The sequence below is a fragment of the Lissotriton helveticus genome, chromosome 4_1 (assembly GCF_964261635.1).
Source record: "Lissotriton helveticus chromosome 4_1, aLisHel1.1, whole genome shotgun sequence".
NCBI classification, from domain to species: Eukaryota; Metazoa; Chordata; class Amphibia; order Caudata; family Salamandridae; genus Lissotriton; species Lissotriton helveticus.
Window position 1 is genome coordinate 1,942,206,067 of NC_136063.1, and position 144,179 is coordinate 1,942,350,245.

Consider the following 144,179-nt stretch of genomic DNA (forward strand, 5'->3'; position numbering starts at 1 on the left):
TGGTCAGTCCTGGAGCACCGTGTTGACAAGACTTCTTCTTTCCTTTCACAGTGTAGGCCAGGGACATCAAACACACCAGAGGGGTTGGAGCCAGCATTGTGGAGCGAAGGCACAGCCCTATTCAGGTCCCAGGTTCAACTCCTCGAACCCATCTACACGCAGATCTCTCTATTCAGCCCTGTTCTGACTCACCCTGTCTCCTGGAATCCCCCAGACCCTGTCACTCAAACTCCAGACAAGGAATACACAACCTAGCAGAGGCAGGCTTGGATAGTTAGACAAGAAAATACCTACTTTCTAAAAGTGGCATTTTCAAACACAAACTGTTAAAACCAACTTCACTAAAAGCTGTATTTTATCACTCTGAGTTCATGCATACTAAACTCGATTTTCTACCTAGTCCCCTGAGTCAGTTAGGATTATAAGATGTAATAATCAAACTGCCCATTCTGGCCTATGGGGAACAGGTAGCCTTGCAATAGTGAAAAACGAAAATGGCTGTAATTCACTATTAGGACATGCCACACACCAGGTCATGTCCTACCTTATCCTTACAATGCACCCTGCCCTGCCCTTGGGCCTACCATCGGGGTGTCGGATATGAAGAAAAGGGAAGGTTTAGGAACTGGTAAGTGGTTGCACTTGCTAAGTCGACATGGCAGTTTCAGACTGCACACAGGCCCTGCAATGGCAGGCTTGAGACACACTTTACAATGCATCAATTTAACATAGGGAGCACATGCACTGTGGCACTGAATAGCAGTGGCACAGTGCCCAAGGCAACAAACCTATGTCTAATTTGAAAGTACGTTGTTCCAATGCAATAGCAGAGTTTAGTACTCCGTGCTCTCAATACAACCACGTTGGATTCAACTCTAGAGAGTAAGCCCCGGTTTACCCAATCATTCATAGTAAACGTGACGAGGCTCGTCTGTCACGTTTCACACGCGCACACAGGCAACCGGCTCATGTCAAATAGGACGATCGGAGATGCTCTGGTTGGCATTCACGGCGAAGAATCCTAAGAGACGGTCGCTCCTTTTTCACACGCTCGAGTAAGTTGGACTTCCCTGACATCTTACAGGTTTAGGTTCGGCGCATCCACTGTTTTTAATTTTAATTCTAATTTGGGATCGGCTTAAATCCTTTTTTAAAATCACTCGGCGCACTCACAGTATTTAATTACAATGTAGGGTCGACAAGTTCACTTTTACTTCCCGGGCTTTTTTAAAAATAAAATAACCACGCCGCCCGCGAAAAGATACTCTGGTTCTTAAGTACCACAGCACTGTCACTGTTTTGTATAATCACTCGAGTCAACCCGAAATCGACGCTTTCACATCAAGCTTAATTTAAATGGGCGATCTTCACCATGCCATCTGCCATTTATCCCAATAGTAACCTTAATTCGTATACAACGAGATGGCACAGTCACCAATGTAGATACACACTCTGATCAGCCAACCATGATCACTCCAGTTAATCAACCATGATCGACATCACCATCCCTTTTTAATACCACGTAAAAATCCCCGAAATTTTTTAAATGACGATTTTCCTCATGCTACTTTAATTGTCACACGGGGTTATTTTCCCATATCTTGATTAGAGCGCCGTTTTACACCATGCACTATCGAGTCATCATTCTATATGTCTTTAAATAAGATGAGCCTGAAAAACAACCCGTTATTATTGTAGGCAGCAGCCAAGGCGTCCATGACCAGTAATTCTCCCACCGGCTGGTGTTGAAGAATCTAATACATACAATCAAGGTATGTTTACAATGTTAACCATGATACTACTACCACATCATCGCCTACCACTTAGGTACTGAGGTTCGTTGTATATAAATTTTAGGAGCATTGATGCAACCACATCCAGTGTGCCTAGTCGGCTGACAGGCACCGGAAGAAACATAACTGAAGAAATATATCAAGGTGAGCATACTATATGGTGCCCCATACACCAATTAAAATCCTTACTGACCCTTGGAAAGCCCTGACACACTATTATTCTTATCCATAGGCTGTCCAACTCTTTTCCCAGTCCTGATGAAGACCCTCCCCAGATGCACGTAGTCAGCGCATCACCACTAGGGTCGAAACGTCGACGTACCATGCTATAGATCAAACTGTACAAAGTCGGATAGGAACAAAATAAGTCATTTTGCCTACAGTCTATTGTGTTTACAGTTGATAATCTTGAATAATTGCAACCTTTATGTATCTATGTTTTGTAACCCGTAATTGTCCATCACAAATCACATTGTATTGCACTGTATATGTTCTCCTGTATTTTGAACAGCATAACTAATGCTTGATTTAGTCAAAAGCACTGAGAAAGTTGAATACTAAAGATTTACTTTCTCTGCCATTTGGGTCACTGTTTATTCATTTGTGCTATTACGTCTGTACCCCACCCGGGACAGACTATTGAGTTTGCAGGTTTAAATACCATGTTGAATTGAATTTTTTCCTCCCAACAGAACCACTATTGTTTGTTTAATTACCCGCCCAGGTTCTGAGGGTTACAGGGTCACCCCATTATACTTAACAAGGCATCTAACCAGCAAAACAGATCAAAAACAGAGAAGGCAATCAGTAAGAAATGGAAGGGAGACTCACGCCAATTATACCAGGTCTAATAGAACCCCTGTGCACCGTGTTTACTTGCAGTTAAAAAGGCTTCCACCAAGATGTGCAGGCTCCAGGTAGCCCCAACCTCAAGCATTTCCTGTGATCAAGATCTTCATCCTCACCACATCACTGGCACCGTAGACCGGTATCTTTGGTCAGCTGCTCGAGGTCCTCTTGAGACTCCAGTGCCTCCAGCCTGTGGGTCCTCTTGAGAGTCTTCTTTGAATTCTATTGGCTCCCCTGATTGCTCAGAGCCTGCCCTGACTCTCCTGCTTGTGGTGAGTTACCTGGACCTTGCTGGTCCCGACACTGCACCTTCTTCGCTTTCCAAGTTGTTTGCAGTTGCCAAGGCTTGTTGGTCCTTTCGACAGACATGTGAATGGCTCTGGGCTTACCACAGCACTGCCTGGTCCTCGCAGCTGCAGCTCCAAGGTCACCGTCATCTCTCCTGCAACACTCAACATCGGTGGGCATTCGTCTTCTGTGCCTCCTCATCACCCCTGAGGGGCATAGACTCTGTCCCCTCTGCTTGCAGGTACTCCTCCTCCTGAATCCACCTTTGGGTTCCACCGAACACTTTCACCTTTTCCAGCTGCGGCATCTTCCTAAAGTGCTCCATTAAGTTTGAGGGCGGTTTCCATCACCACTCAAACCTATGCACCAGGCCTCCCTGGTATCCTGGTTCCTAGGGTATCCCCATGTGTGGTGGCTCTCCCACCTTCTATTTTCCACGGGGTTTCTTAGGGTCCAATGGGAAGGGTCCTTTTCCTTTAAAATTGCAACTATGACTTACTCATTGACTAGTATTAAGCCCACGGTCATGTTCCCACACTGTACACAGCCTCTATGGAGTTCCTAGTTACTTACCTTGGGTGGTTCCTTGGGTACCTGGCACATCTACGTCTTCAGGGTATAGTCTTGACTCGAGTCGTAGTTTGCATACCACTATCTTAGTGTATGGTTTGGTCTCCCTCTGGTGGCCACTGTGTATTTCGTGCTACTAACCTGTTTTTATTGAAAAGTACTGTGTGTATTGAGTATATCTCCGTCTAGGAAATATCTGTGTTAGTGAGCGTCTTAGTATAAATACGTTTTTGTAACTGCACTGTATTTTTCTTTTTCACTTAATCTATACATATAAGGTTATATTCTGGTAAAACAGGCTGCTTTACACTCCTTCTGGACTAAGCCTGTAGCTGCTCTCCACAGTTACCACTTAGGGAGCTGTCAAAGGTTGTCTAAGACCACTAAAATCACCATAAGGGTTGTCTGGATGGTGCAAGGTGTCCACTTACTGAAGTGCACACCATATACCAAGACAGCTACTCACAGTAACTGTATGAGGCACAGTGGTTGGTTGGCTGCTTGTTTGTTTGCTTACAATTTGATCTTTGGGCTATATCCTCTGTAGCTGAGATGGTGCACTGGGTCCCTGGGGGTCCTTTTTCCTTGAAAGCAAACACCACTCCACAACAGTTCACTGTGTGAATCACACACAGTTTCTTAGTTTTGGTTTATGCTGTTTGGATGATGGGAATGTTGCTTGTCTGTCCTGGAGGAGGGGGGAATTGATGCTTGTGTCTGAGGAATCTTCTGCATGCACAGTGGGCAGAGAGAGGGATAGTCATGGGGTGTCCCATTATTGGGGAGTGTGGCCTGTGCTTGCACTTCGCAACGGCCTGTACGTTAACGGATTGTAAAGTGATCTCTTGGAATGTTCAGCAACTTAATAGTGTGACCAAGCACTGTAAGGTTGAGGTGTACCTAAAGAGGTGAGCAACTCATATTGTTCTTTCTCAGGAGACACACCTCACAGCTTTGGAGGGAAATGTGCTAAATAATTGCTAAAGAGGCCATGTGACTTACACAACCTATTCTGCTTTTGGTAGGGGGTCCTCTTTTGGGTCCGACCTAGGGCAAAGTTTCAGGTATTGGAGAAGAGAATTGACAAGGAAGGGTGCTATCCAGTGATAAGTAGGCCTGGGCGGAGTTCGCAAAGCTCAGCAGAAGTGACCAAAAATCTCATCTGCACTATGCTAAGTCCCACAAGTTGCGGAGTGAGTTTTATCGCGGTGTTTGATCCGCGCTGGAAATCAGTATGAACGTCACCATGCGCAGTGCAAGAGAGTGCTGCTTCTCTCTGCCGCTTGAGTAGATTTCCTACTCAAGTGGCAGCTTTCTCAACACGAACGGATAGTTTCCCAACATGAGCAGTCACGACCATCTGCGACCGCCCACATTGAGAAATCTCACTGGGAAGTGGTGTAATGTTGAATTTTCTTCACTCGCCAACTTAACGTTGGTGAGCAAGAGCAAAGAAAAATCTCTGCTCTGTGAACTCCAAGTGCGCCGCGGAGCACAGAGTGCAGAAAACTCTGCAAACTCCGCGAACTGAGTGGATTTCAGCATCTAGGCCTAGTGATATGTGGCGGTGTGGTGGGGCAGTCACTTGACACTGGTCAACATTTAAGACCCCAATATGGACCAGCCTAGGTTCTTAGATCAGCTATCTTTAGTTCTTGTGCCCTTTATCACTGTCCCATTTTTAGTGAGGGAAATTTCAACTGTACGGCTGATCCCTCTTTAGATATGTCCAATCTGCCTTTGCGCAACTCCCCTGTCTTGCAGTCCACCAAGAAATTGGTTGACTGGATCCAGCAGTGGGGCTTAGTGGACGTCCGGTGCATGCAGTATCCTGCTGAGCTTGACTATTCTTTTCATTCACATTTACATGACCTGCGTGTGTGACTGGGCACGTTTATTTGCACCCAGGTCGTACGCACACACCGATAGGGCACTCAGAATACCTTGTTAGAATGCTGTCTTATCATAACCCCACTCCTTGTTGTCCTGGCTTGGACATCTGCTCACACATGTATCCCTAGCTGGCGCCTTCAGTGTGCAAATGTTGATGCCGAGATGTTCTGTAAAGCTTTGGGGGATTAAATTCAGTACTATTTTCCTAAAAGTGTGGGGTTTATTGCATTGGCCTTTGGTTGAGTGGGAAGCTTTCAAGATAGTCATCCAGGTGCACAGCATTGCTTGGGCAGGGGTGTGTGTCAGACATCGCGGGAGGAGATTTGGGCACAGGAGCTTGCACTTTGAGCACTGGAAAGCCATCGCCAATCTGATCCTTAGGTGCACCATGACTTGTTGATGGAAAAGGAGAAGCTGGCAGCTCTGATGGAGAAGCTCTGCTTTTTTAATTACAGAGTAAACATGGTTAGGGCCCATAAGGAGAAGGACAAGGCCGGAGTGTTGCTTGCTTGGCTGATGAATCCCACTAAGCGGGGATCGGAGATCCTGGAGATGATAGCTGGGGATGGTACCTGGGATTATGCTCCAGTTAGTATTAATGAGCTATTCCACATTTACTCTACTGCTTTTTATGCTAACTGTCCCCTTCTGGTCCCTCTGTCTCTGAACCTCTTCTTGGACCTGTTACCTCTACCGACCTTGACACCAGAGATTGCAGAAGGCTGGGAGCATCGATTTCTTCCGAGGAGATTGTGGATGTGAGTAAAGCCATGGTACGCGGTAAAGCGCCATGCCTGGATGGGCTTCCACTTGACTTTTATGATGCTTATGTTGCTCAACTGACCTATTGCGTGGCGAAAGTCTACTGGATGGTGCATGAGCCCTGGCTACTGCCCCCTACCATGAAGAAGGCATTAATAGTCCCCCTCCTCAAACCTGGCCACACACATTGTATCAGTCTCTGTTGGTGCTTAATCTCAACTATAAGGTCCTGATCCAGGAGTTGGCTATGTAGTTACTACCCCAAATGCAGCAGATTATACATGCTGATTAGATGTGCTTCATCCTGAGAGGAGCACAGTGCTGAATATCAGGAGAGTGACGCTTTGCTACTTGCTGCTTCCCCGATTATCGCACAGGCAGCGGTAATGCTGTGGACATCAAGAATGTCTTTGATAGCTTGGACTGGGGATACCTGTAAGCTGTGCCACAAAGAAGTCGGGGTTTCATTGCATGGGTCTGGTTACTGTACACCGGCCATACTGCGAGAGTTAGAACGGGGGGTAGTGTTGAAATCCTATGAGGTGGAGCAGGGTACACTGCAGGATTGTTCCTTATCCCCACTGTTGTTTGCCTTTACAGTGGAGCCTCTGGCAAGCAGGGGATGCAATGGCACATATTACAGTGGAATCACGCTTGGAGGAGCTGTGCACCATATTGCTCTGTATGCTGGCCGTATGTTGTTCTTCTTGTGGGACTACTCAGTAGACGTCCCCCGGCCCACTCGTCTCCTGGAAGAGTTTGGTGCTTTATTGGGCATGAGCACGAATTGAAAGAAGACTAGCATGTTCCCTTTGAGGGAGGGCCCCAAGGTTCCATTTCCACATGACGGACTGTTATATTATTTTGCTACCCTCCTCATCATAATCCCCTGTGATAAGTTTTATGAGATGCATTCTATGCTCCCAGATCTTACCTGGGGGAGGGGGGGTCTCTTACATGTGGCCCTTGTCAAACAGCAGCGCCCGGCTTTGGATGGCTGATTGGCGCCCCCTGACCTCAAGATGTATAATCTGACTGCCCAATTGACTAAGCATTAGTGATCTAAGTAGAAGCTGTGTTCCGTTTCAAGGCTGGCTTATTTGTGTAGAAGACTGGGAATTCTGGGATCCTTTGTCTTGGGGCTCTGTATAGGTTGCTAGGCAACATGATGAAACACAGAAATATGTATTTGTGCAACATGGTAATTGTTATAAAAAAGTGTGTAAAAAAGATGAGGTTTTGAGAGGCAGAAGGAGTTGGGGACTCTTCACTCCATCTGAGAGAGTAGTAGGGCTGGAGGCAGATTGGACAGGAAAATCTGCACCCTATTTTTATAAAGTGGTAGAGCAGGAGGCTCAATATCATTCTCTATGACAGGGAGGTAGAGCGGGAGACCATACTAGTACCACACAAACACTACTATATAGTATAGCCCATTAGCTTCTGAAGAATACCAAATGGTGGTTGTGTTGTGTGACATAATGTATCAGAAACGTTTGAATCTTACAGAAACATCAGTTTCCAGTTTTGCTGTGTAAAAACTAGGCAAAGCAGTGCTCTTGCGCTTTTGTATGTAAAGAGCCTGGAATAAGCCAATGCTCATGTGCCTTTGTGTGATAAGATATTGCTCATGTGCCTTTTTCTGATAAGATAATGCTAATGTGCTTTTTTTATGAAAAAAAACGGAATAATATTAAAATGTAACCAATATTCCTCCTTTCTAGGACCAAGTTCATGCTTGTACTACAAGTTCCAGACTTCCTTGAGCTGCGGCCATCTTGGGTCTGGCTTGTGTATAAAAAGGCCTCGCCCAGACCCGCACTCACTATTCTGGAGAATTGGCAGGAGGAAGAACTCCTAATTTCTTGACTGCAGGAATTGGCCCCTGGGGGAAGTGAGGTTGGAAGACCTGTCTTCCCCCGGGGCACTACACGCGAGGCCAGAAGGACAAAGTGGGGAGGGGGGTCTAATGGTGCATGGTCTTATGAGAAAGAGACTTGCTTGAATGCAATGTAACCGCTAACCCCGTATTAAAACTTGTATTGTGGATATAACATGCATTTACTCGACATTTGAGTATAAGATTAAAGCTTGCCTATTTGTCCTACTAACCAGTAACTCAAGAGTGATTCTAAAATGGCCTCTAACCGGAATTCTTTAGTGCGCATGCATCTGCTGCATGTATGTAGTATGACGTATCTACGCTTGGAGGGAAACTATATGCACTTGCGCAGTAGCTAACAAAATGGCCGCTTTAAACTCACGTGCTTACCACCTGCTTGCTATAAAACTAAACCCAGTTATTATACTAATGCTAATGCGGGAATAAAAATAATAAGTAAATGGGATTAGAGTAGAGATAGGTGGTGTACTGTGAAACCACTTATTTTTTAGTTTATCATTTGTCTTTTTGAATCTTTCAATAGTGCTTATTACAGGCCTAGAGTCCTGAACCACAGTCTATTCCCTCTCGTTCTACCACACATGCGCAGTGAACCCAAACTGAAAGACGCTATGTCAAGTTGAACATCGGCCAAGGCTGCAAATGTTTACTTTCATGGGAACCGGAACAGCTGTCCACTGAAATGCAGAAGAACTACTGTTTTTTTATCTAATATGTGACAATTACATTGTGAATATGTTTAGAATAAAGATTGATGTATAAAATTTAAGGGGTGGGATTTTTAAACAAAGAGCTGAAAGAAAATAATGGGAAATAAGCATGGTGGGATGATCATCTCCCCTGGTTTGTCCAATCAGAGTTAGTATTTTTATACGTTTGAAACATTGATGTGTGGTACAAGCATACAGAAAGGTATAATTGAGGTAGCATTAGTTAGTTAGCTAATCTGGAGACTGAGATGCTGTCCGAAGAACATAGAGTCGAGAGACCGGGATGCTGTCCGAGAGCACAGAGAAGTCCCAGACTGAGAAGCTGAAGAAGACTTGCATTACTGAACCAATTATCTTAAGCAAATTAATTTAGAAGAAGATCGCAGAAGACTCTCGAGGAGGAAGAGAGTGTCAGAGATGGTTCCAACGCAAGCGTCGGTGATAGAGAGATCGGTTTTTCATGTCCTAATTCCTGTCCTATTTCTTATTCTGAAGTCTGTATTCGCCAGACCTTTCCTGGGGACCTATTTTAATTCCTAGGCCTGGGAATTGGTTTCCACACCATACTTGGTATTTTATCTATATCTGTATATGCGCTTATGTGCTTTTCTCTCTATCTTCTCCCTTTCATTGCAAAGTATAATTAAATATAAATTTGATTGATTATTTGAATCTTTCTTCCTGTGAGAGACAGAGTTTGTTCTGTACTGTGTAAGTGGCTCACATGAATTTTAATCTAAGATAAAAATGTAAAGGACATCCGGACTCTGTGATCATTTCCAATGTGTTAGTATATTGAAATCTTATGTCATTTCACCATCAACTCGTTCCAACTAATGGTCCATTCACCAGAGGAAAGAACGTTTGATTAGTGAAAGATTAGTTAGGGACTAAAGATAACTAATCTAGAGAAGTACAAAAACATGACCCCAGCAGTTATTGCCAGTGTGTTGGGAATGAATTTATGGGCCTAGGTGAGTATGTGGTGCTAGATTACCTATTGTTGGTAACCTGCTGGTTCAGTTTTCTCGTAGTAGAGGTATGGTGATTATTGACTAGTTTGGTGATAAATATTGATTTTTGAGTATTTGTTTGTGTTATGTTTTGTTTTATGTTGGCCAGAATTCCAGAGAAAATTGAATTGCAGGTGGTGATAGAAACCACACTGCAGTGAGGTTACTCGTCTATTGGAATAACACCGAGAAGCAGGGCAGGGCTGGCAGTGTTGAACTAGGGACATTTTGTGTAAAACTGAGAGTGATTGAGAGCAGAGAGTTCGCTGAGGAAACTGTGTGTTATATCACCTAATAAGGGTAACACTGAAGAAGTAGCATGATCTTTTGAGCTTGATTGGAGGGTAAACGGAAAGTTGTATTCGCAGTATATGAAAAGTAAACGGGCCTGCCCTGACTCTCCTGCTTGTGGTGAGTTACCTGGACCTTGCTGGTCCCGACACTGCACCTTCTTCGCTTTCCAAGTTGTTTGCAGTTGCCAAGGCTTGTTGGTCCTTTCGACAGACATGTGAATGGCTCTGGGCTTACCACAGCACTGCCTGGTCCTCGCAGCTGCAGCTCCAAGGTCACCGTCATCTCTCCTGCAACACTCAACATCGGTGGGCATTCGTCTTCTGTGCCTCCTCATCACCCCTAAGGGGCATAGACTCTGTCCCCTCTGCTTGCAGGTACTCCTCCTCCTGAATCCACCTTTGGGTTCCACCGAACACTTTCACCTTCTCCAGCTGCGGCATCTTCCTAAAGGGCTCCATTAAGTTGGAGGGCGGTTTCCATCACCACTCAAACCTATGCACCAGGCTTCCCTGGTATCCTGGTTCCTAGGGTATCCCCATGTGTGGTGGCTCTCCAACCTTCTATTTTCCACGGGGTTTCTTAGGGTCCAATGGGAAGGGTCCTTTTCCTTTAAAATTGCAACTGTGACTTACTCATTGACTAGTATTAAGCCCACGGTCATGTTCCCACACTGTACACAGCCTCTATGGAGTTCCTAGTTACTTACCTTGGGTGGTTCCTTGGGTACCTGGCACATCTACGTCTTCAGGGTATAGTCTTGACTCTGATGGAGCGAGATAGAAAACAAAATTTTGTTTAAACTCGCAAAGTCACATTTCCATAACATGAATAAAATTATTAATGATTTGTGATATGTCGTGCTAATACAACCTAGATTAAACTTTACACGTGGGGGGACTAACATGTGTGCTCATAAACGTGCATATTTGTTGCATCTTTTTATTCGTGCAAAATAATAAAATAATTTATTGTTTTCGTTTTTGTCATTACTAACTGCTGCATATTTAAAATAAGCATGTGCTTGTTTTGCTTATTCTTGTCTGTGTGATGTCATTTCTACTATTCTAGGTGCATATGGGTCTCATAGAAAAACGGAGACTGGTAAATATAAACGCTGCTTTATTTGTTTGCAATGGCTAGGTAACATTTTGATTAATCGGGTGGGTTAATTATTTAGTAAACCATGGGGTGGATACAGAATATACTTTATTTCTTACATTAATACTTTTCTTGTGTTTGTTTTATACTAGAAATCATAAGTTGCCTGCTTTTGAGGCCTAGCTATTTGAGCCGCAAAATAAAAGCTGATCTATAATTCTGCAGAAAGTCACGAGACGCCCATTCTGAATTAAAACGTTTATTGAAGCTGCATTCACAAAGCGAAAACTGATGAGCTGACATCATTCTGTCGGACATGGCCAAGGTCGAAAGTGAACTTTTTGTCAGTCCTTAACTTGGCATCCGCGGAAGTTGCACTGTAAGACTATGGAAGCTGCGAGGATGACTTAAAACAAAGTTGCAATCGCAGGAAGCCTCTGGCTTCACGTGGAAGAGACAATGGTCTTTGTAAGACATGAATTTGTGGAACTTTTTAAGAATCGGGTGACATGTCACTTGTCACTCTCAGCCAATGGGACGTCGAGTATTTCTGAAAACTTTCCTTTGCTAGTTTAGTTAGCGTAGAAAGGTATAAAAAGTCATGCCCTTAGGGTTGGGTTGGCTGCTGCTTTCTGACTTTCCGATGAGGGTGATGTGCTGCTGGACTTTGCGTGGAGCACGTAAGAATCCTCAAAGATCTTTACTTTAATTTCTGTCTATTTAGCTCAGTTAGGGAAATAGGTTTTAGAAATGCTAAACTTTATATAATTTCTTTAAACTGATTCAATTGCTTAAATTGTATTTTTCCTTATTTCTTAACATCATGCTTGCTTTATTGCAAATAAATTTCATTTATAAGACTTACAACATATATACCATAATTTAGAAAATAAAATCTTACTTTTTGACAAACAAGCTGGTCTTGGTTATTTAGAAGTATAGGTTACCTTTAGCTAGATCACGTCGCCTATAGTGGTCATCTAAATGATTGGGTTTTATTCTAATGACAATATTCTTTCTGCAAATGTATAAAATGTTTATAGTTTATAAATAATGTGTATATAGATTTATTTGACCACCTGATTCAGTAGGCCCAAAATATATCAGGTTCATAAATGGGTCCATGTATAGTTTAGAATTTTGTTTATAGGTTATGAAATTGGGTAGCGTAGTTTATGATATATTTTCTATAGCCCGCTGGATCAATTATCTGGTAGCAGAAATTGATGGTTGCTAAGCGGTAACCAAGGTAACATGTTGGTTGCTAAGAATTGCGACATGGTATGAAAATAGGATTAATGTTTTAACACTTGTTAAGTTCGTTTTTCGTGCCTATCTGTAAGCTATACCGGTATAGATTGTGTGGCGAGAAATTAGTCACGCAAGCCATCTGTTCGTTTGTAGTGATATCGCCGAGTATCACAAGAGGTATCGCCGTGTACCATAGTGTTGTCGCCGAGCAGCACAGTTTTAGGGCTAGGTCTGAATCTTGTATAGTGAGGAATTTCTAAGAAATCAAAGCAGCATGAGAATAGGGACAAAGCGCCTTCCATAAAACTCACTGTGATGAGAGTATTAGTTATATCCGAGCTTGAGTGAAGGGTAAAATTTAACGTCGGTGCATGATTATCTATAAACAGGTTAGAGTCCTGTACGGGTACATGTTTCATATCTATAAACAGGTGAGAGCCCTGTACGGATAACGTCGTTATTTTGCTAACGGTGCATGATTTCTATAAACAGGTGAGAGTCCTGTACGGATTTCGTGTGTGTTTGAATTTAGGGAATTTTCCGTGTAAAAGTGCGAGTTTGAGTTGTATTTTATGTTCAAGTGGAACTCTTAGAACTTTCACTTCGCGGTGGGTTCAGAGCAAAGCGAGTTCATAATTATACGTGTTAGAAGGGTGGGGTAAGGTTACTCTACTGACAATTGAATATTATCCTTAGTGTGAATAGCGCCGTCTATTCCGAAGTGTGGATACTTGAATGTATGTAAACTATCCTAATTAGTGAAACGAACAGATGTTGTCTTTATAAGTCATTGTTAAAAATTAATTTACACTGAAAAGTGTTCTTAAAATGGCGCTGTGAAAAGATTTTGTGAAGGAGGGGTAAGCGCCAGGAGTGAGAAGCGAGAAACCGCAGCTGCTGTATACGTCACAGAGCCGCGCTGGGATTGGGTGACCTACGTCACAAGCTGTATTCTGATTGGCTCCTGAGTCTCTGACGACCTGTGAGCTGATTGGTCTTTAGGAAAATCTCCAAAATTATTGGTCGAGCTGAAAAGTGACGCAGCTCAACTGCCATTGGCTTGTTGGTGTGTTTCGCGCACGGATTGGTTGTTTGCGGAACATCCCGGAAATATTTTACGAACGATTTTGTGAATTAGATTTAACTCTTAAAAATGAGTTATCATTTTAAACATGTTGAGAAAAAGACAACATTATTTCAGAAATTTAAGAATTTATTTTCAGCTGACAAGAAAATCGAAACGCGAGGTGGTAAACTACTTCATAAGTATAAAACACCTGCAGCGTACATGGAAGGTGAATACGGATATCATACTGTCTTATGGTTCGACAGTTGGAAACGTTATACTAAAAATGATGGTGTTTTGGCTTGGCCTGATGATGGTTCATTTAATGTAAGAGTTTTAAGAAACTTACGAGAGAAAATGAATGCTCTTGTTCCAAAACCGAGACCAACTCAATTTGAAGCTTTAGTTGAGTGGGAAGATGAGATGTATCAGTTACAAAGAGAAGCTAGTGGAATTAAAAGACCTTCTAAAAATCCATCATGGAAAAGAGAAACTCATGAAGATAGATTACGAATGTGGAGACAGGGAAACATGAGTGAAGGATTGTATTTAATTCATGAAATGGTAATGGGTTCTCCTACAGGAAAATCTATGGAAAGTGAATCTGAGGATGCAATTATGGAAGAAATATATACAACTGCTAGAAATAAACAGCCTAATCAGCCTTTGAGACCTCCTAGATCATGGTCTACTCCGGTGGTTTCTACTGAAACTTCACCGAGTGCACCTCCAATTAATGAAGCTCCTAAACTTTATCCAAATAATTGTGAAATCACTGAAACTCCTAGAAGACCAGAATTTGAGAATGCTCGAAATGAGGGTAGACATTTCTCAATGACTCCAAGAGCAAGGGAACCTCCAAAAGATTATACAAGAGAAACAAGAAATGTTGAGGATGATGATTATAATGAATACTTAAGGTCTAAAGAAGAATTAATTAAGAGAATGACAAAAGGCATGGAAGCTGTCACTGTTCCAGTAACAATAGGTCCTGTTCAGCCTATATTTGATCAAAGAAATACAAACAAAACTGGATTAACTATTCCTTTAAATACAGAAATTCAAAAGCCTGCTGAAAAATTTTATTCAGACTTGACTGAATTAAACACTTCTAGATCGAGAATGCCTAATTTAACTTTCAATGAGGATTTATCTCCAAAAACACCAATGGGTGCTATGTCAGATGTAGGAAGTCCTGAAGTCAGGGTAACCACACCAAAGCTTGATGTGGCCAAATTAAAAGCAAATATTGAAGAATTAATAATCGGAACAATTGGCCCAGATAGTTTAAATTACTATCGGGATGATGAACTATTATTCATTTGCAAAAGTATTCAATGGAAAACGAAAAATAAATATGATCAATTAGAGGATCTAGCAGCAGAACTTGAAATCGATGTGAGTAAACAAAAGAATTTTGCAAAACATTATAGATTAGATTTCTCAGAAAGCGACATTGAGAGTTTGAACTCAATGGGAAGAATAGTTCACATTAAAGATTTAATTGTCTATATCAAAAAGCTAGGAGAACTGAACAAATGGAGAGTGAAATGGACTAAAAGGAAGGAAGATGAAAGATTAGAAAAATTGTCAAAACAATTTCCAATGAGAGAAGTTGCAGGTGGAGGATATGTTCATGTCCCATGGTCGAGACAAGACATTCTGTTATTCACAAATGACTTTCCAAAATTAAGAGAGAAACCTGTTGAGTGGTACAGGCAAGTCGATAGATTTATCAAAGTGTCAAAAGTTCTGTGGATTGATTTGGATGGATTTTTTGACATTGTTGTTCCATCTGATCTTTGGACGGAATGTAAAATATCTATTAGTTGGCCAAAAACAGAACCTGAGCGAATTAAAGAAACAGGTGCCCCAAATCCACTCGTAATGGATTTTTATGAGAAAGTAATTGTTTGGATGAAAAACAAAATTCCACCCAAAGAAGTTGATTGGGTTAAAATAGAAAGAACAGAGCAGGAAACAAAAGAATCAGTTCATTCTTTTTATGAAAGACTACTGTTAATCTTTAAACAATACAGTGGTTATGAAAAATTAGATGAGAAAGACATGAGTCATTTTATCTATAGATTTGTTTATGGACTAAAACCTGAAATTGGAGAAATGATCAGAACTAGTATTGTCGGATGGCAAGCACTATCTATTGATGATATTCTGAGAAAAGCAAAATATTGTAGCGATGAATTAGAAGTAAAACAGAAGAAGCTAAAGGAGAAAGCCATGTGGGCACAGGTAAAGGTAGCTGAGCAACAGATTGCCAGCATGGGAAATAAGAACACTAATTTTGTTCAAACTGGAAATACGAACCAGATACAAGGAAAGTTTAAAAGTAATAATTTCCAAAAGAAATTTAGCCCAAAGATAGAAGAGCTGAAACAAAGATTACCTTGTTTTAATTGTGGCGAAATTGGACATTGGAGGGACGAGTGTCCTCATCCTCCTAGAAACTTAAAGAATCCCTTATTGAATCCACAGATGCAGAATGGTGTTAACGTGCAGCAACAGCTACAGATGCAACAGGGGTTAAATGAATTTAATATTCAGCGACAATTACAACAACAGCAACAACAACAGGTGAATAATCGTCAGGACCAGTTGCCACAACCACCTTTTCCGAATTGTGGGGGAGTTCAAAAATATAATCCAAACGTGGGATTTCAGGGATGTGAACAGGTAATAAAACCACAAAAACAGCAAAAACAGCAAAGGGTTCAAATGCAAAATGCTTCACAACAATTTTTATTAACAGAAAGCCAAGACAGTGATTCTGATGATTATTGCTGACGGTGCCCGAGAGAGGAGGAAGAGTGTGTTGTTGGAGCCACTCTTGAGGTTGACCAGTCTGGTCCTTATGTAAACGGGAAAGTTAATGATGTAGACATCACTTTTCTAGTGGACACTGGTGCTACCCGTTCTACTGTTAGATCAGTGGAAATTGAAAACCTACCTCTCTCTGGGGATACCATCCAAGTTGTTGGAGTAAGTAATCAGCAAATTAAAACAGATTTAACTGATCCAGTACCAGTTGAAATTGGAAATTACAGAGACAAACACAGATTTGTGGTTTGTAATAGTAGTCCAGTAAATCTATTAGGCAGAGACATCCTATGTAAAATGAATTGCAGAATATATTGTTCTCCTGAAGGAGTTGAATTACAAACAATGGAGGAAGATGGTTTGTACAGAATGACAATGATGATGATGGAAGCAGAAGAAACAAAATTGTTTCCTGCATTTGAAGAAAAAGATTTACCTGAAGAGCTAAAAGAAACAGTGAAATCTGAAATATGGGATTTTACTGGGAATGAGATGGGTCTGATGAAAAACGTAGATCCTGTTAAAATTGCATTGAAGCAGGGAATAGAATTTCCAAACACTCCACAATATAAAATGAAAACAGAGACAATTGAAGGTATTACACCTGTAATTGAAAAATTAATCAAGCAAGGTGTATTGAAAGAAATGAAGAGTAGCTCTTGTAATTCACCAATTATGGGAGTTAAAAAGGCTAACGGAACATTTAGGATCGTACAAGATTTGAGAAAGGTTAATCAAATTGTTATTCCATGTTGTCCTGTGGTTCCAAATCCAGCAGTGATTCTATTTCAGATTCCATATGATGCTGAATGGTACACAGTCATTGACCTTTGCAATGCATTCTTTACTGTTCCTCTACACCCAGACAGTTATGAAATCTTTGCTTTCAGATTCCAAGGTAAGACCCTTGGATGGACAAGAATCCCTCAGGGCTATACAGAAAGTCCTTCAATCTTTAACGAACTGTTAAAAAGATCATTAGAAGATTTAGACTTACCAGGTAGGTCTACGTTGGTGCAGTATATTGATGATTTGTTAATAGCTGCAAAGACAAGAGAAAATTGTGTAACAGACACAATAATTCTGTTAAATCGCCTTGCAGAAGAAGGACATAAAGTGTCCCCAGCAAAACTACAGTTTTGCAAACAGGAAGTGAAATATCTTGGTCACAGAATTGCAAAAGGAAAAAGACAAGTAACAATAGAGAGAATAAAAATGATTCAAGCAATGTTACCGCCAAGAACACAAAGACAAGTCAGAATGTTCCTGGGAATGGTAGGTTACTGTCGACAATGGATAAGTGGATTTTCAGTAATTGCGAAACCACTACAAAGACTGACCAAATCAGATGTAAAAGATCCAATTATTCTCAATGATGTTGAGATGGAATCTTTTGAGAACTTGAAAAAGAGCTTATGCCAAGCTCCTGCTTTGGGTATGCCAAATTATGAGAAAGATTTTGAACTGTATTGCAGTGAGAGAGAAGGATGTGCATTATCTGTGTTAATTCAGAGACATGGAAATCTAAAGAAACCTATTGCATATTTCTCTGCAGTTCTTGATCCAATTGCAAAAGCATTACCAGGTTGTTTGAAAGCAGTTGCAGCTACAAGTATCAGCCTCGAACAAAGTGAAGGAATCATTATGGGATTTCCTGTGAAAGTTTTTGTGCCTCATTCAGTTGAAATATTACTGACAAGAGGTAAGACTCAACATCTAACAAGTAGCAGATTAACAAAGTATGAGAAAATCATACTGGGAGCAGATAATGTTTCGATTTCAAGATGTTTGAATCTGAATCCTTCTACATTACTGCCTGATTCAGAAATCGTTAATGACATTGAGACAGAACATGAATGTTTAGATGTCATGGAATTCTGCACAAAACCAAGAAAAGACATCAAAGACAGACCTTTGCCTGAATCGGATTTTGTCTACTTTGTAGATGGCTCATGCTTAAGATCCGAAGGTGGTGTCTTGAAAGCTTCATACTCAGTTTGTACAGTTGAAAATATTAAAGAAGCATCATGTCTTGAAGGAGTTCGTTCAGCACAAGTGGCTGAATTGATTGCTTTAATTCGTGCATGTGAAATATCAAAGGATATAAGAGTTACCATCATTACTGATAGTCAGTATGGGTACGGAGTTGTACATGATTATGGACAACTCTGGTCACAGAGAGGATACATGACATCAACAGGGTCACCAATTAAAAATGCAGTTTTCATTAGAAGATTAATTGAAGCAATACAATTGCCAAAAGAAATTGCCATAGTCAAGTGTGCAGCACACACTAGAGGAACTGATTATATTTCCAAAGGAAATGCCTTCGCAGATGAAACAGCAAAGTACTGCGCAAGGAAAAATTATTCTTACAATCGGAATAGAAGTACAGAAACTGATTCAAATTCATTAATGCTAACAACTATTGTAGAAACATGGAATGAGATTAGAGATTTACAAAACGAAGCAGATGATGAAGAAAAAGACCAGTGGTTAAGATCAGATTGTAGACAACGTGATGAAGATGGAGTGTGGGTTTACAAAGATGGCAGAGTAGTTTTACCAAATTGCATGATTTCTGACATGGCCAGATTATATCATGGTCCTGCACATTTAGGAAGAGATTCTATGGTCAGACTGTTTAAAGAGACATGGTTCAATACCAAATTTAGAACAATTGCAGAATCTTTTTGTCAAAGGTGTTTATCATGCCAACAAATGAATCCAAACAGAAAATCAGTGGTGGGGACAGGAATAATTGGTCGAGAGGGTGGTCCCTTCACCAGGTTACAAATAGATTTCATTGAAATGCCCTTACACAACTGTTTGAAATATGTACTTGTAATTGTATGCTTGTTCTCAAGGTGGGTAGAAGCTTTTCCTACACGACATTGTGATTCAATTACAGTAGCAAAACTAATGCTCAGAGAAATCATCCCAAGGTACGGTTTTCCAGTCACTATTGAGAGTGATGGAGGAAGCCATTTTGATAACAAACTGTTGAAGTTAATTTGCGAAGCTATGAGTATTGAGCAGAAAATACACTGTGCATACAGACCAGAGGCATCAGGTGTAGTTGAACAAATAAACGGAACTATCAAAAACAGAATTGGAAAAATGTGTCTAGAGACAGGAGTTAAGTGGACTGATGCTCTTCCACTTGTTTTGATGTCAATAAGAAGTACACCAGATAAAAAGACAGGTTTGAGTCCTCATGAAATTTTGATGGGAAGAGTTATGAGGCAAGCTTTTGTACCTGTAGGTAAACTGTTGAGCATAAATGACAGTGCAATTTTGGATTACTGTAAAAGGTTATCTGATATGGTAACTTCTGTGTCTAATCAGGTGGGAACTGAAGCACAATCAAATGACAAAGTTTTGACACATGATCTGAGACCTGGAGACTGGGTCAGAACGAAAGTACATCGGAGGAGGAATTGTCTATCTCCTAGATGGCAGAAACCTAGGCAGGTAATCTTGATCACTACTAATGCTGTAAAGTGCAGAGGATTGAAGCGTTGGATTCATCCAAGTCATACTATTCCAATACCAACTCCTGAGAATTCTGATGTTGAAAGTGATACCACAGATGACTCTGATTCTGAAGCAGAAGACAGAACAGAAGGTGAAGTAATTCCAGATTCTGAAGATCGACAAGAAAGTCGACATCTGGAAACTGTGTCAGTGAATGGAAATCTGACAAGAAAAGACTTAGAAATAATTGAAATAGATTCTGAAGGTGAAGAGAATCTGTTAAAAGGAAAGATAACTGAGGATTCGGTTGTCTATGTTGAAGACAAAGAAGCTGAACCAAAAGAAGTTTCAGACCAGGAGAGTATCGAAAGGCAGAGAACAAGCTCTGAAGTAAGGAACAAAAATCCGAAATCTGGGAAGCTAGAGGTAATTGAGGAAGAGGAGGAGAACGAATTACCGAGTACCAGTGATGGAAGACAAAGTGAAGTTCCTGAAGGAGTGAAATTGCCGTATAGAGAAGTTCCTGAGTCAATTGAAATTTCAGACTACGAAACTGAGGAAAGTGACGTGGAAGGTGGAAGTGAAAACAGAAAGAAAAGGACTTGGAAATCAGAATCGAATAATTCTGAACCAAAGAAGAAGTACGTGAGAAAAGCAGACTACTGGCCTGGTGGAAGATTGAGAGTCAGATTGATTAAAAAGCCAATAGAACAAGTTGAAGAAATCAGTAGTCAAAAGAGTCCTGGAAAAGAGGTTGGAGTTGGAAGGAAAATAGAAGTGATATCAAGAAAAGGGAAGAGAATAATTAGACCAAACCAGAAATACAAGTCTCCTGAGTGGACTTACTTAGTAATTCCACCCGTTATTGACATATATGATAGTAGTGAAGAAGAAAACGAAATCCAAGAAATTAGTGACAATGATTGAAGTACAAATTTATTAAATTGGCATAAGGCTGAAGAAATCCTGTTAGTTGACACAAGGTCGAAGAAAAACTGTCAAGTAGAAGAAAACTTATGTATGACATAAGGTCGAAGAAATCTTGTTTAGGGTTATAAAAAGAAAAATATTTTAAAAGGGGGGTGTATATAAATTTTAAAATTTATTTTTATTTTTATTTTTGAGGCTAAAACTAACCTAAAAATGCCTTACATTAAGGAGAGCACTTCGAAATGCTCTGTTTTTAAAAGATGCTGTAAGATGACTCTGGTATGTCTGCTCATTTTAGTTCTGCTCTGGTTGGTACTAGCTGTGATTATACCTTTAGAAATGAATAGAGAATTACACAAAGTTAACATAACAAGCAAAGCTTTGGTTAGCCAAACTAAACATAGTGCATCTGCAAAAGTTATTGATCATCAGCCTAACATTCATCAAGATAAATCAATAGGTGATTTTTCAAGCAATACTTTCACAAAGCTTTTGAGTGAATATGTAAAGGTAATGGATGCAAAGGATTGTTATGTATGTGTTAAGTTACCCGCTTCTGTTTCTGAGGGAGTAACATATAATATGCTTCCTCTCACTTATGCTGTTACATGTAGTGTATTAACTAGTTTATTTTATCAAACTGGTCGTTTAGAATATTACTATTCAAATTATGATGAGATTTTTGCTAATGTTAAAATTGATAATGCTTTAAATAAGCATAAGAAAGCTAAACAATTGAGAGAATATTTCCTTGTTACTAACGAACTCACTTATGAGTATGCTTACAAGAATAATCTAACATGTAAATTAAGTGCTGAAGGGAAGAAATTTCTGAATATGGTTGAGGAGAGAAGAGCAATTTATAAGAGAAATGAATTAGTCAAGCAGACTAAGTCATCCTTCTGGCAAAAAGAGGATGAGAAACTAAATGGCAAAATGCTTGAAAATATTGCAATTCACATAGACAAACCTGTTAGTGGAAAGCTTTGCATTAGAAGAGATAACACACTTTTTGATAATTATTTTGTAGGTGCAAGCAACTGTGAAGATACTTATCAGATTTTGGGAGGTTGGGGATTTAAAGGTGGAAAAGATCCTATCTTTCCTGGAATTTATTTTGTTTGTGGTGACAAAGCCTACTACAACCTTCCAGACCATTGGTATGGAACTTGTTATGTGGGAATTGTTTTTCCTAAAGTGTTTCATGTTGACAGAGATTCAGAAGGATTATTTAAAATTCATAATTATGTAAATAGAGCTAAAAGAGAAACTTTTACTGAAGTTCTGGGAGATATTTTCCAAGCTGTAATACCTTTTGTTGGTATAACCCTAAATGCAGGGAGAATCAGAAAATTGTCCACTATAGTTGATAGATTATCAACTGACACTGCTGATGGGTTTCAATTAGTGAATGTTGAAGTTATTGCAATTAGATCCATGGTAATTCAAGACCGTCTTGCTTTAGACATACTCCTAGCAAAAGAGGGAGGAGTCTGTGGCATATTACATGTCCAACATTGCTGTACATATATACCGGATGAAAGTAAAAATATTGAAATGTATATTAAGAATATTACACAAATGCATTCTGAAATAATTCCTTTAGAAGAAGAAGATTTTACTGGGAAACTTTCAAATAGGTTTCAAGCAATTAAAAACTGGTTTCATAATATCGGAAGTTCAATTCTTGGCAAGATTCTGGCACCTTTGATTATAATTATATTTATTTTTATTTTGACTAAAGTAGGTTGTCTGTTGCATAAAAGAAAGAAGCATTTAAGAGAAAAGAAGAGAATTTATAAACTCAGAAAAGAAGAGGAAAGGGAGATTGAGTTGCAGGAGTTACATAGAGAGCGTCATGTTAATTGCAAGGATTATGCTGAAACAGACTTTTAGGTTTACTAATACAATGAATTTGAATCGATTTCTTATAAATTAAATTTACCAAAATTTTGAGTGCTGGTGTGGTGATTTGTTAATCACCAGATGAGGGAGTTGATGGAGCGAGATAGAAAACAAAATTTTGTTTAAACTCGCAAAGTCACATTTCCATAACATGAATAAAATTATTAATGATTTGTGATATGTCGTGCTAATACAACCTAGATTAAACTTTACACGTGGGGGGACTAACATGTGTGCTCATAAACGTGCATATTTGTTGCATCTTTTTATTCGTGCAAAATAATAAAATAATTTATTGTTTTCGTTTTTGTCATTACTAACTGCTGCATATTTAAAATAAGCATGTGCTTGTTTTGCTTATTCTTGTCTGTGTGATGTCATTTCTACTATTCTAGGTGCATATGGGTCTCATAGAAAAACGGAGACTGGTAAATATAAACGCTGCTTTATTTGTTTGCAATGGCTAGGTAACATTTTGATTAATCGGGTGGGTTAATTATTTAGTAAACCATGGGGTGGATACAGAATATACTTTATTTCTTACATTAATACTTTTCTTGTGTTTGTTTTATACTAGAAATCATAAGTTGCCTGCTTTTGAGGCCTAGCTATTTGAGCCGCAAAATAAAAGCTGATCTATAATTCTGCAGAAAGTCACGAGACGCCCATTCTGAATTAAAACGTTTATTGAAGCTGCATTCACAAAGCGAAAACTGATGAGCTGACATCATTCTGTCGGACATGGCCAAGGTCGAAAGTGAACTTTTTGTCAGTCCTTAACTTGGCATCCGCGGAAGTTGCACTGTAAGACTATGGAAGCTGCGAGGATGACTTAAAACAAAGTTGCAATCGCAGGAAGCCTCTGGCTTCACGTGGAAGAGACAATGGTCTTTGTAAGACATGAATTTGTGGAACTTTTTAAGAATCGGGTGACATGTCACTTGTCACTCTCAGCCAATGGGACGTCGAGTATTTCTGAAAACTTTCCTTTGCTAGTTTAGTTAGCGTAGAAAGGTATAAAAAGTCATGCCCTTAGGGTTGGGTTGGCTGCTGCTTTCTGACTTTCCGATGAGGGTGATGTGCTGCTGGACTTTGCGTGGAGCACGTAAGAATCCTCAAAGATCTTTACTTTAATTTCTGTCTATTTAGCTCAGTTAGGGAAATAGGTTTTAGAAATGCTAAACTTTATATAATTTCTTTAAACTGATTCAATTGCTTAAATTGTATTTTTCCTTATTTCTTAACATCATGCTTGCTTTATTGCAAATAAATTTCATTTATAAGACTTACAACATATATACCATAATTTAGAAAATAAAATCTTACTTTTTGACAAACAAGCTGGTCTTGGTTATTTAGAAGTATAGGTTACCTTTAGCTAGATCACGTCGCCTATAGTGGTCATCTAAATGATTGGGTTTTATTCTAATGACAATATTCTTTCTGCAAATGTATAAAATGTTTATAGTTTATAAATAATGTGTATATAGATTTATTTGACCACCTGATTCAGTAGGCCCAAAATATATCAGGTTCATAAATGGGTCCATGTATAGTTTAGAATTTTGTTTATAGGTTATGAAATTGGGTAGCGTAGTTTATGATATATTTTCTATAGCCCGCTGGATCAACTCGAGTCGTAGTTTGCATACCACTATCTTAGTGTATGGTTTGGTCTCCCTCTGGTGGCCACTGTGTATTTCGTGCTACTAACCTGTTTTTATTGAAAAGTACTGTGTGTATTGAGTATATCTCCGTCTAGGAAATATCTGTGTTAGTGAGCGTCTTAGTATAAATACGTTTTTGTAACTGCACTGTATTTTTCTTTTTCACTTAATCTATACATATAAGGTTATATTCTGGTAAAACAGGCTGCTTTACACTCCTTCTGGACTAAGCCTGTAGCTGCTCTCCACAGTTACCACTTAGAGAGCTGTCAAAGGTTGTCTAAGACCACTAAAATCACCATAAGGGTTGTCTGGATGGTGCAAGGTGTCCACTTACTGAAGTGCACACCATATACCAAGACAGCTACTCACAGTAACTGTATGAGGCACAGTGGTTGGTTGGCTGCTTGTTTGTTTGCTTACAATTTGATCTTTGGGCTATATCCTCTGTAGCTGAGATGGTGCACTGGGTCCCTGGGGGTCATTTTTCCTTGAAAGCAAACACCGCTCCACAACAGTTCACTGTGTGAATCACACACAGTTTCTTAGTTTTGGTTTATGCTGTTTGGATGATGGGAATGTTGCTTGTCTGTCCTGGAGGAGGGGGAATTGATGCTTGTGTCTGAGGAATCTTCTGCATGCACAGTGGGCAGAGAGAGGGATAGTCATGGGGTGTCCCATTATCGGGGAGTGTGGCCTGTGCTTGCACTTCGCAATGGCCTGTACGTTAACTAATTGTAAAGTGATCTCTTGGAATGTTCAGCAACTTAATAGTGTGACCAAGCACTGCAAGGTTGAGGTGTACCTAAAGAGGTGAGCAACTCATATTGTTCTTTCTCAGGAGACACACCTCACAGCTTTGGAGGGAAATGTGCTAAATAATTGCTAAAGAGGCCATGTGACTTACACAACCTATTCTGCTTTTGGTAGGGGGTCCTCTTTTGGGTCCGACCTAGGGCAAAGTTTCAGGTATTGGAGAAGAGAATTGACAAGGAAGGGTGCTATGCATTGATAAGTAGGCCTGGGCAGAGTTCGCAAAGCTCAGCAGAAGTGACCAAAAATCTCATCTGCACTATGCTAAGTCCCACAAGTTGCGGAGTGAGTTTTATCGCGGTGTTTGATCCGCGCTGGAAATCAGTATGAACGTCACCATGCGCAGTGCAAGAGAGTGCTGCTTCTCTCTGCCGCTTGAGTAGATTTCTTACTCAAGTGGCAGCTTTCTCAACACGAACGGATAGTTTCCCAACATGAGCAGTCACGACCATCTGCGACCGCCCATATTGAGAAATCTCACTGGGAAGTGGTGTAATGTTGAATTTTCTTCACTCGCCAACTTAACGATGGTGAGCAAGAGCAAAGAAAAATCTCTGCTCTGTGAACTCCAAGTGCGCCGCGGAGCACAGAGTGCAGAAAACTCTGCAAACTCCGCGAACTGAGTGGATTTCAGCATCTAGGCCTAGTGATATGTGGCGGTGTGGTGGGGTAGTCACTTGACACTGGTCAACATTTAAGACCCCAATATGGACCAGCCTAGGTTCTTAGATCAGCTATCTTTAGTTCTTGTGCCCTTTATCACTGTCCCATTTTTAGTGAGGGAAATTTCAACTGTACGGCTGATCCCTCTTTAGATATGTCCAATCTGCCTTTGCGCAACTCCCCTGTCTTGCAGTCCACCAAGAAATTGGTTGACTGGATCCAGCAGTGGGGCTTAGTGGACGTCTGGTGCATGCAGTATCCTGCTGAGCTTGACTGTTCTTTTCATTCACATTTACATGACCTGCGTGTGTGACTGGGTACGTTTATTTGCACCCATGTCGTACGCAAACACCGATAGGGCACTCAGAATACCTTGTTAGAATGCTGTCTTATCATAACCCCACTCCTTGTTGTCCTGGCTTGGACATCTGCTCACACATGTATCCCTAGCTGGCGCCTTCAGTGTGCAAACGTTGATGCCGAGATGTTCTGTAAAGCTTTGGGGGATTAAATTCAGTACTATTTTCCTAAAAGTGTGGGGTTTATTGCATTGGCCTTTGGTTGAGTGGGAAGCTTTCAAGATAGTCATCCAGGTGCACAGCATTGCTTGGGCAGGGGTGTGTGTCAGACATCGCGGGAGGAGATTAGGGCACAGGAGCTTGCACTTTGAGCACTGGAAAGCCATCGCCAATCTGATCCTTAGGTGCACCATGACTTGTTGATGGAAAAGGAGAAGCTGGCAGCTCTGATGGAGAAGCTCTGCTTTTTTAATTACAGGGTAAACATGGTTAGGGCCCATAAGGAGAAGGACAAGGCCGGAGTGTTGCTTGCTTGGCTGATGAATCCCACTAAGCGGGGATCGGAGATCCTGGAGATGATAGCTGGGGATGGTACCTGGGATTATGCTCCAGTTAGTATTAATGAGCTATTCCACATTTACTCTACTGCTTTTTATGCTAACTGTCCCCTTCTGGTCCCTCTGTCTCTGAACCTCTTCTTGGACCTGTTACCTCTACCGACCTTGACACCAGAGATTGCAGAAGGCTGGGAGCATCGATTTCTTCCGAGGAGATTGTGGATGTGAGTAAAGCCATGGTACGCGGTAAAGCGCCATGCCTGGATGGGCTTCCACTTGACTTTTATGATGCTTATGTTGCTCAACTGACCTATTGCGTGGCGAAAGTCTACTGGATGGTGCATGAGCCCTGGCTACTGCCCCCTACCATGAAGAAGGCATTAATAGTCCCCCTCCTCAAACCTGGCCACACACATTGTATCAGTCTCTGTTGGTGCTTAATCTCAACTATAAGGTCCTGATCCAGGAGTTGGCTATGCAGTTACTACCCCAAATGCAGCAGATTATACATGCTGATTAGATGTGCTTCATCCTGAGAGGAGCACAGTGCTGAATATCAGGAGAGTGACGCTTTGCTACTTGCTGCCTCCTCGATTATCGCACAGGCAGCGGTAATGCTGTGGACATCAAGAATGTCTTTGATAGCTTGGACTGGGGATACCTGTAAGCTGTGCCACAAAGAAGTCGGGGTTTCATTGCATGGGTCTGGTTACTGTACACCGGCCATACTGCGAGAGTTAGAACGGGGGATAGTGTTGAAATCCTATGAGGTGGAGCAGGGTACACTGCAGGATTGTTCCTTATCCCCACTGTTGTTTGCCCTTACAGTGGAGCCTCTGGCAAGCAGGGGATGCAATGGCACATATTACAGTGGAATCACGCTTCGAGGAGCTGTGCACCATATTGCTCTGTATGCTGGCCATATGTTGTTCTTCTTGTGGGACTACTCAGTAGACGTCCCCCGGCCCACTCGTCTCCTGGAAGAGTTTGGTGCTTTATTGGGCATGAGCACGAATTGAAAGAAGACTAGCATGTTCCCTTTGAGGGAGGGCCCCAAGGTTCCATTTCCACATGACGGACTGTTATATTATTTTGCTACCCTCCTCATCATAATCCCCTGTGATAAGTTTTATGAGATGCATTCTATGCTCCCAGATCTTACCTGGGGGAGGGGGGGTCTCTTTCATGTTGCCCTTGTCAAACAGCAGCGCCCGGCTTTGGATGGCTGATTGGCGCCCCCTGACCTCAAGATGTATAATCCGACTGCCCATTTGACTAAGCATTAGTGATCTAAGTAGAAGCTGTGTTCCGTTTCAAGGCTGGCTTATTTGTGTAGAAGACTGGGAATTCTGGAATCCTTTGTCTTGGGGCTCTGTATAGGTTGCTAGGCAACATGATGAAACACAAATATGTATTTGTGCAACATGGTAATTGTTATAAAAAAGTGTGTAAAAAAGATGAGGTTTTGAGAGGCAGAAGGAGTTGGGGACTCTTCACTCCATCTGAGAGAGTAGTAGGGCTGGAGGCAGATTGGACAGGAAAATCTGCACCCTATTTTTATAAAGTGGTAGAGCAGGAGGCTCAATATCATTCTCTATGACAGGGAGGTAGAGCGGGAGACCATACTAGTACCACACAAACACTACTATATAGTATAGCCCATTAGCTTCTGAAGAATACCAAATGGTGGTTGTGTTGTGTGACATAATGTATCAGAAACGTTTGAATCTTACAGAAACATCAGTTTCCAGTTTTGCTGTGTAAAAACTAGGCAAAGCAGTGCTCTTGCGCTTTTGTATGTAAAGAGCCTGGAATAAGCCAATGCTCATGTGCCTTTGTGTGATAAGATATTGCTCATGTGCCTTTTTCTGATAAGATAATGCTAATGTGCTTTTTTAATGAAAAAAAACGGAATAATATTAAAATGTAACCAATATTCCTCCTTTCTAGGACCAAGTTCATGCTTGTACTACAAGTTCCAGACTTCCTTGAGCTGCGGCCATCTTGGGTCTGGCTTGTGTATAAAAAGGCCTCGCCCAGACCCGCACTCACTATTCTGGAGAATTGGCAGGAGGAAGAACTCCTAATTTCTTGACTGCAGGAATTGGCCCCTGGGGGAAGTGAGGTTGGAAGACCTGTCTTCCCCCGGGGCACTACACGCGAGGCCAGAAGGACAAAGTGGGGAGGGGGTCTAATGGTGCATGGTCTTATGAGAAAGAGACTTGCTTGAATGCAATGTAACCGCTAACCCCGTATTAAAACTTGTATTGTGGATATAACATGCATTTACTCGACATTTGAGTATAAGATTAAAGCTTGCCTATTTGTCCTACTAACCAGTAACTCAAGAGTGATTCTAAAATGGCCTCTAACTGGAATTCTTTAGTGCGCATGCGTCTGCTGCATGTATGTAGTATGACGTATCTATGCTTGGAGGGAAACTATATGCACTTGCGCAGTAGCTAACAAAATGGCCGCTTGAAACTCACATGCTTACCACCTGCTTGCTATAAAACTAAACCCAGTTGTTATACTAATGCTAATGCGGGAATAATAATAATAAGTAAATGGGATTAGAGTAGAGATAGGTGGTGTACTGTGAAACCACTTATTTTTTAGTTTATCATTTGTCTTTTTGAATCTTTCAATAGTGCTTATTACAGGCCTAGAGTCCTGAGCCACAGTCTATTCCCTCTCGTTCTACCACACATGCACAGTCAACCCAAACTGAAAGACGCTATGTCAAGTTGAACATCGGCCAAGGCTGCAAATGTTTACTTTCATGGGAAGCGGAACAGCTGTCCACTGAAATGCAGAAGAACTACTGTTTTTTTATCTAATATGTGACAATTACATTGTGAATATGTTTAGAATAAAGATTGATGTATAAAATGTAAGGGGTGGGATTTTTAAACAAAGAGCTGAAAGAAAATAATGGTAAATAAGCATGGTGGGATGATCATCTCCCCTGGTTTGTCCAATCAGAGTTAGTATTTTTGTACGTTTGAAACATTGATGTGTGGTACAAGCATACAGAAAGGTATAATTGAGGTAGCATTAGTTAGTTAGCTAATCTGGAGACTGAGATGCTGTCCGAAGAACATAGAGTCGAGAGACCGGGATGCTGTCCGAGAGCACAGAGAAGTCCCAGACTGAGAAGCTGAAGAAGACTTGCATTACTGAACCAATTATCTTAAGCAAATTAATTTAGAAGAAGATCGCAGAAGACTCTCGAGGAGGAAGAGAGTGTCAGAGATGGTTCCAACGCAAGCGTCGGTGATAGAGAGATCGGTTTTTCATGTCCTAATTCCTGTCCTATTTCTTATTCTGAAGTCTGTATTCGCCAGACCTTTCCTGGGGACCTGTTTTAATTCCTAGGCCTGGGAATTGGTTTCCACACCATACTTGGTAATTTTATCTATATCTGTATATGCGCTTATGTGCTTTTCTCTCTATCTTCTCCCTTTCATTGCAAAGTATAATTAAATATAAATTTGATTGATTATTTAAATCTTCCTTCCTGTGAGAGACAGAGTTTGTTCTGTACTGTGTAAGCGGCTCACATGAATTTTAATCTAAGATAAAAATTTAAAGGACATCCGGACTCTGTGATCATTTCCAATGTGTTAGTATATTGAAATCTTATGTCATTTCACCATCAACTAGTTCCAACTAATGGTCCATTCACCAGAGGAAAGAACGTTTGATTAGTGAAAGATTAGTTAGGGACTAAAGATAACTAATCTAGAGAAGTACAAAAACATGACCCCAGCAGTTATTGCCAGTGTGTTGGGAATGAATTTATGGGCCTAGGTGAGTATGTGGTGCTAGATTACCTATTATTGGTAACCTGCTGGATCAGTTTTCTGGTAGTAGAGGTATGGTGATTATTGACTAGTTTGGTGATAAATATTGATTTTTGAGTATTTGTTTGTGTTATGTTTTGTTTTATGTTGGCCAGAATTCCTGAGAAAATTGAATTGCAGGTGGTGATAGAAACCACACTGCAGTGAGGTTACTCGTCTATTGGAATAACACCGAGAAGCAGGGCAGGGCTGGCAGTGTTGAACTAGGGACATTTTGTGTAAAACTGAGAGTGATTGAGAGCAGAGAGTTCGCTGATGAAACTGTGTGTTATATCACCTAATAAGGGTAACACTGAAGAAGTAGCATGATCTTTTGAGCTTGATTGGAGGGTAAACGGAAAGTTGTATTCGCAGTGTATGAAAAGTAAACGGAAGGTCTTACTCAAAGAAGAGTGAGCGGAAGGTTTTACTTGCAGTTGAAAGAATAATCTATCCTTTGAATTTAGAGGAACAGACAGAGCAGCGAATGTTTATATGTTGTTGTTAATAGATTTAATCAGAGAAAAAGAAATTTACGCATCACCTTGTGAAGGGAGAGTCAGTTGCCGGAGTTGCACTGACGCCACAGTGAGTTGAGCTGGGATTGCTAGAAATAGCGGGGGGTGACAAATGCAGATTGTAAAGGAGGGGTCAGTAGTAAGGATTAGAACTGACGTCATTCGAAAAGGCTGTGCTATCATCGGTCAGATTATGAGCGTGACCTGAAGCCTAAATGGAAGCCTGAATATGAACTACATTTTGATTGGCTAGTGATTCACATTTGTCTGTCGAGATTTTGCGGATTATTGTTTTATTCACAGAGTGTCTAGAAAAATGTATGGTGAAAATAGGAAAGTCATTTATTCAGAAAATTAAGAATTTCTTCAAGAAAGATAAACCCGTTTTGACTACGGAGGGAAGTCCTATTCCGCCACCTAAAACGCCTGCTTTCTTTATGATGATGGAGAGAGGTTATCACACATGTGTATGGATGGAGAATTGGATGGAATACACAAACGTTGATGGTGTTCTAGCTTTTCCAGAGCATGGTACTTTTGATCGAAGAATTTTACAGAATTTGAGGATGCAAATGTATGAACTAGAACCAAAACCTAGATTAACCCAGTATGAGGCACTAGAAGAATGGAAGACTGAGTCATTTGAGAGAGAAGATGGTCGAAGGGGAACATTTTCAGGATATTATACACCAGAGTTATGCATGGGACAGGCGAACTACAAATGAAACAATGGAGAAGAACCATGGTATCAGAAGGGTTGTATCCTGTATTAATGGCTGAAGAACAAACAAGGAGTAAGTGTAAAGAGAAATCAAAACATTTGGGCGCAACTGGGTATGGAGAATCACAGGATGAGTTATTAGTTGACATTTTGAATAAAAAACATCCACCGTATCAAGAGCGACCAAGTAAAGTTATCCCAAGCGCCCCAGTATTAGGGACTCCATTGATTCCACAGGTTGTACATGATCCAACCGTTAATAGAGTACTGTATGATAAGGAAAAAGCTTTGAATAAAAATAGAGAAGAAGTAATACAGAAAATTACCCAATTAAATGTAAATCCTGAAGCGTTGACAATACCTGTAACTAGAGGTCCTGTTGCTGCTTTGTATGGAAACAAGGTAAATTGTCCAAAGCCACAAGTTGCAGTGACTCCTTTAAATAATCCAAGAAAAGAAATCATAATAACTGATGACCAAGCCAGTGAGTATGATTCAGTAATTTCATTAATGGATCTACCAATAAGAGACAATATAAGCGAAACCCCAAAGAGGATTATACCTAGCAGTTCAAAAGCAAGAAGGACGGTGACATGCTCAGGGATCAGGAGTGCTACATCAGTAATACCAGAAGATTTAGAGAGATGGGCCCAAGGGATTGAAAAACCGAATTCACCTCCTAAAATATTAGATATTTACAAATTAAAAGTTGAATTGGAAGAATTGATTGCTGGAAATGTGGGAATAGATAGACTACACACATGATGAAGAAGAATTGTTGTTTGTATGCAGAAGCATAACCAGAAATGCTAGGCTGTTTCATGAGAAATTGACAGAATTATCCTCTGAAATGGGAATAGGTATAGGGAGATCAAAGGTATTACAGAAGCCTTACCAAGTGGATTTTACTGACAAGGATTTGGAAAATATGAATGTGTCTCGAAGAAAGTTGCCAGAGAAAGAGTTGCTGAATATCTTGCAGATATGGGGAGACATTGATAAGTGGAGAGGGAGATGCAAAAGAAAAATGAAGAAGCACAGGCAAAGCAAGTATCTACTGCATATCTAATGAAAGAAACAGGGAAAGTAGAAAGATTGTGTCCTATGAGGGAGGTACCTGGTGGAGGATACGTACATGTTCCATGGACTTGACCGAATATTTTGTCATTTACAAATGAGTTCCCAAAGTTGAGAGAGAAACTAGTTGAATGGTATCGGCAAGTTGAAAGATTCATTAAAGTTTCGAAGGTTTTGTTGAAAGATTTAGATGACACAATCGCAATGGACCACACACCGCTAGCCCTTCTTCCGGATCGCCCCTCGGGACTCTGGTACATGGAGTTCTTGAGTGGTTCACCCCAGTGGGTGCAAGTAAGTACTTGTTGGACTGATGATCTCTAGACCCGACACATGTCCCGGATTTTTGGATATCGCCCGAGACATGGCTCGGGTTTCGGGGATAACTTCCCTTGAAAGATTTAGATATTTTATTTGACATAGTGGTGCCTGCAGATTTATGGACAGAATGTAAAATTACAGTTGATTGGCCTAGTAAAGAATATCCAAGAGATTCAAAAACAGGAGCACCCTCAGATGACGTAATCAAGAAATATCAACAAGTAATTATATTTTTGAAAGAAAAGATACCTCCAAAAGAAACAGATTAGATGAAAATACATAGAACTACTTAAAAACGAAATGAATCTGTTCATGCCTATTACGAAAGGCTATTGCATGTATTTGGCAGTATAGTGGATTCGAGAGTATTGGATATAAGGATATGGGACATTTTGTGTATCGATTTGTTACAGGACTGAAACCTGAGATTAGTCAGATGATTCAACAGCATAAGATTTGTTGGCAGAGTAAGACTATAGATGAGATATTAAAGTATGCTAAGTATTGTAGTGATCACATTGAGGATCGGCATAAGAAATTGAAAGAAAAGATGATGTGGGCATAAGTGAAATTGGCAGAGCAGCATGTAATAAATTTAGATGATCAAACAAGCGGACAGACAAAGGAGCAGAGTCAGAATAATAATGTGGCAAGTAATGGTAAACAAAAGGAACAAATGAGCAGAGAGGATGCAAAGAAAAAGTTTCCTTGTCATGGATGCGGAAAGCTTGGACTTTGGAGAAACGGTTGTAAAAATATTTAGAATAATAATGGCCCAAATCAAAACTTAAAGCCACAGACGCAGAAAGAGGGATTTGTGAATCAACTGAAGCAGGTAGTTAATCAGAAGTATCAGTTGACACCAGCCCCTATGCAAAATGTTGTGATTCAGGCACAGTACCGTGTGGACACCGGATTTCCAGAAAGCAATAAGAAAAATTCAATGGTATCACAATAATTTTTGCAGAATAATTCTGAGGAAGATGTGTATATGCAATGACGGTGCCTCAGGGGGGAGGAAGAGGAATGCATACTTGGCGCATCCATACCGGTAGATCAGTCAGGTTCATTTGTAGATGGTAAAGTAGAAGGAAATTACATCACTTTTCTATTGGATACTGGTTCTACCCATTCTACTGTGAGAACAGCAGATATCCCAAACCTACCCCTCTCAGGAGACTCAGTTCAAGTGGTTGGAGATACCAACCAGCAGATCAAAACCCCAATTACAAAGGCCATGAAGGTACAAATTGGACCCTTCAAAGATATGTATAGGTTTGTAGTATGCAATTCAAGTCCAGTGAATTTGTTAGGCAGAGGCCTTTTGTGCAAGATGAATTGCACGATTTTTGCACAGCGGATGGTGTTGCTTTCCAAACCCCTGATTAAGACATGGTTTATAAAATAATGCTAGCCAAGCAAGGTACTGAAGTTGACGAGATGTATTCATTAATGACAGAAAATGACTTACCAGAAGAGTTGAAGACTACAGTAAATCCAGAAGTATGGGATTTCACTGGAAAAGAAATAGGTCTAATGGCAAATGTAGACCCAGTGAAAGTTACTGTGAAAGAAGATGCAGTTTATCCAAACACCCGACAATACAAAACGAGTCTAGAAGTTAAATCAGGAGTAGCTTCTGAAATTGATCGAATGATTAAGCAAGGCATTCAAAAAGAAATAATGAGCAGTCCTTGTAACTCACCTATTATAGGTCTTAAAAAGGCTAGTGGGAAGTACAGGATAGTGCAAGATTTAAGGAAAATCAATAACATTTTAGTACCATATTGTCCAGTGGTGCCAAATCCAGCAGTGATTTTGTATCAGATACCTTGGAATGTTGGCTGGTTCACTGTAATTGATTTGTTTCAAGCATTTTTCTCGATTCCTTTACACCCTGATAGTTTTTAAATTTGAGGATCGTGTTTTAGCATAGAATCATGTTCCTCATTTCAATGATCTACCTTATTATTCAATTATTTTTGCTTATAAAGACATTTGTTTAACCTACCAGAATATATAGCTTGCTGGTAAAATCACCTTTTTTCCTCTTATTAGATAGATGCAACATTCTCAGGGCTTGTAAAAACTTAGCAGAAGAATGGCATACCAGTCTCATACAATGCAACCATATATGGCAACCTTCTGAACTTTTCATTTCCTGATACTGCAAAAGTCAGCAAATAAAAACATGCCTTCCATACTTCATTGTTGTAATTGCATTTCTGAATGGTTACTGTCTGTTAACCCTTTCTAGCTTTTTAGAAGTAGCCAAAAATGGATGCCTTTGTGTCAATGATCTTGATGTAACCGCGATGATCGCGATGAATTCGCAAAAAAGCTTAGGAGTCAAAAAACCTACTTTCCTCTATAGTTTTATATTTTTAATACTATAGTACACTTTTATGCAAAATATTCGCTAGGTACTCTTACTTACCTTATAAAACAATTAACTTAAATCTCTCCAATTTGGAAAAAATAATACCTGTCTCTTTAACACCTTTCCCCCAATACACTACCTGCAGATTCTCCATTGAAACCCACTAGAACCAGTACGTCACAAGTTCACAATATATTCCAATATTCCAGAAGGGTCATACTAGTTACAAAATAAACTATAGCAGGTGTGGTTAACTGCACATACTGTAAAGCATATCCAACTCTCTATTATTTTTTTTCTATTTACCAGACCCAATTAAACATATAGGGCCAGATGTAGGTAAATACCATTTACCGATTCTAAAATACAGAATTTTACAGATTCAGTATTTTAGAATGGGTAAATGGTATGTAGGCATTAATTTGGAAATTTTTACCGATCTGTAAAATTCGGTAAATACGGATTCGGTATTTACCGAATCGGTATTCCCCATTCATTCCTATGGGCCTCCTCTCAGAAAGAGAAGTCTCAACAGAGAATTGGGTTTGGCTAATGTGGACATTATTTGGTTGGGCAGAGAGGATTCAAGTTTCATCAATTAGTGCCTTTGCTTAAAAGCATTGTGGTTTCACCAGCCCCTGACTTCATGATTGTGAACTGTGGAGGCAATGACCTAGGCACATTAACTAGAGTAGGACTGGAAATGCATATTAAGGATACCTTTGCTGAATTGATTATGCTTTTCCCTCACATTGTCTTGGTGTACTCTAACATATGCCAAAGACAGAAATGGAAGTCGTCTAATCAATTCTGTCCACTGATTGTCAAAGTCAGGGTACATGTGAACACCATCGATGCTAATGACGAGCTGAGCTCGTCATGAGGCACGGCGCTCCGGTGCTCATGACGAACTCAGCTCGTCATGAGCTGTGGAACGCTCGCATGCGGGGATAATTCCCTTGCTGTGCTGAGCGTTCCACGGGAACGGGTGGGCTCATGACGAGCTTAACTCGTCATGAGCACACGAGTGCCATGCCTCATGACAAGCTGAGCTTGTCATGAGCATGGGGGCGCTGTGCGCGCCCCCGCCCCCCAGCACAGCAGGGGAATTACCCCCGCACGGAAGGGGTTAATAAAACTTTTTCTGCTTTCCTCAGACACCATAACATGGGGTCTATCTACAACAGCAACCTGCGTTTTAACATGCATGGAATCTATAGAAGTGAAGGAGTTCACTTTACAGAAGAAGGGAACAGGGTGTTTGTAAACAACCTGAAACTCTGCATACACTCTTATCGTTATCTGTCTTATACACACTTTTAACACAAAGGCCTAGTCAGATTCACCCATGAGCCCAAAATCTAGTACGTTTTCATTTTACGTAAAAAAAATTTGTATTTTAAAAAATTGCAAAACAAAAGCAGCCATTTAACGATCACCACCTCATAAAAAATATTTCACTTAAAAATGTATTCTAAGTATTATAGTACACACATTACTAACCACACCATTGCTTAATAAACATGTGTGTACCAATATGTTTCTAGTAAGTTACAAAAAAACCGATTTGAACCCTACTTGCCGTCTTTGCAATGATGCTGAGTGTCGCGACAACTTCGGTAACTGCAACAATCTTCCCTTTTTTCAGAGGAGTAAAACACATGTATGCATACATTTTAAAGTATTTTAGACATTAGGGGTGTATTACTGCACTATTTGAAGTCATATTTTTATAGGGAGCTTATATAAAAACAATCTTTTAAATTGATTTTCTGTTTACGCGATTACTCTTAGAGTTGCACACATAATATATTTGGTGGCCATTTATTGTTAATCATGAGTAGGAGAAATTATAGCAAGGGTCAGAATGTTGTAGGGACTTTAGATGCTTATCTCCAGAGGGCGGAATCATGCCTCATAAATTAAATAAAACTTACGGAACGAAGGCTGTCCCTAGAACCAATACCTTCTCAGAGTAGACTTTCCATGATGCCCGCTCTTACAGAACTTGATGCAGTGATTAATAACGAGCTATCCCCTTCATTGGCCAGTACCTCAGCACATGTTGTAACAGAACATCCAATAGATAGTGTTTCCTCTTCTTCCTCTGATCTTGAGCTTAGTGCAGTGAGGTCTAAAGTTTTTACCAGAGGGTAAAAGGCTATAAGTAGGCCTGATCAGATCACGGAACCTCTTCCGAAAAAAAGGAAAGGTAAAACTATACAAAAATAGAATAAACCTGTCCAAAGAACAAATGGAAAGAAGGCGAAAATCGCCACCAGTACAGATAAACATTACGAGGGGTCATCAAATAGCGCAAAACAGAATGAGACTGATAAGCTTGCTGACAATATTCAAGATTGGAATTTTTGGGGTAGACTTGAGACTTTGATGTTAACTCTCCTGGAACCCATCATGAAAAAGGTAACAAACTTAGAAGCTAGGTTAGCTAAGGTAGACAAGTTGATCAGTAGTAAACATCTAGCTATATTGACAGATAGTACTGATCCAAATAACGAACATCGTCTAGTAGGGGGGCACCTATGGGAGCTGGACCATCTTCCAGCTCCAATGTTATTAACCAAACATAATACAGGAGTGATAACATTGACACTATTACACCTAACATAGCCAATGCACCTGTTTGTACTGGGCAGTACCCCCCTAAGGATGAGCCCATTATAGCAGCTCCTAAAAACGTGGTGTGCACAGAAAGTGGAGCTCAGACAACGAGGGCTAATGGTGGAAATAAAGAAGCAGGGAGAGGCATATATCCACAGGAACAACTAGACAAGCCCAACAGACCTTCACAAAACTTAAACTTTCACCTAGAAGCAACTCCGTATACGGTAGTTTGGGCTAATGTTCCCCCCTTACCTCACAATGTTTTTGAACACTGGTCAACGCTAAGGAACAGGTCCCTTCACTTTTCAACCACAAGGATTGGTTTATAAAAAAAAAACTCTTTTCAGATTTTAAAATGGCACGAAGGATCAGGTGGGTTGGTTCTTCTGCCAAACCATTATGCAGAGATTGTGTTGTATTAACCTTTAAGTCACCTCTTTTGGTACACACAATCCTTGAGAGGGGTAATAATGGGAACATTAACTCCAATGATATAAACATCCTATCATTGGGACACTTTTACCGACTGCCTATTCTTTCAAAATGGCAAGGTTTTATGTTCGAAGGAGACAACTACATGGGAACTAGGCAGCTTAGATACTCCATTCCAGTTAACAACCATTTTGACGCCTTGAATTCTTTGGAGGACATTGATTGACTGGATTTTGGGACGTTTACCTATCAAAATCCAGTCAATCTGTAGCCCTGATTATGGGAGTAATCCTGGGCCAATTCTGATGGGTAACAATGACGTTGTCCTTGAATATTATAATAGAAGTGATGGAGACGAGGTTAGAGGGTTTATAGACACGAAGATGGAGGTTCAGGCTGACCCCGAGGGGACGTCAAGTGTCTTTTCCCCACCCAGACATATTAATGTGGATTTACCGGTTATGGTAACTCACCCTAAAAATTACTTTGTTGGTGTTTAATCCCCTCTTTGTAATATTGTTTCATGGAACATTGCTGGGACCCGCTCTAAGCTAAATATCCAACTGTGGTGGGATTTTATTTCACAATTTGAGGTCCTGTGTTTTCAGGAGATTTGCTCTAAGGAAGCGATTAATCTGAATGGGTATAGGACCTATTACACCCCAGCAGTTGAGGGTCGGAGTCGCAGAGCTAAGGGCGGTTTGTGTATGTATATATCGAGTAGCATGAACACCAAGAAGATAAAGATGCTCGCCAGTGTTGACTATTATCAACTAGTTAGATTGGATCTAAATTTAACCTGGTGTATAGCTTTGGTTAATTTCTATAACAATATCTCCCTGGAAAAGTGAGATTTGTTCTAAAACGTATGTCGCAAATATTGAAACTAACATTTAAAAGCAAGATAAAAGATATACTGTTAATACTGGCAGGGGATTTTAATTGTATGTTATGTGAGAATGCTGGGGACAATTTATGCAGAGCCCTAAGAGAAGAAGGAGCACACTCTTCTCACTTTAGGCACACTGCCCTGGGGCAGCAGTTAAATGAACTTATCTTTAGTTTTGATCTGTGTTTTGTTAATGAACTATGCCTAACACCTGCCCCTTTTCCTTGGACTTTTAACGGCAGGGGACTTTGTTCCGCTATTGACTATGTCCTAATATCAAGTCATTATGCGCACAGTCTGAATTCTTTTTATGTCTCAGAGAACTCACTTAGTGATCATTTTCCTCTTTGTCTGGCTATTACATTACCCTCCAGTAAAACTCTTAGACCTAGTAGCAACACTGATCAGTTGCTAGATAATATAGCCATCTGGAGTACTAATGGGTACACCCTTCACTGGGCTATGGTAGATCAGGTCGCACTGATTAAAACAGTGGTGGGTAAATGTAAACAAGAAATAGAGAAATGCTTGAGCAAAAAAGTTCCCCCATTAACATTTTAGCTTCCTTTCTGGTAATAAACAAAGTAATAAGAGAGTCCCTTACTAGGCGTAAAAAGAGCAGCGGATACCGGGAAGGGTGGTTTGATCCGAGGTGTACTCAAGCATATTCCCAGATAAAGAAAGAGCTGCATAAAACCCAGAGAAATATGCTTGATATAAAATCGGCCAGAGGGGTATACAAACAAGCACTGTGGGCCCGATTCACAGAATGAAATTAAGACTAAATCCTAAACTTACTACTATTTGGTATTCACAGAATGCACTTAATACTTTCAGGATTCACAGAGTGAACTTACTACTTTCGGGATTCACAGAATGAACTTACTACTTTCGGTATTCACAGAATCGATTTAAGACTACTAACTTTACGTCCGTACTCGGGCCGGAAATTCCTGCCCGGAGGCGGAGATTGCGGCTTGGAGGCGGAGCTTTCGGCTCAGAGGTGGGGATTTAGCCATGGCTGAAATGTCCACCTCTGGGCCGGAAGCTCCGCCTCTGGGCTGCAAGCTCCGCCTCTGGGCCGGAAACACTGCCTCCGGGCCGCAAGCTCTGCCCCTAAGCCGGAAGCTCCGCCTCCGGGCCGGAATTTCCGGCCCGAGTGCGGACGTAAAGTTAGTAGTCTTAAATCTATTCTGTGAATCCCGAAAGTAGTAAGTTCATTCTGTGAATCCCGAAAGTAGTAAGTGCATTCTGTGAATAACAAATAGTAGTAAGCTTAGGATTTAGTCTTAAATTCATTCTGTAAATCGGGCCCTAAGGGACAGGAAATCTCTATTGAAAAATGAGGTATGGGAGGCATTACATTCGGCTTCAGTAGCCAAAGATAGTGTGGCTTTCTGGAAGGCAAACAGAGCACCATTTCTATCTAAAGCGGGTGGCCGTCAATCGAGATAGCTATATCTGAGGGACAGTAGATTAAGCCCTTTGCACAGGTATATAATGGCGAGGGACATTCTGACAGTGGATAACCAAGACCAGGGAGTTTATGGCTTAAACTACCTTTCCAATCTCAAGGAATTCATGTTTACTTTAGAGGAAGTGGAGCGGGCTCTTCACGCAAGCTAGGGTGAGGGCCCCTACTGGCACAGGTGCTTAATGCCAGTTGTACTACTGATTTTTCAACTACTTGGGTAGAATCCACCATCGTGCCCATTTTAAAAAAAGGGGATAGACATGACCCGGGATGCTATAGGCTAATTTCCCTGTTGGATGCCATAAGGAAGGTAGTGGGCAGAATTATACTGGAATGCCTTCAGGACTGGGATGTCGAAAATTCCGTCCTGTCCGACTTAGAATATGGCTTCCGGGCTGGACTGGGAACTGTAGAGCAGGTTCTAAATCTATCCCTCTTTGTGGGGAATACATGAGGGCTAAGAAAGGAAACTTATTTTTTGCATTTGTAGATCACAGCCGCTTTTGACTGTGTGAACCCCATTAAACTATGGTCAATACTAGAAGTTATGGGGTGGATGGAAATATTATTTATTTTCTTAAACGCTTTTATAGTGATGCCAAGGCGCGTGTGCGTTGTGGTCTGAAGGGTGAGTGTTCGGCAGCCTTCTCTATTAGGAGCGGAGTTAGGCAGGGTTGTGTCCTGGCCCCGTTCCATTTTAATTTATATATAAATGGACTAGGAGAGGCCCTTCTTAAAGATAATCAAGACTTCCCCCAGGTTGGAGGCCGCCCAATTCCAGCTCGCTTGTACGCAGATTACGCGGTGTTGATGTCTCGCACACAAGTAGGCCTTCATCATGTTATAGACAGTTTTTCCCATTTTAGGAAAGATCTAGGTTTAAAGGTAAACTCCTCCAAAACCTTTATCATGCGCTGTGGTAATGACATTAAGAAACACAAGGCTATGTTTGTTGCAGGACAAAAGATTGGGGCCACAAAAAACTTCTCATACTTGTGTATTCTCTTTTCCCATAATGATACCTGGGCACAAGCAGTGGCAGCACAAAAATTGGCACTTTTTACGCTCTACATATGCTCTAACTGCTTTTGCCGGAAAATTGGGCAAAAGACCAGCTGAGGAGCTTATTAAAATTAATTTATATGGCGAAGTGTGTTTCAGCGGCAGAATACGGGAGTGGGGTTTGGGAGTTTGCTGATTCACTTCCAATTCAGAGAGTAGAAAATTCCTTCCTAAGATACATTTTGTCTGTCCCAAGTAGTACCTCAGCATCCATTTGTCATGCAAAGTTAGGACTTCCTTTTATCTCTGACCTAATTAGGCTTGAGCCTGTGCTATTATGGTATAGGCTCTGGACTAAAGAAGAGGCCAAATTGAACAGAGATATCCTTACAGACATCTGAAACTGGAAGATGTAATGAGGATACCATGGCTAAGGTATGTCCATAATTGTTTTAAAGATCTTGGCCATTTATAGAGTTTTTTTTACTGATCCTACTACTATCAGGTCACTAGCAAGGAAGGAATTGAGAAAAGAGGGACTTCTGCTCATGGACACCAATAGAATGACATCTAAGATTTTAAAACCCACCGTCCTGCACAACTAGATGATTTTAACTACTTTTAACATCCAATCCTATTTAACTTGTGTACCTGGTGCTTATGATAGGTTTTTATTTAACCCGATTTAGGCTGGGGATCTTTTATAGATTAGTTACTTTCTTCACAATGAATGACTGGTCTCAAGAACCCAGCCATGCTCCTGTGGTAACATTTCCCCACAATCCGCGATTCATGTTACTCTCTTTTGTAGGTTTTACTCTCCTGTAAGAAGCCTGTTCCTAGTCCCTATCCTAAAACTGTTCCGGCTCCATCGATGCCGTCCTGCTTTTTTGGCATTACAATATCTAGATAATAAGCATAGTGTTAAAATTCGCCGAGCTGTTGGGTTGATATATCAGAATCCTTCCGCAAGCCTTCTGGTGAATGGCACTCTTTCGGACCCCTTTAAGATTACAAGGGGTACTCGTCAGGGCTGCCCTCTCTCACCGCTCCTATTCGTCTTGTATACAGAGCCCTTTTCCCAACGGTTGAGGAATCAAGCCCTTTAGGTATGGGGAATGGGAGAGGAAGGTAGCCCTGTATGCAGACGACATTCAGTTTTTTTTTTCTGATCTGCATACAGCGCTTCCCTCGGTTGTCAATTTAGCCCAGGAATTCGGAGCGCTTTCCGGGTATGAAATAAATGCCTCCAAAACAGATATTATGGCTTGGAATGTGGGTGAGATTCAGCAAGGGCTGAAGCTTAGCTCTAAAATGAGATATCTTGGAATCAGCATCCTTCAGGATGTTACCAAGATTGTTGAAACCAATTTCTCAGAAAGCGCGAGGGAGTGCCGAAAACGTATGCAAGTATGGGCTCTACTACCCCTGTCTATTTTGGAAAGGGTGAATTTACTCAAAATGTCAATTTTGCCTAAAATTAAGTTTCTTTTCAATACAATTCCCCTTTACTTTGAGAGCGCTTATTTAGTTAAGCTGCAGAGTGACATTAATTAATTTATTTGGGCCTATCACTCGCCTAGGATCGCCTGGAAAAAACTAAGGCGGCAGAGGGAAAAGGGAGGGCTAGCTGCTCCGGATCTTCAGATGTACACCTGGGCTTTCCAACTCTCTCATTCTCACATGCTATTGAAAATGCCTACTAACACTGGGGCCGGTGGCATGTTTTTGGCTATGCTTAGAGGGGCTAGGTTACCAGAGGAGGGTTTTCTGTTTAGATTTGGCGATCCTAAATTTTACAAAAAAATCAAGCTAAGGGTTTTACAGGGTTTAGCTAAAACATGGGCTAAGTTGAGATGCTCAGTAGCGCTAGGATGTTTTTCTAGCATGGCCCCTTTGTGGGATATGCCGGGAGGCCCGGGATGGCTTAAAGATAGGCTGGTCCTACCCCTGAAAGAAACTGGGATTGAGGTCTGGGGAGATTTGTTTGAGGAGGGGACTTTAGTTTCATGGGAGTCTCTTAGAGTCAGAGTGGGTATAGGCCTCTCCAGATTTGAATACTTACAGATGGACAGTTGAGCCCAGTCGCAGAAATCTACCCAGAGCAAATACCAAATTGGAGGAGGCAACTATCTGGAAAATCAGCTTGTTAACAAGGTTCCAGGAAGGGAGGAAGTTTCTTTCTGGCATCAAGCTATATTGGAAGAGGTAGATGGCGAATTTGAACTGGCCAACAATCTCTGGGGTAGTTCCCTTCTGGATCATGACAGTGAACATCTGTGGATAAACTCCTGTAAGACTCTGTGGGAGGTGGTTAAACCAGCATGGCTCCAAAGGAATCACCTGTTTACTATTCACAAGGCCTATTGTTCACACCAGAGACTATCAAGAATCTCAAAGGGCCCCCCGGTGTGCTGCATGAGTTGTGGGACGAAAGCTGCCTCTGACATTCACATGTTTTTTGATTGCCCTGCCCTCTCCATTTTTTGGTACTCTATTGGTAAAACACTGACAATATTTCTTGGGTGCCCTATCACTATCAATCTACCACTGATTATTTTCGGCCAGGTGGAGGGTGTGATGGGCCCCGCTAAACAACTTCTTTTTTATGCCATCCTGTTGGCCAGAAGAGAACCCTCACCTCCCTCCTTCTTGGATTGGCAGTCATTGGGGTTAAAAGTCTCTCACTTAGACCTTATGAGAACAGGCAGCCAAAACAAGCAAGCCTCTTGGAATCTTTTGAAATGGGGGACGACCCAGAGTTAGTGGCGGCATGTTTTCTTTTTCTGAAATTCTCCTATGATTATACTGCCCTGCTACTCTGTAGACACTCCCGGTGATATCAGGCTGCGCCCCTGTGGTAGTGTATTGTTGAGTGCGACTAGGCTTGGTAAGCCCGGTAAAGAGGCACCCTGGTATGCTCCATATACTCCCTCGAGTATCCTTTTACACTGGTAGGCAAGGGCCCCCAATTCCATATGCCTACATATCCAGTACGCTGAGTCAGTGTGCGGATGCCTTTAGGGTAGATTGGAGCAAGTTTGGTGGAGAATGAGGACAAAAAAAAAAAAAGCATAGTGTTTTTAGGATAATAATTTTTTTGAAAAAAGTTTTAAGTCAAAGGAAACATATGCTGATTTAATTGTTTTTTTTTTACGAGACAAGGGCTTTTGTAAGTTTAATACTGTTTTAATTTTGAATAGAAGTTTATGTAATATTTATATACCTATTTTACTGCATGAAATGTTGGAATGTATTTTGTAATCCTGTGCTTTTATGATTGTATGTTTAATCAATCTAATAACGTCTTATTTGAATTTGAATTGCACACAATGTACAGTATTTTAGACATTAGGGGTTCATTAATGTATTGTTTAAAATCATATTTTTCTTGGGAGTTTGTATAAAAACCATCTTTTAAACCAATTTGACATTTTTGCGATTGCTACGAGAGTTGCAATGACTTCAGTAACTACGATGATCGAGCCTTTTTTATAAAGTGTAAAACACATATATGGACACATTTTACAGTATTTTAGACACAAGGGGTTCATTAGTACATTGTTTAAAATCATATTTTTCTAAAGAGTATGTATAAAAAACATCTTTAAACCCGATATTTCATTTTTGCGATGATGCTGGGTGCCGCGATGATATCGGTAGCCATGATCACCATGAATACATTACGAAAATACAAAGCAAAAGCAGTAATTCAATAGCCACCACCACATACAAAACTTATAACTACGAAAAAGATTATAAATAACACACTATAGCATGTATAACTCCCTTAATATATCTATAATACAGTGCATAACATTTTCAATGAAACCTGTGACTGCATACATTTTTTATCAGTAAGTCTCTCATTCACTGTATACGTATTTCAGTGGATCTGTGATATGGTGCATCCATCTATCAATGGTTCTGTAACAAACTGAGTGACTGTCTCAGTGCATCTATGACTGGGTGAATCAGTGTCTAGCTGGTCTGTGAGTAGGTGCATGAGTGCCTTTGTGCATTTGTAAGTAAGTATATGACTGAATGGATCTGTGAGTGCATACATGAGTAGGTGCATGCCTGTCTGAGTGGGTTTCTGAGTGAGTGCATGAATCTTTCAGTGGGTCAATGTCTGGGAGTGTGTGAGTTGGTCTGTGAGTCGGTGTGCGGGTCTCTGAGTGGGACTGTGAGTTAGTGTGTACATCTCTGAGTGTATTAGGGACTGGGTGCATAAGTCTGTGAGTGGGTCTGTGAGTGGGTGACTTTATGGGTGTGTGAGTAATTGAGTAGATTTGTGAGTAGGTGTATGAGTATCTGAGTGGATGTGTGAGTGTCTCAATGGGTCTGTGATTGAGGGCATAAGTGTTTGGGTGAGTGAATGGGTGCATGCATGAGTGTCTGAGTGGGTCGCTGACTTGGAGGATGAGTGTCTTGGTGGGTTTATGACTTGAGGCGTGAGTCTTTGAGTGGGTGCATGTATATCTGAGTGAGTCTGAGTGGGTATGTGAGTTTCTGAGTGTATGAGTGAGTGACTAAGTGCATAAGTATCTAAGAGGGTCTGTGACTGAGTGTCTCTATGCATATGTGAGTGGCTGTATGAGTGTCTGAGTGGATCTATGAGTAAGTGTATGATTGTCTCAGTGGGTCCGTCAGTGGGTGTATGAGTGTCTCAGTGAGTACATACATGAGTATTTGAGTTGGTCTGTAAGTAGTTGCGTGAGTCTCTGAGTGGGTCTATACATTGGTGTGTGACACACCAAGTGAGTCTGTAAGTGGGTGCAGGAGTACTTGAATGGGTATGTGAGTGGGTGCATGAGTATCTGAGTGGGTATGTGCCTGGATGTTTACGTGTGTGAGCGACCTTTGGCCCTGCTCTCAGGCAGGTTGCTCACCTTGCCGCCGCAAAGGCTCCACCTGCTGTGAGCACCTGCTTGCTACTGGTGCCAGGACGCGAGTTCGAGGCTCGCTCGCTGCAGTAGGTTTAGTTTTGTCTTGTATTGCTTGCCATCATATTTTACCCTTCTCCTGTCTCCCCTTGTGATTTATGTACCCCATTTTTGTTCTGTGCCCTGCATTTGGTTTCTGCCTGTATTGCTCTATTTTCTTCTCCCCCCTGTGATTGTGTGCCCTGTTGCCCCCTGCTTACCCCCTGCCATTCCTCACCTGTTTCTCTTCTTTTCCCACCACTGTGTCCCTGCGGCCCCACCACCTGCACGCCCTTTCGCCACCCCGCTCCCGCCTCCCAGCTGCACCTCCCTCCCACCTCCTCATATATGGCGGCTGCACCTAAGGCAAGCCCGTCTGCGCCCGTCCATGCCTGGACCGTCCCCCGTGCCAGAACCCCTGGCCCACACAAATGTCACAACGACAGTCACCACTATGATGCCAGCACCCTCCATGCACTCAACACAGGACGCCACACACCTGCTTCCTTGCCAACCCAAAGTGCACCCAATATCCCTTCTCCTGCCAGAACTGCAGCTTCACCAGCTTCAGACCCGCCAACCCAACCTCCAGGAAAGAACCCAACCACCTCAGATGCATCCTGCTTAACACGCGCTCCACCCGCAAACACCCTGTTGAACTCTGGGACCTACTCGACTCAACCTCCACACGGCCTGAACCCCTCCTTGGCACCAGATATCGCCATAGCCATCCCAGACAGCTAGACGATCTCCTACAAGGACCGCACCAACGGATTAGGAGGAGGAATCGCCATCCCCTACAGGAACACTCCCAGAGCCTCGACCAACACCAACGACACCCTCAGCACCGCCGAACACCTGCACTTCTAGATCCACACCGACCCCAACACCACCCTCAGAGGAACCGTCATCTACAGACCCCGTGGACCCCGACCATAGTTCAGCGACTCCATCGCTGACTTCATCAGCACACACGCACTCGCCTCCATGGACTACATCCTCCTCGGGGACCTGAACTTCCACCTCAAGAAGAACAAAGACACCAACTACACCATTCTGATCGACAATCTTGACAACCTTGGACCCAGACAACTCGTCTCAACACCCCCCACTCTGCCGACCACACGCTTGACCCCATCTTCTCCGCAAGCTCCCACGTCTCCTTCAGCCACACCACCGAACTCCATTGCACCGATCACAGCTGCATCCACTTCACCTTCCGGAAACCCACCATGCACCACCGCACCCAACAGATCCCCGCCGCTACTGGAGCAAAGTCACTGAAGACCAGCTTCCCACCACCCTCACCCGTAGCCCACCCGCCGACCCTACCGACCCTGACACCGCCGCCCGCAACCTCAGACAGTGGATTGACGAATGCGCCAACACCGTTGCCCCGTTCAAGAGACACTCCAACAGTCGCACCAGCAAGAAAGCCAGCTGGTTTACCAAAGACCTCCAGGCCTCCAAGCAAACCTCCTGAAAGCTAGAGAAGAAATGGCACTGTGAACAAAAACGGGACAGGTACGCAGCGAACAAGAACACCACCCGCAGACATCATCACCTCATCAGTTCCGCCAAAAGGACCTCCTTCAAAGACCACCTAGAGAACAACGCACACAACAGCAAAGAGCTCTTCAACATCGTGAAGGAACTCTCCAACCCCAGATCCAACACCAATGACATCCCACCTTTGCAAGAACTGTGCGACTCCCTTGCCACCTTCTTCCATCGCAATGTCGCAGATATCCACGACAGCTTCAATGCCACGACTGCCCCGACAACCACTGAGACCCCCGCCCCCACGGCCACTATCCGCACCGACCGCCTGCTCTCCTGGACCAACATAACCGATGACGACACCAGCAAAATCATGAACACCATCCACTCCGTTTCTCCGTCTGACCCATGTCCACACCACATCTTCAACAAAGCCAGCACCACCATCGCACCCCATCTCCGGAAAGCCATCAACTTCTCCTTCGAGACACCAATCTTCCGGGACAGCTGGGAGCATGCTGAGATCAACGCCATACTAAAAAAAAACAAGACGGACCCCAAGGACCTCAAGAACTTCCGGCCCATCTCCCTGCTCGCATTCCCGGCGAAGGTCATCGAGAAAACCGTCAACAAACAACTAACCTGCTACCTCGAGGAGAACAGCATCTTGGACCCATCCCAGGCCAGCTTCTGCAGCAACCACAGTGCCGAAACTGCCCTCATCGCCGCCACCGATGACTTCAGGGCCCTGCTGGACAATGGAGAAACCGCAGCACTCATCCTCCTAGACCTGTCAGCCGCCTTTGACACGGTCTGCCACTGCACCCTACGCACACACCTGTACAATGCTGGGATCCAAGAGAAGGCCCTGGACTGGACCACCTCCTTCCTCTCCGGCAGAACACAGAGTGTCCGCCTCCCCACTTTCTGCTCCGAAGGCACCAAGATCATCTGCGGCGTACCCCAAGGCTCATCCCTCAGCCCAACCCTGTTTAACATCTACATGGCACCGCTCACCCACGCCGCCCGACTGCATGACCTTGTTAGACCTGGCACCATTGGCGTGAGTCTCCCTTCCATTTTTTGCTGTTGCCTCATGTGTTTTTCTGGTAATAGATGTTTTGGGCACTGTGCCACTGCTGTCCAGTGCCATAGTGCGAGTGCTTCCTACTATAAATTGATGTATTGATTAGTGGTTCCCTGATTGGATATTTGGTTTACTTGTCAGACCCTAGTACAGTGCACTGAGTGTGCCCAGGTCGTGTAAATCCCAATGCTGCTAGTGGGCTTGCAGCACTGATTGTGCCACCCACAGAGGCGGCCTTGTAAAATGTGTCTAAGGTCTGCCAATGCGGAGCCTGCGTGCAGTCTGGTACTGTCATGCTGACTGGGCACGTGCACCCACTTGCCAGTCCCTAAACCTTCCCTTTTCTTCATATTAGTCACCCCTATGGTAGGCCCAAGGGCAGGGTGCATTGTAAGTATAAGGTAGGACAGGCCCTAATGTATATGGCATGTCCTAATAGTGAATTACAGCCATTTTCGTTTTTCACTATTGCAAGGCTACCTGTTCTCCATAGGCTAGAATGGACTGCTGGATTGTTACATGTTTATAATCCTAGCAGACTCAGAGAACATGGTAGAAATTCAAGTTTAGTATACCTGGACCCAGAATAATAAAATATATCTTTTAGTAAAGTTTATTTTAATATTCTGTGTTTGCAAATACCACTTTTAGAAAGTAGGTATTTGCTTGCCTAACCATTTGAGCCTGCCTCTACTAGGTTGTGAATTCCTTGTCTGGGGTTGTGTGTGACAGGACTGGGGAATTCCAAAAGACAGGCTGGGGCAGCCCGGTGGTGAATAGGGAGATCTGCATCCAGATGGAAGGGAGGAGTTGCACCTGGGACCTGAATAGGGCTAGGCCTTCCCTCTACAATGCTGGCCCCCCTGTGATGTGTCTGATGTCTCTGCCCTACACCCTGAAAGAAGAGGAGGAAGACTGTCAACAAAGTGCTCCAGGACTGTACTTGTCTTCCACAATGCTGGCTCCACCTCCTGTGGGGCATCTGATGTGCCTGCCCTGTGCTGTGAAAGGGAAGGAGAAGTCTGGTAAACAGAGCGCTTCAGAACTGGCTTCAACTGGGCACAGGCCCCTCTTCCCTCAGAGAACAAAGGATTTGGGGGTATAAGTATTGGGACCCTGATCCCATGAAATTAGATCACTCCTGGAACTGACAAGACAAAACCTCTGCTGAGGAGGAGGAACCCGAAGAAACTGAGGAGAGACTATTCACAAGCTGAAGTGCTGCTTGGGGGATTGGCCTGCAGTGGTTGTCTGACTGCCAAAGAGAGGAGAAAGGACTTTGTGGACTTTACCTTTAATTTTTAACTTGTGCAAAGATCTCCAATGGCTTGGAAGAGAGCTTGCCCCCTGACCGAAGTCCCAGGACCAGTGGACTTCACCAGCCTTTGTGAATTGCTGCTTTTCCAGTGGCTACAGAGGCAGGGAGCTGTGACCGACTCTCACGACCGGCCTCGTGTACTGTAGGCACCGTATTGAGCAACGTCCGCCTCGAATAACGCAAGCTCTGCGCTCACCGACTCCATCTCAACGCCGTCAATGAGCCGTAGCCTGTACTGTGACTGGAAGGGCACCACAACGTGCAACGCCTCGCTACACTGAATCAAACTGGTCTGACCGATGTGGTCACTGCTGCTGATTTCGAGTTCTGTGACCGCACCGGAGTTGGGCACCGCCTCGCACGCTTTGCGACGCACCACTCCACTCGCACCGCTGTCCGGACTAATCGACGCCAGCTCCCAAACTCCGGCTCTGTCGCCGCACCGTAAAGCTGGAAGCACTGCAACGAGCAACGTCCGCCTCGAACAATGCAAGCTCTGAGCTCACCGACTCAGTCAATGAGCCGTAGCCTGCACCGCGACTGGAAGGACACTGTGACCTACAACGCTTTCTTTTTCTACACCGCGACGTACCCCAGAACCGGCCCGCACATCCGTCTCAAGGAAAAGGTACTGTGACTGAGTCTGTCGACATTTGAGTGGGCCCGGACTGCCGCAGTCACTCTGTGTTCTTTTCAGCAATGCTGTAGCCGGACAAGGCTACCGACTCGCCCAGAACCTTGAACTAATCTTATTAAACCTGAACTCTTGAAATTTGGATAGTACTGTGGATTCTTTTTGTTGTTTATTTATCTTGTGGTAACTCTATATAAAGTATAACTTATTTTTAATATAAAACCTGTGTGGTGTCCATTTGTAGTGTTGCCACTGGGTTACTGTATGTGGTCACAACTGCTTAACTTACATCGCCTCTGAAATAAGCCTTGGCTGCTCGTGCCACGCCGCCTAGAGGGTGAGCAGGGGTTATTTTGGGAGAGTAATTCCCTTGCCCTGACTAAAGGAGAGGGTCCCTGCTTGTCACAAGTACCTACCTGTGCCAACCAGAGACCCCCAATTCTAACATTGGAAGTCAAGCGGAAAGGATTCTGAATTTGCATTTGTGACTCATGTACAGGGATTGGTGAACACTACTTAGTGAGCGCAGACCGTAACGCAGCCACGTACTTCTGATACTTTTTTTTTGCCAGAAATCTTAATTTTTTTCTAAATCATGCCTGGTTCAGTGAGAATAGAAAAGACAGCATCTGTTGCATCTGTTGACTGTGATTGGGAGGTAGAGAAACTCGAAAGCTACACCAACACCCAGCTCAAGAACTTCTGCAAAAAGTTTAAAATTTCAGTAGCTGGAATCTCCAAAAAGGAGAAATAACACAAGGCGCTGAGGGCCTGGGTGGAAGCAAGGAATGCCCCTGGTGAGTTATTGAATGAGGAGGATGCAGAGGAGCAGCTTGGTGGGCCACTGGGTCCTGAGAGGAGGGGTGCGCCCTCCTCAGTGGGTAGCAGTGTCTCTCCCCGAGGTCTGTCCCCAGAAGAGTTGGCAGACAGGAAAGAAAACAGGATGCACGAGATGGAGATGGCCAAGCTTAATTTGAATGGGCAACTGGAGCTAGAAAGCAAGACAATGGCTCTAGAAGTGGAGCTAGATAGCAAGAAATTGGCTCTGGAAGAAACAAGATTGTAATTGGAGATTGACCAAATTTTGAGGGAGTTGGATCTGAAAGCAAGGAGCCTAGAGAGCACTCCCTCTGGAAGCAGCACTCGACCAGCGCATGGGGAAGGTAGAGTGTACATCCCCAAGGATGTGGTAAAGGAGGTTTTTAAGAATGATGATATTGGGCAGTGGTTCAGAGCCTATGAGGTAGCCATGTCTTCCCACTGGGTCCCTTAGAGAGATTGGGGAGCGGAGTTGTGGGGAAGGTTCCTTAGTGAGGGGCGGGGCACACTGTTGGACTTGCCGTTTAAGTCCAAGCCACATGAAAGAGGCACTCATGACTAGGTATGGTTTGACCCCTGAACTCTATAGGCAGAGGTTCAGGAAATGCAAGAAGATAGAGAATAGTACCTGGGTAGAGTATGTAATTTTCTTTTGCAGAGCATTGGATGGTTGGGTAAAGGGCAGCAAAGTGAATGATTTTCAAGGTCTCTTGGATTTGGTTGCATGGGAGCACTTGTCTGAAAATTGTTTTCCAGAGCTGCGCCAGGACCTGATTGATAGCAAGCTAACTAACCCTAGGAAGCTTGCTGAGGAGGCGGACCGCTGGGTCAGTACCAGGGTCCACAAGGGTCACATGGGAGACTACCAGAGGTAGGCAGGGTCCCCAACAGAAGAGTGGGGGGGGCAAGGGTAAACAGAGGGAGTTCCGCAGAGGGCCTCAAAGTAATCCCCAAGGGAACCATTTAAAAAGTTCCCAGCCTCCCCCTAAGAGAAAGCCAGTGGTCCCGACAGGTAGTCCTGTTCCACAGGGACCCCTGAGATTATACAAATGTGGGGACCTGGGTCATAGGGAGAATGATCCCAGGTGCCACCTGTTTGGTAAACCAGCACCCACTGGTGCTCCACCCCGGCAGAGAGCTAGTGTAGCCTTTGGGGAGGAGATTGAAGTCCAAGATTGGTGGGGTCCCGCATTGATATCCCTTGTCTCTTTAGGAGACTGTGAGGTGGTCCAAGAAAACCAACTGCCCAAGAACACTAAGAAATATGGGCAGTGGGTGACCATCAATGGCCAAAAGGTGGAGGCTCTTAGAGACACAGGAGCCAGTGTGACAGCTGTCATGACATGTTTGACATGACTTGACATGACAGGTGTCACCAGGTGTCTCAAGAGCAGGTTGTCCCACTTGCATTTTGCCGAGTTGTTAACGCCGACAACACAGAGAGTCATTGTCCAATGGCTCAGGTTCCCTTCGAGTGGGGGGGGGGTCTCTGGTACTCTTCAGGTAGCTGTTTGGCACGCCATGCCTGTTGACTGTTTGTTAGGGAATGATTTAGAGAGCTCACCTTGGGAGAAGGTAGAGAAGAGAACTCACCTGAGGATGGTGGCACTGCCTGACTGGGCGTGCGTGACTACCCGGTCAATGGCAGCCAGTAGGGGTGCTCAAGAGGACCTGGAGCCTGAGAGGGAGGCCCAGGAACCTGCCTTGGAGAGAAGTGGCAGGGGGCACGGGAAAACAGCCCCTGAAGTTCCCACGGCCCAGGAGGAGGTAGACCCTGAGGGGGATGCCCTGGAGCCTACAAGGGAGAAAGTAGCTGAACGGGGGACCTGCCTGAGCTGGCCCATTGGCAGCAAGAAGGAGGCCTCTCCACGGAAGAATTCTGCAGGAAGCAGAGAGAATGCCCTTCTCTTGAGGGCTGGCGGCAATAGGCTGCAAGCCAGGCCGCAGGTGATCAGTCTGGGTCACAATGGATCTACTGGGAGAAAGGTCTCCTGTATAGCGAGCCTAAGGTTGCTGAGCCTGGGTCAGCTCGTGTGCTGGTGGTACCCCAGCGCTTCAGAGCCTTCCTACTGGAGCTGGCTCATGATGTGCCATTGACAGGACATTTGGGGCAGGACAAGAGCTTTGAGAGGTTTGTCACCCACTTTCATTGGCCCCAAATGCGCAGGAGTTCAGACACTCACTGCAGGACCTGTCAGACTTGCCAGGCAAGTGGAAAGAGTCGGAGGAAGCAGAAGGCTCCGCTCCAGCCATTCCCTGTGGTTGGTACCCCCTTTGAGCGAGTGGGAATCGACATTGTGAGGCCACTGGACCCCAATATAGCCATGGGCAACAGGTTCATCCTGGTCTTGGTGGACCATGCCACCCAGTACCCAGAAGTCATACCTCTAAGGAAGGTGACGCCTCCCGTGGTGGGACGAGTACTGATGGGAATTTTCTCCAGAGTGGGATTTCCTCGTGAGGTGGTGTTTGACCGGGGGACCAACTCAATTTCCAGGTATATGAAGTCCCTGTGGCAGGAGTGTGGGGTAACTTACAAGTTCACCACTCCTTACCACCCCCAAGGAAATGGGTTGTGTTAGAACTGGGGGTCTCTAATTGGCAGAGGTAAGTACCTTTGACCAAGTAGGGACCCTTACTTCTAGTCAGGGTGAAGGGATACACACTGTAGATAACCCCTGCTCACCCCCTAGGTAGCTGGGCACGAGTAGACAGGCTTATCCCCAAGGCAATGTGTACAATATTTGCACTTAACACATACAGTAATTCTACAACACACCACAAACTGAGACCACACAGGTAGGTATATGTAAAAATATCGTAATCAGACAGTAGGGAGGAGGGATAGAGATCCATTCTGTTCCCCATTACAGTAGTTAATTAATCAGAAAGGAGAATGGACACTTGTAGCTACATAACCATTGGTTATAGTGGATCGCCCTCATAAACGCTGTGATGTTAATTGCGGTGTATATCTATTCTCCGCCCCACGTTCAGCGTTATGGCATAGTCATCGGGTGTCCAATTACGTGCTGTATGCCAGCCTTATCCAAGGCAACCTCTTGTCTGGGTAGCAGTGTCTAGAGAATAAAGGACACCCCCAGAGGGAAGGTGAGAAAGAAAAACAATAAAAAATAAAAAATTGTTTCAACTAAAAAAAAAAGCCTCTCCAAAGGGAAACTTTAATGTAAATGGAGAGGTAATGTTGTTAAAATCAATTGGATATGGTGGTCAATCAAGTTACTGGATCACCCTATATCTCTTAAAAAACGGTCGACATGTTTCTGCTCTCTCTGGCCCAGCCGGGTCTATAGAGCATTCGTCAGGACAAACAGGACAACAGGTAAGTACTTACACCATTTGTGTAGTTTTCAATAGAGTGTATGCATTTGTCAACACTTGATTGAATGTAACTTTTAATTCCTAGAATAGAGAAACAAAAAGAGAAACATCCACATTTTTTGAATGTTAGAGGATATATAATATAGCACTAACAATGTTCTCTGATTTCAGAGATTTAAAAAAGGTAAGCGTGCACCACATTATGAGCACTAGGGACAAGGAGAGGAAATGGAATCAATGGGGGCACAACGGGTCTCAACTGAGAACAACTGGGGCTGTATCGTGAAATAGTGTTTGAATCAAAGTTACTATACTAGTAAAACCACAATTTGAGGACACATGGAGTGGAGTGGTGTGGCTCACTGGTTAGAGGCGGCAGACCCGAGAGCAGAGAACGGCCTGGGACCAGGGTTCGATTCCCGACGCGGCAGGGTCTTGTACCAGGATCAGCGGACTCTATAATTCTCGCCTTGGTGCCTACTCTAACCAGGGATCACACTCGGCAACTCTGGGCATTAAGCTTGCCTCATCTCCACAACGGCCCCTCACAAACGCCGGGGATGCCTGGTTTCACCTTGGAGTCTCCCAGGAGGGACTATCTCACAGGGAAAGCCAGGACAGGTTCCCCAGCGGTCTATAGCGCTACGAGGCCTGCGGTGCGGGTAGCAGTGCGCTTTACAAGACACACAATTTTATTTTATAGGCTGGTTCCTATTCTATCGTGAGTCTCGACATTCATAGAACTTTAGAAAGTGTCATTAAAACAATCATTTATCACTATGCGAACAAACATACTTAGTAATAGTCATGAAAGTAGTCATGAATTCACTTGGCTGATGGACTATGCCGGTTTTTCATCTATTAGTTCTAAGAGATTTAGACATACACTGATTACTAAGTTGGTAATATCTCTGGGAGCACTTTAGTGTACTCTGATGTTTTAAACTTAGGGGAGGGTGTGCAAAACTAGTGTAAATCTCATCTCTCTGCGGACACATTGGTATTCCTCGGATTCATTATGTACACAAATCTTTGACGATTTGCGTTTGTCTATTAGTTAAAATGGAAATAGAGGATTCAATCATTTATACACAAGTACATTTTAGCGGTCAAATGCGTGTTACTGATAAGGTGTTGTCAAATAAATCTACAAATTGTGGGGCTAGGTCTTACGTATACTCGTTAGAGACGGAAGAATTACCTTGATATTGAAGATCGCATTCTTCTTCAGGGTGCGAGGGTATAAAATGAACCCGGGCTACGGTGAATAAAAGGAGGGGGAAAGTCCATAATTAATGGGTTCAGGTATCTTGCTATTAGATCTTCTTGAGAAGTCTTGCAATGCCGCCATTCTCACCCGCGTGCTGCAGTGGTCTCTACGTCCTGTGCTGGCTCTGCCCCTGGATGAACGGAGGCCGCTCCCACTTCCTATTTGTAGAAGCATGGCTATAGAAATAGGACTAGAGTCGTACTACTAATTCAAAAAACCTGAAACTATATGTGGTATGATGTAAGTTACACTAAGTCTGTCTTGTTTACGCCAGGAGAATGTGTTATCGTTGTATCTCAGTGGCGAATTAATATCTTGATCTGGAATAATGAATCCTAAGTGCCACATTCATATCACTATTTATAAGTGCCATGAATTCATGTGTTTAGTCTTTCAGATCCAAGTATTAGACGTGATAGGCACCGCAATGTTAATAGGTGGCGGATAAGTATACTTATCGAAATTGGAAAACTAAATTAATCGATAATATTGAGTGGTACTTAGGAGTTTTTGGTACGTCAAAAGAGGGTGGTCTCCCAATCCTCACTACATAGAGTCAATATGCCCTAGCATAGGATGGATATTTGAAGAAGCTTGGGTATGCTTCTATAAATATACCGACCTTCAAAGGTTTATACATGGCCGGGGAGAATAGTGAGGGTGAGGGGGTTGTGGGTTTGAAAAATTAAAAAATTGCTCTGTGTGTTAATAAGGAAGTATACCTTGTCCAATGATGTCATACTGGTCTACAACATCTTGACAAGAAGTTCAATGGGGGCACAGTGAACAACCTTATTTTATGCGAATTGATGCCACGGTATATTGTCATTAAGACCCGTGAGATTCGTTTGGAGGCGGTTCACCCATCTTTGTTCCTTCTCAAACAATATCTTTTCTGCATTCAAAGTTTTGTCTGTCAACATTTCCAAGGCTGTCCATCTCAGTTCTTCACAGGCATGGCCTGCTTCTATGAAATGATTACTCAATTTGGTGGTGTTTTTCTTCAATCTGATATTGCTCTTGTGCTCTCCTATTCTTACCTTGACTTTTCTACAAGTCATGCCTACATACTTTTTTTGGCAAGGACAGCTCACCAGGTGTATCACATGGGTGGAGTTGCAGTTGGTGTGCTGTCTTTGTGTCCAAAATAGAGTTTCTGTGAGTTGTAGTGTCTTAGTCGTGTTTGTAAGTTTACACACCACGCAGGTTCCGCAGGGATAGTGTCCTGTGATGGGCATCATATTCATATCTCTATTCAGTGTCACTGTCTTTCTCTTAACTGGACGTGTGTGTACCAACACATCTTTAAGGTTCTTCATACGTTTATTTGCGAACCTTGGTTTCGGCCAGTTGTGTTTGCCGGATGTAATGATTCCCCAGTTTTTTTGGACCAATTTTTGAACTTCATAGGTTGCTGGACAGTAAGTCGTTACACATGTAACTAGATCTTGAATTGGTTCTTTGACGTTGGTTTGTAGGAGATACTGTCTTGGTTGGTATCTGGCTCGTTTGCGACATTTGGAAATAGTAGAGGCTGTATATTCTCTAGCTATAGGTTTTTGGCTCAGTTCTTGTGCTTGTTGTTTATAGTCGCTGTCTTTGCTGCAATTGCGTTTTAACCTTAAAAATTGGCTGTAAGGGAGATTGTCCCGCAAAGGTTTAGGATGGTAGCTTTTGCCACCATTAGAACTGGACTCCACTTGTTTAGCTTTAAGGACCAGCTAACTCAGACTCAACTCATGAGCCAACTGGAGTTTCTTCTCCTCCAAAGCAAGAGCATTTCTTCTCTCCTCCGCCATCTTCTCACTGTCAATGCGTAACTTTCTCTCTTCTGCTTGAGCCTTGAGTTTAAAAAGCTCAATCTCATGGGCCCTAGCCCTCTGATTTTCCTCCAGCTCCTCTGGAGAAAGGCCCCTACTAGAATGGTTGCTGCCAGCCCTAGAAGCTGGCCTATTCACTGGTAAATCCTGGGATTCAAAACCAATTTCCTGTGCATCCCTCTCTCCAGTAACATCCTCTGACTCAACATGTTTGGCCTCCCACCAGGCCCTTAGAGCTTTCTGTAGCTCTTCCTTATTTGCGCTGCCCTTCACTGGGCATCTAAGCTGCTTGCAGAACTGCTTCAGTTGCTCCTTTTTGTATGTGAGCAACTCCTGAATTTCAAATTGCAATTCCACCTCTTCGCCTCCTCCATTCTGAGACATGATGCTTCCTAGGCTTTCCAAAAATAGGTTTCACCAAAAAAGAAAAAAAAATTATGTGCAATCTGTGGCTGCTAAACTAGACTAGTGGTGTATGCAAAATCACTGCAGGTCAAGTGCAAATACTAGTTCAAAATCCTCACCGCTGTCCAACAATGTTAGAACTGGGGGTCTCTAATTTGCAGAGGGAAGTACCTTTGACCAAGTAGGGACCCTTACTTCTAGTCAGGGTGAAGGGATACACACTGTAGATAACCCCTGCTCACCCCCTAGGTAGCTTGGCACGAGCAGACAGGCTTATCCCCAAGGCAATGTGTACAATATTTGCACTTAACACATACAGTAATTCTACAACACACTACAAACTGAGACCACACAGGTAAGTATATGTAAAAATATAACTTTATCTAGTTTCAGCAGTAAAAAACAGTTACAGGATGATTGCACAATATCTTCACTTCCTCTTGGTATTTATCTTGTTTCTAGGAAGGTTTCACTCTATGAAAATCAGTCTCAGTGTCAGTAATCAGCAAATATGGTTGGAGGCTGTTGTTGCTTATAAAACGATCATATGGCCGTACCTAGCTCTATTCTACTGAAGTGCTCCTCTCTGGCTGCACTATCCGATCACACGGACTCCCCCTGGCCACTGCCGAACCCGCTAGCTCCCCGCCCGCTCCTGATACTTCAGCGAGCGGCGGAAGGCTCAAATACCTTTCTGGCACGGAGGCGGCAGGCCGGGGATGATCGATGCGGCTCCCTCGTTGCTCTTCTACTTCGGCGAGGCTCCCGGCCTCTCCTGGCTATGGTGCCCTGCGTAGACCAATCCGGACGCGGCTCCTCCGGCAAGCCCCCTTGATGATGCGGCGATCTCCTGGGTGCGGAGCAACCAACGTGCAGCTTGCAAGCCGAGCTTTCCACAGCCCGCCAATGACAGCGCGGCGCTCGGGCGAGTCCTCGGTGACGCAGGAACTTCTGCGGGGAGTTTAGCCAATCCGAGCACGGCGCCTCATGACCAGCCTTCTACAGCAGCCAATCGGAGCGCGGCCCCTTCTATGTTCTCTCCGCGGTTTGGGAACGGAGAACGGCACCTCGAGACCGATTTCAGGGCCCCGGCCCGTGGTGGTGGTATGCGACCAGGCTAAATCAACGCTCCAAGTGTAAGCAGATCGTTCCTGCAGCCTCTAATCCTTTCAGGGGATTATTCCGCACTGGGGATGCTCACAATCTCTCGGCCACCACCAAACACGTGCCAATGAGCACGTCGATCTTTTAACACGGCAGGCAGTTATAAGCACGGCACTCTCAATCGGGTCAGAGAGCAGCCAGCGTGCTACATGGGGCAAACGGCAGCAACTCTGTCAAGCAGCCCACGATCTCTGCAGTACACAGCAGCCTCAGGAGACACAGCAGAGTCTTTCAGTCCTTGGCAACCTTTCTGTCCCTGGGTTGCAAAACAGGGGGCCAGCTCTTCTCAGGCCCTTAGAGATTCAGAGACACAGCGCACAGCAAAGTCTTTGTAGGTCAAGCAGGCAGGGTCAAAGCACACAGCAAAGTCCCTCTTCTCCTCAGCTTCAGTTGAACAGCAGAACAGGTCAGCCCTTAGAGCACACAGCAAGGAAGTCTTCCTTCAGTTCTTTCAGCGGTCCTTCTTCTGGCAGAGGTTCCTCTTGATTGTAGAATCTGAAAATCTGTTGTCAGGGGACCTTCTCTTATACCCCTAAAAGTCTTTGAAGTCTTTGTGCAAGTGGGCCTTGAGCCCGGTCTAAACCAGTTCTGGGTGTTGCTGGAGCACTTGGGCTTCCTGGCCTCTTCCTTCCTTTCAGTGTGAGGGGCAGAGGTGACAGCTGCCCAGCAGGAGGCGGAGCCAGCATTTTGGCAGGCAGGCACAGCCCTATACACTCCCAGGTGCTATCTCCTCCCACCACTCTAGTTGCAGATGCAGTCATTCAACCACGGGCTGACTCAGAAAACCTCCTGGGGGCTCCCCAGCCCCTGTCACCCTCAAACCAGACAGCCAATCCACAAGCAGGCCCAGGCACACAGAAAGGTTAGACAAGAGAACAGCTACTTTCTAAAAGTACTGTTCTCAAACACAGAATTTAAAAACAACCTTTCCTAAAAGATGTGTTATTAAATTCTGAGTTCAGGGATATCAATCACTTATGTCCCATCTTGTTCCTATGAGAAGATAGGCTGGTATCCATTGGGACCAGCCTCCCCATGTTAGTCTATGGAGCAAGATAACCTTGCAGCAATGAGCACACAAAATGGCTGCTGTTCACTACCAGAGCATGTTACCTGCACTAGTACATACTCTACCTTTCCTATACACTGCACCCTGCCCAGGGGGGTACCTTGAGCCTTCCATAGGGGTGACCAATGTGTACATAAAGGGAAGGGTTAGGCCCAGCCAGTGGGGACACTGGCCAGGAGGACATGGCCGTTCTGACTGCACACAGGCACTGCGGTGGCAGGCCTGAGTCACCATTTTAGGGCTACTCAGGTGGGTGGCACAATCAGTGCTGCAGGTCCACTAGTAGCATCTGTCATCACAAGCCCTGGTACATCCAGTACACTTTACTAGGGACTTCGAGGTGATACAAATATGCCAATCAGGTACATTCAATCAATATGACAATTTCCATAGGGAGCACTTACACTCTGGCACTGGACAGCAGTGGCAGAGTGTCCAAAGCATCTAAACCAGCAAAAACGAAATCCAGCACAGCATCAAAAATACAGGAGGCAGAGGCAAAAAAATTAGGGGAAAACCACGCCAAGGTTGTCAGGTCTAACACGTGTCTCCTCCAGCTGAAAGTGGGAAGAATTACCCAACCTCTTGGGAGTCCTCTTCACTAAGGCGGAAGAATCTGGACAGACCATCAGCATTGGCGTGTTCTGTGCCAGGGCGGTGTTCCACCGTAAAGTCCATTCCCTGTAGGGAGATGGACCACCTCAACAGTTTTGGGTTCTCACCCCTCATCTGCATTAACCATCTGAGGGGTCTGTGGTCGGTCTGAACACGGAAGTGAGTTCCAAACAGGTAGGCCCTCAGCTTCTTCAGAGCCCAGACCACAGCAAAAGCTTCCCTTTCAATTGCACTCCATCTCTGTTCCCTGGGGAGTAGCCTCCTACTAATGAAAGCTACAGGTTGGTCTCCACCCTCGTCGTTTATCTGTGAGAGTACTGCTCCCACGCCTTGCTCTGAAGCGTCTGTCTGCACTATGAACTCACTGAAAAAGTCAGGTGCCTTAAGCACCGGTGCTGTGCACATGGCAGTTTTTAGGGCATCAAAAGCAGTTTGACAGGCCTCTGTCCAATTCACCTTCCTGGGCTGATTTCTAGAGATTAGTTCTGTCAAAGGGGCAGCAATGGTGCCATATCCTTTGACGAACCGTCTGTAATACCCGGTGAGGACTAGAAAGGCTCTCACCTCTGTCTGGGTCTTGGGGGTTACCCAAGCCAGAATGGTATCAATCTTTGCCAGTAGGGGCGCCACCTGGCCCCTCCCCACCTGGTGTCCCAAGTACACTACTGATCCCTGCCCTATCTGGCACTTACTGGCCTTGATAGTGAGGCCTGCCTTCTGCTGGGCCTTCAACACTTCACAGAGGTGTTGCAGGTGTTCCTCCCAAGTGGAGTTGAACACAGCAATGTCATCCAGGTATGCAGCGCTGAATTGCTCCAGCCCGGCTAGTACCTGGTTGACCAGTCTCTGGAATGTGGCAGGGGCATTTTTCAACCCAAAGGGCATGACGCGGAACTGGAAGTGCCCCTCTGGCGTTGAAAATGCTGACCTCTCCTTGGCCCCCTCAGTTAAGGCAATCTGCCAGTACCCTGAAGTCAAATCAAAGGTGCTGAGGTACTGGGCAGCTCCCAACCGATCCACAAGCTCATCAGCTCTGGGGATGGGGTGTGCGTCAGTCTTGGTGACCGCATTGAGCCCACGGTAGTCCACGCAGAAACGGAGTTCTGGAGGGCCACCGGGCGTAGCAGCTTTCTTAGGCACTAAGACCACTGGGCTAGCCCAGGGGATGCTGGAGGGCTCAATTACCCCTAGCGCCAACATCTTGGAAACTTCTTCCTTGATGCTGGCTCTGACCTTGTCAGCTACCCTGTAAAACTGTTGCTTCACAGGCAGACTATCTTCAGTGTCCACATCGTGGACGCACCAGTTGGTGACACCTGGGGTCAGGGAGAACAAGGAGGGGAACAGACCCAAGACCTGGCGACAGTCCCTCTGCTGCTCTGGAGTCAGGGTAGACGAGAGGACCACACCATCCACTGACCCGTCTTGCTCCTTGGCTGCCAGGAGGTCAGGGAGAGGATCACTATCCTCTTCCCCTCCAGCATCTGTAGCCATGAGCAGTCACTTCAGACCTCTCAAAGTGGGGTTTGAGACGGTTCACGTGCAACACTCTCAGGGGCTGCCTGGGAGTCTTCATGTTAACCAGGTAGGTAACTTTGCTCTTGCGCTCTACACCTCATATGGCCCGGTCCACTTGTCACGGAGCGCACCAGGCTCCACCGGCGCCATCACCCACACTTTCTGACCAGGGTGGAACTCAACCAGAGTGGTATTCTGGTCGTACCATCTTTTCATTTCCTCCTGGCTAGCCTCCAGGTTCTCTTGAGCGAGCTTCCTGAAGCGCTTTGTCTGGTTGCGGATGGCCAGCACATAGCTGAACACATCCTGGGGGTGTTTTCCCAAGGGATTTCTCCCACCCCTCCTTCACCAGAGTGAAAGGTCCTCTGACAGGGTGGCCATACAGTAATTCAAAGGGACTGAACCATATGGATTTCTGAGGCACCTCCCTGTAGGCAAACAACAGGCATGGTAACAAGACGTCCCACTTCCGTCTCATGGGTTCTTCTAGGCCCATAATCATGCCTTTTAGGGTGCGGTTGAACCTTTCAACCAACCCATTTCCTTGAGGGTGGTAAGGAGTGGTGAACTTGTATGTTACCCCACACTCCTCCCACAGAGACTTCATGTACCTAGAGATGAAGGTTATACCCCGGTCGGAGACCACCTCTCTGGGAAACCCCACTCTGGAAAAGATCCCCATTAAGGCATGGCCCACCACGGGGGCTGTGACTGTCCGGAGAGGGACTGCTTCCGGGTACCGGGTGGCATGGTCCACCAACACCAGGATCAACCTGTTGCCTAAGGCGGTCTTGGGGTCCAGGGGCCCCACGATGTTGATGCCCACCCGCTCAAAAGGGGTGCTCACCACAGGAAAGGGTTGGAGGGGTGCCAGGCACTTCCCTCCGCTTTTGCCACTGGCCTGACAGGTTTGGCAAGACTTACAAAAGGCACCAACGTGCTTCTTCATCTGGGGCCAGTAAAAGTGGGTGACAAGCCTGTGATAGGTCTTGTCTTGCCCCAGATGTCCTGCGAGAGGCACGTCATGAGCCAGACCCATTAGGAAGTTCCTGAAGCGCTCGGGTACCACCAGCACACGGGCTGCACCGGGCTCAGCGAACTTAGGCTCACTATAAAGTAAGTCATCTTCCCAGTAAACAAAATGCTCCTTGGACCCTAGGCCTGCTGCCTGATCTGCAGCCTGCTGCCGCACACCAATGAGGGAAGGGCATTCCTTCTGTGCTTGGCAGAACTCCTCCCTGGAGGGACCACCCTCTTGCTGCCAATGGGTCAGCTCAGGTAATTCCCCCAGTTCGGCCACCTGCTCCCCTGTAGGTTCCAGGGCATCCCCCTCGGGCTCTGCTTCCTCCTGGACCGTGGGAACGGCGGGGGCTGGTTTCCCATGCCCTCTGCCCCTTCCTCTCCTGGCAGGTCCCTGGGCCATTGTTCCAGGCTCCAGTTCTGCTGATTCACCCCTACTGGCTGCCATAGCACGTGTGATCACACAGATCCACGCAGGCAAGCCCAACATCTCCAAATGAGTTCTGTGCTCTACATCCTTCCATGGAGAGCTCTCCAGGTCGTTACCTAATAGACAGTCTACAGGCAAGGCATCACTGACAACAACTTCCAAAATACCAGAGACTCCCCCCCATTCAAAGAGAACACGTGCCAACTTGCAGTGGCGCACTGAACTGTCAGCTGTCACCACTGGACGGAGTACATTGGGAATGATCTGCTCTTCAGACACCCACTGACACCTTACAGATGTCACGCTGGCCCTCAGAGCCTCTATCTCTTTTACATTGATGGTCACCTTCTACCCGTATTTTTTAGTGTTAAGGGGCAGCAAGGTTTCCTGGGCCATCTCTTGGTCTCCTAAAGAGACAAGGGTCATCAATGCTAACCCCTCCTCCCCACTGGAAATCAAATCCCCTCCCAAAGCTACACTGGCTAACCCTGGGGCTGGAGCACCAGTGGGTGCTGGAGGTTTGTTGGGACATTTAGGGGCGATGTGCCCCACTTCTCTACATGCATAGCAAGTAGGCTGAGATCTGTTGTCCTGTCTGCCCTTATGGGGCCAGGACTTCTTAGGCTTGGGGGGTTGGGAATCTTTTTCCTGGGAACTATTTTGGGGCCCTTTAGAGGACTCCTTTTGATTGCCCTTGTCCCCCCCACTCTTCTGCTAGGGACCCTGTCCACCCTTGGCTGGGGTACTTACCACCCCCTTGTGGACCCTGGTGCTAGTCCAGCGGTCCGCCTCCTTAGCAAGCTCACTGGGATCAGTTAACTTGCTGTCTAAAAGATGCTGGCGCAGCTCTGGAACACATAGGTTACTCAAGTGCTCCCAACTAATCAAGGGACACAACCCCACATAATCAGTTACTTTGCTGCCCTTTATCCAACCTTCCAGTGCACGCGTGTACATACTCACACACTCCACCGAGGTACTAGAATCAAGTTTCTTGAAGTTCCTAAACTTCTGGCGGTACTGTTCTGGAGGAAGCCCAGGCCTGAGGCATAAAGCCTCCTTCATAGCGGGGTAGGTTAAGGTACCTGCTGCTTCTAAGGGTGCCAAGACATCCCTCCCAGAGGCCTCAAAATGCTTCCATAAACCTGCCCCCAACTTTTTTCAGGCACTTCATTCATCTTCAAGGCAAGCTCATAGGATCTAAACCATGCATAGATATCCTCACCCCTCTGATAATTCTGCACCAAATCTTTGGGTATGTATACCTTACACGCCTGCACTGGCTGTGCGCTGCCACCATTAGAACTGTACTGCACTTGTTTAGCTTTAAGGTCCAGCTCCCTCAGACTCAACTCATGAGCCAACTGGAGTTTCTTCTCCTCCAAAGCCAGAGCATTTCTTCTCTCCTCCGCCTTCTTCTCACTGTCAAGGCGTAACTTTCTCTCTTCTGCTTGAGCCTTGAGTTTAAAAAGCTCAATCTCATGGGCCCTAGCCCTCTGATTTTCCTCCAGCTCCTCTGGAGAAAGGCCCCTACAGGAATGGTTGCTGCCAGCCCTAGAAGCTGGCCTATTCACTGGTAAATCCTGGGATCCAAAACCAATTTCCTGTGCATCCCTCTCTCCAGTAACATCCTCTGACTCAACATGTTTGGCCTCCCACCAGGCCCTTAGAGCTTTCTGTAGCTCTTCCTTATTTGCGCTGCCCTTCACTGGGCATCTAAGCTGCTTGCAGACCTGCTTCAGTTGCTCCTTTTTGTATGTGAGCAACTCTTCGCCTCCTCCATTCTGAGACATGATGCTTCCTAGGCTTTCCAAAAATAGGTTTCACCAAAAAAGAAAAAAAAATTATGTGCAATCTGTGGCTGCTAAACTAGACTAGTGGTGTACGCAAAATCAATGCAGGTCAAGTGCAAATACTAGTTCAAAATCCTCACCGCTGTCCAACAATGTTAGAACTGGGGGTCTCTAATTGGCAGAGGTAAGTACCTTTGACCAAGTTGGGACCCTTACTTCTAGTCAGGGTGAAGGGATACACACTGTAGATAACCCCTGCTCACCCCCTAGGTAGCTTGGCATGAGCAGACATGCTTATCCCCAAGGTAATGTGTACAATATTTGCACTTAACACATACAGTAATTCTGCAACACACCACAAACTGAGACCACACAGGTAGGTATATGTAAAAATATAACTTTATCTAGTTTCAGCAGTAAAAAACAGTTACAGGATGATTGCATGATATCTTCAGTTCCTCTTGGTATTTATCTTGTTTCTAGGAAGGTTTCACTCTATGAAAATCAGTCTCAGTGTCAGTAATCAGCAAATATGGTTGGAGGCTGTTGTCGCTTATAAAACGATCATATGGCCGTACCTAGCGCTATTCTACTGAAGTGCTCCTCTCCCTCTGCACTATCCGATCACACGGACTCCCCCTGGCCTCTGCCGAACCCGCAAGCTCCCCGCCCGCTCCTGATACTTCAGCGAGCGGCGGAAGGCTCAAATACCTTTCTGGCATGGAGGCGGCAGGCCGGGGATGATCGATGCGGCTCCCTCGTTGCTCTTCTACTTCGGCGAGGCTCCCGGCGTCTCCTGGCTATGGTGCCCTGCGTAGACCAATCCGGTCGCGGCTCCTCCGGCGAGCCCCCTTGATGATGCGGCGATCTCCTGGGTGCGGAGCAACCAACGTGCAGCTTGCAAGCCGAGCCTTCCACAGCCCTCCAATGACAGCGCGGCACTCGGGCAAGTCCTCGGTGACGCAGGAACTTCTGCGGGGAGTTTAGCCAATCCGAGCGCAGCGCCTCACGACCAGCCTTCTACAGCAGCCAATTGGAGCACGGCCCCTTCTATGTTCTCTCCGCGGTCTGGGAGCGGAGAACGGCACCTCGAGACCGATTTCAGGGCCCCGGCCCGCAGCGGTGGTATGCGACCAGGCTAAATCAACGCGCCCAGTGTGAGCAGATCTTTCCTGCAGCCTCTAATCCTTTCAGGGGATTATTCCTCACTGGGGATGCTCACAATCTCTCGGCCACCACCAAACATGTGCCGATGAGCACGTCGATCTTTTAACACGGCAGGCAGTTATAAGCACGGCACTCTCAATCGGGTTAGAGAGCAGCCAGCGTGCTACATGGGGCAAACGGCAGCAACTCTGTCAAGCAGCCCACGATCTCTGCAGCACACAGCAGCCTCAGGAGACACAGCAGAGTCTTTCAGTCCGTGGCAACCTTTCTGTCCCTGCGTTGCAAAACAGGGGGCCAGCTCTTCTCAGGCCCTTAGAGATTCAGAGACACAGCACACAGCAAAGTCTTTGTAGGTCAAGCAGGCAGGGTCATAGCACACAGCAAAGTCCCTCTTCTCCTCAGCTTCAGTTGAACAGCAGAACAGGTCAGCCCTTAGAGCACACATCAAGGCAGTATTCCTTCAGTTCTTTCAGCGGTCCTTCTTCTGGCAGAGGTTCCTCTTGATTGTAGAATTTGAAAATCTGTTGTCAGGGATCCTTCTCTTATACCCCTAAAAGTCTTTGAAGTCTTTGTGCAAGTCGGCCCTGAGCCCGGTCTAAACAAGTTCTGGGTGTTGCTGGAGCACTTGGGCTTCCTGGCTTCTTCCTTCCTTTCAGTGTGAGGGGCAGAGGTGACAGCCGCCCAGCAGGAGGCGGAGCCAGCATTGTGGCAGGCAGGCACAGCCCTATTCACTCCCAGGTGCTATCTCCTCCCACCACTCTAGATGCAGTCATTCAACCACGGGCTGACTCAGACAACCTTCTGGGGGCTCCCCAGCCCCTGTCACCCTCTAACCAGACAGTCAATCCACAAGCAGGCCGAGGCACACAGAAAGGTTAAACAAGAGAAGAGCCACGTTCTAAAAGTACTGTTATCAAACACAGAATTTAAAAACAACCTTTCCTAAAAGATGTGTTATTAAATTCTGAGTTCAGGGATATCAATCACTTATGTCCCTTCTTGTTCCTATGAGAAGATAGGCTGGTATCCATTGGGACCAGCCTCCCCCATGTTAGTCTATGGAGCAAGATAACCTTGCAGCAATGAGCACACAAAATGGCTGTTGTTCACTACCAGAGCATGTTACCTGCACTAGTACATACTCTACCTTTCCTATACACTGCACCCTGCCCAGGGGGGTACCTTGAGCCTTCCATAGGGGTGACCAATGTGTACATAAAGGGAAGGGTTAGGCCCAGCCAGTGGGGACACTGGCCAGGAGGACATGGCCGTTTTGACTGCACACAGGCACTGCGGTGGCAGGCCTGAGACACCATTTTAGGGCTACTCAGGTGGGTGGCACAATCAGTGCTGCAGGTCCACTAGTAGCATCTGTCATCACCAGCCCTGGTACATCCAGTACACTTTACTAGGGACTTCGAGGTGATACAAATATGCCAATCAGGTACATTCAATCAATATGACAATTTCCATAGGGAGCACTTACACTCTGGCACTGGACAGCAGTGGCAGAGTGTCCAAAGCATCTAAACCAGCTAAAACAAAATCCAGCACAGCATCAAAAATACAGGAGGCAGAGGCAAAAAGATAGGGGAATTAGCAATATCAATGGGACCCCCTCAGTTGAATTAGGCCAGGGAAAAGGAGGGGAATGAAAAAACACCCAATAAAGAGAACAAATTTCCCTCAATGGCCACAATATTTTAGTGCAAAGATATACTTTTTTGCTTTAACAGTCGGATCAATATGGGTGACAAATACACAACAATTTTGTTCCTTTTTCTTTAGAAAAGTATAAAGTTTTATTCATTATTTCCATATTATTATTTCTTATTTTTTCATATTGATTCAAGAAGAAAAAGTTCATTTTTTTAAAAAAGAGTTTTTCATTTTCTGATTTATAACCGCTTTCATCATAAATTTATAAATCTCATATCTAAATACAAGAAGGAAAACACATCAATATATACACAATATCAAATCCAGGTCTATAAATAAAGCACAATATACCAAAATAGTTATCCACCTGGTAACCAGCAATCCATCACACACATCCTCACACAGTCATACCCTCACCACATTCATGCCAACAATATCTGAGAAGGTAGGAACTGGATCCAATTGGCAGAAGCACCCTGCCAATCGGTGAATCTCAAAACACAGTGTGAGACTTCGCACTAGGTTGACGCGCGTTTCGGCAGCACAAGGCAACCTTCTTCTGGACCTTTTCCAGATAGACACACACATATATACCCAGGGGGCCTGAAAATATACAATAAAATATAGTCACCACATATATTCCCAAATAGGACAGAAAAAAACCCACCAAACCTTATAATTACTAGAACTAACATGATTTACCACATGTGACCACCCAACATACAAGTTATCTCATAAGGCAAACATTTGAGAATAAACAAAGAGGGAACAAGTAAGAAAACATCACAATAGCATTTAAAAGTGACCCAAGGCTCATTTTATTAACTCATCTTTTTGTCAGTAAAAGTCTCGAATAGGTGACCTCCCTTATTTTGTTAAGATACGTCCAGGTACTCACACAGAGACTGAGAGAGACTAATCCTTCCCACAGCAGAAAGGAGTCAAACAAATAGATCCTGTTGAATGGTATATCCCAAGTCAGATGAGACGAAGTTTTGGCTCCCTATAGGTTTAAAAAATCTACGGTAAAGATTGTACTCTATGAATTGCATAATCGGTCAGGGGTACAAAAAAGGCAAAATATATCTTACCCCCAATTTTCTGATATCATTTATTTATGGGGGGTCACTATGGATACCATCACGGGAAGAGATTATGAATTACGCAGAAACTGCAGAGAGACAATAATAAAAAGGAACAATAATGAATCGAATGAACACTGTTCCTATTTCCATACAGATGTAAGGCGACTCTAAGTTTACAAAAATAATTAAACCTACCTTCTTGTGTAAAGTAATACCAAAAAGAAATCGATTTGCCCTTTCCCAAAGTTATTTTTGGCTTTTTGAGGAGTTCGGAGTTGTATCTTCAATTTCTTCATCTGCACCTACATCAAAAGAAGGGCAATGGTTGTGGTTTAAAAACTCAAAGCCTACTACTACATCCATAGGTGTTCCCTATCCAATCAAGATACAAGGAGGATATTGCACCATTCGTTGGGAGTCATATGCCTCTATGCAAGCAAAATAGGAATAACCTTAATCTCGGTGTACACGTACCTCGTTGAAGATATATCCCTCTCTATGTGCGTTTGTTGATTTGACTCAATGTTACCGCAACAGTTTTGCTAAGTCTACATCAATCTCTATATTCGTGAGTTTCACATTATCATAAATTATCGTTACGTGCTAGCCGTTGCCAATCCGACTATTCGTCGTATTTCGATAAGCCGATTTTTTTCAACAAAATGCAGACCAACTTACATTTATGTACTAAGTGTATCAAGATACACATGTCATTCAGATACGATAAAAAAGTGAAGAATAGAACCCCCAATAACCGATAACGGTAAACGTCTCAGGTCGCGTATGCATGCTTACCTGGTTCCAAAGTAACTGTGGGCCGGCGAGTCTTCCAACTTCGTGACACGATTAGAAGTGGCGAGCCCCAAACACCACTGTATTTTTAAACCCTCGAGATGGTAACCGAGGTTCTCGCGATAGTATTACATCACAGAACGGCAGTGTGAGTAAAAGCAGAAACGATAGAAAACTGACTCAGTAGCCGCCATCAAGGTTAAGAAAAGTAAACAACGTTACATACATCGACTGTCTATTCATAAAGGGGGAGAGAAGTACCCTGAGACTACGCGTGTATTCTAGAATTCAAAGGGCCAATTCCAAAAGTAAAATGTCAGTATGAAAGACCCATTCGTTAACGTGATATCACAGCACACAGTCGAAATACTCCATCAGCGCGGAGCATGAATACATCAGTATAACAATAAGCTAAAGAAACATTGTCAATCAGCCTCTGTGCTGCATGTGTGCATGTGTGCATGTGTACATGCGATGATCGGATATGATACCGAGAAATACACACAAAATCATATTTTACAAATGAGTCATGGATCAACATGAACTATCTCATAGGGGGATATATGGTAAATGTCCGGCCAGGGATGATCATTTAACTGGATGCATGCGGACTGGGTACGCCAAAAAACCAACAGATGCTTAACACCCTAACTACTTGTAATTTCTCATGTTGTGAGCAAAAAAACTAAAGTGGAACGTGCATGAACGCTATCCAGAGTATGCAAAGTTATACCAAAAAAACCGGGTTAGATCAAATACTAACACTGAATCAGATAATAAGACTGAGGATTGTAGGGGTATGCCCCGCTCATTAAGAGCATATGGAATATCTTGCCAGGGATATGCATCTCATATATGTTAGTATACCAATCAATGTACAACATATATATACATTTATTCGGCAATTATTTGGTGACATACCACGCAATCTCTTCATTCAGACCACATTTGACACATTCTAAATGATATATCCAAAAGGTCTCCCACTTCTCTTCGAGTCGTTTCTATCGGTGAGCCCAATTTGGATTGCACTTTCTCCAGAATCGACCACTTTAGTTCCAGTTCACTGTGGTTTATGTCCAAACAATGTTGGACCAAGGGTGCCATCAGTCTTTTACAGCTAATTGAGGACTTATGCTCGCTAAATTGAATGCGAAATTCACGCCCAGTTTCCCCCACATATGCCAATCCACATGGGCAGAAGAGGATGTATATGATGTTACTACTACGACAGTTGGTTAGACAGCGTAACTTAATTTCCTTGTCGTTATAGCTCACCACATCTGATGTTATTGCTGAATCACTGGCGTGGCAAGAACCACATCTGTGATTCCCATGGATAGCCGGAAGGCCTGTAATTGACAGTTGGCCATCCAGGGGTGGTCTTTTGGCTTGACGTGTATGGACCAACATATCCTTAAGATTTGTATTTCTTCTATAGGTTAACATGGGTAAAGGCATAGAGGGGACATTTTCATCAGAGTTCAAAATTTTCCAATTTTTGTTTATCACGTTCCTGATCTTAAAGTTCAAGGTCGAATGATTAATAACACACGTGATACGATTCTGGCTCAAGCGCTTCGACCCCTGTAGAAGTGCCTCTCTATCGTAGTATTTGGCTCATTTGTATGAGTGTCGTACAAGACGATGAGGATAACCTCTCTCTAGAAGTCTATCCTTCAAGGCATCACCATGTTCATGAAAGGATGCCATGTCCGTACAATTGCGGCGAATACGTAGGAACTCACCAAAGGGGATTGATTCCCTTTGGCAGTTCGGATGGTAGCTGTCGAATTGTAAAATGGTGTTCTTTGCAGTTACTTTCCTTAATAGGCTCACCTTTAATTTCCCGCTGGTACCATCAATCTTAATATCCAAGAAGTCAACCTGTGAATGGCTGTAGTTCATTGTGAATTTAAGATTAGGGTCACTGGCGTTAAGCCACAAAATGAATGCCTGTAACGTGTCTGCAGATCCGCTCCAAATAAAAAAAATATCATCTATGAAGCGTTTCCACATAGATATATTTTCAAAAAAGGGGGCTACCTCATTGTAGATGTTACACAATTCCCATTCCCCCATAAAGGTATTTGCCACACTAGGGCCACAAGATGCCCCCATTGATGTGCCCTTAATTTGTTTGTACAAGGAACCATTGTATTAAAAAAAGTTATTAATAAGACCACCTCAAGACATTGTAAAATAAACATATCTGGTCGATTGTCTTGAAATCTTTGTAAGAGGGCTGACACCACAAGTAACGCCCGACACTGAGGAATATTGGTGTATAAAGCCTCAATGTCGAGCGTTACCAGGATGTCAGTCACTGGGTTGAATGGGATCCCCTCTACTTTTTTTAATGATGTCGCCAGTATCGCGAATGTAAGAGGCATATCTGTGTGTAAGAGGACACAAAAATGTATCGACGTACTTGGATATAGGTTCAGTACATGACCCAATAGTTGATATTATGGGTCGCATAGGGGGATTGGTTTCCGATTTATGAGTCTTTGGGAGACCATAAAGAGCAGACGTCACTGGACAGGACTTATTCAAAAAAACATATTCATCATCACAGATGTATCCGTCTGCAAGTGCAGTTTGGGTCATTTCTTGAATATGGATATTCAATCTATCAAGTTATCTCCGCTGTGCTGGTCTGTAGTGGTCCGTCACCGCCAGCATCTCAAGCATTTTTTGATCGTACTTGCTTTTATCCAGGATGGCGACCCCGCCACCTTTATCACAAGGTTTGATAACTAAAGTGGAATCCTTCTTTATTTTCTCCAATGCTGCATTTTCTAATTTAGACAGATTAAATTGAGGTTTATAGGGTTTTTTTATGATCCTGGCAATGTCCCGAAGGACACTTTGTTAAAAAAACCAGGCCTCAGGTCCCACCATGTCCAGAGTGGGCGTGAAAAAGATAGGGGAAAACCACGCCATGGGTGTCAGGTCTAACAGGTTGGTTGAAAGGTTCAACCGAACCCTGAAGGGCATGATTATGGGTCTTGAGGAACCAATGAGGCGTAAGTGGAACGTCCTCTTACCATGCCTGATGTTTGCATACCGGGAGGTGCCACAGCAATCTCTCGGGTTCAGTCTCTTTCAGCTTCTCTATGGACCCCTGGTCAGAGGACCTCTGAGTCTGGTCAAGGAAGGCTGGGAGCAATCTCCCAGGAAACCTCCCCAGGATGTATATAGCTACATGCTGGCCTTCAGGAACCAGACTAGGCGTTTCAGACAACTCGCTGAGGCGAATCTGGAAGCCAGCCAGGAGGAGATGAAGTGCTGATATGACCAGAATGCCACTCTGGTACAGCTTCAACCTGGACAGAGAGTGTGGGTCATGGCCCCAGTGGAGCCCAGTGCGATCCAGGATAAGTGGACCAGACCCTTTGAGGTTGTGGAGTGCAAGAGTCCAGTTACCTACTTGGTGGACTTGCGGTCTCCCAGGAACCTCTTGAGGGTCCTGCATGTCAACCGCCTTAAGCCCCACTTAGAGAGGTCTGAAGTGGGCATGCTCTTGGCGACAGATGCTGGAATGGAGGAGGAGACTGAGCCTCTTCCTGACCTCCTGGCGGTCACAGAGCGAGATGGGTCAGTGGATGGTGTTAACCTCTCTTCCATCCTGACCCCTGAGCAACAGAATGACTGCCCCAGTTGCTGGGACAGTTTTCTGATCTGTTCTCCCTGGTTCCTAGTATCACAGATTGGTGTGTCTATGATGTGGATAGAGGAGACAGCTTGCCTGTGAAGCACAAGTCTTACAGGGTAACTGACAGGGTGAGGGCTTGCATCAAAGAGGAGGTCTCAAAGATGCTTGCCCTAGGGGTGATTGAGTCCTCGAGCAGTCCTTGGGCCAGCCCAGTAGTCTTGGACCCGAAGGCTGCAGCTCTGGGTGCCACACCTGAACTCCGGTTCTGTGTGGACTACCGAGGGCTCAATTCGGTCATGAAGACCGATGCGTACCCCATCCCCAGAGCTGATGAGCTCATTGATCGGCTAGGGGCTGCACGGCACCTCAGCATATTTAACTTGACGTCTGGGTACTGGCAGATCGCCTTGACTGATGTGGCAAAGGAGAGGTCAGTACCCACCAACCCCTGGGCATTTCCAGTTCCGGGTTATGCCCTTTGGGATGAAGAATGCCCCTGCCACCTTTCAGAGGTTGGTCAACCAGGTGTTGGTTGGACTGGATGAGTTCAGTGCCGCCTACCTGGATGACATTGCAGTGTTCAGTGTCACTTGGGAAGAACATCTGCTCCACCTCTTGGAATTGTTGTTGGCACTGCGGAGAGCAGGCCTCACGATCAAGGCGAGTAAGTGCCAGATCGGGCAGCGTTCGGTGGTGTACTTGGGACTCCAAGTTTGGAGCGGCCAGGCGGCACCCCTACAACCCAAGATTGAAACCATCCTGGCTTGGGAACCCCCCAAAACCCAGACAGAGGTGAGCACCTTTTTAGGACTCACAGGGTACTACAGGAGGTTTATCAAGGGATATGGCAACATGGTTGCACCCTTGACAGAGCTGACTTCCAAGAAGCAGCCCAAGAAATTGATTTGGACTGACACCTGTCAGAAAGCTTTTGAGGCCCTGAAAGCTGCCATGTGCACGGCGCCCGTGCTCCTGGCACCCAACTTCTCCAAAGAGTTTATCGTTCAGACAGACACTTCAGAGCATGGTGTGGGGGCTGTTCTGTCACAGATGACTGAGGAGGGCCTAGATCAACCTGTAGCCTTCATCAGTAGGAGGTTACTTACACGGGAACAGAGGTGGAGTGCTATTGAGCGTGAGACATTTGCTGTGATCTGGGCACTGAAAAAGCTGAGACCATACCTGTTTGGGACTCACTTCCGGGTTCAGCCAGACCACAGGCCCCTCAGATGGTTGATGCAAATGAGGGATGTAAATCCAAAGCTGTTGAGGTGGTCCATGACCCTACAGGGTACGGACTTTAGGGTGGACACCGCCATGGTACAGAACAATGCAACACTGGTGGTCTGTCCAGATTTTTCTGCCTTAGTGATGAGAACTCCCAGGAGGTAGGGTAGTTCTCCCCACATTTCAGCTGGAGGGGACACGTGTTAGACCTGGGACCATTTGCGTGAGTCTCCCTTCCATTTTTCGCTGTTGCGTCATGTGTTTTTCTGGTAATAGATGCTTTGGGCACTGCGCCACTGCTGTCCAGTGCCACAGCGCGAGTGCTCCCTACTGTAAATTGATGTATTGACTAGTGGTTCCCTGATTGGATAGTTGGATTACTTCTCAGACCCTAGTACAGTGCACTGAGTGTGCCCAGGGCGAGTAAATCCAAATACTTCTAGTGGGCTTTCAGCACTGGTTGTGCCACCCACAGAAGCGGCCTTGTAAAATGTGTCTAAGGTCTGCCATTGCAGAGCCTGCGTGCAGTCTGGTACTGTCATGCTGACTGGGCAAGTGCACCCACTTGCCAGTCCCTAAACCTTCCCTTTTCTTCATATTAGTCACCCCTATGGTAGGCCCAAGGGCAGGGTGCATTGTAAGTATAAGGTAGTACAAGCCCTGATGTGTGTGGCATGTCCTAACAGTGAATTACAGCCATTTTCGTTTTTCACTATTGCAAGGCTATCTGTTCTCCTTAGGCTAGAATGGACTGCTGGATTGTTACATGTTTATAATCCTAGCAGACTCAGAGAACATGGTAGAAATTCGAGTTTAGTATGCCTGGACTCAGAATAATAAAATACATCTTTTAGTAAAGTTTATTTTAATATTCTGTGTTTGCAAATACCACTTTTAGACAGTAGGTATTTGCTTGCCTAACCATTTGAGCCCGCTTCTGCTAGGTTGTGTATTCCTTGTCTGGGTTTGTGTGTGACAGGACTGGGGAATTCCAGGAGACAGGCTGGGGCAACCCGGTGGTGAATAGGGAGATCTGCATCCAGATGGGAGGGAGGAGTTGCACCTGGGACCTGAATAGGGCTAGGCCTTCTCTCTACAATGCTGGCTCTACCCTCTGTGATGTGTCTGATGTCTCTGCTCTACACACTGAAAGAAGAGGAGGAAGACTGGCAACAAAGTGCTCCAGGACTGTACTTGGCTTCCACAATGCTGGCTCCACCTCCTGAGGGGCGTCTGATGTTCCTGCCCTGTGCTGTGAAAGGGAAGGAAAAGTCTGGTTAACAGAGTGCTTCAGAACTGGCTTGAACTGGGCACAGGCCCCTCTCCCCTCAGAGAACAAAGGATTTTGGGGTATAAGTATTGGGACCCTGATCCAATGAAATTAGATCACTCCTGGAACTGACAAGACAAAACCTCTGCTGAGGAGAAGGAACCTGAAGAAACTGAGGAGAGACTCTTCCCAAGCTGAAGTGCTGCTTGGGGGATTGGCCTACTGTGGTTGCCTGACTGCCAAAGAGAGGGGAAAGGACTTTGTGGACTTTACCTTTAATTTTCAACTTGTGCAAAGATCTCCAAGGGCTTGGAAGAGAGCTTGCCCCCTGACCGAAGTCCCAGGCCCAGTGGACTTCACCAGCCTTTGTGAATTGCTGCTGTTCCAGTGGCTACAGAGGCAGGGAACTGTGACCGACTCTCAAGACTGGCCTGGTGTCCTGTAGGCACCGCATTGAGCAACATAGCCCTGAAATTGTCTTCTCCTGAAATCCTGGCACAACTTATTCTGCCCTATGTTCCCTCACGCCATCTTCATTCCCAGGGCCAATATCTGGTAGTTGTCCCCCGAACACAGAGAGCCCGTGCTGGTGGCCGTTCATTCCGCTGCAGAGCCGCCCTTCTTTGGAATTCACTACCAGCTCAGATCCGGGGCCTCAACAGCTACCTGGAGTTTAGGAAGGCCATTAAAACCTACCTGTTTCCTGCATCATAGTCTCTCCCTCTGACCCATCCGTCTTGTCAGTTGCGTTGCTGTTAGCGCGGGACGCCCCTTCGCTGGGGCAGCTGTTTTGCGCTTTACAAGTAATGTTAACATAACATAACACATAACATCCGCATCGAACAACGCAAGCTCTGCGCTCACCGACTCTGTCTCAATGCCGTCAACGAGCCATAGCCTGCACAGCAACTTGAAGGGCACCGCAACGCGCAACGCCTCGCTCCACAGAATCAAACCGGTCTGACCGACGCGGTCACTGCTGCTGATTTCGAGTCCTGTGACCGCACCGGAGTTGGGCACCTCCTCGCAGGCTTTGCGCTGCACCGCCAGACACGCACCGCTGTCCGGACTGATCAACGCCAGCTCCCAAACTCCGGCTCTGTTGCTGCACCGTAAAGCTGGAAGCACCGCAACGAGCAACGTCCGCCTCGAATAACGCAAGCTCTGAGCTCACCGACTCCGCCAACGAGCCGTAGCCAGCACCGCGACTGGAAGGACAACGTTACCTGCAACGCTTTCTTTTTCTACACTGCGACAAACCCCAGAACCGGCTCACACATCCGTGCCGGCCGCCTCAAGGAAAAGGTACTGTGACTGAGTCTGTCGACATTTGAGTGGGCCCGGACTGCCGCGGTCCGCTGGATTTGTTAGACTCCGAGTTCTTTTCAGCAACGCTGTAGCCAGACAAGGCTACCGACTCACCCAATACCTTGCACTAAGCTTTTTAAACCTGAACTCTTGAAATTTGTTAGTACTGTGGATTCTTTTTGTTGTTTATTGGTCTTGTGGTAACTCTATATAAAGTATAACTTATTTTTGATATAAAACCTGTGTGGTGTCCATTTGTAGTGTTGTCACTGGGTTACTGTATGTGTTCACAACTGCTTAACTTACATCGTCTCTGAAATAAGCCTTGACTGCTCGTGCCACGCAGCCTAGAGGGTGAGCAGGGGTTATTTTGGGAGAGTAATTCCCTTGCTCTGACTAGAGGAGAGGGTCCCTGCTTGTCACAAGTACCTACCTATGCCAACCAGAGACCCCCAATTCTAACAGACCTCAACATCATCTCCTACGCCGACTACACCCAGCTGATTTTCTCCCTCACCAAGGACCCTCACACCGCCATAACCAACCTCCATGAAGGAATGAATTTCGTCGCTGAGTGGATGATGAACAGCCGACTGAAGCTAAACTCAGACAAGAAGGAAGTCCTCATCCTCGGATCCACCCCCTCGGCCTGGGATGACTCCTGATGGCCGACCGCACTGGGAACAGCTCCAATGCCCACCGACCATGCACGCAACCTGGGGTTCATCCTGGACTCCACCCTCTCCATGACAAAGCAGTTCAACGCCGTCTCATCCTCCTGCTTCAACACCCTCTGCATGCTCCGCAAGATCTACAAATGGATCCCCACCGAAACAAGAAGAACGGTCACCCAGGCCCTCGTCAGCAGCAGGCTGGTCTACGGAAACACACTCTATGCAGGAGCCTTGGCCAAACTCCTGAAATGGCTCCAGCGCATTCAAAACGCCTCTGTCCGCCTAATCCTCGACATCCCTCACCGCAGCCACATCACATCCCACCTGAGAGACCTGCACTGGCTCCCCATCAACAAGAGGATAACCTTCAAGCCCCTCACCGACGGGCACAAGGCACACCACAACACCGGCCAGCATACCTCAACAGACGACTCAGCTTCTAGACCCCCACCCACCAGCTCCACTCCGCCGCACTTGTCACATTCCCCCGCATCCGAATCGCAACCTCCGGCAGCAGATCGTTTTCCCACCTCCCGCCAAGACCTTGAACACCCTCCCCATCCCCCTACGACAGATCCAAGAACTGCTAACATACAGAAGACTCCTCAAAACCTGGCTGTTCTAGCAGTAGCAGCATTCTCCCCCCCCCCCAGTGCCGTGAGACCCTCAAGGCTAAGTAGTGCGCTTTACAAATGTTTTGACTGATTGAGTAGGTATGTGAATGGGTGTATAAATGTCTAAGTGAGTTTGTGAGTGCACACATGAGGCTCTGACAGTGACCAGCGAGTGTGTATAAATATATATATTTTATATTTTCACCAACATTTGTGATGTCGTCATGGCAGTTGCAATGCCCCGCAATGGTACATGGGGGCCGTGCTGGTGGTCATGTCGTCATTTTGAATATCGCATGTGATTAAAAAAAACAATTTTGGACACATAACTTGTGTCATTAATACCCTCATTTCTGAAACATGGAGTCAGAGTATTTCTACCCTGACCCCTTTTGTTAGCTTTGACACAAATTTTTAGGTCCAAGAACCGTTCCGATTGCTAAAATGGCAGCTACAACTTTCTGTTCAGGTTGCGTCCAGCCATCAGAGCATCCCATTGGCACATGCATTCGTGATTTACCGCAAAATCATTGTGATTTAACCACGACCACTGTAAAACCAACACGAAACATCTGCGTTCAGCGATATCACTAAATTGTTCGGATTTAATTTCACAAAAACTACCCAATGGATTTGCACCAGGCTGTGGGTTTGGCAACGCATTCCTATGGGATTAAACATTACAAGCACACCTTATTTTGTGCCCTTATTTCTCAGGCCCCACCACAAGGATCACCCCCAAAGGTTATATCCTGTGTAGGATCCCAAAGTTTGAGAGAATATCAAAACATCTGAATGATTTACACTGGCTCAGAATAGAACATCGGATCAGCTTTAAAACCCTGATATATATGTTTAAAATTAAAACCAGAACTGCACCCGGCTACCTACAAGCCTTGGCCTCTCCCTACCTCCCAACAAGAAATCTCCGATCTCAAACAGCAGCAAATTTCGCTGTTCCGAGATTTAAACTACAAAGAACGGGAGGGCGAGGGCCCACTCTATGGAACTCACGTCCCCCTCAGATCCGGAAAGAAGAAAGCTATACGAAATTCCGGAAATACGTAAAACGTAAAAACCTGGCTGTTCCAGAAACAACTGCAGTAATATTACAATTTGGCAACTTTCCTTCTATCTAATCAAATGTCACAGGCGCCGGGAAACCCTTTTTGGGTAGCTGTAGCGCCATACAAATTTAAAAAATAAATAAATTATAGGCAAGCCAAAAAATGCTTTTCCTATGGAAACTAGGTCCTAACTAAAAAGCTACAGGCCCCTGTGGCCCCAACCAGCTCTCCACATAGTGCAGGAGCCAGCATTGGCCCCGTCCAAGAGAATAGCTTCTTTTGCGTGCTCCCTCCGGGCCGGAGCAATGTCTGTTTACCTGCCTGCAGGAGTGTGGGCTGAAAAACAAAGGTCTGCTCCCACCTGCTCCCACCCGATGGGTGGGAGCAGACATGCCTTCCCTGTCCACGCTGCTGCAGGCAAGGAAGGTATGTCTGCTCCCACCTTAAGGAGATTTAAAATGTTCCCACTAGGTGAGAGCAAATATATGTTTCCCTACCCGCACTTATGCAGGTAGGGAAACTACTGTGTCCCGGGGTGGGTTCAGGGGACTGAATACTTGAGCCGGCACCAGAGACGGGGTCCCATAGCACTTTTAAGGCATGGGGGGAAATACAGCCCCTCCTCTTTTTTTATTTGTCCCCTGGGGATGGGGTCACTGAGGCTTTTAGGCTTAGGATGAGACCACACGGCCACCCTTCCCATTTAATTGCACCAGAGATGGGGTCCCCGAGCCAATAGAGGTTTGGAGAGAAGGACCATGTGGCCCACCTCCACCTTTTTATGCGTTTCAACCCCAATAATGGGGTCCCTGGGGCCTAATGAGGCTCTGGGATGAGGGCCATGTGCCCCCCTCTCCCAAAAACAATCTATGCACCCTTCTGCCCTAGGCCCACCCAAGGTTTTTTTTTTAACTGACTGCTTTTTGTCAGAATTGTGTTGCGGATTTGTGGGTCCTTTGCAAATTTGTGGATTTTTTCAAAATCGTTTTTGCCCCATGCAGGGTCCCTCTGGCCCCTACCACTAGGCAAAGGTGGTCACTGTATCTCCTGTGCCATTTATCACCATTTCTTTAGGACATGGGACTGAGTTTCGAACAGTGTGGTGACAGCCAATTTGATCTCTCCAATAGATCTGTCAGGTTCACGGATCCTCAGCCGTATGAAATATACAATTTTTTTTGTTGCAATAATTGCTCATAAACTACTGAATGGATTTAGAACAAATCACAAAAAACACTCTTTCTGTACCAAGATCAAGCTTTCTGCCAAAGTTGATGTAAGTCCTTTGATGTAAATCCTTTTAGCATTTGGGTTGTAGCTGTGTCTTAAGTTCCTATGAGAAAACAAATGGGTAAAAACACATTTTCAGAGCCCCATTTTTCATGACCCTTGCTTGATGAATCACCCCAAAACTTCCCATGCGCAAACTAGTTAAAATGTATCACTTTTAGGAAGGTTTTGTGGAACCTCCTCAAATATCACCAAAGTTATTAGCAACACAGAAAAGGCATTTTTTTATGGAACTATATCTAGCCAGTGGGGACCGCCCCTGGATAGTATATATACATATATACTCACACACACACACATATATATATAGTATCAGCACCTCTGTTTGATTTAAAAAAAAAAAAATGTATAGACTTTTTTCCATATACACATAAGTTGCCATATCATTAACATCAGTACACTCTCTGTAATATAAGATTACCGCCACTTTATCCCGCAACTCACATTATGAGAATCAATATGGTCCGTTGCTCCTGAGACTAAGTAAAGAAAGTATGCGTATGTTCTCTGTTATACGTTTCAAATCATTCTCTACTGAGTCTACATGTGGCATTCACTCATTACAGTCTATCTGTAAAAAGCCATAATGTACACATAATTAAATATAGAAAAAGACAAAAAAAATCTAAAACCAGATGTTAGATGAGAATGTGGATGGTGGATCAAAAAGAAAATAGTGTATGTATGTGTTGGAGCATGTTTGTAAATGAAGCCCATTGACTTTGTTTTCTGTCTGATGATCTTCAGGCCATTTTCAATATGATCAATGGCCGTGAGTTTGGCCTTCAACCCTTTTGGAGTCATCATCATGCTGAAGGTCATCAGCATGCAGAAGGGCAGTCGATGAAAAGCATTGACTGAAGACATAGCTTAAGATACTTTCATGACTTGCTGGTCCATATTGTTGGTATTGACAGAGAACAGCAGTTCGGCTTGGGGGCACCCCTGCCTAACCTCACCTGTAATTGTGAACTGTCTGCTCAAAAAGACTGTTGTGGTTTAGCCTGATTAATGATTCTGTTATCAGTGTATCACATTTTTATATGCTAAAGTAGGGCCAGGTCCAGGCCCATGTTTGCAAGCTTCCCTCATAGTTAATCTTGGTCGGGGGCGAAGGCAGATGTAAAGTCCAGGAGGGCAACATAGAGTTGTATTTTCTCCAGTGATCTATATTTATAGATGATGTGTAAGAAAACAAATACTCGGTCGTCACTGGAGCTTGAAACCTCATTTTTGGCGTAAATCCCCTGAAATCTTCCCTCCACTGACCCTTTCTTCATACCTGGGGTCTTGTCGTTGTTCGGTGGTTCTTGCCTCTCTGGTTTCCCTCATTTGGACCCGAGACCTCCCATGGAACCGTAGCAGAGGTTCCTGGCCGCGGATACTATACACCATGGCTGATGTCCGGTGGAGCTCCTTGGTTCAGCTGTTGAGGAGATTGGCTCCGGTTCACTGCCTTGGCCATCACCTACCCAGCTGGACACCGGAAACGGTGCTAGTCTTCAACCCACCGGTTTATTTTTCTGTTCCCTCGCATTTAGATGAGCTCCCTTGGGTCTGTCGGTTGGCTGCCCGCCGCGTCGCTGCTGATGCCTGGCTTTGCTGCCCTGGTGGCCCCGACGATCTGCGCTTCCTTCACTGATCTTCGCTGCTATTTCCTGTCTGCCTGTGGCACCTCTCTGGGACGTGTAGCAGCCCGCCTTCCTCTCCGGACCCGAGACGACGTTGCCTGCCATCCATGCAGCTCAGCAGAAAAGAACTGCGAGACTGCGGCGGGGAGATCCTGCCTTCGCCAGCGTGCTGGGCCCTGGGTTGTTGCTGCCTGTAGTTCTGCTGGCACCTTCGCGCAATTACCACTCCACGCTGTTGGTTTAGCGTAAAAGGCCATTTATTAGGACAGGGTATGACAACCAATTTCAACATAACACCAATAAACAGTTAACAATCCCCAACCTCATGTCTTCCAACCATCATCCACTCTTGTACTCCAATTACTCACTTCCAATTCACACCACAACCTCTTCACATATATCATTCACTTCCACCTTTCTCTTTCAACCTCCTCCAGCATCTCCAGCCATCGCACTCAGGTCTGCCACACCCCCCATCCTGCACCTGTAACCCTCTCCGGGGAAGGGTGATTATGCCCGTCATGGACTCCCCACCCCACCCAAGTCCTGCAAAGCCGCCCCCCCTGTCAACCCGTCCTAAAGTGGCACGCTGAATAAACACAAAGAGACCCTCACCCCACTCCTAAAAAACTGAAGGGTGGGAGGGTGGTCAAACTTTCCTTAACCTGCACCCTGAAGCGCTGGGGACAAGAAGAGGAGGAACTTCCTCCCCTGGCCCCTTATATAATGTTAGCCTAAACCCCACCCTCTAGCCCAATCCCTACACTACCTAACCCACCTTGTCCTGTCTCACGCGAACTCCCAGGGGGAAGAATGGTCTGCCGACCTCACTTCCCCAGGGGGTCACATCGCGCAATAACCGTTCCATGCTGTTGGTTTAGCATAAAAGGCCAATTATTAGGACAGGGTATGACAACCAATTTCAACATAACACCAATAAACAGTTAACAATCCCCAATCTCATGTCTTCCAACCATCATCCACTCTTGTACTCCAATTGCTCACTCCCAATTCACACCAAGACCTCTTCACATATATCATTCACTTCCACCTTTCTCTTTCAACCTCCTCCAGCATCTCCAGCCATCGCACTCCCATCTGCCACACCCCCCATCCTGCACCTGCAACTCCCTCCCCGGAAGGGTGATTATGCCCGTCATGGACTCCCCACCCCTCCCAAGTCCTGCCACCCAGGGAACACCCGGAGGGCGGTTACCTGCCCCACCACCAGTGCACCTTTCGTGCTCACTCTCGTCTGCACCAGATCGACTCGTTTCCATCAAATAGTATGCATTCCCCATGTACGAAATGTGCACTCCATCGTCACAAAAATAGAAGGGGCTCCTCGAGCCGCAGCCCCACATGAGCAATCACTTTGATCCCATGGTCACCACAAAAAAGTCCCATAGCCCTATTCAACTTTTGCCACGCCCTTTCAATAGCTGCAGGCTTCAACGCCCCCCTCCATATCCGTCGTGGCACAAACTCAGTCCAACAATGCAAGCGCCAGCCAGATTGCTCCTTATTGCCTCCAAGTCCCGTTGCATCAAATGTAGTAAGGACACTCCTGACTGTTTGACCAAGTCATTTTCTCCCAAGTGGATAACAATCATGTCCGGGCAGCCCAGCTGAGCCACCTTCTTCGTCAACCAGGGCAGCAAATGACCCCATCGCATCCCGCTCTTATCCCACCAACGTACCTCATGATGGCTGGTCCACAGGCCCAGGCTACGACCGTACACCTGTCTGTCCGCATACTTTGAGGCCCAGTGAACAAAGGAGTGCCCAACAATCCAGGTAACCGTCTTGGCTCCGGCCCCCGAACGCAACCTATGAAGAAAAAAAAGAGATTAACACCACAGCTACGACAGCACAACTCACCAGCAGCAACCCTACCTATCCAAACACCTCTCCATCATCATTTGCACACATAGCGTTTGCAGCAGCTAGACCTCCAACACCCAATGCTCCTAATCTTATCCCACGACCAACCCAACCCCGCTGCCTCCGTGGCCGCACCTATCCGGAACGAGTACGTCCCATACCTAGCTGGATGCCTGCCAACTCGCTGCAGTGCCATCCTCAATACTGCCAACAACTGAAAGGATGCCAAACGCTTCTGAGAGGCATGGCAAAATATCTCCCACTCAGACCTCCGTACCTTGCCACAAAACCCCCTCCATTCACGCACCGGGCACACGTCCTTGCAACCACTCTCCCTCAGCCAAATCCACTTGCCCCGTCCGACCTGATCCGTTTTGGAATGCCCCAACCAAATACTCAGCTGGGACCCATCCAAACGCACATCCCCAAACATCCTGCCAGGTGCCCCCCTTGTCCCCATCAACTCGGACACCCTAAAACCCCCAAAAAACATCCAAACCATGCACAAACGAAACAAAGCCACTTCGTCGCCATCATAACAACAATACGGCAACTCAGCCAACAAATCCCTCAACAACTCAAACGAAATTCACTCCCGAGGCACCTCCCCCCCTCCGCCCTTACCTGTCCCCAACCCATCAACATCCTGCTCAGCAAATCAATTCTAGCCGGATCAAAACCCAAATACAACATGCTGTAAAAAGAACTCCCTGCCAGTTTGCCAGAGATCGTGGTCTGCGACAAACTCCTGTCCATGCAATCCAACACAAAACGAACCACCCCTAGCTCACAGTCACTCTTGGGCATAAGCCATGCATCCTTGCTCCAACCAAATTCAGACCACACAAACCTGTAGGAACGCTTTGTGGCTTTCGCTATAGATTTTTCCAACAAACCCACTACTCTCACTCCCCCCAGGCCCAGATACCCTCCGGCAAATATCAACAACAAGCAAGGGTCCCTGAATACAGCAATACTAGGAGAAGGAGGCAGGGAGCAAAATCAAACAAAGACACAAAACCTCTCCTAAGTAGCACATTAAATCTAAAGGTAATATATCCACAAATTAATATATATCAACATTGTCCCACACAGGAATATTTATTTGAAAAACATATTTCTTATTTATTTCTTATGAACATACACAAAATCAATTTCATAAAGATATTCAAAAATAAGTTACTAATATAAATATCAAACAAAACCCCCAATCATCCTGAAACAACCAAACATCCTCACAATCAACCAAGCAACCATACACAATTACACAACAATATACACAAAAATATACAATATAGCAAAAACCAATACAAAAGAAGCAAAAAAACAGAACAATTAATCGATAAACACAAACAAACAAGCAAAAAGCGCCGACGCGTGTTTTGGAAGGGACAACTATCCACAGTTCCTTCGTCAGGGCGCAAAACAATATATATACAAATTCTTCTTGAAGTGTAGATTTCTTCACTTTTAGTACGGTTGATAAGGACGTAACCAAACAAGGGGGCTTAGTCTTGAAATCAATGTATATATTTTGAATAATCGCGGAAGTTCAAAGCAGGCACTAAGTCCAAAAAAGGCTCACAATTCCTTTAAGAAGGTGGCCCGCCACACTTCCCGGGGCTCAAGAGCCCTGAAGGGATAAGTCCCAGGAACCCGCTAAATACTATGGACGATAGCTTCACTGTAGAGAAATTCAAATATACTACAAAACGTTAGAGAAAGTGGTATCAAACAACAATTTCCAAAATCCAGGGAGTCCAGGGAATGCAAAAATATAAGGACTTTCCCATATGGAGCGGGGACTGGGGCCACAAATACACGCCCTCACAGTAAGCAGTTTCTATAACACAACGCCAAGGCCATCAAAAATACCCGGCACCTTGGTCTTGCAAGCCTCCACTCCCAGCGCCAGCCTCCTTAAACGCTGCCCCTGCGAATGAGATAACGCATCCGCAATGTCATTACTCGCCCCTGGTACATGTTGCGCACGAAACAGAACATTAAATCGCAAACAAAGCAGCATGAAACTTCGCAACAGGCGCAGCACGCACAGGTACCTTGCCTTCTGGTTATTCACTAGGTCCCCCACTGTCCTGTTGTCAACATGAAACAAAACAGACCTGTTCTGAAACTCTGAATGCCACCAATAAGGGAAAGAATTCACGAAAAGCAATGCTCCTGCCCTGTTGCAACCAATGAGCCAGCCACTGTTCAGCACACCATCGACCGTCCCAAAAGATTCCAAAACCAGCCGCACCTGCAGCGTCCGAATAGAGTTGCACCTGCCAGACCATCTTGTAGTGTGCAAAATCCAAGGACACACTTTTGAAATCCTCCAGGAAACTGAGTCACACTCGCAAATCCGCCCGGACCTCCAGCGTGACTCTGACTCTGTGGTGAGGGAGTACCGCCCCTGACAAGGCCATGCCGAGGTACCTGCAAAACATCCTCCCGGCCCTCACCACCCGCCAAGCAAAATTCAGGAGCCCAAGAGATGATGCACGGACCTCAAGTCAATCTTGCGAACCCCAATCACATGGAACAGAACAACCTGCATCTCCGCCACTTTCTGCTCCGGCAAACGCGCCAGCCATGCCACTGAATCAATCTCAATATCCAAAAAGGTCAAGCAGCAGCTGGGCCCTGCCGTCTTCTCCGGAGCCAAAGGAACTCCAAAGTCACGAGCCAAACTCTGAAACTGTCCCAGAGCCACCCCACATTGTCCCTTCCCCACAAACAAAAAATCATCAGGATAGTGGGACACCAGCCGATGCCCACTCCTCTCCTAGAAGGCCCACTGCAGAAAAGAACTAAAGGTCTCAAAAAGCGCGCAGGAAATCGCACAACCCATCGGCAAGACTCTGTCTACAAAAATGGCCCCTTCAAACTGCATCTCCAACAAGGCAAAATCAGCGGGGTGAATGGGAAGGAGGCGAAAGGCCGACTTTATGTCACATTTTTCCAATTCTGCCCCCTTTCCACAAATCCGCACCAGACCTATGGCATCGTCGACCGAAGCATACAACACCCTGGAGTCCTCTTCCACAATGAAATCATTTACTGAACTCCCCTCCGGCCAGGTCAGATGGTGAATCAGCCTGTACTCCCCCTGTTCCTTCTTTGGGACCACACCCAATGGTAAAATAATGAGGTCCGGCACAGGCCACGTGTCAAACAGGCCCACGATCCTGTCTTCCAACACTTCCTTCTGCAACTTTTTGCCACCACCCCTGGTAATTCTTTTGCAGATCGCAAATTCTCTGCCCATCACCTCTCCCGAGGACCCTGATAACCTACCCGAAACCCCTCCGTGAACCCCCGATGTAACTTCAATGCTGCCTCTCTATCAGGGTACCGAGAGAGCCATGGACTCATGGCCTCCACATCAACCGGTGTAGGGGCCCTTTGGCCCAGCTTCTCCCTATCCTTTCGTAATCCTCCACTGCTCACAGGGTGTGGCCAGCATAAAACATTGTGGGACCGGGTGGCGTCCACCGCATTTGGAACACTCGTGCTTAAACTTGCAAGGGTGTCACATGCAGAAACCTTTAATAAAGTTCCAGCATACCCCAATGGTAGCACCACCAGGCTTGGGTTGCTGACCAGCGGTTCCTGTGTAAGTACCCTGACTCCCTGATAGGGCAGAAGATCCCTGCCCACCTGCCCCTGACTGGGCGGCACACAACTGAAAAGACCGATAGGCGACTGGGAGGCCACTAGCCGTGTGTGTAGACGCCGCCGCCTGCGTAGAGGACATCCACTGTACCCAAAGTTCCTGATCGAGATCCCCCCACGCCTTATCCGGGTTAACACTAATCCTGGCCCTAAATTCCTCATCGTAACTGAGCCAGGCAAACCCCCCGAAATGCATCTGCGCCTTCCTGATCACATCCATACACTTAAAAAGAGCTATTTCCCTGTCCAGATGCTTCTCACAATTAATACTGGCGTAGATCAAAAACGCCGACGTCCAATTTTCCATAGTTACAGGCACCCTCGGCCGCCTTGTCAACTCCCATTCTTCCTCCTTGGAACCTTCCTTGGTCTAAATCTCCCTATGCAACAGTTTGAAAACATCTACATACTCATGCTTCCAAATCCTAGCCTTCATCTTCTCTGACAAGTAGACCCGAGTGGCATCGCCAAACCCATATATGGCAATTTCTTCCGATGTTTGTCCCCACCGTCCTTCTTCCAGCCCTTGTCCTCAGTCTTGTCAGTCTGCGCACTGGCCGCCACAGCCTGTGTCTTACCATCCCCTGCAATTCCCCCGCATCGCCTTGCGCCCCCACATCCCTTCAGACCCATCCCCCACACCCACTGACCAGCAGGCCTTTTTCTGCCCCCCCCTTAGGACCCTCGTCCCACGCATCCCACCAGGCACCCTCACCTGAAACCGTTGTGGGCACCTCCCGGTCCTTCATCCTGGCATCCGCCGGCTTCTGATCTGCCTTGGTGGCCCGACCGGTGCTGGCCTGCGCCCCCTGCAAAACACCAAGCTTCTCTGTCGCCGCCTTGTTCTTCCCCAAACATCCTTCCTCACGCACTTCACCCTCTTCCAAGTCCTCACCATCCTCATCATAGTCCAGCTGCTCCTCATCCACAACCTCCACAACTGCACTCTGCACCTCGCGCACCACTCTCTTCGCACCTTTCCCTATCACCCCAGGCACAAATTCGCACTCCAGAACAGCTGCTGCCTGCTCCCTCGGTGGAGGGCAGGCTGCCGCGGACACCCCTGCTGCTTTGCCCCGGTGCTTGGAGGCCGTTTTGCGACCCGCCGGCCCACCCTTGCCTCTGTCAGCTTCCCATGCTGGCCTGCTCCCTCCCCCCCAGGAAGTCTGCGCCTGAGGAGGCCCCAGCGCCTACAGTTCTCTGTGCTGCCAAAGCAGTCCCTGCCCCCTCTATCCAGATCCACTCACCACGGGACCCCGAGGTCCCCTTGGCCTAACCCCTACCTACTCCAATCTTGGGCCGGACGCCGGGGGCACCATGCCCCCGGGCACCCCAAAATCCTGCTTCCCTAGCAGCACACAAAAGCTGCCATCTCCGCTCTGACTCCGCTATGATACGACGCTGGTCTCGAACCTGTTCCTTCAATGACATGAGCTCCCACCTATCATACCAGGATCCCTGGCTAGCTGGGTCAGAAAACCATCCCTTCCCCTAAGGAGGGGACGGGGGGCCCCCCTCCGGGGGCTTCCACGCAGGCTGTGTAGGGTGAGCCTTCAAAGGGCCCTTCTGTTATGTTGTGATTTAATTAATAGTATTGCTTTAAGGCTCGTGCTGTTGCAAGCCTCTAGAATGTTTACCCTTGCATCGACTGTATTCTCTCCTGTAAGTCAGTTACGCTCTGGCTGCTTGACTACTAGATGTGTTGCTGGCTCCGCCTGTGCTTCTATATTTATGCTTAAATAAACTACTCGAAGAATCATCCTCTGACTCCTTCATAACAACTGGCGACGACGAGGGATCTGAATCTTTATCGTTTCATTTTTTTTTCTCTCGCAATTTAAAAAAAAAAAAAAAAAAAAAAGGAGAACAGCTTGGACACTTTGGTAAAGCTGGAACAGAATTAGCGTGAGTAAGAGCAGGGTAAGAAGTTACATTAGTATCAATCACAATAGGATCACTAACATCAGTATCACACATATTAGGATCACTAATCACCTCTTCCCCCTCCCCTAATTGAGGAAGTGACAATTTTGGTGCTAACTGAGATTGTAGATCAGTATTCTCAAAATAATCCTCAATCCAACCAAATTCTCCAGAAGATCTCTTCTCCGGCACTATGTTCTCCACACCATGGTCTTGGCAACGGTCAAAGGCAACATCCTTTAAATTCCAAACTTTGCCATCGTTCAATCTGACAGAATTCCTGAGAACTTCAACAACCATTTTAGGTGAATCAAATTTGTTCTCTCCCTTGGCTACTCTGTAAGGTTTCCTAACTCTTACCCAATCACCAGCATTTATAACAGCATCTCTAGCACCATGGCGTCTGTCGTAGTTAACCTTGCTTTTATCGTGAGCCAAAACTAGACTATTTTTAACTTCCTCCGGGGACCACTCCTGAACACTGTCTTTGAAAACCCAACTTGGATTAAACTTGCATCTGGGTAATCTACCTCTCATCATAACAAAAGGGGAGATACCAGTGCAATTATTCAAAGTGATTTTGTAAGACCACACCGCCTTCTGTACCTCCAATTTCCAATCTAAGTTTTTGTTGTTGGCAGCTTGCAAAATACCTTTAATAACTCTATTAAAGCGCTCAACTGTCCCGTTCCCACTGGGATTGTACAAAGATGTGGTTTTATGTGTGATGCCACATTTTTCAAAGTATTCTCTAGCATCTTTTGATAAAAATTGAACTCCATTATCCGTTAGGATATTAACTGGTAGTCCTTCCACTACAAAATTTTTGTCCAAAAACTTTAAAACAGTTTTTGTATCTACATTCCCTACGAACTTAACTATAGGCCATTTTGTAAAAAGATCAATGGCAACCAATCCGTATTCTTTCTTAACCCCAATTGGACCAAAAATGTCCACAGCAATAGTCTGCCACGGGAGACTAGGAATAAGTCTTTCACTCATGGTTGGCCTCAAAGTTTTCAAGGACTTGTCGGCTGAGCTACACACAGAACACGCTTTAACAAAATTCTCAACTTCTTTGTCAACTTTCGGCCACCAAAACAAATTTTTGACTGCTAATTTAGTTCTTACTATGCCGAAATGTCCCTCATGGCACATTTGTAAAACCCTTTTCCTCAAACTTACAGGTGGGACGATTCTATCACCCCTCATCAACATGTCTCCTTCTAATGATAATTCATAACGGATTTCCCAAAATGGTTTCAAATTGCTTGACATATGTTTTGCTTTAGGCCATCCTTGACAGATAAACTTAGAAACTTGTACCAAATCCTTGTTTAAACCATGTTCCCTTGACCAATCCTCCCTGCTTATAGCTGGAGCTCCAGAATCGTGTACAAACGCCACTGTGAATTTCCCCCATGGGTCGTCCACGCACTCCTCTAGAGGGGAAGGTAACCTTGATAAACAATCGGCTACTACATTGTCTCTCCCAGGTACGTAAGTGATGTTATATATGTATTCTTTCATGCGCATGGAGATCCTGGTTAATCTAGCTGAAGCGGTAGCAGTGCCCTCCGTGGACAAAATATGGACTAACGGTCTATGGTCTGTCCTAATGTTGATCATCTTACCCCACACAAAAGCACGAAAGTGTTCTAAAGCCCATGCACAGGCTAAGGCCTCCCTCTCTATGATAGGATATCTGCTTTCTGCCGGGGATAAGGCTCTGGACGCAAACAAAATAATCCTCTCCTTACCATTTTCTCCAATTTGTGATAACACTGCGCCTAAACCTTTGTCGCTAGCATTCGGTTGTCAAACAGCAATCTAAATTGGGATCAAAGCTAGATAAGGCATTTACTTTCTGAAGTTCCCACTTAATCTCAGCAAACTCACGTTCACATTCCTTGGTCCATTCAAATTTCACATTTTTCTTAAGCAAGGACCTGATATGATATACCTTAGAAGCGAAGTTTCTAACAAATTTAGCGCAGTATTCTGCCATTCCCAAAAAGGATTTGATTTCCTCCTTGGATTCAGGTGCAGGTGAATCGACAATGTTTTCAATGAGAGATGTTTTTGGCCTGACACCTTCCTCGCTGATTATATGGCCAAGGTAAGAAACACTTCTCTCACCAAATTTACATTTGGACAATTCAACAGTTGAGCAAAAGAAAAGAATACTATTACACTCTTTGGGGCCTAAAGGTTTAAAAACTTTTTCACGAATGCAAAAAATGGTGGATACTGACTTAAGTGAATTTGATAACGCAATTGCTGATATGGACAGGTATTTTGCTCCCAAAGTATGCATAGGTGTTGTGAGGCACAAATTTTTCCAAAGAAAACAGAAGAAGGAAGAATTGGTTGATGAGTGGCTGGATGATCTAAAAAAACTGGCTATTGACTGTAAATTCGACAACCTACATGATGACCTTATTAGAGACCAATTGGTTATGCATAATGACAATTCACCTATTCAAGATCGACTTTGGGTCAATGGTGATGCACCTCTTCATGATGTACTTGCTATCATGAGGAAGTCGGAAATGTCAGGGAGATGTGCTGTCATTGTCAAAGACACAGTGAAAGAATTAAACAATACGCCATCTGCAGTGTTCAAGATTCAAGGATCAACAAAGTATCAGACCAAACAGTTCCAGAACAAGAACTTTAATCAACCATTCAAGAACCAAGCGAGAGACAACAAGCCAGAAGACAGGAAATGTTACCGTTGTGGTAGCAAGGATCATATGGCTTATTTCAAGTCGTGCCCTGCTTTACGGAAGAAGTGTAGTGTCTGCGGTCTAATAGGACATTTTAGCAAAATGTGCCGCAAACGCAGCAATGTCAAGTGTATTTGGAATGATGATGGCAGTGCTAGTGAGAGTGGTGAGGATGAGGATGTTTGTGTCAAAAATGTAAGTGGTAATTACATGCTAAATATCACAGATGAAGCAATGGAAGGTAAACCAATTTGCGAAGTGTCTTTGGGTGGCATTAAGATACAAGTATATGCTGACTCGGGGTCTCCATACACTATTATAAACGAGGAGGTATGGAAGAAGAAAATTACTAGCAAATTAGGGGATAAGTTGAATCCCTCAGATGTAAATCCTGTGAGTTACACAGGCGATAGAATTGGGTTATTGGGTTTTAGGTGGCTCACATTCCTATTTAAAGGTAGACTCACCAGAGGCAAAGTGTACATAGCCAAAACGGGACCATCTGTCCTTGGTTGGTTCGACCAGAAAAACCTCCACATCATCCTAGACCCCAACAGTAAGGAGAAAGTCTTAGTTGTAGATGAGTGTAGTAAAATTGAAGACACCTTGAAACGTAAATTTACTAAAGTGGTGAGTGGTCAATTAGGCCAGTTAAAAGGTTTTGAGCACAGGATCATGCTCAAGAGTGACGCACTACCTAAAGTGCATAAGGTCAGACCCATTCCCTTATTGATTAGGGATGAAGTAAAAAAAGAAATACAAGGTCTTCTTGCCAAGGGAGTGATCGAAGAGGTGGACTCCTCAGAATGGATTAGTCCAGTAGTCGTAGCGAGAAAATCCAATGGCAAGATTCGTTTGTGTATCGATTTACGCCACCTTAACAAGAATATAGTAATTGAACGTTTCCCTTTACCAAAAATTAACGAGATGGTTTCTTCTTTAAGAGGGGCAACGTGGTTCTCCACAGTAGACCTTTCAGCTGCTTACCACCAAGTAGTTTTGAATCCTAAATCTAGACACTTAACGGCTTTTATCACGCCGTTTGGCTGCTTCCAATTCATAAGGATGCCATTCGGCCTGGCTTCAGCCGCAGCTGTTTTTCAGCGTTTAATGCACAAATTGTTTGGCAATATGGATGGCATTTGTTTCTTTCAAGATGATGTTTTGATTGCAGGTAATGACAAGGAGGACCATGACACTAAACTCTGGAAAGTTTTCGAGACACTCAGCTCTGCAGGGTTAACTGTTGAATTGTCCAAATGTAAATTTGGTGAGAGAAGTGTTTCTTACCTTGGCCATATAATCAGCGAGGAAGGTGTCAGGCCAAAAACATCTCTCATTGAAAACATTGTCGATTCACCTGCACCTGAATCCAAGGAGGAAATCAAATCCTTTTTGGGAATGGCAGAATACTGCGCTAAATTTGTTAGAAACTTCGCTTCTAAGGTATATCATATCAGGTCCTTGCTTAAGAAAAATGTGAAATTTGAATGGACCAAGGAATGTGAACGTGAGTTTGCTGAGATTAAGTGGGAACTTCAGAAAGTAAATGCCTTATCTAGCTTTGATCCCAATTTAGATTGCTGTTTGACAACCGATGCTAGCGACAAAGGTTTAGGCGCAGTGTTATCACAAATTGGAGAAAATGGTAAGGAGAGGATTATTTTGTTTGAGTCCAGAGCCTTATCCCCGGCAGAAAGCAGATATCCTATCATAGAGAGGGAGGCCTTAGCCTGTGCATGGGCTTTAGAACACTTTCGTGCTTTTGTGTGGGGTAAGATGATCAACATTAGGACAGACCATAGACCGTTAGTCCATATTTTGTCCACGGAGGGCACTGCTACCGCTTCAGCTAGATTAGCCAGGATCTCCATGCGCATGAAAGAATACATATATAACATCACTTACGTACCTGGGAGAGACAATGTAGTAGCCGATTGTTTATCAAGGTTACCTTCCCCTCTAGAGGAGTGCGTGGACGACCCATGGGGGAAATTCACAGTGGCGTTTGTACACGATTCTGGAGCTCCAGCTATAAGCAGGGAGGATTGGTCAAGGGAACATGGTTTAGACAAGGATTTGGTACAAGTTTCTAAGTTTATCTGTCAAGGATGGCCTAAAGCAAAACATATGTCAAGCAATTTGAAACCATTTTGGGAAATCCGTTATGAATTATCATTAGAAGGAGACATGTTGATGAGGGGTGATAGAATCGTCCTACCTGTAAGTTTGAGGAAAAGGGTTTTACAAATGTGCCATGAGGGACATTTCGGCATAGTAAGAACTAAATTAGCAGTCAAAAATTTGTTTTGGTGGCCGAAAGTTGACAAAGAAGTTGAGAATTTTGTTAAAGCGTGTTCTGTGTGTAGCTCAGCCGACAAGTCCTTGAAAACTTTGAGGCCAACCATGAGTGAAGGACTTATTCCTAGTCTCCCGTGGCAGACTATTGCTGTGGACATTTTTGGTCCAATTGGGGTTGAGAAAGAATACGGATTGGTTGCCATTGATCTTTTTACAAAATGGCCTATAGTTAAGTTCGTAGGGAATGTAGATACAAAAACTGTTTTAAAGTTTTTGGACAAAATTTTTGTAGTGGAAGGACTACCAGTTAATATCCTAACGGATAATGGAGTTCAATTTTTATCAAAAGATGCTAGAGAATACTTTGAAAAATGTGGCATCACACATAAAACCACATCTTTGTACAATCCCAGTGGGAACGGGACAGTTGAGCGCTTTAATAGAGTTATTAAAGGTATTTTGCAAGCTGCCAACAACAAAAACTTAGATTGGAAATTGGAGGTACAGAAGGCGGTGTGGTCTTACAAAATCACTTTGAATAATTGCACTGGTATCTCCCCTTTTGTTATGATGAGAGGTAGATTACCCAGATGCAAGTTTAATCCAAGTTGGGTTTTCAAAGACAGTGTTCAGGAGTGGTCCCCGGAGGAAGTTAAAAATAGTCTCGTTTTGGCTCACGATAAAAGCAAGGTTAACTACGACAGACGCCATGGTGCTAGAGATGCTGTTATAAATGCTGGTGATTGGGTAAGAGTTAGGAAACCTTACAGAGTAGCCAAGGGAGAGAACAAATTTGATTCACCTAAAATGGTTGTTGAAGTTCTCAGGAATTCTGTCAGATTGAACGATGGCAAAGTTTGGAATTTAAAGGATGTTGCCTTTGACCGTTGCCAAGACCATGGTGTGGAGAACATAGTGCCGGAGAAGAGATCTTCTGGAGAATTTGGTTGGATTGAGGATTATTTTGAGAATACTGATCTACAATCTCAGTTAGCACCAAAATTGTCACTTCCTCAATTAGGGGAGGGGGAAGAGGTGATTAGTGATCCTAATATGTATGATACTGATGTTAGTGATCCTATTGTGATTGATACTAATGTAACTTCTTACCCTGCTCTTACTCACGCTAATTCTGTTCCAGCTTTACCAGTCACAGACAACTCTAAGAGGTTGAGAGTTTCACCTGGTTGGTTTAAGGATTATGTTAGGTAGACCTTGTTTGATAGATTTCCTTTTCTTATTGTCCTTGTATTATCTCCCCTTTTCCGTTTACCTTTTTATCCCTAGCCTTTCCTTTTGTTCCGTATAAGGGGGGGGGATGTGTTATGTTGTGATTTAATTAATAGTATTGCTTGAAGGCTCGTGCTGTTGCAAACCTCTAGAATGTTTACCCTTGCATCGACTGTATTCTCTCCTGTAAGTCAGTTACGCTCTGGCTGCTTGACTACTAGATGTGTTGCTGGCTCCGCCTGTGCTTCTATATTTATGCTTAAATAAACTACTCGAAGAATCATCCTCTGACTCCTTCATAACACCTTCCCTTTGGAACTATGGGGCTTGACTACTCCCTTCCTCCCACAGGACAAGTCCACTGGCTGCTCCCCCAGGGGCCCCCCTCCTTTTCCCCTGAATCCCCCTCCGACAGGAGCAAAGTAAATTCCTCCCCGGCAGGCTCCTCTGTTGCACTCTCACCCCCCCTCCACTGGCCTCACTGGACTCACCAGATGTGCCCCCGGAGCCCCAAAGGCCCAGCACACCGGCCTGTAAACCCTTGTGTGCCATGCCGTCTACCAAGCCTCCCGATGCTGCCTTCATCACTTGAGCTGCCCCGCCCCCCCCCCCCCCCTGCTCAAACTGTCAGGGCTCTCCAGGGACACCGGCAAACTCGGGGGTTGCGCAGGAAGGCTCTGACGCCGCCCGCCGCACTTGAGAGCCTCTGCCTGCTTATTGCCATGCCCCCGCCCAGACATACCTGACTTTGACGCTGGCAGCTCCTCTTGGCACGCCACCACCGCCGCGGCAACCCCCGCGGACGCGGACCTCGGTGTGCGGGTCATCCTGACCCACGCATGATCGAAGACGCTGGGCTACAGGAGGTCAGACCTCCCAGCCCAGCACCAATAGCGCGGTGCGGACCGCCGCCGCATCGGGCGCCTCCATGACCCCGTCTCCTGACGCCCTGCACAGCCCGGGGAAACGTCGGCAAAGCCCTTTCGACAGCTGACACCGCCGTGAACACAACGCACACCGGGGCACCAGCGGCGTCACTCCTTCAACCCGGCCGACCGACCAGTTATGCAATGAACCCTCAACTAACCTCGCTACTCAAAAACGCCAACGCTAACTACTTTCACCTCAAACTTTCCTTAACCTGCACCCTGAAACGCTGGGGACAGGAAGAGGAAGAACTTCCTCTCCTGCCCCCTTATATAACGTTAGCCTAAACCCCACCCTCTAGCCCCCCCTACACTACCTAACCCACCTTGTCCTGTCTCGTGCGAACTCCCCCGGGGAAGACTGGTCTGCCGACCTCACTTCCCCTAGGGGCCGCATTCCGAGGCTTTGTCAGAGACGCATGGGTCTTTTTCCCCAGACGGGGCCGGCCTCAAGAGTACCGCGATGCGGCTGCCCTGATCACCAAATTGGTCTCCCTCGCCGGCACCGACGCCCCCCCTGACCCCGTGGCTGCCTTCCCCTCGGAGGCTGCTGCCTGAGCTCCTGTGTCTTCCCTGCTTTCCTAAAATTCCTTAATTCCGATGTGCCATAGTTGATTGAAGACCTTGACTTCCTCCATACCTGATCTGGTATCTGCCCCCACTCAGCCCTGCTCGTGGGGTAGGTTTTCCTTTTTGGAATTGTTGTTTACCTGATTTTTGTTTGCTCACAATTCCGCCATTTTCATTTGTAAGCTACCTGGGGTCCGGGAGTCTCAAACCGCCATCTTATGGTCTCGTCATTCCCCTGACTAACTCATTCATTTGATCAGCTCCTTGTTCCACTTTACTATCGGCTGTTATCTGATCTGTATTTGCTACCCTTTTTCTCTCTTCACCCTCTAAGCCCCCTTTTTATCGTTTTTTTCTATGCTATGTAACGACCTTGTAACTGATGTTAACTTGTAAAAGATGTATTCTGTGTAACAATATGTAAACTGTTATGTAAAGCACTCTGATACCTCCGGGTCTAGCCAGCGCTATATAAAACTCATCAAATAAATAAATAATAAATAAGCGGCACTTTTGGGTATATATTGAAATCAATATTGATGAGGCTAAGTAGGCCTCTTTCATTTTGGATTCTCTTTTGGGTCCTTTTTATAGAGTGGAGTAACTATGGAACAATTATGCTGCTCCACCTAGAAAGGGGCATGCTTCAGTGGTGGAGATCTCTACAAAGATTGCTGCCAGAATTTCAGCGCACTATGCAGATAACTGTTTGAAACCTTCAGCTGGAATCATATTTGGACCTGCTGCCTTCCCCTTTGCAAGTTTATTTATTGCAGGCTTTACTTTCTCCTTATCGAAGATGATGTTGCGTTTGGCTTTCCTAATCCATCTTCCCTCTGCTAATGTGCTGCTTGGGGATGAAGGTGATGATGGCTCGATTTCTAGAAGAGGTGATCTAAATAAATAAATACCACTTTGAAGTTGTGTAGGCAAACCTTTTCAGTAATGTTTTCTCTAGGATATTGTGCCGCCTAAGCTTTTTCTCCAAAATGTACCGTGGTAATTTTCTAAGGCTGTTTTCTGTATATTTAGGGTTGGTTCGTCCTTTGTCACCTTCATTTGATTTTTACAGCATTTTCTTTCCCTTTTGATGACATCGGTTGGAGCTTCCGAGTCAGGGCACGAATCGGGGTACAAACGGGGTCTCTGTCCACCCTGCCAAGAAGTTGGGCCCCACTGATAAAGATGCTGAATTCGTCCCGGTGTAATTTCCAAACACCGGGAGACTTTCAGCAGCGCTTGCACGTTATCTGCTCACACCTTGTTAGTAGTTCACTAATACTTAAGAGAGGCAGCTTTTTACTTTGTTCAGGCCCTGTTTAGGAGATATGCATGCACTGTAAGAATGGCAGATGTGTTGGTCATTCCCAATATTTGAACAAAATAAATAGTACTTATATAGTGCTTGCTCCCCTGAGGAGGCGTTGTAATAATTTAAATATCACTACTTTTTCTTTTAAAGCACTATGGCTAGAGGAAGCTTTACGCTTACAAAAGGCAACATTGTTTTATGCGGAGCGTACAAAAATGTGAACCTTTTGCCTAATTCAGGAGAATTTACAAGTATACTTGAAATGTGCTCCAATGTACTCCTACACCTGCTAAATATGTATGTGAAGGCTTAAGATCTGATGTCACTTCTTGTGATGCCACTTCCTGTGATGTCACGCGCCGTGATGTCACTCGTTATGATGTCAAGCGCTGTGATGCCACTTGCTTACTCATTAACTAGGTTAGTCCCCCCACTTCTTTTTTTAGGACTTGTGTCCTGTTCCGAGTGTTCAAGCAATCTTAGGAAAGGCACATTAGAGGGCCCTTTAACAACCTGCATGAATATATATAGGGTACTGATACACTGTGGGGCTTATTTACAAGCCCCTTGCGCCCATGGTACCTCAATTTTTCCCATAATAAAAGTGACTAACCGGTAGCGCAAGGGGCTTGTAAATAATTCCCTGAGTTGGTCTTTTTACTTTCTTTGGCCCCACAGCCTGGGGGACCTGCTTGTTTGTGGGAGCTTTCCTGACTCCTTAATTGACTGGAGCGGGATATGGGTTAGGGCAGGGCTTTAAGTGGGATAAAAAAACTGGGGGGGCTCTCTCGAAGGGACGTGGCCTATGTAATTAAGGGCGTGGCTTAAAACCACCGAAGCCAAAAATCTGTATTAGCATAGCGTGCCACCTGACTTGTATTTTGCTGTCTCTGTCATTGCATCCAGATATATGATGCATCACGTAACATCATACCTACAAATCAGGACTATTGGCTTTGTCCATGGCTGTTACTAACTGCAAAAAGAGAAGGGGAATCCAGAGTGCTAACAAGGCGCTGACAGATAACAAATGTGTGCTGCCCTATACTTTTTTATGGTCTCATTTGGCATACATCATTTTGCCTTGCCTGGCGATAACCTAGAACCCTTCATGATCGTTTGTTGCCTGTCACAGCTTCTCCCAGTGCCACCAGGGACCTCTTGCTCTGCCACTTCACCACCGTGAGCTCAAGGCTCACCTACCCGCTAGTGCCACTCTGGACTGTGTGCTTGTGTAGTCACAACTATGACTGTGCTCTACTCTGTGATATCACTAAAAAGAGTCCTAAATGGAAAGAGGGCCTCCCCTCTCCTCCTTCCTGCTAGTTTCTGACCCCGGTATCTGGTTGCTACCAGCCAGCCTTGGACTACCTTCACCATGTCTTCTTTCCACTTCCTACGACCCCCTCACCTCTAACCTGGTTTTTACCTGGGAACTACCGAGGCTAATTCCTGGAGAGCGGATACGTCTTCAGGGAATCAAATGGCCTGACATAGACCAATAGCTTGATAGCCCTGCTTCTTCACCAGGCCACCGGTTGCCATCTTTTCAAGATAAAAATACTGCCCATTTGTTTGTTTTACGATTTTAGAACAGGATAGTATATAATTGTCCATATTTATTTAGTTTTCTATGAAAGGGCTTTGCTGTCTTTGCTTACTTTAGATTTTGTTTATGGATCGAGGCAGCTATAGAACACATTTGACCATGTTAAATTGCTGTCAGCTTCTATTTGCTATTTTAAGTAGGTACTGATTATAGGAATAAATACTGTTTCTGGGTGATTTTTCTAGTTTTTGTATCGATACCAAAACTAGTACACTAAAATATTAGTCCATACATGCCAACATTTTAGAAAAGGAAAATGTATAATCGGGAGAATATATTTCCCCCAATCTACTTCTATCGAAGCAGGGGAAATTTATGACTGAGACATCTAAAATAAAGCCATTTTTGTCTTCGAAAATCGGGGGGGCTTCCTCCCTGAATCAGGTCTATTGTAATGTGATAGACCTTTTTTATAAACCCTCATCCAGGCATAAACATGTAGAAATAATGTGTAGGCCTAAAACGAGATGTCAGATTTTAAAAGGCAAATGAAAGCACTAAGCTTCCATATTTTCCCATGTTAAGTTACAAATGCTTATGAACACAGTTTTCTTTTTTTTATTTTTGAGGGGGATTTATATAGCGTGAAGTCACTGAGAGGATCATCAACATGGAGTTGACAAACTTCATCGAAGAGAACACCATCCTCGACTCTTCCCAATCTGGATACTGCAGTAACCACAGCAACGAGACAACCCTCCTTGCCGCCACAGACGACATCCACACGCCCCTCGACAAAGGCCACACTGCAGCCCTCTTCCTAAAAGACCTCTCTGCAACCTTCGACACCCTCTCCCAGCGCACTCTCGCAGCCACACTCCATGACGCCGGCATACAGGGAACCGCTCTCAACTGGCTATGCTCCTTCCTCGCCAGCAGAACCCAGAGGATAAAATTCCCACCCTTCCTCCATGGACCCACAGAGATCAACTGCGGAGTACCCCAAGGATCATTGGTCAGTCCCACGCTCTTCAACATCCACATGGCCCCTCTCGCCGCCATCATCAGACAGCATAGACTCAGCATAGTATTATTTGCCGATGACACCCAGCTCATCCTCTCCCTCACGAAGAACTTCAAGGCCACCAGACTCAGCTTCCAGGACGGAATGAAAGACGTCACACCTTGGATGAGCAGCAGCTGTCTGAAGCGCAACTCAGAGAAGACAGAAGTCCTCGTCCTTGGACCCACCCCTTCAGCTTGGGACAACACCTGGTGGCCCACTGCCCTTGGCAACCACCCCTCCCCCATGGACCACGCCCGGAACCTTGCCATCATACTGGACTCCTTTCTCACCATGACCTGCCAGATCAACGCCGTCGCCTCCACCTGCTTCAGCAATCTCTGCATCCTTTGCAAGACCTTCATGGGGGTCCCCCCTGAAGCCAGAAAGACCATCACCCACACACTCATGACAAGTAGACTGGACTATGGAAATGCCCTCTACGCTGGAATCAACAAATCCTTGCTACGCAAACTCCAGACCATCCGGAACACCTTGGCCAGACTCGTCCTTGGCGTCCCACTACATGAGCACATCACCCAACACCTGCGAGACCTCCACTTGCTCCCCGTCAAGAAGAGAGTAACCTTCAAGCTTCTCACCCACGCCTACAGGCCTCTCCACAACACCAGCCCCAAATACCTCAAGGAAAGAGTTTCCTTCCACGTATCCAAAAAAAACCTCTCCTTCGCTGACCACACCCTAGCAGAAACCCCAAGCATCTGCAGAACCAGAGCGTATGGAAGAGCCTTCTCCTATGTGATGGATAAAGCCTCGAACAAGCTCCCGGTTAACATCAGATTCTCCCCAACTCTGCACAGCTTCAGGAAGAGCCTCAGACCTGGCTCTTTGGCTAACCTGGATCTGCACATCCCCCCGCCCCCAGCACCTTGAGACCCTCACGGGTGAGTAGCGCACTTTACAATTCCCTGATTGGTTGATTGAACTGGATATTAGAGCACTTTTCATGAGTGTCAGTTGCAATACAGATGGGCACATTCATTTAGTTAGTCACAGGGAGATTAAGTGATTTTTCCAGAATCACAGGTTATTGAGCGTCCCTGCTGAGACTCGAATGCGCTTACTCCATGCTGCCTATGCTTCCGGTACGCCAGTGAACAAGAGCATTCCGCTCGAAACGCGTATGGCACAATTACCGTTGTTGGAGTGCTGGTGTAATGCTTGTGCAATCCCCAGATTAAAAGGTGACAACTCGACGTGTGTGGCTCCTTCTTCCGAGGCAACTCTTACTTTTGATATATATATATATATATATATATATATATATATATATATATATATATATACATATATATATATATATGTATATATATACTTGAGGATGAAGGATCACAAGAAAACAACAGCTAGCCAGGGCAAAAATCTGGATCCCAAAGGATACAATGAGTCACAAAGAAATAAAATATCCAAGAAAGAAGTGACTCAAACAGATACATTCACCAAAGAACAAAAATACATTTCCATGTTTCAGCTTCCGCCTTCCTCAGGTAGTTTCAAGATGGTAAGCTCAGTGGCTGCACAGATGACACAGCGGAATTTTCAAATTTCAATTTGTTGCTGTATGATATGCAGAGGATAGCCTCGCCTTCTAAATAATGTAGCAAGCTCTTGTAGATGGTCTTTACATTTGTACCATTTAAAATCATTGCATCCAGATGGACTGAAAATTACTGACAATACAACCTGATTACTTCATATCTCAAGAACTCTCAGGACTGCATTGATTCCACATTCCAAATGGAATCTTCACTCATGATGATTTTTGAAAATTCAGCTGTGTCATCTATGCAGCCACTGAGCTTACCATCTTGAAACTACCTGAGGAAGGCAGAAGCTGAAACGTTGTAGTGGAAATATATTTTTGTTCTTTGGTGAATCTATCTGTTTGAGTCACTTCTTTCTTGGATATATATATATATACCATCAGTGACACGACTGTTAATTTTTTGGATACTCAGGTCTATGTTCATAACCAGAAACTAGAAACCCGTCTCCATCGCAAAGAAACGGCAGGAAATTCTATACTACATGCCTCAAGTGCACATCCGCGTCAATTAATCCAGAGCATCCTATGGGGAGATGCTTAGATTGAAACGCATTTGTAGCACAGAGTACGATTTGAAAATGGCACAGGAGCAGAGTAAGCAGCGCTTTCTGGAGAGAGGTTACTCACTTAAAACTGTAGAGCAAGCAATTGTTAAAACTAATTTGCTAGAAAGAAGCCTCCTCTTAACAGACAAAAAATCCTGTGAAAGCAGTCAACAAGCTATATCCAACCCTTCTGTTTCTAATAAACCTGAGTTCTGACTTATTATGAACTATAATAGCCAACATAAAGAAATCAACAAGATAATTCAATCATGTTGGCCGATGGTTCTCAGTGACCCCACAATAGGACCCCTGCTAGCGCAGAGGGTGTCCATCACTCACAGTCGTGCTCCATCCATGCGAGACAGCCTAATAACCACCAACCCTGAGATCATGGATGTTAGAACTGGCTATTTCTGGTAGGCTAAGGCTGACGCCAAAGCCAGGCAGAAACCACCATTCTAGTCAGGGCAAGGAAGTCACACGCCAAGTTAACCCCTGCTCACCCCCTTGGTAGCTTGGCACGAGCAGTAAGGCTAAACTCGGAGGCGATGTGTAAAGCATTTGCACCAGCACACAACAGCAACAACATACTAGGCACACCACAAAAGGAACTCCACACAAGGTTATATTAAAATAACTTTTGTATTGTCAAAACACATCAGATAAAAATCACACATGTACATTGTGCCAACTGGCATGGGCAACATTCATAAGGGATTATGTACAGGACAGGGCCACATGGGCCACTGTCAGAATCAACACTTTGTAGATATAGAAATAGCACTTATAGAACTTAGAATAAGTATAGCAAAAAGAATAACAGTTGTAAATCACATCCAGTAACTACTGGGGACAGGTAAGTACCACCTACGCAACCCTAAACACCTTAGGAGAATGTCACGCAGGGGACCAGGACCTCACTAGGACCACCTGTACTAAAAAGAACAACCACCTAAGTATCACACAGCATTTAGGGGTCTAGGAAAGAACACATTACCCATGATGCATAAATATACATTCAGAGGAGTAGTAAAGGGAAACACATGATGCATAAACCTACACATTCAGCGGTGTTAAGAACAAGGCCATGATGCAATAAAATACATTCAGAGGTGCAGCGCTAGGAGACACATGACGCCTAACACATTCAGAGGTGCAGCGCAGGGAAAGAAAGACACAACTCAATAGCGCAAAGACACATGATGCCTAAAACATTCAGAGGTGCAAGGAAAAACCACACAATTGCGCAAAACCTACATAAGTCACCACCTGTGGCAGTCCCTAGGCCAACTGGCCTTGTTCGGGCTAGGACGCCCTGAGTCTCAATGTCAGGGGCCTAAACGATGCAGGTGCCCACTACTTGCTGGGCACCTGGGAACATCCCAAGACCTAAACGGTGCAGCTGCCCACTAATTGCTGGGCAGCTGGGATCAACAAAACTGTGGCATGGGCTCTCAGTAGCCCTTGAACATAAAACTGCGCCACACAGAGCCACACAGGCTCTGAAAACTACTGTGCCCCCTTGAGCCTCTCGGGGCTCCAGATCAATGGGGCCTTCTGGACGTACATAGTCCCACTGAGCCACACAGGCTCTCTACACAATTATGGTCCCGTCGTTGGAGCCATCTGGGCTCGGGACACACACCTTCCCTCAGGGAGCCTCTCGGGGCTCCAGACAACGTGCCCCTCAGGGAGCCTTCTCAGGGCTCCAAAACAAATCTTGCCCCGTCGTTGGAGCACAGATCGCGCCATTGGGGGGGCGCGGACACCGGCAATGTGTCCCGACGCCCCCCCTCTCCTTACATCACTAAACAAGTGTCCCCTCTGCGCGTGGGAGTCCCTCTCTAGCCAGGGACTCCTACGCTGTGCCTCGCTCTCGCGCCCCCCTCCCTACCTGGCAGCTCCACTCACCGGACTGCCCGTGGGGGACGCTGGTCTGCGGGGACTCTCTCAAGCAGCGTGGGGCTCTCCTCTTCCACCGGAGCCCTGCCTGCTCTCTCAGCCGCTCTTCTCTGGTGCGGGGCTCCCTCTTGGTCACGGGAGCCCCACCGCGGCAGACGCCATCGTCCTCCTCGCTCTCTCTCCTTCTCGGCAGCTTCACTGGGGGCGGGCACCAACAATGTGCCCCGCGCCCCCTCCGCTCTCTCCTTACGGCTGGCTGGTGCCTGCGGGGCTCTCCCTCAGCAATGGGAGCCCCGCACCGGCGGTACCGGCCGCCATCTCTCGGGCGCCTTCTTCTCTCCCCCGGGCTGCGGGGCGGGACTTCCGGCCGGTCGCACCAGGATTGGCCGGCCGGCCAACCACTTCCGGGTCGCTGCGGGCAGCGCAGCGGCCCCGCTTAGGCAGGCAGGCGGGGGATCACTTCACCGAGGGGTGGGCTCCCTCGAGGTGAATTAAAAAGTCGAGATTAGCGGCATGGCCGCGGGGCAAATGCCAGGTGGGCACCGGCTTCAACAAATAAAGCGCTCCCCAAGCGCTAAAGGAAATTGAAAGCGCTCCATGCGCTAAAAATAGCAAATCAAGCGCTTCCAAGCGCTACAACGGCAAAATACAGCGCTCCTAGCGCTAGAAGGACAGTAAAGCGCTCTCTCAGCGCTACAGGAACAAGTCCAGCAAAGTCCTTAGCAGTCCTGGCAGAAAAAAAAAGGAGTAACACAGCTCCCAGCAGGGAAAGTCCATCAGGAGTCCAGGGGCTGGGCAGGGCTCAGGGATTCCCCTGAGCCCAAGCAGCAGCACGCCCCTGGCAGATTCAAGTTAGAAACAAGGACATTTTGGAAGGGGACACAGCGCCTTCTTATACACAGAAAAGTGTTTGAAGTCTTTGTACAGGCAGTGTGAGAACCAGCTAGAACTGGTTATAGGGAAGTCCTGTCAATATCAGGGACAGAGGTGACAGTCGCCCAGCGGGGGGGTGGAGCCAGCATTGTGGCAGGCAGGCACAGCCTCACTCACTATCAGGTGCGATCTCCACCTACTTCCCTGGCAGCAGATGCTGCCGTTCATCCACGGGCTGACTCAGACAACCTCCTGGGGGCTCTGCAGCCCCTGTCACACTCAAACCAGACAGTCAATCCCCAGGCACTCTGGGCCAGGCTCACCAGCCAATCACACGGCAGGCACAAATTACACAAATATGCCAACTTCTCAAAGTGGCACTTCTAGACTAGACACAATCATGCCGCATACCCCATTTTGCAGCATTCAATCTCACGAGTTCACACATATCAAACTCGACCCTGCACTCCCCACACATCAGGAACTACCATGGGCCTACACATTCCCCATTCATTCCTATGGGAGGGCAGGTCACTCACCACACATACACAGAGAGCACACGCACTTTACACTGTACCACAGTGAAAAAGTGCGCAAAGGCCTAAAATCATCCACACCAGGTCACAGAAACAGGCTAGGAAAAAGCAAAAAGTTTCGGGGTGAACCTGCCAAAAGGGCCAGGTCTAACAATGGAAAAAACTGATTGGTTACAAACACACAAAAGGTTTATACGGTGTAAAACCTGCAAACCTGGGGTTAATACCACTACTTATTTAACCATTTTAGTGACCGACAGTACAAAGTAACCAAACTCCTAACATGTAAGACAGAATTTTGTGTTTATGTACTTTCATGTCCTTACGGCCTACGTTAAGTAGGCAGCACAAAGTTGCAGGCACACAAAAGAATCCTTCAACACCTGCGGGCGATAACCAACTCCGATAATACTTATCCTGTAGCCAGGCATTTTAACTACTTCGACGCTGATGATGAGCTCAGCTCGTCATCAGTTGCGCCACTCGCACGCTGATGACGAGCTGAGCTCGTCATGTAACGCGCGTTTTTAAAAAACGCTGCGTACCGCGAAAAAAGCCGCAGCGCGCATGCGGTTAAAGATCATCACAACTCCAACAACAGAAGCCTGAGCTATTTTCTGAATGACTCAATACCACCTAGTAGAAGAGGAGGTGACCGAGAAAGTAAACTCAGGAGATTGGAAACAAGGTACATCATACAGCTTGATATCAAGCAACCCAATGGGTTAAACAATACGGAGGACTTATATACATGCCTGTAACCTCAAAGCTGCACCATTACCATTAACACAATCTTGAGTTTCCAATATTCCTTTCCCACATTTTGTTCCATCTGCACTCCAAGAGTTTTTTCCATTTAGTGATACATGTCAGTCATTCCCAATTTAGTTTAGAAATAATTCCATGTGGCTCCATCAATACACACAATCATCTTTAAGTTATGATAATTAAATGAGTAACATCTAAATATTCCCTAAAGAACAATGCTATTTATTTATATATAGCGTATATAGATTTATTTATATAAGTGTAATATCATAATGGATTTACGTGTATTTGTATATATATGAAATTACATCGTATTTGAATGGGTATTTATTTATTTATATAGATATTTATAAATGCACTCAACCCTAGTATTAGCGATACAACCTTTTTTGGCCCCCTCAAAATCTATAATGTACATACTCATGATATATGTGTATTTTACATATATTTATCAATCTAACACATGGAGCAGTACAACATATTTGATGTGGCATCAACACATGCACTCAGAGTAATTCTTGGGCGCATACAAAGGCAACATAAATTGGCTATGCTGACACACCCTACTATGACCCATAATTGGTTTGGCACCTCAAACATATATGTATATTAAGGTGTATTTATATTTTAATTTCATTTAGACACATATACTATTGCACATTTGCACTTTAAGGAGTATATTTAATCGGAGAGAATGGGGCTCTCTACACGTGACATAAGCCCAATTTCAAATAAAAGTGACTGCAATACAACGGGAAATGACAAGGTGGTTGTAACCAAAGGTGTTATGATTATATCCTCCGATAAAACCAGTTCGGCGATTTGTATTAAACTGAATATTTTGCATGAACAACATTTATTTCAAAACAATATAAATATTTTAAACGGTCGTATTTCTGTTAATACAATATTTATATATGTAACATGTTGTTATTCACCTTAGCGTTGTTAAAAGTGTATTTTACATTCAATTGCCAAAGTGCGATCAACACGATAGTATGTCTTTTAGCTTTATTATATTGGGCAGTCACATGATTCATTGCACTACGGTGTCTGTCACTTTAAATGCTACTCACGTTGTCTGTGTAATTTGTCGAGTGAACAAGCGGCTGAGGCTGCGAAACGCGTCTTGACATTTGCCAGATAATAAATTCACTTTAAAGCACGAAACTGGGTCCGTGTCGAACTCTGCGGCAGGTGGCGCTGGAAAAAGAGCGCGCTCTTGTGACAATTGTTGATACGTATATATATTGTGCATGAGTTGAAATGCGGGGAGTGAGATCTTGTCGACTGCACAATTGAGACTAGGATTGTAACAGATTGTTGTGACTCTACTAATATTTATTTATTTATTTATTTTTATTTATTGAAGTTTTGTATAGCGCTAGCTGGACCCGAGGGTATCAGAGCGCTTCACAACAAATACAGATAGGCATCAGAAAGACAGTGAGGACGGAAAACAGGGCAGGGAGCATATGGGCGAAGTAAAAGTCTGTACACTAACAACATAAGCGCAAAACAGTGCGGAGAATTGAAGGCGAGTCATACGGCTCTGGGATCGTAGAGATCAGGTCTTTCAAAGTCAAACTTGAGTTCTTGTTACGATCCGGAGCGCTCAAGGAAGAGGGCTTTGAGTAGCATCTTGAATTTTGTGAAGGAGGCGGTCATTCTGATATGGGGGGGATGGAGTTCCATATCTTGGGAGCATTACCCGCCAAGGATTTACTAGATGTTTTGTGTTTCTGGGATTTCAGAGGAATGAGTAGGAGCGTGTTGGAGCTTCTGAGGTTCCTAGACTGACCGGCCCTTTTGAGCTTGTTGGCCAGATATTCTGGTTTGCCTGTATGCAGGGCTTTGTGTGTGAGGCAGGCTGTACGGAAGCTGGCTCGTTGGTCAATAGGGAGCCACTTCAGATCCTTAAGAGACAGGGAGATGTGATCGTATTTCTTAGTTCCCGTGACCATTCTTGCTGCGGCATTTAGGGTAGAGGTCAGAGGTCCCAGATGCGATTTGGCTGTTCCAGTCAGAGTAGCAATGCCATAGTCAACTCTGGAGAGTACCAGAGCCTGAGTGGCCTGTTTCAGATCTTTCGTGGGGAGGAAGGGTTTCAGTTTGTAGAGAAGTTTCAGGTTAAGGAAAGCACTTTTGGCAGTTTTTGAAATGTGTTCTTTCATGTCCAGTTTGGCATCAAGGGTGATCCCTAGGGATTTTACGGAGTTTGTAGGAACAAGAGGAACATTGAGGGCATTTAAGGCTTTGAGCCATTCTAGTATTTGGGGGTTTTCATCTTTATTCGAGATGAGGAGCACTTCTGTTTTTTCTTCATTGAGTTTGAGGTGGTTGGATGAGAGCCAATGTTGAACCTCTGTGAGTGTGCCGTTCAGTCTGTGGATGTCTGCAATCGAAGTGGTTTCCAGATAGAGTTGTGTGTCATCCGCGTAGAGGTGGAAGGGGATGTTGGATTTCCTTAGAATTGATGTGTGGGGCTCCATGTAAATGTTGAAAAGTTGTGGCGAGAGTACTGACCCTTGTGGGACTCCTCTACTAATGGGGAGGGGGTCCGATTCCAAGCTTTTAATTTTGATTCTTTGTGTGCAGTTGTTGAGAAAGTAGGAGAACCATTTTAGAACCATCTTTTCCAGACCCGCTCTCTCCTGGAGGACATTGAGTAGCAGGGCATGATCAACTGTGTCAAACGCAGCCGAGAGGTCTAAGAGGATGAGAAGGCTACATTGGTTGGAGTCGAGCGACATGTGTATATCATCCAGGACATTTAGGATTGTGGTTTCTGTACTGCAGCCTTTTCTGAACCCTGATTGGTGTGGGTCGAGAAGATTCGTGTTCTATAGGTGCTGGGATAGCTGAGACAGCACACATCTTTCCAGAATTTTCGATAAGAGCGGAAGGTTTGAAACTGGTCTGAAGTTATTCATGTCCATGTGGTCAAGGCCGTTTTTTTTTGGGAGTGGCGTGACTTGACCTAGTTTAAGGCAGTCAGGGATGGAGCCCTCGCTCAAAGAGCTGTTGATGATCTCGGCCCAAATTGGAGCTAGAGTGAGCTTCAGGTCTTTGGTCAGTCTCGGGGGTAGCTGATCAAGGGAGTGGGACGAGAGTTTGGCGGTGGCTATGAGGTTGCTTATCACTTCAACCTGGATAGGCCGGAAGAAAGACCAGCGAGTGGCTGAGGTTGCTGGTCTGATGTGGGTAGTTGCAGAGGGGTGGGAGGAGGGCATAGCGCAGAATGATCGATCAATTTTGGCAATTTTTTTGATGAAAAAGTTGGCAAAGTCGTCACATTGGGATTTGGACGTCGCCATGTTGTCTATCACAGGAATGGAGGTTTGGTTTCTGATGATGTTGAAGAGTTCTTTGGGGTGGTTTTTAGCATTGTCTAGAGCAGAACAGAAGAAGGACGACTTTTTGCTCTTGATATGGTTATAGTAGATTTTGCGAGCTACCTTGAGTTCTTGAGTTGGTCCCGGTTGAGGGAGGTGGGGTTGTTCCTCCAGGTTCTTTCCATGGATCTTAGGTGTCTTCTTTCTTTGTTAATGTCAGTGGAAAACAAAGACCTGGAGGGGATGCTTCTGGGTTTTTTTAGTTTCCGAGGTGCCAGCTGATCTAGGACGAGCTCCAGGTTGGAATGGTAAAGCGAGGTGAGTTCCGTGGTTGAGAGGAGCTCCGTCAAATTCGGGAGGAGTGAGCTAAGTCCCTCTTCTAGCTTGTCAGGGGGGACTCTCGATATGTTTCTGACCCACTTGGGGGAGGTTCGAGTAGGTTGGAGGGATAGAACCGAATGATTGATATGAAAGAGAATGGCGTGATGGTTTGACCAGTCCACCGGGGTGATGTGGTCAATCGAAATTGCCTTTTATCCACGATGATTGCATCAAGGAATTCTCCTCTATGGTGGGTTTCCTCTGTGCAGTGCTGGATCATATCGTAGTCTTGTAGAAGGGTGGTGAGAGATTGGATGAGCTGTTTTTTTTGTTACATTCCATCTTAGGTTGGGGTCGCCCAGAATTATTCTGAAGTCGCTGTTGAGAGCGGCTTGAGTGATCAGATCCGACAGCTGAGCGCCAAATTCGGTGGAGTTGCCCGGAGGATGGTAGAGGAGAAGGCATGGAAGTGGACAGTGGTGAGGCAAATTGAGGTTGACCGAAAGGCATTCAAAGGAGTTATACTGGACGGAGGGGGATTCAGTGATGGAGAGGTCACTTTTGTGGATAATAGCTATTCCTCCACCTTTGTGTACGGGCCTGTCTTTGTGGATAATTGAGAAATGGCACCAGCGTGTCCATGATGGGAAGGGATAGAGTGTTTAGCCATGTTTCAGTGATGAAGGCTACATCCAGGTCATGGGAGAGAATGGTTTCGGCTATTTCCGTTGCATGTTTGACGGCGGATTGGCAGTTGATGAGCATACAGTTAATAGGGGGGTCTGCGTTCGAGTTTGGGTTGACAGAATTAGCTCTGGGTAAGGAGGAGAGATAGGTTGGTGGTCTAGCAGCTTTTCGGAGGGGCGGGTCCCTCCCCCACTCCAGTGATGACTTGAATCGAGGAGAAGGGAGAATGGTATAGGGGTTGTGCTTGGGCTAGCAGATTAGGAGGGGGTTCGTAAGAAGCGATGAGAGAGCTCACTTCCTGGGGTGAAAGGGAGGGAACAATTCTTCTAGGACTGTCAACTCATGACTCAGTCCGGGGTTTGGTGAGGGGAGGCCAGGAGCCTGGTGGGGGCATGGACCCAATGGGAGGCAGAGAGTCATTCCTAATGGGAGGCAGATGGAGGTGGGGTAGTGCAACGTGAGGGGAGGGTAGCTGGAGTTTCTCTAGGGAGGATAAGGTTTCCTTCAGGCTTCTAGAAGGTCCAGGCGTTGCGTCAGTTTGAGTGCGGGGGAGGGGTGAGGGTGGGTGAAGCTGGGTCTAGAGTGAGAGGGGCATTGGGGCAAGACGTTGATGGGGGAGAGTAGTGGTTGGGGGGTCCGGTTCCGAGTTAGAGTTCGATTGTGAGAGGACTAGGGAGGGAGAGGGGCTTTGGGGCGAGTTACTGTTGGGTGGGATAACAGGGTGGGAGGCTCAGAATCGACTTTCGAGTTTGGCTGAGCAAGGGCTAGGGAGGGGGAGGGGCTTAGGGGCGAGTTACTATTAGGGGGGATAACCGGGGTGGGAGGATCTGATTCGTGTTTCGAGTTCGGATGGGCGAGGGATAGAGAGGGGAGAAGGTTGTGGTCCCTTTGGAGGTGGTGGATGTCTTCACTAAGGGGGACGGTGTGAGCTAGAGGAGTGTGGGTTAGCACAGGGGGCTGTGACTCGGGGTTGTTAGGTGGTCTGGGATCTCTATGGGCAGGAGACTGAGAACCTGGAGTGCTTTGGGAGACGTGGGGTGGAGGGTAGGGAGTCAGATGGGAAGGTGGGGGTGGCAGAGTTCTGGAAGTTTGGGTGAAGGGGAGGAGGCCTGGGGATGTAGGTTAGAGGGGGGTGAGGCTGGGGAGACGAATGACTGGAGACATGATTAAGCGCGGGGGGAAGGGATTGTTGAGGTGATGGAAGCATGCTTTGAAAAGTTTGAAAAGAACCACTGGGGGGAGGTGCGTGGCTGTTGAGGGTAGTGAGCAGTAGCCGTCTTAAGAGTGGGGAAGAGGGAGTCGAAGAACTCTAGGTTTTCGTCTTTCGCCTGAATTAGAATGGTGCCATTCACGAAAATGGTGATGGAGATGTCTCCGGTTAGGGACTGTTGGTTCAGGGGGGAGATAGTTAGTTAAAGGTGGTGACCCATACGTCAGGCCTGATGGTGTGGAAAATGAAGTCCATTTTCTCAGCCCTCTCGATGAGCAGTGGTAGGTGTCCACAATTAGTGTTTCGAGGTGTTGCCTAATTAAGTTCTGTTTAAAGCGTTTTTTAGCTTTGAAGGAGAGACTGTGTGGGAAAGTAATGGCGTAGATGTTCCATCCCAGAGGGGACAAGTGGTTAAGTGACGGGCAGGCATGCGCATGGACGGAGGCATCGTAGTAGAACTAGGGGGGAGTGAGGACGCTAGGTGACTGAAGTGATCGGCGTTGTCAGTAGAGGGAGGACTTTGTTGTAAAATCAGAGGAGAGGAGCTCAGTCTGAGGCCACCATTGCACCTTCCTTGGGAGAGGAAGTTCCGCTTTTAAGATAAAGCTCCTTGATTTGAGGAGTCGTGCAGAACCTGTCTGAGGTGGCGGCCATTTTAGGGCCAGGCCTCCCTAGCAGTGTGGGATGAGACCAGGGCTGAAGAGGCCGGAGAAGCCCAGAGGGGGGAGCTCTGCAGTCAAGTCCGGCAAGGAGTGGCTCCTATCGTTAGGCAAGATTACTGTAATTGTGGATGAAGGAGACTCTTGAAATTGGTCAAACAAGTTTGTTTACCAAGTTTCTGAGATGTCCGAGGTGGCGGCCATATTGGGGCTAGGCAGCCCTAGGCAGGGGCGGAAAGCACTGGAGCTTGCGTGGGGGGCAGAGTATGGTGCCCCTGTAGATCGGCATTTGTCTCCTCTGGTTGCGGTGTCGGGCTAGCTCATCGGGGTCCCAAATGGAGTAATTAAAGTTGGGAATCTCCTTATTCTCCTTTTACAAGTTTATGAGATGTCCGAGGTGGCGGCCATAATGGGGCCAGGCAGCCCTAGGCAGGGGCGGAAAGAACTGGATCTTGCATGGGGGGGCAGAGTATGGTGCCCCTGTAGATCGGCGTTAGTCTCCTCTGGTCGTGGCATCCGGCTAGTGCAGCGGGGTCCCAAATGGAGTAGTTAAAGTTGGGAAACTCCTTATTCGCCTTTTACAAGTTTAAGAGATTTTCAAGGTGGCGGCCATCTTGGGGCCAGGCAGCCCAAGGCAGGGGCAGAAAGAACTGGAGCTTGCGTGGGGTGCAGAGTATGGAGCCCCTGTAGATCGGCATTTGTCTCCTCTTGTCGCGGCATCGGGTTAGCGCAGCGGGGTCCCAAATGGAGTCATTAAAGTAGGGAGTCTCCTTATTCGCCTTATACAAGTTTATGGGATGTCCGAGGTGGCGGCCATATTGGGGCCAGGCATCCCTAGGAAAGGGCGGAAAGAGCTTGAGCTAGCATTGGGGGCAAAGTATGGTGCCCCTGAAGATCGGCGCCTGTATAGTTTGTATCTCAGCGGGGGCCCAAATGGAGCAATTCACGTCGGGAATCGCCTTCTTCGCCTTTAGTTTTAAAGCTGGGCCGCCATCTTGGAAGCAGGCAGCCCGGTTGAATATGGCGTCGCATAGGACCAGAGTGGGGGCAACGGCCTCTCCGCTACGGGCCTCTCTCGCGCCTCTGCTGCGAGAACCAGCGTCACTCCGCTGCAGTTCCTGGCACCTTACTCATCTTGGAGCTCCTCGCCGCTCCCTCGGGGCCGTGAGCCTGGCTGCGCCGCAACCGGGTGCCACACCGTACCCTCTACACCGGTAAGTGCAAACACTTTTACCGGAGGGGGTAGCCGCAGGGGGGGAGCAGGCGAGAGCACTGGCACTGGCCAAGGAAGGGCGGGGGTGACAGGCGCGTACCTCCTCTCGATGGCAGTCTCGCTCCATCTCGATCCCGCAGACGCTCTCAGGGGCACAGGGCGGTCGCCGGTTCGGGTTATTTCACCGGGAGCATCGCTTGACAGTCCTTCCTTACGAGGGGGATTCGGTGGGGTCGCTCCAGTCGGGATTTTCACCAAAAGTGATCCCTTGACCGGAGCTCATTCCCAGTGTTAGTGGAACCTGATGCCCAAAGGTGGCACTGCATTGATTAAGTGATTTCCCACTGGTTGAGATTTCTATTGTATGCATCAAATACTCAAATTCTACTTTTGTTTGAAAGGTCAGAGGATATAAATACCTACAAATTCTGGTTATTGGATTGTTCTGTTTGATTTTTTTCAAAGAAGCAGGTAGTCTGTTATTGTATGTGCATGGACATTTTATTGAAGCTGTGTGTGAGTGCGAAGCAATTGTAAAGGAGAGTGAGTCTCTGCAGGGCAAAGGTTGTGACGTCACATATGCCGCTTTGACAATGGTCAGTTGCTTGAAATAGCGCATTGAGATTGGTTGAACTGTGTCAAGAGTTGTGCTGTTATTGGTTGGTAGACTTACAGTCATGCTAAGATTGGGGAAAGGGCTTATTGAAGTCTGACGTATAGGGAACAAAATCAAGCATTGAAGGTTTATATTTTGTGCTCTGCCGTTTGCTGATTTAAATTTGAAAAAATGAAACTTTTCAACACAATAAAGGTATGATATGAGGTGATGTGGCCATTGCTGTCCAGGAGGGTAAAGAGGCACCTCCTGAGGGTATCATTTACAAACAATGTTCTCAAATTGAGAGAACGTCCAATGCAATGATATACAAAGGTTGAAAGGTTTGTCAAGAGTTCAAAGATGCGCTGAATTGATTGAACAGCTTCTTTGACATTGTTGTCCTGAATGTTGTCCTGAATGATTTGTGGACTCAATGGACTCAATGGAAAATTGCTATACATTGACCAGATACAGAGCTGCTGAGAGAATCTCATACACATGCACCATTTCCCTGTTGTGATGAATATATACAATGAGGTGATTACTTTCTTGATCAGCAGAGTGCCTCTTACAGATTTGGATTTGGATTATGTGAGGTTGAGTAGAATTCAGCAGGAAGTAAAAGAATCAGTGCATGATTATTATGAAAGATTGTTAAAGGCATTTCAGCATTTTACAGGTCAGACACATCTTGAACCGACTGATGTGGGATTCTTTATTTTGCAGTTTGTGATTGGTTAGAGACCGGAGTTTAGTCAGCATATACAGCAGAATGTGGTTTGTTGGCAGGCTAAGTCATTAGATGGGATCTTGAAATATGCAAAGTATAGAAGTGATGAAGAAGAGATAAAGCAGAACAATATTAAACGAAATCCATGATGACGCAAACAACATTTGTGCAGAAGAGATATTAAAAATAGGTATTTTGCAGGAAATGATGGTACAAAGGAAAATGTCAGTTTCCAGTATGAGATGCTGGGTGTATGTTGCTAAGGTGCATAAGGAGGTATGGTTGGTGCTCAGGGAAGAGGTCGAGGAGTTCCGACTGATCCAGGTATTGGTGTATATAATGCAACGCTGCAGAAAATGACTGCATGTCATCTTTGTAACAAAATTGGGCATTAGAGACCCAAGTGTAGGCTTAATTCAGATAGAATGAATGCTGTAACCAAATGCAGTGAGGCAATCAGGTCTAAATGCAAAATATTCCTGTACAGCATATGAAAGTACCCATGCAGACACAGATCCTAAGAATGCCAGTGCCACACGTCCCTATGGCTATAACAGAACGTTTAGCAATACAAAGATGAATTTTGATCAAATGCCCAGAGTAAATAGAAATACTGAAAGAAGTAATAAGGCGTCTGTGCAACTCACCAATTATGGCATTACAGAAACCAAATGAAGAATTCAGAATGATGCAGGATTTGGGAAAAATTAATGAAATTGTAAAGTGTCCCCGAGTAAGTTGAAATACCGTCAAAAAGAAGTCCAATATCTGGGACATATAATTTAAAAGGGAACAAGAAAATTGTCACAAGAGAGATTTGGGACAATTTTAAAAATGGGTCCTTCTAAAATGCAGAAAGATTTCAGAATGTTTTTGGGAAATAGTTGGCTACTGTAGATAAGGGATACCAAACAACTTTTCCCTGGTAATTTTCTAATTTTGACACACAGAGATGTGCCTGATTTGCTCCCATGTGACAACAAATGCATTAAAGCATTCCGAGAGCTGAGAGAAAGGCTCTGTCATGCACCAGCAATGGAAACTAAATAGATTATAACAAAAGGTTTGCATTGTTTTGCAGTGAGACAGAGTGCTGCACTCTCTCAAATGTATGGTGAAGCAAGAAGGCCTGTAGTATACTTATCAATCACCCTAGATCCGGCAACCGTAGGCTTGCCTGGTAGTCTGAAATCAGTAGCTGTTGTGAGTCTCAGCTTTGAGAGGTGTGAAAGCATAAAAATGGGATATTCATTAATTGTTATGGTTCCTCACTCAGTGGAGATCTTGCTTACACAAACTTAAACCCACTACATGACAAGTTTGAGGTTAACTAGGTCTGAACAATAAATTCTAGCTTCTGAAAATGTACAATTGAAAAGGTGTCAAATTTTAAATCCCAATACTTTGATGCCACTTCCTGAAAATGCTAATAAATTTGAACATGACTGTCTAGTTGTGACGGAGTTATGCACCAAGCCAAGACCCAACATCAGAGATGAACCTTTAATGAGACCCGATTATGTGATGTTTGTGAATGGCTCATGTTTAAGAACACATTATGGTTTATTTAGAGCAGAATATGCTGTCTGTACAATCCAATAAATGGTTGAAGCTTCCTTGCTTCAAAGTATAAACTCAACATAGATTGCAGAATGCATTGCCCTTCCAGAGCATGCCATCTAACAGCACAAAAGAGACTGACTATATTTACAGATAGTGAGTATAGCTTTGGTATTGTCCATGACTTTGGGCAGTATGGTCACAGTTGCTGGATGCATTACAACTCACCACTGAATTTGATGTAGTTAAGTTTGAAGCTCACTGAAGTGACAATAGCTATGTCACAGCCAACAATAGAACCTGACAAAGTAGCACCTTAGTGTACCGTAGGGGCTGCACATTTAACCGAACATTCACAGGTGAATCCCAAGAGGACTCTCTTTTTTCGATGTTAATGTCTATAGCTGATACAAGGGAAGAGTATGCAAGAAAATGTTACTGAGGCAGAACAGCAGAGTTGGATCAGAGCAGGATATGAAATCCAATCACTTCTACAGCAATATGAAACCACGACTGGTCCTACCACAAATAAAGATGAATATGCTATACTCCCAGTCCCTAACAACCCAAGCAGAACCTCTCATCCAATACCTAGAGGAATAAACCTGAATAACCTTCAATCATTAACCACATACATTGAGAAACCTGAGCCAACTGTCAAGAGCTCCTCAAACGTGCTCTCCTGTCTTCCACTGAACTGCCGGTCAGCCCCAAAACACGCATCTGACATCGCCGACCTTGCCCACAACAGGAAAATTGATACAATCATCCTCACAGAAACTTGGCTCAATGAATCATCCTCCCCTTGCCTAGATCTTCTTGTCCCCCCTGACTACAACATCATTAGGTTAGACAGAATGCACGAGACAGGTGGAGGCTTAGCCTGCATACATCGGTCCGACATCTCCATCTCGAAATTTCATTCGGAACCCTTTGTCTCTTGTGAATACTTGGGGATTTCTGTTAATTCTTCAAGTACCCACTCTCACAAACTACACATTCTGTACCTTCCTCCAGGTTCGAATCTTGAATTCACTGAACAACTTATGGAAATTATTACCTCAAACTTTTCCACTCACTCCAAAGACATATACCTGGGTGATTTCAATTTCCACTGGGATAACCCCCTGGACAAGCAGGTTAACTCCCTCAAAACCTTCCTAGCAGACCATTCCCTGACCCAAGTTATCTCAATGCCGACTCACTCAAAGGAGCCACTCTTGATTGGATCATATCTAAACAAAACACTTGTGACTCACTCTCGGTTATGCCTTGTGACTGGTCAGAGCATCACATTATCACCTTCCAAATTCTATCTGCCTTCAAGAAAACCTTCTTGCAACAAAGCTAGCAAAAACATTGGATAAGGGACACAAAAAATATCGATTGGAACAGCTTGGCCTCTCACTGTGAGAAGGTTCTCACTCCCCCCAATAACGTGTCAGACGTCAACGACCTCACAGCTCACTACAACTCCGCAATGACCTTCGAGCAAGTTGCTCCACCAAAACTCAAAAGAATTCGGTATAAAGACAAAAACCCATGGTTCAGCGAAGCCCTAAATGAAGAGAGACACAAACTTAGATCAGCGGAACGGAAATGGAGGCAACATCCCTCCCCCAATCATCTTAAACTTCTCCAGAAATCGAGAAACTCCTTCAATAAAAGTATCCTACAATCAAAAAAAGACTTTTTCTGATCAGAACTAGACAAGGCCAAAAATAGATCAAAGAAACTCTTTGAAATTCTGAAATAAAAATCTAACAAATGAGCTAAATCCTCACTCCTATTATCAAAATCACAGTTGAGTAGTGTAGAATTTTCCTCATTTTTCTCAGCTAAAACTAACTGTCTTCAACTCGAACTTAGTGTAGCAGCACCTAACTCAGCCACCCCAAAGAGCAGTCAAGCCAAAATGCCTGCACTTCATGAGCTACCGCAACCCAAAAATAACTCTCACTGGACCACTTTTAAACTCTACGATCCCAATGAAATCACCAATATTATTGTGACGACTAAACTTAACAACCACTTCAACAACCCTGTCTCCTCAAATTGCTTACCCCACCTCTTCCATATCATCTCACCTCTCTGGACCAATATCATCAATGCCTCACTAGCACAAGATCACATCCCAGATTGCTTAAAAACAGGCCAAGCCACCCCTACCCTTAAAAAATCCGATAGCAGATAACTCCGACCCCAACAACATCCGACCAATAAGCAACATTCCCATGCTAGCCAAGGTCCTGGAAAAATGTGTTCAGCAACAACTGAACCAATACATCTCGCACTTCAATCTACTGAACATTCACCAATCGGGTTTCAGACCTGGGCATAGCACAGAAACAGCCATCCTGCATATAGTAGATGAGGCCCTACAAGCCCTTGACCACAACAAAACCTGCCTGCTAGTTTTACTCGAGCTCTCCTCAGCCTTCGATACGGTCAACCACGACAAATTACTAAGAAGACTAGAATACAGGATGGGTTTATCTGGTAAAGTCCTTCAGTGGTTCAAATCCTTCCTGGAAAACAGAACGCAATACTACTTGATCAACAACAATCTTTCAGTTTCCTTACCTAACCTACTGGGAGTTCCTCACAGCTCCCAACTATCTCCCATGCTATTCAACCTATTCGCCGAACCACTCACTGAAATACTACAGCTGGAGAACATATCCTTCCACATGTATGCGGATGACACCCAATTGTACATCAAGATCTCCTCTATCGAAGAGATAAGGTCAATGACTACAGCCCTCGAAAAGACAGTCCAATGGCTATTGACCAACTTCCTCAAGCTAAACTCTCAAAAAACAGAGTTTCTCCTAATCTCCCCCCCTAAGAACTCCACTGAGAGAAAGAAATGGATCAAAATTATCACTGCGTTGAATTGCACGCCAACTGTAGTGGACTCCTACATATCACTAGGAATCACTCTGGATAAGAACCTTAACATGCAAAACCACGTCAACTTATTGGCTAAAAATGCCCGCTTCCATCTCAGCTATCGCAGAAAAATGAAACAATATCTCGAGAATTCGAACCTCAAATCTGCAGTCCAGTCCTTAGTTATTTCTAGGCTTAAATACGAATGTACCACCCTCGCGGGGATTCCTAAATTCTCAACTGCCCCTCTAAAAGCCTGTCTCAATGCTGCAGCAATACTCTAACAGGTTCTAGGAAATTTGAACACATTTCGCCGCACCTGAAAGCACTCAACTGGCTTCCCTATTAAGCTCGAATCCATCTAAAAAAGGCCTGCATCACCCACAAGGCGCTACACCACAACACCCCCCCCAGTACCTAGCTCAAAAACTTACCCTATCTGGAGGAAACAGACATTCAAGGAGCGCTAACGATCTACTTCTGAAACCCTCATGTTTCAAAAAGTCTAAAACATTCTCTGGGGCAGCGCCAACAATTTGGAACTCCCTTCCCCCACACATCAGAAAAATCTCCTCTATCCCTCTCTTCAAAAAGGAAGCAAAATTATTCCTGATGAGCAAACTCCTACCTTAAATCAATACAACCACGACACAAGATCGGCAAATCCCAAACTACCTCTATTCTCGGGTTCCGCGTAATTAAGACCTACATGAACTTAAACTGTATTTTCTGCTCAGAACATTTCTTTTCAATGCTGCCACGAGAAATGATGACCCACACAAACTTGAATGGTCTTCTATTGTTCAAAACAAGTTTTTTTCAATGCTGCTACCCCTTGTTACTTGCAGAATATGTTTCTTTGTATGCAATGTTCCCCTTTGAATGTTTCACCTTACGCCTTATGTAAAGCGCTCTGATACCCTAGCTTGTGTCTGGTTCGCGCTCTATAAAACTTTAAAAATAAGTAAATAAAAAAAAAATGGAAAGAATGCAAATGACATTTGGATTTCAGCGGAGCGAAGACCAATGTTACCAGACAGTTTATTACCACACATTACAGGACAACTCCATTAACCCACCCATTTAGAGAGGGATGCTATGATACGGTCCTTTAGGCAAAATTGGTTAAACCCCAGATTCAGGATGCTTCCTGATGATCTATGTCACTATTGTGTAACGTCAACAGAATGTAGGAATACAAACCTAAGTTACACTGAGTCACATAGGGAGATTGGGCGGCCCTTTCAATGGAATGCAATAGGATTTTATCGAGATGCCTGTTTATAATGGACTAAGATATATCCTGGTCATAGTGATCATTTTTTCCCAATAGATGGATGCCTATCTAACACGGAAAAATTACAGTCTCACTGTGGCTACAGTAGGAAATGCCAGTTTCTTTTGATTCAGATCAGGGAACTCATTGTATTAATGAGATTCTCAAAATGTTGTGTGCAGCGTTACAGGTGGGACAAAAGTGGTATTGTGGCTATTGACCGCAAGCTTCTGGACTAATAGAGCAATTGACTGGAGCATAAAGTTTCGATTGGCAAAAGTCTGTGGATCCACTTCACTGAAATGGCCTGATGTTCTGCCTTTGATTTTAATGAGTCTTTAAAGTACCCCTGACAGGAAGACAGGTTTATCCCCTCATGCAACACGTAAGAGAGGCATGGTGATTAGCCAGAGTTAAGTTGTGAGTATTGACTAATCATGGAGATCCTCCTTGAATGCCTGCAAGTCATGGAGCAGGGTCTCCCAACCATTGCTATAGAGACCCTGCGTAGCCAGCAATCGTCTGAGCGCCTGAGCACCACAGACTCTGCTTTACCCCATTTTAATGTTGGTGCGCATCAGTGTTTCAATTCTAGCAGTGTATTGGCTATCCAATGCATTGCGATGGATCTATGAACAATCAGCAGTACATGGTCAATTAAACAATGTATTGCCCTTGTAGTTTTCCTATGTCTAAAGAGAATCACTGACAGAATATCGACTCAAATAGTATCGACCTACAGAAACATCGACGCTGGAATATCGAAGGCAAGTATATCAACATCCTATCTACAACAAGGTATGTACAATAATATCGAAAATAAAATATCGATGTTAAAAATATCGTAATTAAAAATATCGTTTTTTTTCTGTTAAAAATAAATGTGTAAAATAAAATAAATAATACTAATAAATAAAATAAACAGTTAAAAATATTTACTAATGTTTAAAATGAATAAATAATACACATATAATAATAAAATATTAATTAAACATATACATAAAATATATAATATATACTTACTTAATAATTACTTTTAATATTTATTTTAATTACTTATAAATTATTTATAAATACTATAAATTACAAATATATCTACACACATAAAATAATAACATACATAACAAGTAAATACTTATTTTAATAAATTAAAAAAATTAAAAATGTACTTTCAAAATATGTAAAATTAATTAAATACTACATTATCTAAAATAATACAAAAAATATTGAATAGATAAATAAAACTACCATTTAAAGTCCCAAAAAAACTACAGTAATGAAAACATTGGACAACGTAGAACGTAAAATTACTATTCCCGCTGCAGAAAATGCAACATTAGTTGAATAGCGTAGGGGTAAAAATTACTATTCCAACTCCAGAGAGTGAAACAGTAAGGAAAGCGTTGGATAGCGTAGGGGTAAAAATTACTATTCCCACTCCAGAGAGTGCAACAGTAGGGAAAGCGTTGGATAGAGGGTGGGTAAAAATTACTATTCCCTCTCCAGTGAGTGCAACAGTAAGGAAAGCGTTGGATAGCATAGGGGTAAAAATTACTATTCCCACTCCAAAGAGTGTAACAGTAGGGAAAGCGTTGGATAGCGGGAAGGTAAAAATTACTATTCCAACTCCAGAGAGTGCAACAGTAGGGAAAGTGTTGGATAGCATAGGGGTAAAAATTACTATTCCCACCCCAAAGAGTGCAACAGTAGGGAAAGCGTTGGATAGTGGGAAGGTAAAAATTAGTATTCCCACTCCAGAGAGTGCAACAGTAGGGAAAGCGTTGGATAGCGTAGGGGTAAAAATTACTATTCCACTCCAGAAAGTGAAACAGTAGGGAAAGCGTTGGATAGCGTAGGGGTACCAATTACTATTCCCACTCCAGAGAGTGCAACAGTGGGGAAAGCGTTGGATAGCATAGGGTTAAAAATTACTGTTCCCACTCCAAAGATTGCAACAGTAGGGAAAGCGTTGGATAGCGGGAAGGTAAAAATTACTATACCCACTCCAGAGAGTGCAACAGTAGGGAAAGCGTTGGATAGCATAGGGGTACAAATTACTATTCCCACTCCAGTGAGTGCAACAGTACGAAAGTGTTGGATAGCGAGTGGGTGAAAATTACTATTCCAACTCCAGAGAGTGAAACAGTGAGAAAAACGTTGGATAGCATAGGGGTAAAAATTACTATTTCCACTCCAGAGAGTGCAACAGTAGGGAAAGTGTTTGATAGCATAGGAATTAAATATGACATACTTATAAATAATGTTTGTATTTAAAATAATTAATATTTAAAATTTGAAATAACTCAACATCATTTACAAACACCCATTAATAATTATTAAAAACATATTTACAATTGAATAATTTATTAACGATGAATTAACAATAAATACCAATAAATATTATTTAATTAATATTAGTTACCAAATAATAAATATTGAATTAAATATTTTTCAAAACAAAAACATATTTATTATTAAAAATTGATTAGCAATTAAACAACGTCAAATAAAATTATTTTTTATACCAAAAAATACTTTTTATAAATCATTAATTACCAATTACTAAAAAATAATTTCCAATTAAAAAGAATTACTTACCAATTAAAAAATGAATTACCAATTAAAAAATGAATTACAAAATTAAAAAAATGAATTACCAATTACAAACATTAATTACCAATTACAAACATTAATTATCAATTAAAAAAATGAATTACCAATTAAAAAAATGAATTGCCAATTATAAATATGAATTACTAATTACAAACAATCAACAATTAAAAAATGAATTACCAATTAAAAACATTAATTACCAATTACAAAAATTAATTAACAGTTAAAAGAATTAATTGCCAATTAATAATTAATTAAAAATGAATTAATTATCAATGCCAATTAATTAAAATGAATCATTACTTAATTACACTCAAAATACTTCCCACCCAATTCCCCTATAAACCCACTACCCGTTACAAAACTGAAATGCAAAAATTAATTAACCACTTGGCTGCTAAGGCTTTTCCCCTCCTACGCTGACATTTAGTGTAACCCATTATACATGACGAGTTCACCATGTCATGAGCACAGCTCCAGTGTGCCTCATGACGAGCTGGCCTTGTCATGAGCATGCAAGAGGATAAAATCAATTTGTAAATCCTAGAAAAAAATAATAATTAATTTAATGTATTTAAATTACTTCCCACCCTATTCCCCTATAAACCCACAACCCGCTCCAGTACTAAAATATAAAATTGACTTAAAAATATCATTATTAATATATAAAAATAGTACACATATAATTTAAAACAAGTAAAAACTTAACAAAAAACATATAACACATACATATTAAATACATAATAAAATACATAACAGTAATACAAATATCTATATTAGTAACATAGAAATTAGTAACATCGATATATTTGATATCGATATTACTGACTTCGATATTACTTACATCGATATAAAAAAATTAGATATTACTTACCTTAGGGTCGATATTCTGTCCAACAATATTCTTGACTTCGATATTCTTTACCTTCGATATTTCAGACTCGATATTTCTGTAGGTCGATATTACAAACTCGATATTTAGACTGTGTACCGTCTAAAGAGGGCTATAAGTGAGCTCTCCGTAGTGCACACATTATTTAGCCTATTGCTTCTGATAGAGCACCCATAACCTCTCTATATAGGCCGCTGCCACTAGACAGCCCCAGAACATGCGTGCCATGTCAGCATCTGGCATCTGGCATTGGGGGACAGACAGAGGCAGTCCTAAAGCTTCTGTGTAGGCTCTCTGGTGTGAGATACGGTCTATGTAAGATGTTATGCTGTATATACTGGAACATAGCATTGTGTGACATCTTTCTGGGATATATGAGTGCTCTAATGCACACTGTTGTGCCTTTTTTAACCAAACAGTGTATGGTATGTCTAATGACTAGGTGACCCAATACCCAATTTGTGCATGATCCCTATGGTGATGCCCTGAATAGATTGTTTTTTATTAATGATCTGGAAATCATAAATCGCATTGATCCCAGTTCCGGCTCCTTACAAAATACATTTGGATTGGCCAGGCAGGGTCCGACCCTTGATTATTTATTGTTCTCTTTGTCTTCTAAAAAGCTTGGTTTTAATATAGTAATCATGCCATACGGGTTTAGTAATCATAATGCCATAATTGGTGACCTGGAATGGGGGGGACTGTTCTGGATCAGACTAGGCACGTCAAACCCGTGATAGCAAGGAAAAACAGGATAATTTTAAAATGGGAGATGGACGGTAATAGACTTAACAACATTATGACCTGTCTAGTAGCGAACCCCGACTCAATGCATTTAAATATGGCCTTTGATAGGATATTATCAGAAGTCAAACAGGCATTAACTAGAACAACCTCTAATACTTCAGGGCCTAAATGGTTTGACCAGTCATGCATTAAGTCTTTATCAACTCTACACCAGGCTCTCAGATCCACACCTAGGGATCCAGAACTAGTTAAGATTATGCGGCTCCGATACTTAGAGCCAAAAAAATGGAGAACCAATACCAATAAGTAAGAAGCTTGGGAGAAACTGCACCAAGCATATCTCTCCAAAAATGCCAGGGACTTCTGGAGGGTCATTAGTGCGCCATTCCTCAAACCTGCTGAAGACCTGAGCATAGCGTGCTATTTGGATGAGGATTCTTGAATTCTTGAATCACACATTTCACATCCATTTTTAACTCACATTTTGAGGGATCAACTACCCAGAAGGCACCTAGTACTTCTTCTATTAATTCTACCTTATGTTTTAACTTACATAACATAAGATTGGTCCTTTTACTGTCCTCCACTAATAGAGCCCCTGGCCCGGATGGCACCCCAATCGATCTTTTTATGGAAAACCCGGTTCTTTAGGGACCAGTGCTAACTAATGTTTTTAATGTAATTGCCACAGTGGGCCCACCGGACTCGTGGAAGTGGTCAATCATAGTTCCAAATCATAAGAAAGGAGACAAATCAGAGCCCATCTCTTTATTGAACAGCACTGCTAAACTGATGGATCGTGCTTTACTAAACTGGCTAGAGGAATGGGCCACCCACAACAATGTCCTCATCCCGGCACAATATAGGTTTGAAAAGGGGAGTGATACTCAGGACCAATGCCTCAATATAAGCTTACTAATGGCCAAGTATACCCAAGTAAAGCAGAAAAAGACATCCTTGGCATTCATGGATCTTTCAGCAGCATTCGACTGCATAGCACATCACCATCTCTGGAGAATAATGGCAGGAATGGGTATTGACAAGGCGATAATTACATTCATTAGGCAGCTCTATTAATCAGTCTTGCAAGTGTTCGCTATGGAAAACAGGTTGAGTACTCTAGACCATTTTTTTTATTTTTTATTATTATTTAGTAACTCTAGACCCTTTTCAATCATGAGGAAGGTGCGCCAGGGGTGTGTTCTTGCCCCATTCCTTTTTTCCATCTACACGAATGGGGTGTAACCACCCATGTTGAACTCCACACCAGATGTTACCACGATTAATAATGTGAGCACCCCAATTCTACTATACACAGATGACGCTGTATTCATTGCCCGCACTGGCCGAGCTTTACAGCAATTACTGGAGATCTATGTTATTTATATGACTAGCTTAGACCTAAAAACAAATGAGGCAAAGTCTTTTACTGGGTGCCGAGAGAGGAGGGTCCGACACTTCTATATAGCAGGATGCAAAATTGCTCATGCACACACCTTCTCTTACCTCTAAATAACTTTCGAGAGACAACTGTCCTGGACTAACATGATAACTAATAGGGGCTTAGCGCTGGAAAAGAGTATTATTGCACTTAATTCTTTTACAAAACAACTGGGCGAAAGCCCCTTGAAATGAACAATAAGGTTTATTGTGCCAAATCAATATCAGTGGCAACCAATGGGGCAGGGATACGGGGATTTACTAATACCCAGACCCTCCAGTCTATTGAGAGCTCTTTCTGGAAAAAACTCATTGGCTTCCCAGCAAGCTGTTCTAGCTTTATATGCCACACTGAACTGACATTAATTATATAATTAGGTTAGCTCTGATACTCTTATGACATTTGATTTGGAGAAGAGCATCAGTAAATCTCCCACAGAGGCTATTAGAAGATTGCCTTACTTTAGAACATGCCCAAAGGATCCCGTGCTTATCATACATAAAAAACAGTCTCACCTCTCTTGCTTTAGAGCACCTATTCACATCTCCATCAAACTGCACCAGAGTCTCAAAAAAATAAAGTAAAACATTATTTCTCAAACAAAGAGCTCTTGAGCATTTTAAATTGAACTGTTCAAAAGTGTCTGTGAAATTATACTTAGAGGGCCCTATTGATCATGAAGGTGCAGCACCATATTTATTTTATGTGCCTAACCACGCCAACAATTTATTCTAATGAGGTTTCGACTGAATTTCATACAGTGTATGCTTCCCTAACCAGCAGGCATTTTCTTTATCGCTGATCTGCCTCCATGCCTCATATTACTGTTAATATTTGCACTGTGAAAACTGTATTTTTATGTGTTTTTATGTTGCGTATCTTGTACTTTTATGATCTTCCTAAGTAAGTATCAACTAAAGAGATTTCACTGACTGACAGAGTGCTCAATTCCATTCTTTTTGCTTTAGTTCATGGTCTATGTCTCTTTCCCAGCACCTGTGGGTTAGTAGTAAAGGGTTGTGCGTGCTATGGGGACCCGGGTGAACCAAGTGAATAGGCGACGGCCGCTGCTAAAGATAGTGTGCCTGCACTAGAGTGTGTTGCTCTGGTTCCTTGTCAGTGATGCACCATAGTCGCCCTAACTCCACTAGCTGTCGACCGTATGCTAGGAAATGTGTTGCTGACAATCCAGAGCCCTTCGGCAACTGTTCAAAGTGTTTGAGCATGCTGTCACGAAACAGGGCACCAAATTGCCCACCCCAGTAGCCTCCTACGCCCACAAGTCCTCCCTTCTGATCAAGGTGCGAAATGGTGTGATGGAACTAATTTGAATTTCGGTAAAGTACAGTTGGGTGGGTAGCATGAGACATAAACTTCTCCCGAAGTTGTTGTGTGCTATGCACAGTAGGTTATTGGGCTCACAGGAGGTCTCGCTTGTTGCAGGAAAGTCTCTTGTACTACATGGTGCACCTGGCTAGTTGAGGACAGTCCTAGCTCCTCCAACAGGCGTACCGTTAACCAGCGGGTAGGCCATAGCAACGGCACTGCTAGATAGTATTGGTCAAAGTTAGGGACTCCAAGGCCCCTTTTGTTACTTGTAGCTGCAGTTTGCGCAGTGCGACTCGGCATTTGCATTTTTTCCAGATAAAACTCCTTAGTTTGGCATGTAAAGTGTGAAGCGTTGCAGGGTATGTTCACAGGAAGACTGTGAAAGGAACACAATAAGCGGGGGAGCATTGCATTTAGACAGGGACATTATCCTTTGGACTGTAAGTGGAAGCTTACTCCAGAGCGCCAAACCATGTTTAGTATTGTAGATCTTCCTAGGATGAAGCCATTCTGGTCTGAATGAATCAGTTTTAGCATGCGCTCAAGGAGTCAGACTACAACAATCTTGCTTAGAATCTTATAATCTGTCCCAAGCATAGACAATGGGCAATATGAAGTTACTTCTAGGGGATCTTCAGGAAGGGATACAGGGAGTGATGACGGAAGCAGACCTTCTGTCAGTGCTGCCTGGTACAATTTGAGGAGCTTAGGAGCTAGCTTATTCACATATGATTTGTAGAATTCAACAGGGAGCCCATCCATCATGAGGTCTTATTGGTGGCTGCTCCCCTCGTGGCTCCCCGGATTTCCTGTATTGTGATGGGTATTTTGAGCTCTTCTCTATCTAGGGGCCCAAGGGTAGGCAACATGATCTTACTGAGGAAGTCGTGGATGTGGGTCTGTTGGTCAGTGGGGAGTGTCACACATAGTTTGGTAGTGGGCGGTGAATAATGATTATGATGGCAGAATATTTATATAGCACACAGCTACCTAAAAGAGTGTTCCAGAGGTGTTATGAAGGCCACCAACACAACATCGATCATCCAATTAAGCTTGTTGAAAGAGCCATGTTTTTAATTCTTTCTTTGAGGTCGACAGTTTACTTCTGGTGCGCAGCTCCAGAGATATTTTATTCCAGGCGACCGGCCCAAGAAAGGACCTGCAGCCAATTCTGGCCTGGCAGATTTTAGGAGCTCAAGCCATTCAATCAGAAGAGGACTATGGGTTTCTGGAGGGGACATAGTTACAAATCCTTTCTCTCATATAGCCAGCTCCAGTAACGTACAGGGTTTTGTGATGAATGCCAGGGATTTGAAAAGGATCTTTTTTAATAGGGAGTCAGTGAAGTGCCTTAAAATGTAAGGACATATAGGTACTCTGGGAAGGAGTATAGGGGCAGCAGAATTCTGCACTTCTTGAAGCTTTCCACGAAAATACTTAGAGAGATCCAAATGTAATGCATTTTGGTAATCCAATGTTAGTTATCAGTGCTTGGATCACTGTTTTCTCAGCTTTGTCAGACAGTAATCAGGAAATATGCATTATTTATGTCTACTTGGTTAGTAACCAAGTGCATCAAAGTCATTCTAATCATGGTGATTTGGAGGAGACTGTGCTACACATGAGCCATGCTAAAAGGTAGCCCGACTTAGCCCCTTCAGCATGCATCTTTGCCTGATAGGCCCTAAAATCCAGGCAGCGTAACTGTTTGATCAGTTGGGCATGTCGTTCTGTGGCTGCCTTTAAAGCCTGCCATTTGGTGGGGCCTGCCTGGGCTGCGACTTCAAAGGCCCCTAGTGATGCTTCAATGCGCGTTAAGTCCTTCTGCAGGTCTGCTTTCATGCCTACCATGGTGTAAATGCAATGACCTCTGATCACAACTTTCAGCCCTTGTCATTCTACTGATCTGGATGAAGCCATACTTCAGTTTTCTGTCAAATAATGAGAAATTGTATCTTGAGTCTCGTCTCTGAAGACCTGGTCCTCTAGCAAGGCCGGCTGTGATCAACATGTGGGAATTGGTCGACTTGGCACCCCCATTCTAGGTGTAGTTGGAGTGGGTTGTGATCTGAGAATGTCTTCCTAACGTATTCAGCATTAATGCCCATAACTGAGTGGCTAGATGGCAAAGTATGCGAAGATCAAAGGAGGATGGACCACGTGTACCTGTGTGACTGGGGTCATTGGTTATTGGTACCTTACATCAAAAACCCTCATACACGCACACAGGTTGGAGGCGGTATATCTTGATTCTCTGCCTGATCGTGATGTGATTATTATGCTCACCTCCACCAGGAGGTCGACCCACTGGCGTTACAGTAGTGTCCAGAGACCAAAAATATTCTCTTAAAAAGGTGAGGAGCTCAAGTGAAGTGAAATCTAAAATGTCCTACATCACCATACCAGGAAAGTCTTTTATTCTATGGAGCTGTGAAAAAAGTTAAAAGCAGTGGTGTGCATATGTAGATCGTGTTGCTAATCACATGCACTGATTAGTCCATATGTGAGGTCGACATGTTTCAGCCCCGCTATGCCCAGCCGGGTCTCCGGGCTATCTTCAGGACATTGAAATGTGAAGCAGTGTTCATTTAACAACTGTGAAAAGTGGTTTATTGATTCATCACTTATTTAACAGGTCAATAGTACATATAATCTGGTAGGTCCCTTTGAAGGCCTCCGCGGGGGACCAGTGAGAATTCCCAACCAACTTTGGCTCTTGGGAGACGGACTTGTTCTTGCTCTGAATACGGTACCCCAGGTGCGGTCTAGTCTCACATGTAGGTAATGTGTAGGTGAATAGTAAGGCTATTCTCTGACACCTGGATTAAGAGCTTGCCAACTATCAAGAAGAGAGCAGTGTGGAAGTCATTGGGACAGGCAAATGGCAGCAGTCATTACAGGAGATGTCAGAAAGAGATGAGGTGAATGGTCTGTCTGTGTGTCAAGAGCACAGTTAAATTCTCCTCCGAGAACCCAGGGATGCGTGCCCATGTCATGGGAGTGTGGTGCATAGACACTCCCCAGTAAGATGGGCCTTCCATCTAATTTCCCCTCACCCAGTAAATATCATCCTTCAGGGTCTATTTCTGTAGCTATGCTTCTAAATGTGACCCCTGGTCTGACCAAGATGAGGTCCCCCTGAGCAAAGCCAGAAAATGTTGTGCAGTAACACTGCCTCACCAGCGTTTCTGCATTTGGTTATAATCGCCCTCTGCAATGTGAGTTTCTTGGAGGAAGACAATCTAAAATACTCGCCTCCTGATGTATTGATGCACTACGTGTCTCTTACGGGCTGTGCCCATGCCCAGGGGCGTAACAAAGGCCCACGCAGCCCCTGCGGTGCGGGGGTGGGGGCAGGCTCCCCTACATTTGAAGGGGCCCCTCGGCCCCACACTGAAGTGAGTGCTGAAGCACAGGCCTGAGCATTGTGCATCAGGGCTGTTTAGCTTCAGCCTTTCTTCCTGTAGGTAGGATCGCACACACAAAAAAGAAACAGTTTTAATTTAATAGCTTTAGTTTCTTGACAGCTAGAGAGGCCTGGAAAGAAGGACACCCCAGCACTGGAGTGCAGAAAGAAACATTCAAGAGAGCGGCAAACAGGAGAGGTCAAAGGGCAGTTCAATGGAAGAAGCAATGCAGAGGGGACAGAGAGATAGTAGAAATGTGTGCATGGGGGGGCACACAGAGGGACTTGGTGCAGGAGGCCTTGGAACCCTTCAGCCCTGGGGGGGGGGGAGGATGGGGGATGTGGCCCGCTCTGCAGTAAAGGAAGGGGGCACCTAAGCTCTTCAGTGAGAGAGAAGCTTGCTCCTCTCTTTCAAGCAGCCTGCACCCTTGCCCAGGACTGAAGAGAAAAAAGTAACAAGTTAAATTGTTTCTCTTCAGTCAGAAAGGCCAGGCCGGAAAGAGGATGGGTTGGGGCCCAGAGAGAGCATTCCCCACAGGGCAGGGCACTGCTCAGGACCCTGAGAAGGGTGGGGGCCCCAGAGACAGCATTCCCCACAGGGCGGGGCACTGCTAGGCGAACCTGAGAAGGGTGGGGGCCCCAGAGACAACATTCCCCACAAGGCAGGGCACTAGTCAGGACCCTGAGAAGGGTGGGGGCCCCATAGACAGCATTCATCACAGGGCAGGGCACTGCTAGGGGACCCTGGGAAGGGTGGGGGCCCCAGTGACAGCATTCACCACAGGACATGGAACTGCTCAGGACCCTGAGAAGGGTGGGGGCCCAGAGACAGCATTCCCCACAGGGCAGGGCACTGCTCAGGACCCTGAGAAGGGTGGGGGCCCAGAGACAGCATTCCCCGCAGGGCAGGGCACTGCTCAGGACCCTGAGAAGGGTGCGGGCCCCAGAGACAGCATTCCCCACAGGGCGGGGCACTGCTCAGGACCCTGAGAAGGGTGGGGACCCAGAGACAGCATTCCCCACAAGGCAGGGCACTTCTCAGGATCCTGAGAAGGGTGGGGGCCCAGAGACAGCATTCCCCACAGGGCAGGGCACTGCTCTGGACCCTGAGAAGGGTGCGGGCCCCAGAGACAGCATTCACCACAGGGCAGACAACTGCTCAGGACCCTGAGAAGGGTGGGGACCCAGAGACAGCATTCCCCACAAGGCAGGGCACTGCTCAGGATCCTGAGAAGGGTGGGGGCCCAGAGACAGCATTCCCCACAGGGCAGGGCACTGCTCTGGACCCTGAGAAGGGTGCGGGCCCCAGAGACAGCATTCACCACAGGGCAGACAACTGCTCAGGACCCTGAGAAGGGTGGGGGCCCAGAGACAGCATTCCCCACAGGGCAGGGCACTGCTCTGGACCCTGAGTAGGGTGTGGGCCCCAGAGACAGCATTCACCACAGGACAGGGAACTGCTCAGGAGTCAGACCCTGAGAAGGAAGGGGGTGGGGGCCCCAGAGACAGCATTCACCACAGGGCAGGGAACTGCTCAGGACCCTGAGAAGGGTGGGGGCCCCAGAGACAGCATTCCCCACAAGGCAGGGCACTGCTCAGGACCCTGAGAAGGGTGGGGGCCCAGAGACAGTATTCCCCACAGGGCAGGGAACTGCTCAGGAATCAGACCCTGTGAAAGGTGGGGGCCCCAGTGACAGCAGTCACCACAGGGCAGGGTACTGCTCAGGACCCTGAGAAGGGTGGGGGTCCCAGAGACATCATTCACCACAAGGCAGGGAACTGCTCAGGAGTCAGACCCTGAGAAGGAAGGGGGTGGGGGTCCCAGAGACAGCATTCACCACAGGGCGCGGCACTGCTCAGGACCCTGACAAGGATAGGGGTGGGGGCCCTCAGAAAGAGAATTCTCCACATGGCACAGCCTATGAGAAGCATTGGATGGGGCGGCACAGAGGAGAGCTGACAGGGTCCGGAGAAGGATTGCAGCTTCCTCCAGGAACAGGATCTGCTGGGAGGCATTGGAACGTAAACAAGCAATATATGGTTTTGCAATATATGCATTTGCATATATGCAAGTCATATATGGTTTGGATTGGAATAGTTAGCTATGGAATTGTGTTGTGCGGATTGGATCTGTGTAGGGAAATAATGTGGCATGGTGTGTAGTATAATTATGTGGAAAGTAATTGTGTGGTATTAAGTGTACTGAAATTATGTGGAGTGGGATTGTATATCAAGGAGTGGGATTGTGTGTCTTGGAGAGAGATTATCTGCAATGGTATTGTGTGCTGTGGAGTGTAGTGGTGTTTACTTATGTGGTGTGCTGTTAAATATTGTAGCATGATGTGGAATTTTGTGGTGTAGATTAGATGTATGTGGTGTGTTGTGTAATTGTGTTGTTGGTTTGAATTATGTAGTTTGTTGAATTATGTGGTGTGGAATGGAAATGTGTAGAGTTGAATTGTGTGACGTGGAAGTGTGCGCTGTTGAATGAAAATTATGTTGAGTGGTATTAGGAAAGTTGCTACGTGGTACTGAGTGGTAATATGTGTAGTGTAATTATGTTGTGTGATGAATTGTGTGGGGATGAATTGTGTGACGTGTGGAATTATGTGGCATGATGTGGTGTATATTTTTGCGGAGTGGAATTATGCAGCATGTTGCCGAGTTGTAGTTTGTGGAGGGTAATTATGTGTTTCGGAGTGGAATGTAAATATGTTGTGTGAAGTATAATTATATAGGTTGAAGTGGAATTATGTGTAGTTGAATTGTGTTGTGGAGTATAATTATGTGGTGTGGAGTGGTATTAAGTTGTGTGGAATGTTATTATATGATGTGGAATTATGTGGTATTGCGTGAAGTGGAAATATGTTTTTTTAATTTTTAGGATTGCAATTATGTGATATGGAATGTTGTAGGGTTAAATTATTTATAGTAGAGTTCTGTGGCATGGAATTTTGAGATGTTCAAATGTGCTGTGCGTGGTAGACTTAGCATAGCTGCCAAGGTTTCACATTGCGATGTGTGACATTTTAATAATTTCAGTGTAATTATGAGTGACATTTCAATTTCAACATGACAGGGGCGTAACAATCAACCACATTCCAAATAAATGAAAGGAAAACGTTATTTAAAAAATGTGTTTAAGAATTACTTAAGATCATCAGGGTAAAACATAACAGAGCTGGCTCTAAAAGGAGCCCCCTAAAAAGGCTGGGGCCCTGGGCCAGAGCCCACTTTGCCAATGTCTTAAAACATCTCTGCGTGGCTGGCACTGTCCCTTGTGGTGATCTGGCCAGAAGTGCTGGTACGGTCCATTTAACGCTCTGGTGTCCCTTGAGAAGTGCTGCGCTCTCCTTTTAGGCACTATGGGGTACTGTTCAGAAGTGTCGCCACTGTCCATGAAATGCTTTAGGACCTGTATGTATTGCCTATGAAATGTTACGATGTCTGCACGGATTTATGTATGTACTGTCTGATTTGTGTATGCACTTCGCATTGGAATGCTGTGTGTCTTTTTAGAAATGCGGTTGTGTCCTATGAAATTGTCTCAGATCTGTTTGGGTGTGCCTATATTATCCCTTGAAACGTTTGGGACTTTCTAATTTGTTTGGATCGGTTTGTACTACCACATGAAATTCTTTGGAATCTGTTGATACTGTCCAAAGAAATGTTCTGGGAACTGGTTGTGCTGCCCCATAAAATGCTCAGGGATATGTTTGTACCCCCATGGAATGCTCAGGGATTTGTTTGTACTGCCCAATGGAATGCTCAGGTATATGTTTGTTCTGCCCCATGGAATGCTCAGGGATGTGTTTGTTCTGCCCCATGGAATGCTTTTAGATCTGTTAGTGCTACTGCCTATTGGAATGCTAAGGGATATGTTTGTACTGCCCGATGGAATGTGTTAGTTCTGTTAGTGCTACTGCCCTGTGGAATGCTCACGGATCTGTTTGCTCTGCCCCATGGAATGCTTTTAGATCTGTTAGTGCCACTGCCCAGTGCAATGCTCAGGGAGCTGTTTGTACTGCCTCGTGGAATGCTCTTAGGTCTGTTGGTGCAAATGCCACGAGGAATGCTCAGGCATCTGCTTTTACTGCCCCATGGAATGGTGTTAGTTCTGTTGGTGCTACTGCTCCGTGGAATGCTTAGGGATCTGTTTGTACTGCCCCGTGGAATGATCTTAGGTCTGGTGGTGCAAGGTTCTCTTTGTAGTGCCTATGGAATGTTCTGGGATACGTTTGTGTACTGTCCCGTGAAATGCTATTGGATCGGTCTATGCTGTCCCACGAAATGCTGTGAAGTCGGTTGGATGTATTGATACTGTCCCATAAAGTTACGTTGAGAAGTGCCACTTCATGTCCTAGAAGATGCTCTTAGATCTGTTTGTGTTTTCACTATTCCACCACACGTGCAGCAGACTCGCAGAGATGTGCATCATATGTACTGCCCATCTGCAGTGACGGATGTCTGCTGAGACTGCTGGCTCTGCCTCTGCCCAACTAAATGTAATCAAATTCTTCGGAAAAGTGCTTCTGCCGGTCCGTAGAAAGCATTGCAGGTATGTAGAGACGTGCCCGGGGTGTTCCGTTAAAAGTGTGCTAAGCGTCAAGCGCACACTGTCCCTTTAAACATGATGCACCGTTCTAGATGCTAAGTGCTGCTACTACAACACAACGTGTATTTGTAAAGCGAACGTTCACCCAGAGGTATCTTGGTGCTGAATAACAGATGATTTTTATTACCCAACTCAATGGTACTCATTCGATCGATCTCAGATGAATGAAAGGCTAAGTGGACCCACTGGGATTTGAACCTCTGACCATGAGGTCGAACACAGCACCCTGCAGTGGAAGCGTAAGTCCACTGAGCCACCAAACCCGGCTAATTGCCAATGTAAGTGCTTGAAGGGGTGAAGCAGGCGGTGTCCCTTTAAATGTAATGTAGCTGTGGATTCGAACTGCTATCACTGTCCCATTGGTGCGGTTACGGGTTTTGGTTGTGAATTGCCGGTAATTTGGCTGCTTTATTCTTCGTAGTATATTGGATGAGTTACTGCGTTTGTAGCTGCTGTTATCATGTCACCGTTAATTCATTGAGGACAGTGGGGATTTTGCAGGCCATACAAGCAGGGAAGAGCCAATGTAGTTACATGAAAGTGCCAGCTCTATCTGTAAAGTGGTGCTACTGACTAAATGAATGCCGTGATGTTGGAAAGTGGTCGGATCGCCCCATGTAATGTGCTGTGTTCCTCGTTGTGAAAAAATTAAAAGTGCCTTTCGCCCACCTAGGCAGTAGTGTAAGGATTGTTTTTTTATTTATTGTTTATGTTGGCCTTCATGTCCTTTTCTTTAACATCAATGGTGTTCTTGCAGAGTGTTGTGTGAGTGACTTTGATGTATTGGTCAAATCTTTGTGTCTATATCCAACAATGAAGAATTTTAATTATTTTTTAGAGTTTTTCAGTAGGTCAGTTTGTCAGGTCTTCCTATGACGTGTATATGACGTAGACATGGTCCTGTGTACTGCCAGACCCCATTGGATGATTATCAGTGTCACTTCAGAGCGCATAACAGTTTCGCTGCAGATGAGTATGACAGCCTTGGCCACGAACAGGGATGTATGGTGGCCAAAGTAGTGTTGACCGCTATGGGGTTCTTCCTTTGGCGATCTATAAAATCCATCAGCTAATGGACAATTCCTGTGGCATTGTGACCTATAGAAAGAGCGGGTCATCCCTACATACTCCACAGGGGCCTACAGCTGTAGTGGTGGGCACAAAGACGTGATGGGCCAGTCCGGGGCATGTCAGCAAGAAAACTTCATGGGTCACACCTTCTTGAAGGTTTGCAGAACACTAGCCATGAAAGGACAGATGCTCATTTAACAGATCAAATATATTTTTCTAGTTTTCATTTTGGGGGGTTTTGCATCAACATAGCAGCTAATGGGTAGAGTAATGTCACTTCGATTGTCGATGGTGGGACACTATTCAAGCCTTTGCCTCCCCCCTTGAAAGCAGAAACACTTCCCTAGTTACACAGGTGGTATAGTCCAATTTTCCCAATTGATAAGTGTAATTTGGGTTACAAAATCATCAAAACCAGGTCCTGTTTTCAGGAATTTGTGATTGTGGCCCATACATAGTAGAGGAGGGGGGATCTAGAGTCCAAGGAAGTAATACTAATCCTAAGAATAAGCAGAGATCAGCAGCTGGCTGGCCTGTCTCAAAACTGGGACATTTTCTGAAAAGATCAGCGTCTCTGAAAGCTTGTGAGGGTCGGGACAGAGTCCGTCGTTTCTCAGGCAAACATGCTTAATTTGTGCTGGTGGATGCATGTTGTAGACTCGGGCATTCAATATTTGGGCATCCAGAATTATTTTTCATTTCCAAAGATTGACCTAGTGTAATAGAGATTAAGGCAGACAACGGAGAAAGAAGCAGGAAAAGAAGGATATCACTGCAGCAGTGATAAAAGCAGGAATCTTGATGAAAATAATCCCAGCTGAGAGCTAAGAGGCAGGGTGTGTGTGTGTAGTAGAAGAATCAGGCCTGGGGTGGAATAAAAACTAGGCTCCCAGTTTTCTATTGTGCCTGCGAAAGGCTTATACTTTGCTCACAGCTTGTATCTAGAGAGATGGGTGGGTAGACGAGTGAATAAATAGATGGTAATATGGACAGAGGTCTTTGTTTGATATGTGTTTCGATGCAAGAGGATGGATGGGTGGGGATGATTGAATGGTTGGGTTGATGTGTTAGGTTGGCTGAATGGCTGGGTGGGTGAATAGATGGATGGGTTTTGCTAGTTTGATGGGTAAAGGGTTTGGATGGATGAATAGATGGGGTTGGATAAGTGGGTGGGTGGATGGGGCATTTGGGTGGTTTAGTTGGATGGGTAAGGATGGATGGGTTACGACTGGTGCATGGCTAGGGGTGAATAAAAATACAAAAGACAAATGTGTAGCATTTGACTCCAAAATGGTCACACAAAAGTGTCCGATATTGGCACAGCAATGACATGATTAAAAATGTTCCCGCCCTCGCCTGCATAAGTGTGAGCATCCTCATAATGCGGCCATATTGCTCTCGCTGGCTGTTGCTCACCCATATTCATTGATTGTTGCCAGGGCAATTGTGCCTGCAAGTGTGTGGTTTTTACACCAGTTCTTTGGAATTACCAAAGAAATAGTCTTGGGTCGTTCCCCATTAAGCTTCTATTGCCAGCTCTCCTTATTCGAGTAGCATGTGGGATAGTGGGATTTAAATGTCCCTCATTGCATTACGCTTCCCTCTTCTCACAAAGGGAAGCAGATGTTAAATGTCTTGCGACATCTTCCATGGCATGTGCGAGCTATATAAAAAATGTGTACTGTCACCTCGGTCCTACACGTTTCCTCAGTGGGTTCCGCTTTTGAATCCAGTCCTTGATTTGCTCTGGTAAGCTCTTGATCAGCAAGGGCCCTTGACTATGAATGATCATTCACCTTGTCCCACCCCTAAGGACCATCAGAGTTTCAGTGGGTGGTAATCAGATAATTTGGAAACAGGGAGGGCATCATGGTGGGGCGGCTGGGGCCCGGCCGGCAATAAAAGTAAAACATATTGTAGGGCGGTACATACTTCACCCACTCTTCATCTCATGCCGGTCTTACACCTGAAGGAAATTTGCCCGCATATACTATAAAATCAATAGATCAATCTATAAGCAAAATGAAAGCCTTTCCAAACTATATATAGATTTTAGTATTTCTACTGGTGATTATCTAATCTCACATCCGGGCTCTAACGGAGTCAGTATATATTGATGAACATCATGATCCCTGTAATAGGCAATGTTTCCTTAATTCACTTACCGATTTAATTTATTTATCCACTTTAGTTGATCATTGTCGTACTAAATCCTATTTTACGTCATCAATGACATTTTAAAGTCTTTAATGTGGCATTAAATTTGGCTGATATAATGTTTGCTGTGCTCTCATTTCTCACGTATGTCTCAGTCATGTATTAGTTATTCCTGGAAGAAATTCCGGCAGTTTGGCCATTCACCCTCCAAAACTTAGAGCTTCCTTTATCACATGCCTCCGAGCATTCTACGAGGAGCAATGTGAATATATACCTATCTGTTATAAACGCGGTACTTCTACCACTTGTGAGTTTAATCTGAGGAATTGTTGGACTGAGTTGTCGAGATGATATACTGTAGGTGGTGGGCCAGGCTGCGGGGGGGGCCATTCCATGAGCTTTGCAGGGGGGCCCCCTCAAGTTTCGTTACGCCACTGCCCATGCCATGGACAAACCACGTTAGTATGCATAGCCTAGCTTTTTTGTCTGCATAGAGGGAAGGGGTATGGAGTGGAAGGTGTCTCCCATTATGAGCTCTGCATGAATTAGTGTGTGGGTATGTACCTTTACTAGCAATCTAAACAGTACCCTCAAATCCCAATGTAGTGCAGTCGCAAAACCCATGGCCGCCCAAACAGCTATCAAACAGTCCCATAGATAGGGTTCCCCTGATTGTGCATCAGTAGGTAGGGCTGCTGCCCAGGAGAGTGGTGCGGGGGTAGCAATGGTGTCACAGCCAAACATGGCCCAACTGTCTATGGCGTGTCTAGAGTGGGCTTGTTGACCCGTTGCATCAAGGCATGATTCAGGCATGCTAAGAATGTGGTGTTGGGCTTTTTGGTGTCAGGTACTCATCTTGAGGGTCTTTGAGATCATAGCATCACCCATTTGGGGGGGTTACATCTGGTAGGACTTCTGGTATTATACTGCTTGTCATGTGCTCGAGCCTATCTCTGAGGTATGTCATCGAGGGCCTTAGGGAGTGGAGAATGTTGTTCTGCACATAATGTGGTCACTGTTGACAGTGCTTTAATCTGTTCCTCCTTAGCCTGCTTTGGTGAGGGGGTCGGCACCGTGAACTTTTTTGACTCCATTGTCCTAATTCTTGTTTTTGCCGCTCCGCTAAAATCTGTCTGTTTGGGGACGAGGCGACAGTGAGGGCAGAGTTGCGGATTCAACAAGCATTGTTCGGCCCAGTCCCTTGCATCTGCTGGCTCAGTGAAAATGTTAACTGGAGTTATTAACCTATACTTTTAGGTTGGCCGGGAATAGTAGTTAGTAGCTCAGACGAGCTTGTCACAGTATTCTCTTCATCCCCAGGAAGGACGCTCTGCGGCGTTGAACCAATAGAGTGTAATCAGGGAAGAGCATCTGACAGTGGCTCCGGGCCAGCAAGATCGATAGTCTCATCGGTCTGGCGCCCAACTGGCACCCCTCCATCCCATAGTTGGGCGCACTCAGCCAGCTGGTATCCAGGATGCAGTGGCAGTGCCAGGCAGTGGGCCCACCCAAAGAGAGCAGAATATAATGTTATTCTGCATCGCCTCATGGACCCACCAGTCCCCCGGGTTTTCCCTGATAGAGCACTAGGAGGGGTGGTATGTGCAGTCCCAGCAAAGGGAGGCCCAGGTGACAGAATGATTTTCTGTGGGCGTCTTGTATGTCCTAGAGACTCCGATGCAGGGGACCTTGAGCGATAGTGATGGAGCGAGATAGAAAACAAAATTTTGTTTAAACTCGTGAAGTCACATTTCCATAACATGAATAATAATATTAATGATTTGTGATATGTCGTGCTAATACAACTTAGATTAAATTTTACACATGGGGGGACTAACATGTGTGCTCATAAACGTGCATAATTGTTGCATCTTTTTGTTCGTGCAAAATAATAAAATAATTTATTGTTTTCATTTTTGTCACTATTAACTGCTGCAAACTTAAAAGAAGCATGTGCTTGTTTTGCTTTTCCTTGTC